This window comes from Amphiura filiformis, chromosome 8 (genome assembly GCF_039555335.1).
Source record: "Amphiura filiformis chromosome 8, Afil_fr2py, whole genome shotgun sequence".
Taxonomy (NCBI): Eukaryota; Metazoa; Echinodermata; class Ophiuroidea; order Amphilepidida; family Amphiuridae; genus Amphiura; species Amphiura filiformis.
In genome coordinates, this window is record NC_092635.1 from 16,744,176 (window position 1) to 16,851,071 (window position 106,896).

The following is a 106,896-nucleotide window of genomic DNA, read 5'->3' on the forward strand; positions in this document are numbered from 1 at the left end:
CTAGGCCATTTAGACCTTGTTAGTCAGAAAGCTATATTGAAATCTTCATGTTTCAATTTGACATTACGTGAATAATCACTGATTTCACTATCACTTGTTTTGATCTCCTCCAAATGCATGAAACAAAAAGAATAATCCAATGTGAGCTGAAAAGATTTCCTTCAATGGATACTGAATACAAGGCAAATGGATTTTGCTGCAACTTTCAAATCCTGGGTTACTTTCATCAAAATAATTATACGCTGCGACATCAATTGGAACCATTGGAAGAAATGAGGTGTCATAATGCGCAGCAATAAATTCTGCTTTGACTGCATTATCTAAATTTGGCATACAATCAACGGTTTAGGAATAATGGCCATTATTTAAAGGGGTAATTACTTTTTGGTAGATGTTTAGAAACAGTTACCGTCTAATTTTGACATGTTTTCTTTAAAAAGCTTAAAGTTAAAAACCACCAAACAAAACATTATTGTTAAAATTATATTTTTAGTTCCCGAAAGTGAGGAGGTCTACTTTTACTTGGAACTGCTGACAAGAGAACTTGTTTTTACCACAATGCATATGAGATCCCCGGAACACCATACTAAGAGTTCTAAGAAATCCCCGACTTTTATATAATAATATAAATAGTCCCCATCCCATGAAGGGGTCAAATTTCTAAGTTGATCAAATCTAGTTAAATCATACCAATATATTCCTCTCATCAATCACAAAAAAGTATAGTATGACCTATCTACGACAGACCACAAGTTTTCAAATTATAGGCAAAATGCTCCTATTTTGAAACAAAAATCTCTCAAATAGTTCAGCTTGCAAAAACAACGCAACCCTAGATTTTGTTGCAATCCACTATTTTATACCAATGTGTAGCTATGGGTCTCTTCTATCCAGTGATTGCAAAATAAGTACAATTAACATCTCCCACATAATGTACTATGACGTCATAATGTGAAAATACCTTTGCAAAATTGGGAGAGATGGCTATGTACAAACATTAATTTTCCGGCTAAAATTGAATGAACATGCGATTTTCACCAAATTTTCTCACTAAAATGAGCGCAAAGTATGGATCTACGATTAGCTAAAGTCGTTTGGACGTAATTATACGCCGGATTTTATGCCGGACAAAAAACCTAGGGATTGGTACAACCCCCTCCCTTCGTAGTAGGGTTATACAAAGAATAGTTTGCCATATCTCAGGTGTTTGGTTACCTTGGTAAAAGGCAACAAAGGTCAAAACCCATTGAATTATAGGATCAATTGCCCATGACCTATTTTGAACAAAGCATCCAAAACAACGCAAACTATCCTTATTTTGATTGAGACCATTTTGATTAATGTTTCATTTCATTTTCGTAGCATTTTTCAATTTAGTTTTACTCCTTTGGAGCACAAAATGTGATATTTGACCTTTTTGCAGATACTCTACGTTAGAGATAAGTCAAGCAATACTTTTTCTGACTTCCTATGGTGAGAGGAATAATACATTTGCATGGTTTTTAACCCGATTTGACCTTGCCGTATGCCATTTTGTGTTTATGCAATTAGGTATCTTTCCTACAGGATATTAGTACGGTGCTCTGAGGTCCTTATTGAGACACAAACGATGTCGCAATTACTTCCAGGTTTGAGTTTAATACATGCAGTGAATGCAATCGATGAAATATGGAGACACAGGAAACAACAGTTTGCCCTATTTGCATGTAAAGTTCAGAAGATAAGAAGAGAAATAAAGACAGAGTCTATTAATCTTAAATGACGTGTTTGGGGCTCGAGCAAACTGACATTTGAAAATTTTGAGAGAAAAAAAAAAATCAGGACTCAGCGGGGATTGAACCCCGGTCGCTTGATTACCGGTCCAGAGTCTAACCACTGTACTACCTGAGTTTTTTTTTTTTTGTGTGTGTCTCAGCGCCCGGCCAATTTAAATACGACGTATCTATCTAATCTTGTTGATCTTTGTTAACTCTTTGCTGTGTAACCTACTAACCAGACATCGCAGATAGTACAAACCCTTTTTTCCTGAAACCCCTAGACGAACAGATGGATTTAGACAATGCTAGATCGCACCAACTTTACATTTCTGTGATCCATAGACAAGAGGAATAATTGAAGCTTGTAGTGAAAGAAGTATCAAAAAGTTTGACAATGTTTGACATGTTTCAAAGTGCAATAATGGAATAAGATTACACTCAGAACCCTAGTCAACATATGGCTATTGTTGTACAACGCTCTCTCCGTCGGTTAATGAGGCAATACGTTTACGATCGAATATGGTGTTGAAATAAGCACAATTTTGAGTAACACCTTTTCAATGTAAATCATTTTCTCGGCCTATGAAAAGCAATAATTTTCATTTTTTCACTATAATGCTTGATATTGTATTTTTTTGTTAATTTATCCTGGTCTTAAGCTTAGGCGTGAAATTCAGTCATTTAGTGTAAGATTTTCGATTTTGCTTTTCAAAGTAATATAGTTCGCTAATGATAAATATTTCCTAACTTTCTAAAGCACATCAGTCCACGCTATATATCATAGTTTTGTCAGAATATCGGTTTTTATTGCACCATTTTTCAATTTCGACTACCAATTTTGTCAAAATCAATTCGTGAATGTACCCATGGATGGATGATTTTGCAAGCCACAATAGGAATATCGATTATTTCTGCTGGTTATATTAGAAATGAAGTACTGGTTGGACATTTTGGCAGTCGCAAGTGAAAAAAGGTGAAATCAAAACGGATATTATGACAAAACTTTAATATATAGATCCACACGATGTGCTTTACAGAGGTGGGAAATATCTTTCTTTAGTGAACTATATAATAGTTTGAAACGCAAAAATATTAATTCCTAAAAAAGCTCACGGGCGAAGTCAAACGCCTATAAAAGTCAAAAATCTTACACTAAATGACACAATTTCATGCCTAATTTTAACAGCAGGATTTTTTGAAAAAATGTATATCCAATGACTATGTTTTTATATGACATTTCTGAAAAAAAAAATGCTTTATATTTGACCGAGAAAATTTATTTCATAGCAATTCTCTGAATTGTGCTGATTTCAACATGTATCGATCGACTTTTAGCGCGACTGTGTATTCCTTTTAAATTTTGTTCGGCTTATAATAGGCGAAAATCATTCGGCTTGGTTCTGCACACGTTAATAAAGTCCCAACCCACGCTCGCGCAAACTCACTAAACAAGAGTGGTTAAAATCTTATACCGCACATCATGCAGTTATTGTTAACTACATGTATGCACACAACACAGGGGCACTCACAATAGGCAATTGAACCCTACTGGTAGCGCTGTGTTGTAGATATACGCTCATATGAGATCATCTAGTTAGCGTCATATAAAAGCTATGATTTTAGTACTTTCTCTATGTTTCAATTACTTATTCTTTTCAAAATATCTGAATTTTCAACCCGGTACAAGCTTTAATAACGGGGGACCATACATTTGTATGAATTGTATTTCGTGAGGGGTATCACGAAACCGTAATAGGTACAAATTTAGTACTTTCTGTCAATCAAGTATGGTTTATTCTCTACATGTCAATTTTTAAATCATTAGCATAGTCCTTATAATAACGGTGGAACCACCTTGATGAGTAAATGACAGCAAACCAGTAAAAAATACCCCAAAACTCAGTCAGTGGAGCTCCGCCCGTACATGTCAATAACGTCATCGATTGGATTAGTCGACCGTAGCGGACAATTCGATCGCTCATTGAATTAATATTATCACGTGGTAATAAATTTGCGTTGGACAATCGATTACTATAATGGTTTAGTACTGCATATCTCGGTTTAATCTTCACTAAGCAGGTTGATTGCTGGATGGTGAATTTGCCGTGGAAATAAGTGCATTATGACGCATGTTGATTTTTTTTAAATAGAACTATAAATCTATTACATAACATGTAATGCTTGGGTTTTACTTAGTGACATAAAGTACCAAGGCATATCGTTACATAACACCGCCATACAATATCGATGCATAAAGAAATCAACACAGACCGAGCCAATCAGTCGGGATCTGACAACACCCAATACTCTGTACGCGACAAACAAGAAAATTAGCACAATATACCAGACTTAATACTTACATCGTCGTCTGCAACTTTGGTAAAGATTGCTTAAATACCTAAGAGACCGTCCGTCGCGTCGTAATTTAAAGGAAAAATTGGCCCGATTTGGTCACATGACGGTATACATTCGTAAATCTCTATAAATGCCTTTTAAGATTTCTTCAGGAATTTATGTAGTAATTGATGTATCGAGTGACAAATTCAATAGGTACATTTTATAGGTTGATAACCAATATTAATCATGCAAAATTATCGAATTGTTCTCATTAAGAAATCGCTTTCCCATATGTGTGTAGGCGGACTGAGGGGGAGAGGGGTATTTGCATGGAGCTATTAAAGATGGAGAAGCAATAGATTATGTAACGCATTGTTCACTTGTGCCGATTTGAAATCTGACAAGCTATTCATCAAAAGGTACCTTTTGTTCGAGACAAAGGGCTTCCGCCATTAAATCGGCAAGCTGACCTGACAGTGTATTAACGCTTTACCTAGCAGGCTACTGTCAATAAGTGATCAAACAAAAGTCGCGTGAAAGCGCCTACTGGAACGAAAAGTACCTATTGTTACCATAAAACCCAAGGGTGTGATTGAGTAGCCGTAAGCACAAAAGGCACACATTAGCCGCTGATATACAGTTCGTTGTCACCCCACTGACTTGAGGTGCTTCATTTAAATAAATTGAATGCGCTTGCTGAATGATTACACATCAAGGTAAAGGTAAAGAATTATTTTGTATATGCATCAAAGCACGTGTCTTTATAAACTGCCCGCCGGCTGCTGAGAGAAGCTTCTATTACAAAATGAGCTTATAGTTGTGCTCATAGTCACTGTGTTGTTGCACGGGGGACTTTTATTCTTTACTGGGACGGGACTTACTCCCTGACGCCTTCAGCAACTTAATCCTCCAACATGCAAAGATTTCATGTAAAACTTGCCAACAATCAAATCCAAACATTTACGTCCCGCTTAGTCTCCTAATAGTAATTGTAATTACTATAAGGACAGTGTATTTACCTTTGTTCATTGCTCATACTGCTTGGATACATTTCACCATAATTTTAGGAATTTATTTTATTACAAAAATACATAAGTTTGTTAAAAATGTTCATATTTTCTATTTCGATATGATGTTGTAATAACACTCAGAACGCTACTGACCACTCTCTATTGTTATGCATAGTCTTGCTTGCATTACATTTGAAATAAATTTTCTCGGTCAAATAAAAAACAAAACAAAAAAAAAAAATCAGCAGTCCAAAGTGAAAATGGTGCAAACAAACCTATGATATATAGCCCTCTATGATGTGCTTAAGAAAGTTGGAAAAATCTTTCATTAGCGAACTACAGCCTGTCTCAAAAAATTGTGCAAGCGCCATCTTTGGCAATTAGAAAATACTGATATGTCATGATGCTTACACCAACGTCAAGGGAGCAGTCCTAGCTTTCAAATACCGTTTGTTTCATTCATTTTGGTTTCGGTAATCCAGAGATCTGCTTCACTAAACACAAATGTATGAAAACCCTTTTGTGCCACTTTTTAGAAAACTGAATAGAATGTTATATCCAAATACAGTTAATAAAGTACAGTTAATAAAAGAGTATTCATTTGTAGGATTAAAATGAATATGTAACAATTGCTCAGTAAAATGTCAAACGTATACGATATGCAATATTTCGTTGACATGATTTTAATTTTACAACAGATCGAGTGTGCAATATTAGTTTGACTTTTAACATTGTCTTGAGTGACAAAGAGAATTTACCATGATTAAATCATTGACATGTACATGTATCAATTTTTACACAAGAATGTGAAATATTTATTTATTTATGGAAAAAAGAGAAACAGTAAAAATGTTTTGTATTTTTGTGTAATAGATGCATTCTTTTAATTTCACGAAGGAAATCTTGATAAACTTGACGCTATCATTGATTTACATGTACAGCCCTCTTCCCTAGTAAAAGTGTCAAAATTGTGATTTTACCCTTTCGTTGTTAACTAAACATATCTCGAGATTAGAACAAGCAAATTGAACAAAACAAACGGCATTTGAAATCTGACTACGTCCTTGACGTTGATGTACGCATCATGTTACAACAGTATTTTCTAATTGCCATAGAGGGCGCCCTTCACTTTCACAATTTTGTGGAGACAGACTGTAAATTACTTTGAAAAAAAGTAAACCTCATGCAAAAAAAAGCTTACAGGCGAAGTGGAAGTCTGTCAAAATCGAAAATCTTACACTAGAAGACTAGATTTCGCGCCTAAGTTTAACACCATTGTATTAAGCAAAGATTTGCTTCTGATATTTGCCGAAAAAATTAAAATTAATGTTTTTCATTTGGCCCAGAAAATTTTGACGTAAAATGGTGTAGTGCACAATTTTTTTTGCTCATTTCAAAACCGATTTCGATTGGGTTCCAGTGCCTAATTAATTGACTCAGTGCGAGAGTTAGCCAGTGAGTGACTTGTATTCTGAGTGATAAGATGGCTTTAAAATACGCCTTCTACTCTGTCACCGTTTATCATTCTGTGTATTTTTATTTTTCTAGATATGAAATGATCGGATTGCACTTAAAAGCAAAGCACTATATAGTCAAAGCACTACAGCACTTCACATTCACGTGTTCTTATGTAACTTGTTCTACATAGTGATCTCAGATCTGAAAAGCAGTTCAACGCACTTCAAATCCATTTTTCTTATGTAACTATTTCCATGCCCATGATGCTGCAGAATGGAGAAAAGTAATGTGAACTTTGGGTTAACAGTTTGACATTTGGCACATCTCTCGATACGCTGAACAAATTTGGTCTAACGGCCAATCCACTACATCTTCAATAGCCACGCATGGCGAAAAAACAAAAACAAAACAAAACACAAAACCAAACCCCCAAAAGCCAAAAAAAAACAAAAACAAAAAACCAACAACAAAAACAACAAAAACAAAACAAAACCACCAAAAACGATATATTGGTACGGTTCTTTTCCACTACGCATGTACCGCAGCCAGCCACTCATCACCTTAAAGGACTAATGTTTTTTTTCCTGCATATAGTAATTACACATCTGTCACTATAAAATTCGACCAGTTTTTGATTTCAATGCGCAGGTTGAGTTTTCAATGCGCAAACTGAAGCTTACCATATTCTTTCAACACATATATTCAAGTGCAAGCCTTACAATAACCCTTTTGTTGTTAGCTAAACATATCTCGAGATTAAAACAAGCAAATTGAACAAAACAAACGGCATTTGAAAGCTAAGATCGGATTGCACTTAAAAGTAAAGCACTATATAGTCAAAGCACTACAGCACTTCACATTCACGTGTTCTTATGTAACTTGTTCTACATAGTGATCTCAGATCTGAAAAGCAGTTCAACGCACTTCAAATCCATTTTTCTTATGTAACTATTTCCATGCCCATGATGCTGCAGAATGGAGAAAAGTAATGTGAACTTTGGGTTAACAGTTTGACATTTGGCACATCTCTCGATAGGCTGAACAAATTTGGTCTAACGGCCAATCCACTACATCTTCAATAGCCACGCATGGCGAAAAAACAAAAACAAAACAAAACACAAAACCAAACCCCCCCCCAAAAGCCAAAACAAAAAAAAAACAAAAAAACCAACAACAAAAACAACAAAAAACAAAACAAAACCACCAAAAACGATATATTGGTACTGTTCTTTTCCACTACGCATGTACCGCAGCCAGCCACTCATCACCTTAAAGGACTAATGTTTTTTTCCCTGCATATAGTAATTACACATCTGTCACTATAAAATTCGACCAGTTTTTGATTTCAATGCGCAAGTTGAGTTTTCAATGCGCAAACTGAAGCTTACCATATTCTTTCAACACATATATTCAAGTGCAAGCCTTACAATAACCCTTTTGTTGTTAACTAAACATATCTCGAGATTAAAACAAGCAAATTGAACAAAACAAACGGCATTTGAAAGCTAAGATCGGATTGCACTTAAAAGTAAAGCACTATGTAGTCAAAGCACTATAGCACTTCACATTCACGTGTTCTTATGTAACTTGTTCTACATAGTGATCTCAGATCTGAAAAGCAGTTCAACGCACTTTAAATCCATTTTTCTTATGTAACTATTTCCATGCCCATGATGCTGCAGAATGGAGAAAAGTAATGTGAACTTTTATATAAAATGTTCGTAAACAAATCCAATAAAAGGTGATGTTAACATACCTCAATGACGTTTCGTGCTGTATCACAGCACTTTCTCAAATTGAATGATCAGCTTTGACCTTTCTCGTCTGTTGTTTCTTGGTAGCAGACGTAGGTGGCGCTGTTAGCAGCTGATCATAAATATGCGGAAGGAAGTAATTCCCACAATCCCTGTTGAGTGTATTAGCCTGCCCCCTCTTTCTTATCCATATTGATTCCTTTATGTGTCTCCTTTTCCTGTTGGATTCAATGTCTCTTATTTTGGCTTCATCCCAGCCTATCACATGATTGTCTTCGGCGACGTGGTCTGTGAGAGCGGATTTCTTGGGGCGCTTTCAACAGATGTTTACGTTGGGCCCTAGTGTATAGTTTCTCTGAGTGCTGTGATACAGCACGAAACGTCATGAGGTATGTTAACATCACCTTTTATTGGATTTGTTTACGAACATTTTATATAAATGTATTTGATCTATCCTGATGAATCTATTTGCGAATGTGAACTTTGGGTGAACAGTTTGACATTTGGCACATTGTAGGCCAATCAACTAGATCTTCAATAGCCACGCATGGCGAAAAACCAAAACCAAACCAAAGCAGAACAAAAAACAAAACAAAAACCAACAAAAAAACCCCCCAAAACAAACAAAAACACCAAAAAAAACTAAAAAAACCCAAAACCAACAAAAAACACACCAAAAAACAAACAAACACCAAAAACGATAGATTGGTACGGTTCTTTCCCACTACGCATGTGCCGCAGCCACTCATCACCTTAAAGGACTAATGTATTTTGTTCTGCACATTCTAATTACACACCTGTCACTATAAGATTCGATCAGTATTATTTTGATTTCAATGCGCAGGCTGAGTTTTCACTGCGCAGACTGCAGCTTACCATATTCTTTAAACACATATATTGGAAGCCTTACAATAGATTTTTATAGAAACCAAACATAAAGGGATATATTCATATGAATAGCCTATCAATAGTAAATACACCACCACATATGTTTCTATTTTAAAATAAAATTATAACTAGGAATAAATAACATTACAGGAATAATTTCACGTTTTGGTCACTCAAATCATCTCAATGCAACTATGTGGTTTGATTATGTGCTCTTCATTGGCACTGAGTTTTCAATTCTATACAGACAGTGAGACATAGTACAAGCTTATTTAGTGCTTGTTAGTAAGCATTCAAAAGATTCACAAAATAAGGCACAGGACTTTGTTGAAAACGGTTTGTTTTTGAAGCTAACTGAGAAATATTTCGGCTATTTCTCAAGTTTCTACCAGTACCATAAATGTCAATTCTGGTAGGCGGCAAAATATTATTTATTCTTTCGTAGTCACCAAGACTTATTTTAGCAAATTTAAGGCAATGACACCACTTGTTTCCACTTGAGCCCTCGTGTGTTTAGAGCATCAGAATATGATTTGTAACTATTGAAGCCCATTATGGTCTAACAAGCTCTTTGTATTCTTTCCAGCTCATATGTTATAATAATCCTGAATGCCACACTACATTCCCATGCTCAACACTGGTCTAAACATAACTTTGTAAGACTGTCAAAAGCTCTTTACAGTCAAGGTCAAATTTCAAAGTGATATCAACATAACTAGCCTTTTTCAATTTTTTGATTCCCACTTCAGATCATTTTGTAAGTAGAGAAGGACTTTATTGACATAGGACAGCTTCTTAGCCCTACACTTTTAAAAACATATTTCCAATGCCTGGCACTTGGATGGATTTAACTTGAGTCGATTATTCAAGCCCTATCTGAAAAATCAAAGTCTTCCTATAATCTCCCTTCTCCCCAATCTAACAATCTTCTTGTTTTTAGCAAAAGCAGTGTGGCACACTAGTTATGGTCTTTGCCTTTGGTGCAAGAGGTCCCGGGTCAATTCCCCGCAGGACCAAAAAAAAACCACAATATAAAAAATAATTCCGCTCTCCCCGTGGCTCATCTGGTAATGGCATGGCGGGGCAGATGACCCATGATAAAAGACCTCGTTACAGTCGCTTCCGATCAGGGTAATCTGCCCGATTGTTGACTACACTTGCCCCGACCAGCTATCTATGGCAGCCCCCTTCACCAGGTCATTTGTGCCTGGCCGAAGTTTCGTCAGCGTTATCTCCTAGATTTCAGCTGTTAATACCTAGATATGCTTGACATAAAAAAAAAGTGAGGTCATCCAGACCAATGGCAGCATTATGATGAATTGGAAGCCAATGGGACCAATGTTGCGCCTTGAGGTACAACGCCATTCAGGAAGACATAATTGGAAAAATCACCGTTGTTATACCTCATAAACTGCTGGCGGTGATGAAGAAAGTCACAAATCCAAGGAATTATATTTCTGCGCACATCCGTATAATACCAACAACAAAACTTGGTGAGTGATCATATCCATTCCCGGCAGTTAAAACAAAAATTCTTTAAATAATCCATATTTTCGATATAAGCAAGTCAAAAGGAAACTCATAGGAGTTCATTCTTCTTAAAATAGACGCTGTAACTAGAGCGTGTCCCAAAAGCAATACGTGCCCCAATTTAAAGATCCATAATTCCTATTTTCATAGACTTTTACGCTCCAACTAATTCTCGTGTTAATACTTGGTTAGCATTTGAAGGAAATAAGTCGGAAACATTTCCGTAACAAAAACTTATAATGGTCGGACATATTGGGGCAGGCATTCAAACTTTTTAGATAGCGAAAGTGATCCGCTAGAATAACTAAAAGGGGAATAACAATAACTGATTTGGCTTTAAAGTGTGTCATTTGAAACTGTTTGTCTGGTTTATCATGTTTGCATTTTACACATAATCAATGCATTAATGATTTGTTGTCCCTGGACATCATATGAAGCAGCAAACTTGACTATGTGTTTGGATTGTATCGTGTTGACGTGTTTAAAATCGAATAAACACATTTAAACGGATAAACGGAATTCAAAATTCAAAAAGTTTCGAAGAACATCCCCTCGGGATCTGACAAAGAGGAAGACGATAAACGCCTAACAGATAGCCCCGAAATAGCTTTCATGTCAAACAACCTTGTTTTTCCTGTTCCTGCAAGCCAAACTGGAGTCAGGATGACTCCAAAAACAGAGTCCAGCACTTTGCGACTCTATGTCTAAATGACTCCATAGTGGGAGTCATCTGACTCCCTTGAAGAGTCATGAATTTCTTGACTCCGCGGAAGAGTCACCCTTGATGACTCTACACAGGAGTCATTTAACTCCCAATATGGAGCCATTTTAGACATATAGTCGCATAGTGGCTGGACTCTGCTTCTAAAGTAACCCAGACTCCATTTATAGAGTCACTCCAACAGTTCGGAAATAGCACAAAATAATGATACACACAGAGTATACCTACCAGAAAAGGAGACTTTGAATTCGATCGTCAGACCACAGGATAGAGAAATATAGGCTGAACCATCATCCCTTAGGAATAGGAGAATATACATTCCATGGTGTCAAGAACCAAATTATTCCAGAGTCTGACTCTCATGAAGAGTCATAATTTTTTTGACTCCGACGATTCTGAATGTAAAATCAATTAACTCCACAAGTAGAGTCAACTGACTCTCCTGTGACAATCAGTTGACTCATTTTGAGAGGCAGTGCTAGTTTACCCAACTTAGACAGTCACTTGACTCTAGTTTGGCTTTCAATGTGGTTCACCACTCAAGACAAGAACATACACGGAGATAAAGTGCTTATAACGACGAAAGGAGAATGAAATAGAAGAAGACAAAATGGAAAAGTGTAAAAAGGAGGAGTAGAAGAACATGAGGATGAAGGAGACAGATGACGGGAGAAGAGGGAATGAAGACGAAGAAGATTGAAGCGTACGAGTGTACAACCGGAGACTAACCGGTATACTCACAAAAAGAAGAAAGCTATAATGAGAAAGGGGAAAACGGAAAACAAGAGATGATAATGGTGATGTTGATAATGATAGGCATCTGGTATATTGGTAGTGGTAACGAAAATGACGAATACTTGATGAAAGCACAGACCCACGTGCGGAAACTTGACCTTGAAGGAAGAACGTATTAAGTAACAGTAAACAATCAGTATACCGGCTTTTTGATATTCATTTTCAACCCATATTTTCAAGTAAGAACCCATCATAGTTGATATTTGATAGTCACTGAAAGAGCAGATTTTCAGGATCTGTATATTTTGTATATTATTTCATATGTTATCCGATATAATCTTCAAGAAATTATTCGAACGAAAAGAGAGGAAATAAAGCTTTGGCCGCGTGCAAATATGTTTAGATTGTACGCCTGAGTCAAATGTTCATAATTCACTGCCGACACGTGCATCAGGATATACCACGCGTGTCGAAGAGTACTTAAATCAATTTGCAGAGTTGTTCTATATCGATGTCTGGAATATTTTAATCATACTAACACTGAGAGACAGGAGAGGTATCGGGAAGAGGAAACAAGAGCTACTACGTTTTTGCTAAAATAGTTCTTTTCAAATTATATATAAATTTGTTTAACGTAACTTATGACGACAATGCGTGTGATACAAGATAAGTATGACATTTATTTGCACGAACGACGGCGTCATTCGGGGGGGGGGGGGGGCAAGGGGACGGGTCTTTCCACTTTTTGACAAAATTACCAATTGTTTGTTCTTTGCAGCCACTTTTTGAAAATTCAGACCAAATGTCACCCATATTTCAAGACGGATTAAGGCTACTGGTAAAACTCAAAGTCAAACCCCTAGCAGCTTTAAAAAAAAAGGGATTTTTTCAAATTTGTATTTTCATTGGCATTTTGGTACTCTCATTTCAGTGGGTTTTTGTTGGAGATACACCAGCTATAAGAGTAAAAAAGACAAATTATATTTGAACTCGTAAGTGAGAAAAGAACCAAAGTAACATTTGGGAGAGATATTGTCTGAATTTTGAACAAATATCTACACCCCAAACCATAGGAAAACGAAAGAAAGAAAAACAAACAAAACCAAAACAAATATAAAAATAACCCAAACATTGCCAAACAAACACTTCGCTTTAAGTAAGAGGACATATTATATATAGAGCAAATCGAGGTTGTTATAGCCGTTTAAATCTCACTGATTGAGACAATCATGACTGATAAACATTGTGGTTTTGTGGTTGAGGCCGTGAGACGATGATATTCTGATGACGAACCAACTTTAACTTTTGGCGGGAATATAGGTTAAACGTAAAAGATGGGAGTGCGTATATTTGTGTTGTAATCACTGATGAGAGTCAATTGCTGGAGGAGGAATGAGTAGGAAGATGTGTAAGCAAGAGGCTTGTAACTCCTAACATGAAGTTTGAAATACTAGGGGCCCGATTTCACAAAGACCTAAGATCGGTCATCACGTCAGTGGCAACTTATAGGCTATGTGTCAGTTGCTGAAGTTAATAATAATAATAATAATAACACACTTTTATTAAGCGCACTTCACGGAGCGTCACAGTGCGCTTTACAAACAAATTATATGAAAAGCCTTAAAAATACCTTAATTACAAAATACACATAACCTTTAGCAAATACTATTATAAAACAAGTAAAATACAAAAACAACTTATATACAAAAGAACTACATGTATATATTAAAGAATTCTGTAAGCTGGGGCGAGATCATGAAGTGCTTTGTATGTTGTCAGCAAAAGTTTGTATGTGATCCTGCTTTTCACCGGCAACCAATGAAGATCACGGAGAATTGGTGAAATATGCTCGCGTCGCTTTGTAAGTGTTACCAACCGAGCCGCGGAGTTTTGGAGACGTTGCAGCTTCGCTAACTGGAACTCAGGAAGACCGAACAATAAACTATTTCCACAATCAAGCTGAGAAGAAACAAAAGCGTGCACAAGTTTTTCTGTGCTCTCTCTGTCCAGGTATTTCCTAATACGGCCGATTTTCCTGATGGCAAGACAAGCTTTTTTGCAGATTTGATTGACGTGCGAGGTCATGGTGAGGTGCGTGTCGACTACAACACCGAGGTCTTTTGCTTGCGAGGCAATTGGAACATTAAATGTACCAACTTTGAAGTCACCGATGGGGTCAGAATCCACGTAGCGCGAGCGTATATGGATGACCTCAGTCTTATCGTCGTTGAGTGCAAGTTTATTTTCAACTGTCCATTTCTTGATGTCGTTAACACAAGCCTCAAGTTTTACAAAATTATCACTCCTATTGTCAGCATTAAAAGACACATACAGCTGACTGTCGTCCGCGTAGAACATTCCCTCGACTTGATGATCTCTAACAACATTCTCGATGGGAGCTGTATACATCGTGAAGATATGTGGTCCAAAGACCGAACCTTGCGGGACACCGCAGGTAAGATCACAGAATGATGATAAAGTGTCACCAATCTTGACAGCTTGCTTACGTCCATGCATGTATGATTCAAACCACGAAAGTGAGGTACCTGCAGTGACGCCATACTGATGCTTCAGACGCTGGAGGAGGATTGTGTGGTCAATAGTGTCGAACGCGGCACTGAGATCAAGTAGCACAAGTACCGCGTCCTCCCTCTTGTCAACAGTAAGAAGAAGATCATTCATGACACGTAACAACGCCGATTCGGTGCTGTGGTGCTTTCGGTAGGCACTCTGGAGGTTAGAGTACAAGTTATTAGCGATGAGATATGCTTGAATCTGTTCAGCAGCTGCTTTCTCCACAACCTTCGACATGAAGCTCAAATTGGACACACTGCGATAACTCTTCAGCTGTTCAGCATCCAGCGTTGCTTTTTTAAACAATGGAATGACATGCGCTATCTTGAAACAATCTGGAAAGACACCAGAGAGGAGCGAATAGTTGATAATACGCGTAATGACAGGCAACAATTCATTCAAACAAAGTTTCAACATCCACGTTGGCATAGGGTCTAAGGAGCAAGTTTTTGATGCCATTTTGGTTGTCCGATGTAATACAAGGGAGGACGGGTCAGTGCCCTTCTCACTCGCTTTTCACCACTGTGGCCCGGGTTCAATTCCCTGCGTTGCCACATGTGAGTTTGGTTGCCGATCCATGCTCGTCCTCGCAGGTTTTTATACGGGTGCTCCGTTTTCCTTCCTGCTTCTAAAATTGTATACTTTTTCCCATATCTCTGTCCCGATCCCGCCATATTCGGTTGGTAGCCTCTGAGCACTATTGGGCTTTGCCTGACTTCGACCGAATGTCATAAATAAATAAATATTACACATTTTTGTTGTCAGTTTCTATGGAAGTGTCCTGATGACTATACTGCATAGTGCAGTTATTCTGCACAGCAAACATGATTCGACCTTTGCAGTACTTAAACCTGGTTAACAGGAAATTACTCAAGTAAAATCAATCGATAAAGTCTAGCCCATCCTCCACATTGAATGGTGGACTGTACTTATGCCCAAATATGGCACTTGCCAATCAATAATCACCCACTTGAAATCCCCTGGCTCGCTCCACTGACCAAAGTTATGGACAGATATGGGAGTTGTTTTTGCTGTTATTTGTCACTTACATATCAGGGAGGTACGAACATTTGCAGATGCCCCACCTACTCAGTTTTTAGCCTACATGTAATACGGTATATACATTATTCTTGATTGACATCAAGTACAAAAAATATCCGTCAAGTGGTTTAGCTTTAATGCCCTTCGGAAGAGAGCGGCCCAGCAAACACAAAAACGTTTTAAAAACGTTTTAAATAAGTTATATTTTGGCTTTTGGTTTAGGTAAAAACGTTTCAATAACATTAAAATGTCGGGTTATATAAAGGTCATGATAACGTTTTAAAACGTTTTGTATGAAAACACACTACAACAATATTTTTAAATGTTTTCAAAAATGTTATTGTAAACTATTTTTGCAAACATTTTTGCCAAATATTGTGTCAATACTTAAATAACATTATGTTAAAATATTTGAACCCAGCAAACACAGAAATGTTCTTAAAATGTTTTTTCAAAACCTTTTAATAACATTTAAATGTCGGGTTATATAAAGGTCATGAAAACGTTTTTAAAACGTTATTGAAAATATTTTAGGCAAACATTTTTTGGCAAAATATTTTTTCAACCCCAAAATAACATTCTGTTTAGAATGTTTTGCATCAAGTTTTCAAGAATGTTTTTGGAATGTTATTAAAACCTTTTTATACCCTTTATATAACCCGACATTTAAACGTTTTCTGTAAAACATTTTTGTTTGCTGAGCAGTAGATTATCAAAAATGTTTTTAAGGTTATGAAAACGTTTTATACTCTTAATATACCCTTTATAAAACCCGACATTTAAACGTTTTCTGACAACCTTTTATAACCTTTTGCGAATGATGTCGAAAACGTTTTGTGTTTGCTGGGGGTCCACAGGTGAGTGATAGTCACTAAAAGTTGCATTCGATTTACACAGAGAACTTTGCAGGCCATGCGTGCCCTTCCTTACTAAATCACCAAAGTGCGAATATTTCCAAACATCTAAATTAGCTTAAAATTTAGGACATGTTACAAAACTATATTTTCTAGAATTTCAGAGAGTACAAAACATATTGGCCGGTTATTTTTCACACAGTGACGTTAACTAGGCAATGCCCTATACCTATAACATACACTGTTTGTAGAGGTCACGCGTCAATGGTGAGAGCACTGTGTATTATGTATAGGAAAATGAACAGTAACTGCAGTATGGGTTCTTTTATAAAAGGAATTCCTACGACGACAGCCTCTTTTACTGGCTATCACTCACTTGTGTACCGCTCTCTTGCGAAGGGCATTAAAGCTAAACCACTTGACGGGTATTTTTTAAACTTGGATGTCAATCAAGAATAATGAATACATTACATGTAGGCTAAAAACTGAGTAGGTTGGGCATCTGCAAATGGTCGTACCTCCCTGATATGTGAATGACAGATAACACCAAAATAATTAATAAATTATTTCCAAAGTCTACAATCATTATGTTTCTCATTTTCAAGAATGCTAGTTAACCACATGTTAACAATGTGCAGAATATTGTCTCAGTTGGGAAACAAAGGCCCACACAGTATTGTTACCTTGCGTTTGCTTTATAATCGTTCACCCAACTGAAACTATAATACCAGCTTATTGCAATATCGCACAGGTAAGTGTAGTGTGGATTTAACCAGAGAAGATCTGATTTAACATAGTTGAGCAACGAGTGTTATCTTGGTTTAATAACTTTTAATGGGGTTTTTGCAAAAGGTCGTGGTGAATTCTACTGTAGACATACCTGCATCATGGGCTGAATTTACACCAAATTGACATAGCCAGCACAAAGCATAATTGCATTATTGCTACCCGCAAACCGCCCGCAAATAGACATAATTGCATAATTGCTATTGGGGCTATAGTCTGAAATGGAATTGTTTTTAGCGTTTCGAGCGCAAATACCCCAGCAAGGCCGGCACAAAATATGCTCGTACTCTCCTAAATTTTATTGGGTCCGCCACCACTGCAGATTGACCCAAACTGATTCCTAGAACAGGAAAAGTCCTTTTCAAGAATCCTCTTTGCATGGTAGAAGAAAACTACTGACAAGGACGGGTGTACTCCTTTTGTTCGTTATTTTGAACGGGACTTATCAAAAGCCAGACGCGCTATAATTAGGTGATTACTGATTGTCTGTGGCAGAGATGTTTTACTAGAACAGTGTGTCTGTATGAGTCATCGACAATGTGGGACAGTACTCCATTTAATAGCCGGATATTAAAACGGAAAACTACTCTGTTGGTAATTAAATTTTTTTAATGATGACAATCACTGATGAAAATTACGTTCACCCATTTCTCAAACTTCCAAAAACTGCCCGAGAATCTTAAAGAGACTTTGAGAGATTCGCCGAGGACAACAAATCTGTTCTTGGCCACCTAAAATTAAAAACTCGTTTTACGTACCCACATTTATGGGAAAGTGAGGAGGGAGGGATAATTTGTTGTTGACATTGATACAGCAGTTTTTAGCATCTTCGAGGAAACCGATGAGGCCCTTTTATTGGGTTCCTCCTTGTGCCTCGGCATAAATACTAAACATTTGTCTCTCTTAATTGACATATAAACATATTGTTTCGCTTATTCATGATTCATGACAAATTATACTTGAGCTCGTAAGTGACAAAAGAACCCAAGTACCATTTGGGAGAGCGCAAATACCCTAGGTCGGCACGAATTATGCTCGTACTCCCCTAAAATTTAATGGGTCCGCCACCACTGCAGATTGACCAAAACTGGTTCCTAGAACTGGAAATCCTTTTCAAGAATCCTCTTTGCATGGTAGAAGAAAGCTACTGATAAGGGTGAGTTGACTCCTTTTGTTCATTATTTTGAACGGGACTTATCAAAAGCCAGACGCGCTATAATTAGGTAATTAATGATTGTCTGTGGCAGAGATGTTTTACTAGAACAGTGTGTCTGTATGAGTCATCGACAATGTGGGACAGTACTCCATTTAATAGCCAGATATTAAAATGGAAAACTACTCTTTTTGCAATTTAATTTTTATAGAGCATAATTGCTACTTGCTACCCGCAAACAAACCGCCCGCAAATTGCATAATTGCTATTGGGGCTAAAATAGCCTGAAATGGAATCTTTCAGCGTTTCGAGCGCAAATACCCCAGGTGCTCGTACTCCCCTAAAATTTAATCGGTCCGTCACCACTGCAGATTGACCAAAACTGATTCCTAGAACTGCAAATATCCTTTTGAAGAATCCTCTTTGCATGGTAGAAGAAAACTACTGATAAGTACGAGTTTACTCCTTTTGTTCGTTATTTTGAACAGGACTTACCAAAAGCCAGACGCGCTATAATTAGGTGATTACTGATTGTCTGTGGCAGAGATGTTTTACTAGAACAGTGTGTTTGTATGAGTCATCGACAATGTGGGACAGTACTCCATTTAATAGCCGGATCTTAAAACGGAAAACTACTCCTTTGGTAATTTTTTTAAATATTTTTTTTTATGATGACAATCACTGATGAAAATTACGTTCACCCATTTTTCAAACTTCTGAAAACTGCCCGAGAATCTTAAAGAGACTTTGAGAGATCCGCCGAGGACAAAAAATATGTTCTATGCCACCTAAAATTAAAAACTCGTTTCACGTACCCACATTTATGTTTAAGTAAGGAGGGAAGGAGGTATTTACCTTAGCCAAATTGTGTTTGGCTAAGGTCCTTTTTCTGTCAGGTTCTTTCTTCTATCAATCGTATAATGAGCCTGCTGCCCCTGCAGATTACATAGTACAATGTCGTCACCACCATGAACCCTAGGCTGGTGGTACATGTCACATGAACAATTCTAGGTCAAAGGTCATAAAAGATCAACATAACTGGCTAAGGCCCGTGCTCTGTGAGCATAATGTCTAATTTTTGTTGTTGACATAGAGGTTGTCCGTGAAATTATTGATTGGCTCGAAACAAAGGATTTGAACCGGTGTCCTTCACCGAAATCATAGCGCATTGCAGTCCATTCAATCAAATGTTGTCATCAACCTATTTGATTGTATGTAGTGCATGTGTGTGAGACGAACTGTCGCGGTAGTTTGCAATCATGTTTTTGTTGAATGCATTTGAGTAGTCCCGGGGTTGTCCTGCTAACAGAATTACTCTATCCAGACAAATGCGAGCGAAGCCAATTTTTTTTCAGTCCACCATAACAACTTACCCTTAATATCAAAATTGGCGAAAGTTACATAGGGCCTGTTCTAAAGACACAAATATTGAAAGTGCTTTCTCAATTTTTTGAATTTTTTCTTCGTTTTAAAAATATACCTTAAGGCCAAAAAAAATATGTTTGTTTCATGTAGCAGGTCAAGAAAGTCAAATGCGAAATGCGGTTTTTTGAAATTAAGATCCATGTCTTCAAATGACAAAAATACCTTTTTTGCAGCAAATTGGAATAGGAATTTACAGTGGGTCTCTCCGACACACACACACACACACACACACCCCCACCGTGAATTACAAATACTTCCGAGGACCTGAAAAAAAGTCCAAATGTGTGTGTGTCCTCGGTGTGTCGGTGGGTTGTTATGTCAAGTGCTCAAGAGGTCGGTAATACCGAATAAATTCGATTCCGGTTAACACTACGAGGACATTAAGCTATAGAGGGGGTAGTAGGGTATAATCCCTCATTTTTCACCGTTTAACAAGGTTTGCGTAGCGAGGACGCGTGTTCAGGTCCTCGGTAAAAAAATGTCCTCGGTGTGTCGGTGTGTTGTTATGTCAGAGTCCTCGGAAGTATTTGTAATGCAAACGCCCCCCCCCCACACACCAAAATCATATTTCTGCATATTCAAGAATATCTATGATCCCCTTTTAACCTGCGTGATATTGTTTTATATTACTTTCTTATGATTTTCCCGGTTTTGGGGGGGGGGGGTTTCTTTGAAAAGTGAAAATAAAAATTCTAATTCTAAAAATTGAATGTTTTCATTTTTTTGTACTGTTTGCCGGCAACCCGCACCCCACAAGCTTGCTCCGCGCGTGTTGCCCCACAACTCCTTTTCAGGTTTGTCATTGATGCCACTCGTTATATCATAGAAATAGTACTATTTCCATGGTTATATCTTATCTCAGGCTCACTGTCCTGTCTCTTGCCCAATCACATGGTTGTTTGTTCTACCGTGATCGCATTTGACTGTCAGCAGTGCATGCGCAGTCTGAGTGGGCTTGTGATCGGATAGACTACTTGCCTAAATAAGTTTGTATGCTATTGTTTCGCTAATTCTGGCATTTGTCATTATATCATGTATTTTTGAAGTTGTGAAATAAATGTTTCTTGAATTGAATTGAATTAATGCGCAAAACAAAAACATAATGCGCGCGCCACAGGAAACAAACTTGGTTTTTTTGGCCTAAAACATCCAAAATGTTGGTTAGGATTTTGATCCTTTTTGACCCATAAAATTTGAGAAAAACCTTTCTAGATTTGTGTCTTTAGAATACAAATATGCAATTATTGGATATTAGGGTAAAAAATTGACCGGAAAAAATTGGCATGAAAAATCAAATTGGGAGCTTTTCTCAAGAAATGCTCATTTTTGCAGAAATCTGCTGTGCTAGTTGGATTCCTTGAATCATTTCCTTTCTGTACTTATTATCATTACTTTTAAAGGTACAATACAAAACAATGTCTAAATAATTTTCCCACTTTCCCACTTGAGTGATCTTGCCTGCCCCTTAAATGATGTCCTCGGCAATCAGAACATTATGTCTTATAAATGAACAGCTCTGTTGCAAAAGCCCTTACATTCACTTTTGGCTGAAATTGAGTTATTTACACGACATAATAGGGTGTGTAAAAATGCACATTTTGGTGGTTGTTTGACCTTCATACCACCTTCCCTTCCGGAGATATTGTATATTTCCCGTTTGGGAAATCTTAGGGAATTTCCGGAAATCTAAAATTTAAGATGAATGTAAAATTTCAGGAAAATAATTGTTTGATATATAATAGTAGCCTTGACTGTTCTTTAACTATTAAAACCAAAATAAACTGTTTTGGGGTCACTACATGTATGTTTGAAAAATATTCATTGTAGCGAAAATGCTCAAAAATGTCATTTTGCCGGATTTAATGAAAAATTCATAATTAAAAAAGTAAATGAGATATTTCAATTTTTCTTTTTGATTTTGAAATCATTAGACAAGTTACATAAAGCAGTGCAAACAAAATGGGCTCAAATTTGATACCAAAGGTGGTTTCTAGAAAAGGGTAAATTTTATTTGGTTGCAAAAGCCCTTACATCCACAAAAGGTGCAATATAAAATAAATAATAAAATAAATAGGAAGGCTTGAAAATTGTACCAAACCTATTCTTTTAGTTTCTATTCATCAACACTTTATCCGAACTCAAATTGAATCAAATCGAATAAGTAATAGTATACTTGCACAATTTAAAAAAAAAGTTGTTTTTCCCAAAAAGTCAAAAAGTGGATGTAAGGGGTTTTGCAACGAAGCTCTTCAATTATCAATCACAAATCACGTGGTTTTATTTGAAACAAACTCATATTGACCATAAAAACGAATAAAAACAGCCGACTCTCAACACGCGATATTCAAAATTCCCGCGCCGAAATTGTCTAGTGCAATGACGTCATGATTACTGTTTTTGCTCAATTGTTGTTAGCCTTACTAGAACAATATCGGCGCCCGGGAATTTTGAATATCGCGTGTTGACAGACGGCTGTATGAATTCGTTTTTATGGTAGTTTGTTTCAAATAAAACCACGTGATTCGTACTTGATAATTATTTTTCTATCATATAAGGCATAATATTGTGATTGCCGGAGATATCCTTTAAAAGATCGCTACAGCACGTATTAAAGGGTCATTTCGTGATCCACAGCCTCATACCCCCACTTTTCCCCAAAAAGTTGAGATTTTTACACCACTGGATACCTCTGGCTACATAATGTTTATGTACCAAATATTTCTTGCAGATTAATTCGTTTAGCAAAAATATCGCCAAATTTGAATTTCGTTCTGGTGCACCAGAACGAAATTACAACACATTGTCTATGGAGCAGTGTAATACACATAATCATGCATAACTCGCAAACGCAAAATCGGAATCAACTGAAATTTTGGAAATAAGCTTTTTCGTGGATATCTACTGAAAATGTCATAAAAAGAGGATACTAGGATCACGAAATCCTCCTTTAAATGTAGGAGATGAAATTTTGTAATTCCGATACAAAATTAGGCATAGGGAAATAATATACTCTTTAGCATTGTACGTTTTGTATGGAAAATAAGAGTTATAGTAAACATGCAAGGATGACATACAACAACAAACCACTTGATATGAAATATTTTAAAGTGATTGGCAAATTTCAACCTCAGCAATAGAACGTTGAATTTCCTATTCTTGGTTCACCACTCAAGAACAATTTACACAGTAGTCAGGGCAAACATATTTTTAATAAAAATATCACATAGAATGTTTATTAAAAGTAAAATCCCAGCAAGATTTCTTAGGGATGGAGCCTTGGTCATCAAAGATCATTTAACGCACATTATCAATTTATCTATCAGTTCAAGTTCAGTTCCAACCGAATTTAAAATGGCTCGTGTTAAACCACTTTTTAAGAAAAATGTAAGAACAGAAGTTGGTAACTATCGTCCTGTGAGCATTCTTAGTGTCACTTCCAAGATCCTTGAGAGGGCCGTCTATGTCCAGCTTGAGAACTACTTAACAAAGAATAACATCCTTTACAGCTTCCAGTCTGGATTTAGGGGGCTTTTCTCAACGGACACATGTTTGACTCACCTTACTGACTATATTCATAGTCAGACCGCTTCTGGCAATTTTACTGGTATGGTTTTGATTGACCTGCAAAAGGCTTTCGACACTGTTGACCATGTCATTCTGTTGAAAAAATTAGAGGCCTTGGGAGTGTCCTCGGTTGAGTGGTTTAAATCTTATTTAACTGGTAGGAGGCAAATCGTCAATGTCAACCAGGTTGATTCTGCCCCACTTGATATTTCCTGTGGAGTTCCGCAAGGCAGTATCCTTGGTCCACTCCTCTTTCTCTGCTATGTGAATGACATGCCCACCAGTGTCGACTGCAAATCACTTTTATACGCTGATGACAGTGTCTTGCTTGTTTCTGATAAAGATCCCCAAAAGATCGCTGATAAACTGAGTCTCGAATTAGACTCTTGCAGGCAATGGATGATAGATAATAAGCTCTCCCTTCATCTTGGTAAAACTGAGGCCATCTTATTTGGTACCAAAAGGAAGCTAAATTAAGTTGATAGTTTTACTGTTGCTTGCAATGGGGAGCTAATTAATACCTCGCTGTCTGTGAAATATTTAGGGGTCACCCTCGATAACACTCTTTTCGGTGAATCAATTGCTTCTAATATTATCAAAAAAGCAAACGGGAGACTCAAATTCTTGTACAGACATGCAGACTTTTTCAGCTTTAATTCTTTGTCATTTCGATTATGCATGTTCTTCATGGTATACAGGGTTATCTAAAAACTACAAAAACAAATTACAAATTATGCAAAACAAGATCGTTCGTTTTATTTTGGATGTGGGACCACGTACTCATATTGGGCAGAAAGAATTGGATTTGGTGGGTATGCTATCAAGTCAAGACAGAGTAGTTCAATTAAAACTTAGTCATGTTTTTAAAAATTTTCCATAACTGTTGTCCTGAATATATGAAAATGCATTTTACTAGAGTATCATCTCTTCATAATTACAGTACCAGGGGTAGTCCATTCAACTTTAAGGTTCCTCACTCCAAGGGCCAAAATAGCCTCACTTTCTTTAATAGTGCAATTCATCATTGGAACTCACTGCCAAATGAAATCAAGAACATCAATGATTTTAAATTGTACAAACAATCTGTCAAACAGTTTTTAGCTGATCAAGGGTCCATTTGATTTTTAGAGTTTGATCTGGTCTCACATTTCTGCTTTTTGCGTCCTTTGTGTCTCTGTTCTTGTTTTTGTATGGCAGTTTGTTCCTATATTTCTCTTGCTTGTAAAGGACCCCAATGGAAATAAGCTTTTCCCAAGGCTTTTTGGGCTATCCTTGGTACTTGTGTTGATTTGTAATTTTGTTATACAATTTTAATGTGCAATATATTTTATTTTGTTATAATAATACTGTATATGTAGTGTAATTTGTATGTTATTCTTATAGTACCAAATAAAATCAATCAATCAATCAATCAAATAACGCTTAATTATTTCTTTACTGTCAAAATAATAGTACATTTCTTTCAAACGGGCTGTAACCGGCTGTCAAATCCAACATGTCCAAGATGACCGCTAGTTAAATTTAAACAAGAAATGTCTTTAAAAAGACAACGCCATGGATGAAGATCATGTTTCATAATTTTGCATTCAACATAGTCGATCAAGTTCGATCAAGTTGTACAATTACCTCAAACTCTTCCTCTAATTATGAGGAACACAATTGTCAATGGTCGCATGCTTGGGTTTGGTAGCAATGCATGTGTAAAGATGGAGTTCATTTACCATCCCTGGTTTATGTGTGGTTTATACCATCCATGTTAAAGCACTGTGGTTAAAGGCATAATGGAAAAGCAGGGACAGCAGGGGTTTGTTTGTTTAAACGGTCGCTCCGTGTGGAGACACGCTTGGGTCCTGATGGGAATGCAAGGGATCCTAAAAATACAGATATGTAAATTGCTTTGTACATAGAAAACGTGTTCAGGTAAGGTGAAAATGAACAATTTTCACCTGATACAATTGTTTCGACTCCCTCGGCCCCAGAATAGCCACCATGCATGAAATAATATGGGTCGACTAATTCCGAGCGAAGCTAGCCCATTTTTGAAATCGATAAAGATATATTCTGTAAATGATGTGCTCTCAGGTCCCTCAAAATACTGTGCAATGGTGGGTGATCGAGCCCTTAATAACAGGAGTATATTATTTTACAGAATATGGTAAAAGTTAACAGGGAGCTATTCACCAGATGTCAAAAGCTAACAACGTCACATATCTTTGGGCCAGTTCCGGGAATTGTAAATGGAAATTGATCAAGCCCACCCGAGAATGTTATTGTTAAATGAATAATGACAAGAAAGGAATTTACACAATTTCTCAGATTTTTACCAAACTATGCATGAAGCACCAAAATTGAATATAAGAAACGTCTCAATAATATTTAAGTGTTTGAATACAAATACCACACAAACAACGATCCACAGCTGGATAGATGTCTAATAAAATTAAATATCAAACTGTTGTGCCATAATGAAATGTGAAAATATGACAATTGAAGCTCTTACTTAGTTTTTACTGTTGTCATGTTGCATAGTTTTCTGGTCAAATAAATCCAGTCATTCAAATCCTAATTGACAGCTTAAATGGCATTATTTTGAAACTAAAGTTTTACAACTCACTTTGCTTCGTTGCGTCCGAAAATATCGCCCATTCAGTTATCCCAGCGCAAGTGTTATAAAATTAAAAATTGTTTATAAATTGCTTAAAATTGAAGGATAAGTCATTCAAATTGTCATTTGGTATTTTTGAAATGAAAACTTTTGGCAAAAAACGAAGAAAAGAAAACAGCAGTATTGACGAAGTTGAAGCCCCATTCAAATACATGTAGCTAATTTATATACTGTCAGTATATAAATTACAGATTCATGTAAATGCCTGGCTTTTTAAAATCGTGAAAAATACACATATTTCGGCTGAACCACTGGCAGGCTATATTTATAGCACATTTATAACAATGACAAAGGTACCAAAATCTGAATTTTGATGATTTTTACGGTCATCTGGATGAGCAAATCACTGAATGGGCCTTTAAATGACAGTTTGTGATCCACAACCTCGTCTCCAACTACCAACTTTCACTAAAGATTACATGGTACCTACAAGTTGTACGTACGTCCCGATGCATTTCGCTACCTTTTTTCCCTTACGTTTTCTGACAATGAAATGATTTTTCAAAAGTGTATTGACGTATTTTAAAGCCAGGGCCGGATTTACCATAGGGCCAGATGGGCCTGGGCCCAGGGCCCCCAAATTTGCCCTGTGCAGTGTTCATCTTCCATTTTAGCCAAAAACACCATGTTTTGGGCCATAATAGGGTACAAAAATTGCCAAATTTTGCGCGCTTTGCGCCCCTTGGCCTGTTATATAGCAAAATGCAGCTTTAATTCGGGCTAAAATAGTCTTAAATTGAATTTTTTTCACGCGCTTCGCGAGCAAGTATCCAAGTAAAATCTAACAACTTGGCCACTTGAGTACACATGCCTTCCTCACGGTGCGTTTGGAGGGCCTCCAAATTTTGGCCTTGCCCAGGACCCCCCAAAAGGTAAATCCGGCCCTGTTTAAAGCCACTACTGTACGATATTTTCTGATGAAGTATTTTTGCCACATTTGTGCACATGACGTCACAACTTACGCTAACCTGATTGGAATCACCCAAACTCGTTGTGCTTGTAGTGCAAACTATTTCCAATGTGAACATTTTGCGTCAAACTATAAAATATTCGTCTGACTATATTTAACCATAGAAATGTTTTACTGTCTAAAAACAAATTAGAGCAAATTAGAATGTCCCCTTTATAAACGTTGATTTTAGATTTCTTGGAGACCCATCTGAGCAAACCATTTATCATGTTAATTTTTCATCTATATTCCACAACGTACCGTTAAACTACCAATAAAATCTGTGACGCACTTCTTCACGACAAATTTGGATTGTCAGTAGCCCTTAATGGTGTGAATCAAGATATTTTTAGAACTTTGCATTAACTGTTGTATTAACTAGTTCCTATAAATGCGTGCATCTTGTTTCGATTAATGTAAGCACTAGAAAACGCGTACCGTAATTTATCACATATCACAACTCATACCTGTAGTCAAGAGCACTGACTGGTATGGGTATTGTCCGAGGGGACTAGGAAGTTGGAACCACTGTTCTTGATTTGGAGATCCCCGAAAAAGGGTTATTTCAACATTTAAAATTGCATATGTTATAAAAATGTCATACATTTGGCTTGTATGTTTTTCTCTATTTTAATGTTTTTTAACCTAAAGTTGCCCTGGAAGATTAGATCTGAGTAGTTGGCAGGTATACCGCTTTTAGCAAAACAGTTTTGTCAATTTGTGCTAATTAGCTCTAATGTGTGCATTGTTTTTGCTTTATTAGTCGTTTGCAAAAACACTAGGATATGGAGATCGCCTATCGGGTGTAAGAAAATGTAAATAAAAGAAACTATACATAGAAGAAAGATGTAATCATGGTAATGTAAATATGCTGAGATATAAAAACATGATACATACAACTTTGTGTCAATATAATTAAAAGCGTTATTGAGATGACATTTATTATTTCAAGCATTATTATAAATTGACATTTTAGCCAGTTGCAAAGAAATGACGGTTCACATACCATGCATACTCATGGACGAAAGCATGACATTTTAACTTCATCTTTTATTTGAGTTTCACTTAAATTTGTAAGAATATAAGTAATTCAGAAAATCTATTCCGCACACATAATTTCACCAGACTTGCGATTTACATAAACGAACAAACAATCACAATAAGAAATTCAGGTGGAATTACCAAAGAGTAATTGTGCTGAAGATCAAATGTCTGCTGGATTTCATGTCTTTGGATTGTACATTGTGTACCTCATTAATGAAAAAAGTGGAAATGTTACTCTTTTGGTGGTTAGATGTTGAGAAAGTCATAAGCAGAGCACATACACCAGGCACAAAAAGAAACTCGTCAGTTATATTCATCATTGCGGTTCAATAACTTCATAATTTTGGATTATTCTGAAATATACATTTTGTTAATTGGACTTTGCTTTCTCATTTGACACCCTGTTCGTGAAAGACGAACAAGAATTGACCAAGATATGCGCCTCAAAGCCTCAAACCCCAAAATCAAAAGTTGCATTTTCAACGATTTTCAATGGGAACGCATCGTTGTATTGCACACAAGCACCACGGGCCAATCAATAAAGCACACAGTGTAACAGGCACAATTGAATCGTTAAAATTGCAACTTTTCATTTTGGGGTTTGAGAGTTTGAGGCGCATATCTTGGTCAATTCTTGCTCAATGTTCACGAACAGGGTGTCAAATGAGAAAGAAAAGTCCAATTAGCAAAATATATATTTCAGAATAATCCAAAATTATCAAGTTATTGAACAGCAAAGATAAATATAACTGACGAGTTTCTTTTTGTGCCTGGTGTATATCAAACACGCAGGTGGCACACGAAGCCTTGCAGACTTATTCCATTTAGATCAAATGATCAACCATTCTTCATGGCATCCAATTCTCTCCCCCCCCCCCCTTGGTCAGATGGGTTGGGCACAATTTTTGGTAAGCTATCGAATAGGCATGCTTCTTGGCATCAAACTCTCTTCCCGCTTTGTTAGACGGGTTGGGCACTATGTATTTGTGGGAAGCTATCAACCAGGCATGCTTCTTACCGTCAAAATTTCCCCCGCTTTTTTAGATGGGTTGGGCACAATGTATTTGTGGTAAGCCTTCAACCAGGCATGCTTCATAACTGGCATCAGACTCTCTTCCCCCTTGTTTAGATGGGCTGGGCACAATGTATTTGTGAGAAGCAGTCATACTTCTTGGCTTCAAAATCTCTTCCCTCTTTGTTAGATGGCTTGGGCACAATATATTTGTGGTAAGCTAGCAACCAGGCATGCTTCTTGGCATCAAACTCCCTTCCTCCTTTGTTAGATGGTTTGGGCACAATGTATTTGTGGTATTAAAACTATCAACCAAACATACTTCTTGGTATCCAATTCTCTTCCCCCTTGGATAGCATGCCTGGTCGATAGCTTTCCACTAGTACATAGTGACCAACCCATCTAACCAAGGGGGAAGAGAGATGGATGCAAAGAAGCATGTCTGGTTGATAGCTTACCACAAATGCATAGTGCCAAACACATCTAACCAAAGGGGGGTTGATGCCAAGAAGCTATCGCCTGGTTGATAACTTACAAATACATTGTGCCCGACCCGTCTAACAAAGTGGGAAGAGAGTTTGCGGAAAGCTATCGACCAGGCATGCTTCTTGGCATCAAACTCGCTTCCTCACTTGATTAGATGGGTTGGGCACAACGTATTATGTGGTGAGCTATCAACCAGGCATACTTCCTGGCATCAAAATCTCTTTCCTCTTTGTTAGATGGTTTGGGCACAATGCATTTGTGGAAAGCTATCGACCAGGCATGCTTCTTGGCATCAGACTCTCTTCCCCCTTGGTTAGATGGATTGGGTACAATGTACACCAGGCATAAAAAAGAAACTCGTCATCCTTGCTGTTCACCAACCTGATGATTTTGGATTATTCTGAAATACACATTTTGTTAATTGGCCTTTGCTTTCTCATTTGACACCCTGTTCGTGAAAATCGAACAAGAATTGACCAATATATGCGCCTCCAAACCATCAAACTCCAAACTCAAAAGTTGCAATTTCAACTATTTTCGATGGGAGCGCATCGTTGCATTGCACAGGCACCACGGGCCAATCAATAAAGTACACAATTATTAGTTAAGTAAAAAACCTCAATTTGGTGACCACTCTCTGGCTAGTAAGGTTTGATTGATTCGACTTCTATGGACCATTTAGAAATAAAATAGCCTCCATGTCCCTCGCGAAAATCCCGGCATTTTTCGCTAGAGGCCAAAATCCAAAATGGCCGCTGCCACCATTTTGAAAATTTAAGTTTTGAACCAGAGCACCTATAATCATGCACAAAGACACTTTCTCGGATATGTCGAGTACAAGGATTCCGATTCTGACATTAGTTTGACATTACGGCATCATTTTCACCCAGAAATCCAAGATGGTGGCCGGCTCCATCTTGAAAAATTTAGTTTTGAACCAGAGGGCCTAAAATCGTGTACAAAGACACTTTTTTGCATTAGTCGAGCACAAGGATTTCGAATCTGACATTACGACCTCATTTTTACCCAGAAATCAAAGATGGCGGCCGCCGGCGCCATCTTGAAAAAATAAGTTTTGAACCAGAGTACCTAAAATCGTGTACAAAGACACTTTTTCGGGTAAGTCGACCCCCAGAAATCCGAATCTAACATTAATTTGACGTTATAATTTTTGCCCAGAAATCCAAGATGGCCCCCATTTGGTAGAGCGTAAATGTAATTTTTGAATGGGAGCACCTAGGATCATGAATTAACTCCATTTTTTTTTTGTCTAATTATAAAATAGTAAAGATATGGAAGCATATGTGTGTCATTTCAGCTTTATCTGCGGTTTACGTCCCTTATCTGGGGTTTAGATTGCCCTACCTGCGGTTTACGTCCCATATTTGCGGTTTACGTCCCTTATCTATGGATAAGGCACCTTATCTGGGGTTTAGATGCCTTATCTGGAGTTTACGCTCCTTATCTGATGTATAAAGGCGCCTTATCTTGGGGTTAGACTGCCTTATCTGGGCTTACGTCTCTTAGCTGGGGTTAAGGCGCCTTATATGGGGTTTAGATGGCTTATCTGGGGTTTAGATTGTGTTATCTGGGTTTACGTCCCTCATCTGAAGTTAAAGGAGACCCATTCCATGTCAACTCCAGGGATGTGCACCGCAGCGCCTCTTCAATTTTTTTCTTTTTCTGTGTGATGGTAGATATTGATGAGAAAGTAAAATTCCGAAAATTTGAGCTTCATACTCCATTTCGTTTTCCCGTGGCATCAATTTGAAATTTAGGGGGTCAGCGTAAAAATGTGTCGCAACGCGAAAGACAACGTTTGGAGGTCCATAAATATATAAAGGGAACCATTTACAACTTTGAAAAGTATGTATTCTGGGGTACTTATTTGTGTAGAATTCAAATCTGGCATCAGAAAACTTGTAACTCCTTTACTTTAAAAGATATAGGGCCCTCAAAATGCAACTTCGTCCATCCAGGACCAACTTTGGGGGTCAAAACTCCAAAAGTAAAAATAATTTTACTGTCCATTTTTTGCCAGTCAGAGCCCTTTGGTAGGACATTACTCTTATCAATATTGAGCCTATTAGAATACTTTTAGCTTTTAGCTGAGAATTACCCATGCAAAACCCCAATTGTACATTTTTTGTACATTTTGACCCCCCTGAAAACCAATGTCAGACATTTTGCCCCACCATCAACTTCAGGTATGTTGAAGATATGTCCTTGGACAACATTTCTGAGAGATATTTGGGACTCGATGGCTTGGTTTGCATTCTCCATAGGTTGTACTCGCATGTATAATGACTTATGTACAACTCTATGGAGACAAAAAAGGTTTGCATTCTCCATGAAGTTGTATTTTTTTTCAGAAAATTCATTGTATAAAACTGACCCCAGGGCTCTGACTACAAAAAAATGGACTTTTTGGAGTTTTGACCCCCAAAGTTGGTCCTGGTTGGAAAGTTGCATTTGAGGGCCCTATATCTTTTACAGTAAAGGAGTTACAAGTTTTCTGATGCCAGATTTGAATTCTACACAAATAAGTACCCCAGGATACATACTTTTCAAAGTTGTAAATGGTTCCTTTATACATTCATGGACCTCCAAACATCGTCTGCGTTATGCACACATTTTTACGCTGACCCTCTAAATTTCAAATTGATGCCACGGGAAAACGAAATGGAGTATGAAGCTCAAATTTTCGGGATTTTACTTTCTCATCAATATCTACCACCACACAAAAAAATAAAAAAATTGAAGAGGTACTGCGGTGCACATCCCTGGAGTTGACATGGAATGGGCCAGGAGTATTTCGTGATCCTAGCATCCTCTTTTTATGACATTTTTCAGTACATATCAACGAAAAAAGCATATTCCCAAAATTTCAGTTGATTCCGATATTGCGTTTGCGAGTTACGCATGATTATGTGTATTACACTGCTCCATAGACAATACGTTGTAATTTCGTTCTGGTGCACCAGAACGAAATTCAAATTTCACGATATCTTTGCTAAACGAATTAATCTGCAAGAAATATTTTGTACATAAACATTATGTAGCCAGAGGTTTCCAGTGATATAAAAATCTCAACTTTTTTTGAGAAAAGTGGGGGATGAGGCTGTGGATCACGAAATGCCCCTTTAAGGCGCCTTATCTGGGGTTTAGATGCATTATCTGTGGTTTACGTTCCTTATCTGGGGCTAAGGCGCCTTATCTGGGGTTTAGACTGCCAGGTCTGGGGTTTACTTCTCTTATCTTAGGTTTATGCTCCTTATTTAGGGTTAAGGCGCCTTATTTGGGGTTGGGACTGCTTTATCTGAGGTGTACGTCCCTTATCTGTGGTTACGGCGCCTTATCTGGGGTTTAGACTGCCATATCTGAGTTTACGTCTCTTATCTTGGGTTAAGGCGCCTTATCTTGGGTTTGGATGCCTTATCTGAGGTTTACGACCCTTATCTGGGGTTAACGACCCTTATCTAGAGTTAAGGCACCTTATGTGGGGTTTAGATGCCTTATCTGGGGTTTATGTTCCTTATTTAGGGTTAAGGCGCCTCATTTGGGGTTTTGACTGCTTTATCGGGGGTCTACGTCCCTTTTCTGGGATTACGGCGCATTATCTGGGGTTTAGATGCCTTATCTCTGTTTAGACTGCAATAAAGCGCTATATAAATATCTACATTTATTTATTTATTTATATGCTACGGTTAAGGCATCTTAGCCACAGGTAAGGAACGTAAACCCAGGATAAGGCCGTCTAAACTACAGATAAGGCGCCTTATCCCTAGATAAGGGATGTAAACCCAAGATAAGGCAGTGTAAACCCCATATAAGGGACACGAACCCCAGATAAGGCGGAAATGACACACTTATGCTTCAATCTCTCTACCAAATGGGGGCCATCTTGGATTTCTGGGCAAAAATTATGTTATAACGTCAAATTAATGTCAGATTCGGATTTCTAGAGGTCGACTTACCGGAAAAAGTGACTTTGTACACGATTTTAGGTACTCTGGTTCAAAACTTATTTTTTCAAGATGGCGCCGGCGGCCACCATCTTGGATTTCTGGGTAAAACTGATGTCGTGATGTCAAACTAATGTCAGAATCGGAATCCTTGTACATAATGTCAAATTTGAAGTCCTTGTGGTCGACTTATCCAAAAAAGTGCCTTTGTACACGATTATAGGTCCTCTGGCTGTTTAAAACTAAATTTTTCAAGTTGGTGCCGGCCGCCATCTTGGATTTATGGGTGAAAATGATGTCGTGATGTCAAACTAATGTCAGAATCGGAATCCTTGTACTCGACATATCCGAAAAAGTGTCTTTGTGCATGATTATAGGTGCTCTGGTTCAAAACTTAGATTTTCAAAATAGTGGCGGCGGCCATTTTGGATTTTGGCCTCTAGCGAAAAATGCCGGGATTTTCGCGAGGGACATGGAGGCTATTTTTTTTCTAAATGGTCCATAGAAGTCGAATCAATCGTCAAACCTTACTAGCCAGAGAGTGGTCACCAAATTGAGGTTTTTGACTTAACTATATGTAGCACAATTGAATCGTTAAAATCGCAACTTTTGATTTTGGGGTTTGACGGTTTGGAGGCGCATATCTTGGTCAATTTTTGCTTGATATTCACGAACATGGTGTCAAATGAGAAAGAAGAGTCCAATTTAACAAAATCCATTTTCAGAATGATCCAAAATTGTCAAGTTGTTGAACAGCAAGGATGACTATAACTGACGAGTTTCTTTTTGTGCCTAGTGTATTTGTGGAAAGCTATCGACCAGGCATGCTTCTTGGCATCAAACTCGCTTCCCCTTGGTTAGATGGGTTGGGCACAATATATTTTGGTAAGCTATCGACCATGCATGCTTCTTGGCATCACACTCTCTTTCCCTTTGGTTAGATGTGTTGGGCACAATGCATTTGTGGAAAGCTATCGACCAGGCATGCTTCTTGGCATCAAACTCTCTTCCCCCTTTGTTAGATGTGTTGGGCACAATGTATTTGTGGAAAGCTATCAACCAGGCATATGCTTCTTGGCACCAAACTCTCTTTCCCTTTGGTCAGATGTGTTGGGCACAATGTATTTGTGGAAAGCTATCAACCAGGCATATGCTTCTTGGCACCAAACTCTCTTTCCCTTTGGTCAGATGTGTTGGGCACAATGCATTTGTGGTAAGCTATCGACCAGGCATGCTTCTTGGCATCAAACTCTCTTCCCCCTTTGTTAGATGGGTAGGGCACAATGTATATGTGGTAAGCTATCGACCAGGCATGCTTCTTGGCATCAAACTCTCTCCCCCCTTTGTTAGATGGGTAGGGCATTATGTATTTGTGGAAAGCTATCGACCAGGCATGCTTCTTGGCATCAAACTCTCTTCCCCCTTTGTTAGATGGGCAGGGCATAATGTATTTATGGTAAGCTACCAGCAACCAAGCATGATTCTTGACATCAATATATTTCCCCCATGGTTAGATGGGCTGGGCACAATGTATTTATGGTAAGCTACCAGCAACCAAGCATGATTCTTGACATCAATATATGAAGAGCTTTGTTTCAAAACCCCTTACATCCACTTTTGGCCAAATTGAGTTATTGGCATAATATTATAGTGTGGGTAAAAATACACATTTTGGTGGTTGTTTGACCTTCATACTACCTTCCTTCCGGAGTTATCGCATATTTCCCGTTTGGGAAATCTTAGGGAATTTCCGGAAATCTGAACTTAAAATGAATATAGAATTGTTTTGTTTTAAATTTTTTTTGTATAATGGTAGCCTGGAATGTTCTTTACCTATTAAAACCAAAAGGAACTGTTTTTGGGTCACTATGTTTGAAAAAATTTAATTAACAAAAGGTGTAGCTTCGGAAATACCCAAAAATGCCATTTTCCCGAATTTAATTAAAAATTCATAATTAAAAAAGTAAATGAGATATTTCAATTTTTCTTTTTGATTTTCAAAGCAGTAGTCAAGTTACATAATGTAGTGCAAACAAATGGGCTCGAATTTGATTACAAAGGTGGTTTCTAGAAAAGGGGTAAATTTATTTTGTTGCAAAACCCCTTACATCATCAAAAGGTGCGATATAAAAGAAATAATAAAATAAATAGGAATCCTTGAAAATTGTCCCAAAACTATTCTTTTAGTTTCTATTCATCAACACTTTATCCAATCCCAAATTGAATCAAATCGAACAAGTAATACTTGCACAATTAAAAAAAGCTGTTTTTCTCAAAAAGTCAAAAGTGGATGTAAGGGGTTTTGCAACAAAGCTCTTCATATCTTCCCCCATGGTTAGATGGGCTGGGCACAATGTATTTATGGGAATCTATCAGCAACCAAGCATGATTCTTGATATCAATATATCTTCCCCCATGGTTAGATGGGCAGAGCACAATGTATTTATGGGAATCTATCAGCAACCAAGCATGATTCTTGACATCAATATATCTTCCCCCATGGTTAGATGGGCTGGGCACAATGTATTTATGGTAAGCTACCAGCAACCAAGCATGATTCTTGACATCAATATATCTTCCCCCATGGTTAGATGGGCTGGGCACAATGTATTTATGGTAATCTATCAGCAACGAAGCATGATTCTTGACATCCATATACCTTCCCCCTTGGTTAGATGGGCTGGGCACAATGTATTTTTGGGAAACAGGCATGCTTCTTGGCTTCAAAATCTCTTCCCCCTTTGTCAGATGGCTTGGGCACAACATATTTGTGGCAAGCTATCAACCAGGCATGCTTCTTGGCATCAAACTCCCTTCCCCCTTTGTTAGATGGTTTGGGCACAATGTATATGTGGTAAGCTATCAACCAGGCATGCTTGCTTCCTGGAATCAAAATCTTTTCCTCTTTGTTAGATGGGTTGGGCACAATGTATTTTTGGTAGGCTATCAACTAGGCTGGCTTCTTGGCATCAACTCTCTTTTCCCCTTTGTTAGAAGGGTTGGGCACAATGTATTTGAGCGAAGGCCCCCAAAAATAATTGTTTGTTTGTCTTCCACAGCTTGCGGGCGGGCAGATTTTTTTTTCCGGATTTGGCGCATTCCTGGACCTAGCTAGAGCTAAATGCTACAATCATTCATGTTGACTTAAAAAAACCCAACATTTTGTTTCTTTAATATGCAGTTAAAGTTATAATTTGTGTTCATGTCATAGTCTTTTAATGATTTCAAATCCAATGTATTTTGAAGTCACTAAAAATAATAGACTATGACATGAACACAAGACACAAAATGTTTTTTGGGGGGCTTTTTTAATTTTCAACATGAAAGATCTTAGTATTTAGCTCTAGCTAGGTCCAGAAATACTCCAAAAAAAAAAAAAAAAAAGAATTTTACTTATTTTTATACAAAAAAAAATAGAAAAAAAAATATTGGTCAGGCCTTAATCTGAGGAGCGGGCGGTGGAGGACAAACAAACAACTTTTTTTTTTGCCTAAGCTATCAACATGGCCGCAAATATGTAGCCTTTCTCCACAGTGTGACCATTTGTGAAAGAATAGCTCAAATGTGCCAGCGACTACCCGACATGGTAGGCATATCATCACTGGGATATCATTTGCTATCTACTGAAGATAGCAATATTCAGACAATCAATGAACAGGACCAAGGATTATTCGACTAAAAGGTAGCTTAAAATGTGTTTTATTTTCACTCATCACTTTGTAAATAAAATGCATTTCCATGATTATGACTCTTTCATGAAAGCTTAAGCCAATATTTTCAAACTAGCTTCAGCCAAAGAGCTGCCAACAAGGTATATTTTCTTGTGGCATTGTGACAATTAAAAGGGCATTTCGTGATCCACAGCATCATCCCCACTGTTCTCAAAAAAAGTTGGGATTTTTATATATCATATCAGGTGATGAAAAAAACCCAACCCTGTTCTATGACCTTTCAAGTAGGGTCAGTCGGTTGGGCTTTTTTAAAATCTTTTTCTTTTCTTCTGGAAAAATCTGAAAAACAAAATCTGCAAATATATTTTCTAAAAATGTTCAGTTAAAATCAATCAATTTTGGCATTAAAACAGCTGATTTTACACAATGATAACTTTAAAAAAAATCTCCAAAACGCTGTGTGACATATCGTAAGGAAAACTGTAAAGTACATTTTAGAGGAAAAACAAGTTTGAAAAAATGTTGATAGGTTTGTGTTGTATGTTTCTGCACTAATTTTAAATTCACTGTATGAAAACTGTCCCTACACATGTAAGTGTTCAAAGCATAGTGGCGTATAGTAAACTATACAACACTATCAGCGTGTTTATAGTGAATATATAGAGTTTTGAGTATACCATATACGATAGCCCTTGCATATGTACCGAAACTCTTGCTGTTTATAGTGAGACACAGTTATCGCATAAATTATATACCAACTAACATTACCGTACAATTGTACTGACCCAGATGTCACAAAGGGAATTTGTAAATATTGTGGTGCTAACTATAAACAGCCCAATCAACATTATGATCATAGCGGTGAACATTTAGATTCTGTTTTAATAACTCTTGGGGGTGAGAAGTGTTCCGAATCTCCTGCGCTCATCATATGCATCATGAAAGAGCTGCTACTTCCAGTAAAACAGTACACAATTTATACTTGTGTGAGTTTATAGTGCAAATATCTCACGCCAATATCCTTCAGTTGAGAAGGATATCAATGTGGGGTTCATACAAATATGGCTAGTGTTTATAGAGAGTAAGTTTCATGATAATTTCTGATCGGATAGAAATTATACCGCAATGTACCGCACATCTACTCCCACTATAAACACACTGATAGTGATACACTGATTTCTACTTTCTTATATGCCAATTATTTTTAAGTAATTAAAATTACTTAATTTGCAGCTTTGGGACTTTGCATAATTGAATTAAAACCTATATATACCAAAAATTGAAAAATTACCAAAAATCATGATACGTCACTATGTGATGAACCCGACGATTTTTCATTTGATGAAATTACTGCAAATTTATGTAGAAATTACTACAATCCCAATGCAACATTTGTGTGAGATGTTGTGAAAACTTGTAGATCAATACTGTTCTTAATGTACTGCATTCTTTTGTTATACCATCAGCTGGTAGTAGTAATATTTCAGTTCAACACACCAGGATGGAAAGACCAACCAGGATTTGATCTTAGTTTGCATGATCACCTCCTGACACACTCAATACACCCGTGTCATGGCTTACTCTGGATACAAACTGGACGACTACATGTTTCAGCCAGTGGGTATATTCTGTTCTGTGGTACGAGTCCTTATCAAATCCTCATATTCACTAGAGCTTAGTAAATTCTCCATCTGTGATTCACATTCACCAAGTTTAGGAAGAACTATTGCGATGAATCCTTGAGTACTTGGCTGAAATTGAGAAAAATGAGAGCATAAAATGTGTGAGACCTGTTCCAGAGTCCAGGGGTATAGCAAAGGTAGGCAACAGGAACAGGGCTTTAATGAAGCCTACCTCTTCAACATATTAAGGTTGGTATACATTAAGGGTAAGGTGGCGCAGTGGTATCGGTGGATTGTGAGTTTGAGCCCAGGAAGTGCCATCATATTGTGCACTTGGGTAAGGCATGATTCCAAACCAGGGTCTTCAGAACTGCTGGAGGGAAGTATATTTAGTTGTCAAAATGCAGGGAAGAACCACGGTTCATTTTTACACATGCTTTTGAATAGGGATTCAGGGTTTAGGATTAGGGTGTAGGGTAAGGTTTTAAATAACAAGAAACCAGGCTAGAAAAAACTAGAAACAAGCTAGAATCTTCCAAGCGTAAGAGACAGATTTTAGCATCTTAGACACCAGTGCTGTACGGTGCGATCATTTTAATCGCATTAGCGACTAAATTTTTCTGATGCGACTAAACCTTCAATCCCTGGCGTTGAAGCTTTTAATCGCCAGCAAATAGGATAGGATAGGATAGGTCAAAACTTTTGTTTGTTTTAAGTACTCATGATGGCATCAAAGTCAAAAAGAACTTTTAATTTGATGAACTTTGGGAACATGTAGAAGGAGGATGAAACAATAAAATCAGGGGATCCAACAGCTACTATCAATGATGCTAGTAGTACTAGTGGTGTTATGTAAGGTCATGGAACTGGAAATGGAAGTAAGCTAAAAAAACTTAACCATTGCGGCAGAATGACTTTAAGCGGTTGGAATATGATGAGTTGGCGCCTCAATTATTTTTTACTTGGGAGCAACAGTTGGGTGCCTAAATTCATAAACTTAGGAGCCATTGGCTCCTCAATCAGTTTTTGCACAGTACAGCACTCCTGGGATAGCACTGTTACACACTATTGTAATTTTGCTCCTGAAGAACCATAGTTCTTTCCTGCAAAATGGTCGTATTATTTAGTTCCTGAGGGCCTGAAAATAAGAGAGCCCTTGACCGCTATACTGTACCCATACCACCTTTACATGGTTTAATGTCGGCCTGTCGGCCCAGTCCAGAACCTCAGGAGATAAAATACCTATACCTTAAAATGACCAGATATGCTAACTTGTGATATCGCAATAAAGCTGTAAGCATTTGGCAACAAGTATGTTTTATACATATTTGCCTTAAGCACTTGACAACAAGTATGCTTTATACATATTTATTCAAGCCGTCTTTAATCAGTATATAGCTATTAATTCAGTGATTGACACTTGCTTCTAAAGAGGTGGCTATGTGACAAAATATCTCAATCTTTGATTTAACAAATTTTACAAACACTACACTTATACATAAACAAACACAATTACAGTCAAATACAACAATACCATTACCCAACTCTCACAACTGTCACATAAACACTAGAGTTACACATATACAAACATTTATAATTACATTAAATCAACAAAAAAGTGTTGCACCTAAAGACACAAGTATCTCACCTTTTCTTGCAGTAATTGTGGTCTTTCAAGGAGTTTTTCATTGACTTCAACTAGTTTAGCCTTGAAACAGCTATACAGGGTGTATTCTGTTGAATCAGCACAGCGAACTCGACATAATACTGAATACTCTGATAACCACTGGCCACCCTGTATAAAATGCAAATATGTATATTCCCAGGTAATAATAAAATATTTATGAGGTGTTAGCACTTTTTGGAGTGTCTCATTAGAAACCTAATTTTGAGTTACCTGGGGAAAGTGAATCAGCTGATTATTGCTGCTAGTCTTATAAGATGGAAACAATACTGGGACAAAATATCAAAAGAATGAATAGGTACAAGCAACCTCAGTTTTGATTAGCCGCAAGATGCAAAATAAATAAATGCTGCCCCTCTGTGGATATCTGTCTCCTACTTGCCACAGGTTGCTGTGACATTCTAGATAAGTACAACTTTTAAACCATTTTTTGTAAAATTTTGTCTCCCCTATGCCCCCTCTGGACAAATCCTGGTTACAACACTGCATCTGATTGATCCATTTTGATTCTGCTGACTCATGAGCGTATCTTAAGAGTATATCAGAACTTGTTTGGAGAATGCATATACCTGCCAACCCTAAAATCTCAAAAATAGGGACAAATGGGTGAAAAAACTCAAAAATAGGGACATTCCTGAATTTCCTATACATTACTGTAGTTATTTTTTTTCAAAAATTGGGACACATGCCAAAATCGCTTTCTTTTATGCTTTTTGTTTCAGTAAAAATAGGGACAGTCCCTATTAAATAGGGACAGTGGCAGGTATGAGAATGCATGCAGGCTGAGCCAGGAGGGGGTTCAAAAGGGTCAATTGTATCCATAAGAATTGTCAAACTCCGACTAAACATGATTAGAAAAAGGGGAAAGGAGGGAGAAAGAGAAAGAAAAAGAACAAAACTGTAAGGAAAATGGAAAATAATGTCAAATTATGCCTTCAAACTTTACAGTTTGCACCAAATCACTCCATTTCAACTCAATTTCTCAAAATGTCTCCACTTAGAACTCCCCTCATACTCAAAACATCACAAAACAATTTGCACTGATTAACACCATCAGTGAATGCACCCACTATCTGTACCAATTCCGCTGATATGAATAATGATTTGAGTCGAACTGAAACTTGAAATCCTGGTTACAGACCTACATTGGGAATAGCTATCTATAGATATGGACTGAGCTTTCAAGAAGCACTCAAAACCTGGGGGCAACCTGTCATTAAGCCAATCATTTGCTCAAACTTTGAACTAACTGTTTGTAGAATAGCACAGTAACAAAATGAGCTGCACAGTGAATCATTGCAAGGTACATCACATGAGTACATCTGTACCTGAGGCAATTTAGTATGTGACATATGGGAGGATGTGAATACAAAATACAGGTAGAGTTAAGTTGTTTGGACCATGAATAAACAAAATAAAATAGTTTTAAGGCTATGTACATTCAGTAATAGCTTCTAAGTATGTAAAAAGGACATTGACTCAGGAAAAGTGCAAGATGTTGGGTTACTTCATAGACTCTGAAAAAAGATGGGTCTATGGTTACCTACTTCAAATAATGAAGAGTTTAGTAACATCAAGAATATTTTTTGAGAGTAAATTCCATCATTATACCCATTATTGCTCTTTTTACAACGATCACATCATTATCATTATCAATAATTTGTTATTCAAATGAAAACAGAAAGTCAGAGTAAGTGCTACTGATAATTTGAGACTCGCCCGGATTTTACATCCTGTTATATACCGGTAAAGGGTTTTATTATATCATCTCCTTTGTTTGATGCCAGAGCTCAAAATTGTGCATTTCCAGGAAGATTTAAAAGCCACCCAGGAAAGCCACATTTCCAGGACAGCACAATTTCCCATTATTTCTTATGTATTTTTTACATGGGGAAGTAAACTTTCCCTCCCAATTCCAAATTTCCCTCCAAATCTTGTCTCCAAAAGAGCTTCCTGGATTCTACATGTTTTCCAGGCCAGTTTGCTAATTGTTATTTGGTACAAACTAACTCTTATATGTAAGCCTTCATGATGTCCTCTGTAATATCTCAATTTCTATTGTGTAACAATGTATTTGCCACCACAGTACTGAAAAAGGACCTGCGAAAAGGGTAGTTACCCTCAAGCAAATACAGGCAAGCAAGATACGACAACAAGAGTACCAATGGTATTGCAGCTCAATTGATTTGAAAGAGCAGGCCTTGCAGTTTGAGGCGAGCGATCGCTGTCACTCGCTACCACTCGCCCATACTCTAGGGAGCGATTTTCCACTTGCCATAGACACTAAATATTGCTCACTGCAAATCTCTCAAAATCAGCCATTGAATCATCCAATTCGGCATTTAATTGATTCTGTGCCCCCTCCAAGTGGAGGAAGTCACAAATTTCAGCGTGCTTTGCAAGCATTTCATTATAAATACATAAATTCTGTTTTAAGACTGAAGCTCTACTTAATTATACCCAAATTAGTGGTATTTGTGCAAATTCGAACACTCGCCTAGCATCATCCCAGCGATTGATAAACCACTCACCTTTAAAATCTAGACGGCAGGCCTGAAAGGGGGTAATTCTATTTGAACATTGATCAAAGTGTATTCAATCTTCTTTATTTCCTTGTATCAATTTAAGCTAAGAACTTAGGTTTAGAATTATGACAGGTTACATAAGTGAGGACTTTCTTTTTGTGTTGTGTGTATTTTTATGTTTAATATCCATCTGTACATTTGCCATATGTTACTGGTAATTTTTTATGCACTTTTTGCATACTGCAAAAAGGAACTCAGTTTGCCCTTAGGACTATGTATTGTTCTAAATAAAAATGAATTGAATTGAACTTCGTTCTAAACAAGAACAAAAGTAAGCACCTAATTACAAACCTTATAGTAAATCACAACACTATTGTGAAGCATTTTAATTTTATCAAATACTGTAATTTTTTCACAGATGCATCCAGTGGGCTCCAGGAAACAACTAAAATTGCTTTGGTAACAATTCCAGAATAGCTCTAAAACAGGATGATACTGTTCAACATCGCGAGCCTGATTACTATTTAAAGTACTAGTAAGTTTTTGTAGGTTTTAAATATAAAAAAAAATATCAAAATGGAACAGACATATAATTAAGTACAGCAGATTTCCATGTCAAATCATGATTGTAAAAGAATATTTTTTCAGTAACATACATTGTAGTGGCTGGTTGAATCGCATGAGTGGTATAATGGTCCTTGCTCCTCAGGTGACCGTTTCATTTTTATTTTGTTTTTATTCAAATAATTTGTCAAATTACTTCACCTATAAATCACTGAGACCAACTTTTAACATTATTTGTTCCATGATTAAGCCCATATGGACACACTTGTGAACTCCAGTAACTGGGGAAGTGTTTGAGACCAAGGCAGACACTTTTTTCTTTAAATAATGGCCTATTTGTTAGTATATCTGATCAGTGTTCCTTCATATTATACATTACACAAAAATGGGATAGAAAACAAAGGTTTTGTTTTTTGACTCGAGGTGCACATGCCCATAGAAAGGGTCATTACGTGCAACAGCTAGTAATGATGACGCATCTCTATCATAATTTAATTCTCAATAATACCATCTTGTGTTTCTTGGAATACTTGAATTATTTAATATTCTATTTCTGTTGAATTTGTTCAATTGTCAATTTTTAAAGTAATTTCAAACAAATAACTAATTCTTGCAAACAAATACTTCAAGCATGTTACCATGATTACTGATTAATAATATCACAGATAAAGTATCAATACATCTAAACATAACAATTACTTTTAAATATAATAAGCCACTAATTAAGCCACTAATTAAGTGATTAGACCATTACCTTTTTTCCTTTTCCAGTGACTTTGTTGTTCATTCTGTTGGTGTTTTCTCCTACCTGGAAATCAACCTTGGTGACAGGTGCTTTGCCCACATCTAACAATGGATGGCCTTTGGCAAGAGTCACTACACAAACCCTGTTTTAATACAAGACATAACAAACAGAAAACTAATGTTTAGTCACTGTCTGCCCTTTTTTTATTCAATACATTGGGCACAAAAAATGCTATCCCTGAAATCCCACTGACAGGGTTCAATTTACTTTGAAATATTTTGCATCTATAGCAACTTTTAGCGAAGACATTATTTAAGTCATATTCTTATGATATGATCATAAAATTGTAAGATATTGCTATGCAAGTTGAAATTTGTGTAGCAGGTTGTCCAAAATGGGGAGCATTTTGCTCTGCTACACCAGGTACATCAAATGCTGCCCACTGAATTGTAATGGTTTCAGAGAGGGAAAAAAAGAAGGTGATTTAATATAGATTGGTGTAATTATACAGAATCAAACAATTTTTAGGTTATTTTTTTTTCTGATAACTAATCACAAAAAGGTATCTGTACGACTTTTATTTATGGGTTTACAGTTGGCATATCATTTCTCAACCCAAGGTTAGGACTAAGAACAAAATGGTACAATTTAGTTTGTTGGGTGTGGCCTTTCTTTTCCTTGCTCTTTATTTATCAAATTCTGTTTTTTTCTTCATACAGGCCAGCATGCTTTTATAAGCTTTTAAGCTTGGCTTAAGCATTTTGCACAAGTCTGGTCCCACCACAGTGGACAGAGAGAAGAGGCATAAAAGTCACTGACCAGTCTGGTACACAACTTTCTGTGCACACTGTATACCAATATTCCAGATTTAGGTAAGATTTTGATTTCAAAGCAAACATTAGATAAGCTTACATCCACATGAAATGAGACACATCCCAGACATGTTTACATCGTCAGCCTAGAAATGTGTCTGTCTGAGAGGGAGGGGGCATGGTGTGATCAATATCTGGGCCGCCCGGCCAGCCGACAACCAAACCATAGGCAAGGAATCAATATTGTTTTGTCTATCAATCATGGCTGTCTCTTTAAAGGAGCATTCCATGATTCTAGCATCCTCTTTTTGGTGTATGGTTCAACAAATATCCACATAAAACTTATTTCCAAAAATTTCAATTGATTCAGGCATTGAATTTGCGAGTTGATACCTTTTGTAGCCCATACACGTTCAATTATATAGGGCAATATCAAAGACCCAAGATATAAAATCTATGTACACTATTAATGATCGTGTGTACAGTACATAGTGGTAGATTTTGTATCTAGGGTCTTTGATATTGCCAATATAATTGAACTTGTCTGGACCGCATTTGTCAAATGACTGAATCTGCCAGAAAAGGTTTGGCACACACAAACATTATAGTCACAGGTTTATGATAGCATAATAATTTTTTTGGAGTATAAAGTAGGGGATGAGGCTGTGGCAGGGACTGACTCTGCTCTCACTCTCCTATATCATATTTAAGGAGAGCAGTAGAGAGCGATTGCTCTCGCTCTCCTCAAAAGGCAGTCCCTGCTGTGGATCACAAAGAGCCCCTTTAATGCATCAAGAAATAAATATCTTGTTTGTTGAAAATAGCCTGTTGCCAATTCAAAGGCAGATAAACAATAAATGAACCTGGGTGATGTTTAATCTTTGGACCACACAGTCCCCTTTCGTTTCCCTTGTTTCCCAATGTAGAGTCCCTGGAAAATGAAAATTGGTATGGCAAAGAAAAATATCGGTCCCAATGTCATGTAGATTGCAAGAGGATGAAGAAATTTACAATTTCTTCCTCCAATAGTCCAGAGACGCCCCTAGTGCTAACCTGGGGTCATTTAAATATGAACACATGTGATCCTAAAATATACATATATATAGGCATTGTGCATCTCAGAGAAAAATTGACTTTGAAGTAAATGTAAGCACAAAACAGAATTCCTTGATTACCATATGTAGTTGTTACTATCCACACAGGTAAATTTTATTTGCAACTAAATAATTTAATCATACATATACATACATACACAATTGTTTTATAAAGCGCAGTTACATCTAGACCACAGCTCATAAACAAATTCAAAGCATAAACACAATATAACAAAACAAAGTGAGCAATAAAAACAGTTAACTTTTTGGGAAGAGATATGATTTCAGTAATTTCTTGAAGACTGGTAATGAGTTTGCAGTACGAATGGTGATGGGTAAATTGTTCCACAGTCCAGGAGCAGCCAGAGAAAAAGCTTTATTTGCAGCAGAGTGGAGAGATTTGGCATTTAATTTATGTACAGTAAGCCGAGTTGTATCTGCAGCAGAGCGAAGTCCGGTACTTGATTGATGGTAAGGTGTGAAACAAGAAGCCAGATAACCTGGAGCATGTCCATTTAAGCATTTAAACACATATGTGTACATCCATATCAAAAGGATGCACTTGTCGGCTGCTACATGTGTTTCATTTCACATAATAGCTAGGAATAAATACCAGACTCATCTCAAGTGCGAGGTCACTTCAAATCATTCCCAAATCACATGGTTTAGGAATACAGAGAACATTCCTTAACCATGTGATTTGGGGATGATTTGAAGTGACCTCCACTTGATATGAGTCTGGTATTTATTCCTAGCTATTATGTGAAATGAGACACTTGTAGCAGCCGACAAGTGCATCATTTTGATATGGACGTACACATATAGCAGTACTTTGAAATGAATGCGTTCTTTCACAGGGAGCCAGTGGAGTTGCTTTAAAAATGGAGTCGCGTAATCAACCAATTAATTTAAATACACATAATTATGTGTACATGCACATCAATAGACCTACACCAGCCAAATTTGTTGTGTTTGTATGTCAACGATCGGTATTCGAAATAAGCACTTATCCACTTATGGACAACCAGACATTTGTGATGCGATAAAGCAAAATCAGTCAAAACTCGGAAATATTAAATTTTCAGTCTCTTATAGGATAGTAAAAAGCATTTACAAAGCTGGATTTTGCAGAAAACCCCACTGAAATTGAACAACCAGTTCCAAAGATATGAGCAATTAAAGAGTTTCCAAAACATGAGGAAACATTTCCTTTGTTTGGCTATATCTTAAAATCAATATTTCCGAGTCCCGACTGATTTTGCTTGATCGCATCACATTTTACCTCCAAAATCATGATTAATAAGTAAAAAAAATTAAAAACTGGACATAAATGTTTAAATGTCTTTTATATCATCAAGATCTACCGATCAACACTAGCACACCTAAAGCTAACATTAATTTTGGCCGAAAATGTGTAATTATAAATTTTGTCATATCGATGGGTGATGGGTCCAAATTTCTTGAAAAATGGGTATATTGATTGGTCCACTTTCAAATTCTCAGCGGTACACCCCTACCCCTCCTCCCTCGGAGTTCAAGACATTAGATAAGTCAAGTCACAAGTCCAGTCAAGTCATTTCAATGAGCAGGTCAAGTCAAACTGAGTTATCTGAAAAAAGGCTAGTCATGTGGATAGGTTGAGTAGAGTCACTGCAAGCTTGTGGTCTGTCCAGGATAAAAGACAATCTTGCTTGGAGGCTGTTCAACAGCAGCACATTCTGAAGGTACTGGCACTGAGTTAATCTGGGCTTGATTTAATAGAGGCTGTCAGCCTTTCGCCATCTTGTGGGTACAAATGATCTGCGTGTTCATGCATCGGACGCTTCTGCGCAGGGCGCAGCTTGCCACGCAACTGTTATCACGCGTTGATGCGGCGATTTTGTTGTTCACGCATGCAGATCGAACGACCATCGCAGCGTGTACCCACAAGATGGCGGCATATGACGTCACGCTGACGGCCTCTATTACATTAATTTAGTTCACAAATTTACACAACATGATTTTGGTCTGACTAATTAACAAAAACTAATTGTTAAATGTCATTACTGGTTAAGATAAATTATGCTCAATACTTACCTATTTGAGTGTTTCAGAATACAAAAATCTTCACCTTTTTGTCCTTTCAAATCTACAACAAAACAATTGAAAAAGGTAATTAGCTGAGATATTGAAATTTTGAGTTTGAAACAAAACAGCTGTGCTTTTGAGTAAAACACCCTTAACAGGGGTGGGAGGGGAGAAATGATATTTGTGTGTATCATTAGGTCTGATTCACACAATTATTTTATGAGGAATGTCAGTTAGTCACTGTCCTAACTGCCACTCAACCTTACAAGATTTTTTATTTAAAATGAAGTTCGTACATGTTGTTTTGAGGAACGACCAAGTTGTTGTTGGAAACTCAGTAGGTCCGTATGTTTATTTCAACTCTTAATGTAGGAGCGCAAGGTGAGTGAATTCGTGAAGAGGTTTCCTTGTTTCAGCGATAGTAGGATACGGTGACGTCCGGACGTAGGCTAAAATAGTACTTTGACCTGCTCTCGTTTCATATCTGCTTACCACAAAATGGCAAATCCTGCGTATTTGCTGTGTGGAACAACCAGAGTATGGAATGATATTCAGTCCCTAGTTGCAAATTATGCAAAGTTTAAACTTAGTAGTATTAGTACCCGATTTTAAATCTGTATCTTCAGAGGAAAGTTTGCTTTCTTTATAAGAGATTACCCATGCTAACATTCAAGCCTCAAAATAAGCAGGCACCCAGGAGCCATTTACCCAATGGTCATAACATTTTGGCTCCTGGTCCACGCCAAAATCAACTAAACCAGGCTCTACATTTAAACAAAAATTAGAGCCTGGTAGTCAAACTGGTTTTTATATTTAATGTGTACAATTAAAATCTAAATGACTCCTAGCTCTTTAAAAATGACTCCTGGTTCACTAGATATTCACAGGACCAGGAGCCGCTTTTTCCAAATGTGTGGCTCCTGGTCAAGATCTGCTTATTTCGACACTTGCTAACATTTAAAAATATCAATTTGCCATACAATCATGACAATGATACATGATGTCTCTCTCTCTTCCGTAAAGTACAGTCCGCCATGTGTCATGTTATAGCCGGTGACAGTGGACAGCTCTGAACCGATCTGTTTCCACTGGGCACATTAACCGGTAACACTCTTAGAAACTAAGCCACATTACCCGCCAACCGTTCCCCAGTAGAAACACACAGAATATAAGATAGTAAATGTAAACCTGTATTAACTAGCTAAGACTGTATCTCAAGCTCCCCCCAGTGTCAACACCCTATATTATAAATATTTTTTTCATACAGCTCCATACTCCGTTGGTGAAATCAATATTCTATTATTGACATAGATAAAAAAAAGTACACATATATGCATTGTGAATGATATACGTACGTGTGATTGAATATTATATTATACAAGCACCTGGATCTTAAATGTGTTCCTTTATATAATTGTAATTCTCAAAATTAAATATATCACAATTTTAACTTACGATTTAAAAATTGTTACGCCAAAAATGCAGTAAAAATGTATCCAGAGCAAACAGCAATGGCAGCTAATTAGTGTATTTAATTTCAAGTTAGTATATTAAAAACAAAACCTGGGTTTTACCTGAAAACAAATCAATTTCCTTGTAATAGCAACACCATATGGGATACTAGAGCATGCGCAAATCGTAGTAATGTGTATAATATAACTTGGTGGTATCTCATATGATAGTCGTACTATGCTTAGCCTGAGTCGCTCGGTCTATCTCGAACAAAATCGCCATGCATAGGCTAGCTATTGAAAAACGAGAGGATTCGCCGTACTATCACACCAATTTTTGACACAAAGATATAGGGATGATGACGCTGCTGTGCTCAGACCTAGACCTTAAGGTACATATTTCGAGGAGCATAACAAACACCAAATTGGTGTTGTGTCACGGTGTGACCTTTGACATGCATGCATTCTTTTGTCGAGAGTGACATGGTCTTTCAATTCGTGCCAAGTGTCCTTGGCAGACTTGACTAGGCTAGCTCACATCACACACAATAGGTGGCGCTATTCGTCCATAGGGAAGTGGAATGTGCATGTACAGTCCAAAAATGGTTTTACTGTGGGGCTCAATGGAGAAAATCACTAAAAATTAATTTTGACAACCAAAACCTAAGTGATGTTGACTTATGTTGGTACTGGATTCATAAACTATCACATAGTGCAATCCATGTTCCACCAAGTCGACGCTCAATTTAGCTCAAAAGCAATTTGTATGTAAATCAAGACCATCCAAAACAGCTTTCTTACAGTAAAGAATAGGAGGTCATCTGGGGTCACATACAGTAGTGTGCATTGTACATGTGCCTGCTGTCACAATTTCACACACAAAATTTTGGGCAACATGATTGACCCCTTATTGTTTAGGTAATTTAATTCTCTTTCAAATGAAAGAACTTTCAGCTAAAAATATTGAACTTCAAAATTTTATGAACATCCCTTAAACTATTGATATGCTTCAGTGACAGTGGTCATGAAAGGATTCAATAGATAACCTCTGCCCCACTAATCCCAAGCTATTGTCTGAAATTGCTCCTCGGAAGATGTATCATAAGAACTCAGTCCTCAAATGATAGTCATATAACGACCAAAAGATAAATGACTGACTATCATTGAGGACTGAGTTCCGCAGTCTATGCTGTGCTCCCCCAACCCTCAGTAACTGAGGATAGGCCTAGTCACGATTATCGCACTTTCAGTTTCCCACGCGTTTGAGCAGGGGAATTGGATTGCGTGCTTTTTCGATGTCTAGTGAGCAAATTTTTCAATATTTTGAGAAAATGATGTCAAATTTTCTATTCTGTATTGTTTGGTAATAATGTCTTTTGCCAATAGTATGTTTAAAGTTGTAATTTTGTGTTTTTGATCGCAAAGATCGGATATTTTCGTTCCGATTCAATTCTGAACCCTTCATAAGGGTGCCGATTTCGACAGAACTTTGACGATAATTTTGCCTTTTGGACACTAAAAAGCATTCGATCCTTAATTTTGTTTCAACCGAGTCTTAAATTAGCAAGCACAATAAGGTTGGTACCACTTTTATATACATTGATAAAATTTTAAAGATTTTTTTTCAAGTTTCTAACCGGCGCCAAATCGTTAAGTGTGTATTTCCCATTGACATCCAAAATGGGAAATACGAGTCTGATGGACATAGGAACGGCGTCCATGAGACTCATCGAGTCTAGATAGGCCCCCCATCTCGGCTTGCACAAAATTGCTTTCCCTCCCCCTCCTTATGGCTGGCCAAAAATATACTTGCCCCACCAATTTTAGCCTCCCCAAGCGAGGGGTTATAATTATTGCACAGCCCCTACTTCCATACAGAAAAAAGTTGCAAGTCTTCAAAATTTGGCACCCAACAAATCGCATAGCTCACAAATTGCAAATAATATGGTACATCAAGCTTTAAAATTGGGATGTTTAACACCCACCAGTTCTGTAACCTGGAGTGAAATATCTTTCGACAACTGAAGGATATGGATGCTCAGGAATATCGTTATTTTTGACGTTTTCTTCATGCTCGGTAGCAGCCGAAAATTTGCTCTGGTCAGTCGCCATTTTGATTTATGTACGAAATTAAACAAAAGAGGGCTCCATTGCACTTCGAAAAATGAGGCCAGGCCAGGCCGAATAGGCCCCAGACACTCATCATTTATGAGACCCTTCTTGTGCCAAATCTTCACTGCTGCCTTTTTCAAAATTCCTACTCTTAGGCCTACAATAACATTGTATACCGGATTTTTACCAGAGAAATTTTGCAAGGAAATCATTCCAGGTGGAAATGTCCGACTTCGGGTGTGGCCTAGGCCTACTGCATGAGGGCTCGGAAATAAGCACTCGGAGCAAGGGGAAAATTTACCCCTGCTAAGGCAAATTGCCCCTGGTTCTGAAACAGAACTGTGTGTATTTGTATAGACAGGGGCAATATTTACACAAAAACACCCTAAATTACTCCTGGATCTGAAATCCATATTTCAAGCCCTGCACTGGCCTTGATGCATAGGCCCAACTGGCACCTCTCCTCATCAGGGATCTATACGATGATTTTTATTTTTGGGTGGAAAGGATAACATTCAAATTGAAAATATTCTAGGTATGATTTGTTGTACTAGTCCCGGATCCCTCAATAACCACATTTATAGGATTTTTTTTATTTGATCTGTCACCCAAAGACCCTTATTTTTCAATTTGAACATTACGGTAACTTCCAATCAAGATTTTGTTAGGCCCTATATACTTACGGTATATTTTGAAAGAAATTTAAAGCCATAGAAATTCAATATTCGAGATTTCTGTGGCGCTGTTTATTTAAAGCCATAATATACAATCTTTTAATATGAAATTGGTTAATTTTTTAAACCTGATTTTTTTGCATATTTGTAATGCATGTTTACAAATGTCCCAACTTGCACCTAAATGGAATCGGCCAAATTTGTTGTCTTTGTAGGTCAACAGAGCAAAGTTCGACATATTATCATAATTTAAAAATTATGATAATATGTCCTCCCATAGAACTGCGTGTTAAATGACCAAAATAACCAGTGGGGTTTCTTTCAGTTTACCCTGTTATTTCAACCTAAAATGGGCAGCAACCCTTCCCGTCAGTTATTACTAATATTATTTCAACATTTTGAATAAAGAATAACAAAATCAAAATTTGACCGAAATCGTACATCTCACTCAAAGGGTCCATTAAAAAAAGGTTATGACCCCATATTTTTTTACATTTTGCTGTCACCAAATGCCAAAAATCATGCTCTCACCCAATGACCCCATATTTTTTACATTTTGCTCTCACCGATTGGCCGCCTTGTTCTTGCTCGGATATCTGATCATGATGATGATGTTGCAAGGGCAAATCACGTCGTCAATTGGGAGGACTCCAAGATACTTGGCAAGGAACATGTCAGAAAGTCTAGAGAAGTACGAGAAGCGATGGAGATCAGAAAGAGGGGGACAAAGCCCAATGGTAGATTTCTAATTCTCTCAATTAGGCCTACAATTAATATAATGGGCTTTCGGTTCTTTTGGTTAATATCTATGCCCCTAATAATGATGATCCAGATTGCTTTTTGGAAGGTTTTGCAAAAATCAATCAATTTAATTACTCTCCCATAATTGTTGGTGGTGATTTCAATGCTGTTTTAGGGCCCCAAGATTATCAAGGTGGCCGGGAGAGGCATTCAAATGTTAAAAGTTGTGAAATGATTAATATTTTAATGGAAAAGTTCAATTTAGGCGATATTTCTTTGGCGTAATTTTCACCCTAATTTAAAACAATATACTAGGCATCAGAAATCCCCTAGTCTAGATTTTATTCTTGTTTCAGATGATTTGATTAATATAATTGTGTTAGTTCAAAAATTATCCCTGGTATTCAGCACCCTTACGTTTTCTAATAATTTCTACATCTAGGCCTAATTGTTTTGGTTTGTGTCTCCTCACTATTCCAAGTATTGGCGATATCATGTTTAGACTACAGGTCCTAAAGCATTTACAATCTATGCTTTCTTTCTGGCCTTCTCTTATATTTTGTACACAATCATTCAATTCAAAGAATTTCCATCTGAAATCTCACCCTGATGTTTTGTAAACCCACATTTCACTTGGTATCATGATCTAATTGTTTTGGTTTGTGGATGTATCTCCTCACTTTTTTTTATTTACAAAATAGTTCAATGTTTTCTTCTTATTGTGTTCCATGTTTGAACTACAGGTCCTAAGGTATTACAATGTATGCTTTATTTCTGCCTTCCTTATATTTACAAAACAGTGTGATGTTTCACAACAAAACCAGCTTTGGTGGAAACATAGGAAACACCGCATACCAATGTATAAGTAGACTTATGAAAGACAATGATGAAATTATTTCTATTCAGTCTGAAGTCATGAAGGAAATTCATTCTTATTACAATGATTTATATTCTATTCATCAACACCATGATAGCATGATGTGAACTCCTTCTTGGATAATCTGGATATTCCTAAATTGTCTGATGAATATAAGCAAGTTCTTGATCGATCAGCCGATTTCCAAGAGTGAGTTGGAAAATACTCTTATTTCCATGGGAAAAAAAACACAAAACCCTGGGTACGATGGTTTACCAACTGAATTTTATATCGTATTTTGGCCCCGGATTTTGGCCTGACATTTGTGATTTGTTAATTCTCATCTTCTCTGGTTAATCACTCCATAGTACAATTTTTCATTGGACAATGGTGTCATGTCTCAGTCTCAGAGGAATGGTCTCATCCCAAGAAAGATAAAGATATCTTCGTATAATTTCAGGCCTATTTCTCTGTTGACTGTTGACTACAAAATTCTTGCCAAGACTTTAGCTAACCGAATGAAAAAGTATTTAATTAACAAATTAATTCTGATCAAACAGGTTTTATCAAAGGGCGAAATGTTGGCAACAATATTCGTTTAATTATGGATGTTGTAGATTATACAGACATTAATCAAATACCTGGTGCTATTTTATTTCTTGATATTGAAAAAGCTTTTGACAGTGTGAATCATAATTTTTTGTTAAATGTTTTAAAACACTTTAATTTTGGGGACAAGTTTATTCATTGGGTTAAAATGATGTAGTCTGAAAGGAAAAGCTATGTCATAAATAATGGTTTTATTACAAGCCCTATTACAATGAGTAAAGGGATTTTTCAGGGATGCCCGATTTCGCCGTATTTATTTTTGGTTGCGATTGAAACGATGGCTCTTGCTATTCGCCACACTTTAATTTTGGGGACAAGTTTATTCATTGGGTTAAAATGATGTATTCTGAAAGGAAAAGCTATGTCATAAATAATGGTTTTATTACAAGCCCTATTACAATGAGTAAAGGGATTTTTCAGGGATGCCCGATTTCGCCGTATTTATTTTTGGTTGCGATTGAAACGATCATGATGCAGTCATGTCTACAGTAGAATTCATCTCGACCTTTGCAGGACTTAACCCCATTAAAAGCTATTAAACCAAGATAACACTCATTGAAACAGCTCAACTGATTAAATCGGATCTTCTCTGGTTGTGCACAAGTGTCTGTTTTCATGTGCGATATCGCAATAAAGCTGGTATTATAGCTTCAGTTGGGTAACCGATTATAAAGGAAACGAAAGGAAACAATGGTATGTGTACCTTTGTTCACGAAATGAGACAATTGCCTGCTTTTTGTAAACCAGCATTCTTGAAAATGAGCAACATAATGATTGTTGACTTAACACGGTTTGGAAATAATTTCTTCATATTTTTGGTGTTATCTGTCGTTTACATATCCTTCCTAAAACACAAAAGTGCGACCCTCTCCAAACACCTAAATTAGCTAAAAATTTAGGACATGTTACAAAACTATATTGTCTAGAATTTTAGAAGAGTACTTTTAATATTGGCCGGTTATTTTTCACACAGCGACGTTAACTAGGCAATGTACTATTACCTATAACATTAACTAAAACACCAAAGTACGAATATTTCCAAACATCTAAATTAGCTAAAAATTTAGGACATGTTAAAAACTATATTTTCTAGAACTTTAGAAGAGTACTTTTAATATTGGCCGGTTATTTTTCACACAGCGACGTTAACTAGTCATATCCCCATACTTTTAACGTAGGGCTATTTATAGAGGTCACGCGTCAATGGGAAAGAGCACTGTGTATTGTGTATAGGAAAACGGACAGTAACTGCAGTATGTGGCTCTTGCTATTCGCCAGAACATGCAGAATAAGAACATTAAGGGTATCCCAATTGAAAATCATAATTTAAAGATTTCATTATTTGTTGATGACTCTGTTTGCTTTCTTGATGGCTCTCATGTTTCTTTTAGTCATTTGTTTGAAACCCTTGATAAATTTGCTCGGTGCATGATGCAGTCATGTCTACAGTAGAATTCACCACGACCTTTGCAGGACTTAAACGCCATTAAAAGCTATTAAACCAAGATAACACTCATTGAAAACAGCTCAACTGATTAAATCAGATCTTCTCTGGTTGTGTCTGTTTTACGTGTGCGGTATCGCAATGAGCTGGTATTATAGCTTCAGTTGGGTAACCGATTATAAAGGAAACGCAAGGAAACAATGGTATGTGGACCTTTGTTCACGAAATGAGACAATGGTCTGCTTTTTGTTAACCAGCATTCTTGAAAATGAGCAACATAATGATTGTTGACTTAACACGGTTTGGAAATAATTTCTTCATATTTTTTGGTGTTATCTGTCGTTTACATATCCTTCCTAAAACACAAAAGTGCGACTACTTCCAAACACCTAAATTAGTTAAAAATTTAGAACATGTTACAAAACTATATTTTCTAGAATTTCATAGAATACTTTAAATGTAGCTTGTACCGTTTTTTTGTGGCATCCTTCAGAAGTGAGCGGTCCGTTACCAATATTTTTGGTCAAATCTCAATTCAATTAACACGGGGAGTTGGCTAGCTATGAGCTAGCTATGCCTTGCCCTCACTCATATTTTACGAAAGTGCGACTATTTCTGAACATCTAACCTAGCTGTAATTTTAGGTCATGTTAGAGAAATATATTTGCTAGAAGTTTGGAGAATACTTTAAATATTGGCCGGTTATTTTTCACACAGTGATGTTAACTAGGCAAATGCATATACTTCTAACATACACTATTTGTAAAGGTCGCGCGTCTGTGTATTGTGTATAGGAAAACGGACAGTAACTGCAGTATAATGGTTCTGGTTGTAAGGTCAACCTAACCAAATCTGAAGCTATTTGGTTTGGCTCTAAAAAGGGTTCCAATGATTTCCCTTTGTGGTCTTGCCTGAAAAAGTAGTCAATTCAAAACATTGGGCGTTGCCTTTTCTATTCACACTAATACCATGATCTCAACTATAAAGTAAAATTGAAGCAAATCGAGGGGACTTTGAACTGTTGGTGCACTCGAAATTTGTCTTTATTTGTCTTAGATCATTTTATTTTAAGGTTTTTCATAATGCTATTTCTTTCAATGATTTTTTGTTCAAGATTAAAAGAAAAGATTCTCCTAATTGTTTTTTCTGTAAGAAATTTCCTCAAACTATTATTCATTTCATTTCTTTTGTGAATGTGATTCTGTTAAACCTATTTGGAAAGACTTAGTTAAGATCATTAAGGTCATTGACTTTTCTATTTCATCCTTTGATATAATATTTGGTATCCAAGATGATAAATTAATTACATATATTTTATTGTGTATTAAATACTATCTTTATGTTTGCAAATTTCAGGAAAAAATCCCTAGTTTTATTAATTGTGTTAATTTCATTAAAAAGAACAGAGAAACAGAATATAATATTACCAAAAGGCATGATAAGCTCTCCTCTCATTATAAAAAGTGGAGATTTGACTTGTAATCTACTTTATAGCTTTCAAATGCCGTTTGTTTTGTTCAAGTTGCTTGTTTTAATCTCGAGATACGTTTAGTTAACAACGAAAGGGTAAAATCACAATTTTGCCACTTTTATTAGGGAAAAGGGCTGTACATGTAAATCAATGATAGCATCAAGTTTATCAAGATTTCCTTCGTTAAATTAAACGAATGCATCGATTACACAACAATACAAAATAAAATTTACTGTTTTTACTGTTTTATCATGATGCAGGTATAATGATTCTCTTTTTCCACTTGAAACAGATTAAAAGATAAATAAATATTTCACATTCTTGTGTAAAATTAAATACATGTACATGTCAATGATTTTATCATGGTAAATACTGTTCTCTTTGTCACTCAAGACAATGTTAAAAGACAAAACAAATATTGCACACTCGATCTGTTCTAAAATTAAAATCATGTCAAAGAAATATTGCATATATCGTATACGTTTGAAATTTTACTGAGCAATTGTTACATAACCATTTCTAATCCTACAAATGAATACTCTTTTATTAAGGGGTACTACACCCCTGCCCAATTTTATGCCTATTTTTGCATTTTTCTCAAAATTATAGCGCATTGGTGACAAGTAAGATATGTATGTTATAGGGGCAAGGACTACAACTACTGTACTGGAAATTTTATTTCAGCATTACAGTCAGAGTTACAGTCAAAAATGAGGGAAACCCAATATTTGATCAATAAATCAATAACTACTTCCCTTGAGTTGCTGAATTTTCAATGCAGTAGTTGTAGTCCTTGCCCCTATAATATACATATCTTACTTACCACCAATGCGCTATAATTTTGAGAAAATGCAAAAATAGGCAAAATTGGCCAGGGTGTAGTACCCCTTTAACTGTATTGCACAGGTATTTGGATATAACATAACATTCTATTCAGTTTTGTGAGCCAGGACTGACTGGTATTATTGTATATTATATTACAAATGTAGTGCATCATTTTGTATCTTTTGTTTTCTTGATTTATCTTTGATTTTGTGATTTGATTGTGATTTTGGTTGATTTTGATAATTTAAAAAAATAATAAAAGCACAGGGCATCTCGGTGCCTTGTGGAAAAGATTTTAAAAAAAGATGGGGACAAAGACCATGAATAGAGAGGAAGGCACTTATTTCCTAAGTCACGTATTTGACCCACTTTTGAAGACTGGAAGTGAGCTACAACTCACAACCAGAAGCCAGTTTCCCGGGAAAGTGGATCAGATGCTCACATCTGAAGATGAAGTCCTCCGACGAGATAGACGAAATATTAGTAAGTAAAAACTGACTGGTTTTGGTGGCAAGCAAAATTACTAATTGATCACATTGTTGGTTGTACAGGGGTACAAATTTCAACTTACTCCGATTTTAGTAAAAGTCAAATTGCTCGTCTTGACATGCGAATCAAGAAATGGTATAGAGCTTGCCTTCTAAACTGTTTACTTTACTTGTAAATCAACAGTGGCCTATGGACGCCCAATGGCCTTTGAGCTTGTTTGCCCTCTATCTCAGGTGGACACAGTGCTTTTTCCGATTCCTGTTAGCTACACAAAAAATTTGCCACCATTTTTTTCAAAATTGGAGCAAGTTGAAATTTTTACCCCGTACAACCAAAAAAGTGACATTTTACCTAAAAATGTGGTTTTTGTAGGATAAACGCCGTAATGATAGATCAAAGATAGCACACAATACATTGTTTTAATCCTTGTGATCAGACGAGTAATTTGGTATATATCTCAACAAGATCGGAGCATTTTCAATGTTTTATTTATTTATTTTTATTTATTTATTTATTTATTTATTTATTTATTTATTTATTTATTTATTTATTTATTTATTTATTTATTTATTTATTTATTTATTTATTTATTTATTTATTTATTTATTTATTTATTTATTTATTTATTTATTTATTTATTTATTTATTTATTTACTTTTTTACCCCTGTATGACCTTTCGGGACCTCTAGCGGTCATCAGGGTCAAATCAAAATAGCTCCATATCTTACAATCAACATTGAACTTGTGTGGAAATTGTCATGCTTCTAATAAAAGGTGCACAATGGCTCCCTGTTTGGGAGCTTAGCAGCTGTACTCCCGGGGCTGTACTATGTAAATCGTACGACCGTAGATCTTGCTTTGTCTGCCCTTTCAAGCAGTTAATCGTGACATCATTCTACATTGTTGTCAGGAATATGAATTCTATAGAATATTACATTCAAGTTGACCTCTGGTATGCTTGTTTTCCAGTGAACCAATTTTTGATTTGAAAACCACTCATCTAAGGGACTACATGTACAGTTAGTTGTACACCAGAATGTATAAGTATACGCTGGCGAAGTTACGTAATTAATCGGATTAACTACCATAGCAATAGGTCAAAACAATTTTGAACATATCGCGCTACACTACAAGCAGGTTGAACTAATCACCTGTGTATGTCTGCAATCATACTGCGTGTTTATACTGAGCACTCTGTATTTTTACCCGGTATTTAATACCTGGTAACCCACAATCCGATTCAGGCAACAACCAGCACGTTTCTACTGATGCTTAAAATAAGGTATGTACCGGAAGTACTGAAACTGTTTTCTTGACCTTCAAGCTGCTTTTAAGGTCACGATGTGATACATAAAATGTACGTCAAGAAGTTCAACACCCAGCAACCATTAACCGTTGTGTTTCCACTGGTAGAAATAACGGGTGTCACACCACATGATCTACCTCATGAGGATCACGGTTGCCGGGTGTCCACACCGCATCACTCTGAACCGATCTGTTTCCACTGCGCACATTAACCGGTAACACTCTAAACTAAACCGCATTACCCGCCAACCGTTCCCCAGTAGAAACACGCAGAAAGATACTAATCTTACAGGTACAAGTGATCAGCATGATATGGTTCAATGCAGAGGTACAGCGTGAACGTATCAGTGCAGCGTGGTATATTCAAAAATTGTTTTGACCTATTGCTATGGTAGTTAATCCGATTATTACGTAACTTCGCCAGCGTATATGATTTAGCATATACATGTAGTTTTGTATGTATTCGCCATAGAAGTGATGCTGTAAAAGGTTTAACTACCATAGCAATAGGTGAATGAATACATCGTCCACACCAGGTAAATAATTATTTTGTATACACTCAGTAAACGACAGGGGCGTAGCAAGCGGGGGACCGTGAGGGTGGACGAAGTCATCGAGGGTTCATGGGCCCCGATCACAAAATCGAAAATTAAATAAGGGCTGATAATGGAGAGCAGGGCTGGATTTACCATTGGGGCAGATGCGCCCGGGTCCAGGGCCCCCAAAATTTGGGGGCCCCAAAATTGCCCTATGTATCTTTCTCCTAACCCCAATAATAGCATGTTTTTTGCCCAAAATTGTAAAATTTGCCGCGCTTCGCGCGCATTCAAATAGTATAATTCATGTTGATTTGGGGCTAAAATAGTCTGAATTTGAATTTTTTCGCGTGCTTTGCGCGCAAATGTCCCAGTAACATCGGAACAAAATATGTTAGTCCCCCTCTATATTATACGTAAACCAAAACTTGGCCACTGACTTGAGTACGAGTGCACATGCCTTCCTCGGGACGTGAGTTCGGGGCCTCCAAATTTGGGCCTGGTCCAGGGCTCCCATAATTTTAATCCCGCCCTGGTTAAAAGGACCCGTACTGCTCCTTGTCCATGGGCCCCTGATGCTCTTGCTACACCCCTGGTAAACGAACCGGTCTATAAATGCCTGCCTACTGCTGAAAGTAGATGCTAATGCTAGATGCTAGTTAATCCGATTAATTACGTCACTTCTACGGCGAATGGAATTGAAAACTTAGTGACAATGGTCCGAATCGATCGACTCGCATTTCTCAAGTACATAGCTGCATTGAGATGAATTGTGTTACCGCCACTTAAAATCATTGTTTTCTGGTATACATATGGTGGTGTATTTACTATTCAGTATCGAAGTTACGTAATGTTACTATGTCAACGGGATCACGCGCTAGAGTAATGAACCACGATCGAAATGATCACCACATAAAGTATATGGCACTCGAAGGCATACCAAAGTAGCGTGATCCGGTAACCAAGAGAATTACGTAACCACTTCGATGCTGAATTGATATACAATGTATGATTATATCTCAAATCCTTGCTTATTTCGTTACCATTTTGTAATAACCTGTTGTAAGACCCGCAGTTGAATATATGCGTTGAAAGAATATGATAAAATCCAGACTGCGTATTTGAACAAAAACAATAGGTTTTACAAATACCAAAATAATTATTTACCTGGTGTGGACCATGTGCATGTATTTTCCACATCTTGGTACAAACCATTCATATGGGGTGGAAATGGCACCACTTATATACTTGGGATATCTGTTATATAGATGCCATATCATTCCTATTGTGTGTCAGCTGTGTTTGTGAATATTTGAGTGCAAGCACCGCTAGATCATGCCCCTTCACACCCGCCTTAAGGTTTAGATGAGTAACAATTGTAATTTGAGGACACACTTAGGAGCCTATTGGGTTGAAATCGTAGTGTTAAACTTGTATCAATTGCTATTGTTTATCGTTTATGATATGTATTATTTAAAAAAAATGCCATCATATTTCCCTCATATGATTAGCAAAAATGTATTGTTTCAGCTTGTGTCGGTACAACCTTTTGCATCATTGCTGATCGTGTATCGTTAGTAACTGGAAAATTGTCAACATGCCTGTAGTTCAACTGATTACCAACATCAAGAAGGACTTGTTCCCAAAGGATTTTAGCGTAAATCTATCCAGTACTGTCCATCAAAGTTTGAAGTGGCCGGATGAGAAGGTTAGTCATTGCCTATTAAACATAAATAATTCAAACCCAAGTAAACGCGTTTGAGACTTTGGAGACACATTTTGCTTTGAACAACTTAAGAAGAGTCTTAACTAATCATAATACTAAAAACCTCAATTTTGTGTCCTCAAAGGCGACTTGGGGACACTTCACACTTGTGGCTCTCCTCTGAATTGCTGTTGACCATGTTGAGTAACAATGTCAGCGATATTTAGGGGATTGAAAGCTAATAATATATTCTTGAAGAAATTCACAGGTTTGTTTGATACAATTAACAGAATGTTCTTCTTGCCAAAACCAAATATATTTTACTGACCTGACAGTTTCGGCCATCTTGGTCGAAGGCCATTATCGGAGTGATGGTACTTGATCCTTCCTTCTGGTTGATTGGTCACCAACAGAGGGCGCACTAGCGCCCAGAAGTGGATCGTATATTACGTGACTGAGAAAATGGGCCCCTCATCTCTGTTCATGGTGTTTGGAGCAAGGTATTTGCGTCAATTGTGATACTAACAATATGTGGGTGAAACAAGTCGTCGTTTTAAAATAAGATTGGGTGAACATAAGGTGGAATCGGACAAAGCAGCAAAAAGTAAAGGTATCTTTACTAGACAAACCAGGAAACAATCGAACAATCCAAATCAGCAATCGCAGACCACGCACGCCAGTTCAACATAATCATGTTATCAATTGGGACGGCGCAAAAGTTCTCGACAAGGAATGTGATCTGGGGGCTCGCCGCATCAAAGAATTCATGTGGATAAGAAAGAGAGCTCCAAACATCATGAACAGAGATGCGGGCCCATTTTCATTTTTCAGTCACGTATACGATCCACTTCTGGGCGCTATTGCGCCATCTGTTGGCGACCAATCAACCAGAAGGAAGGATCAAGTACCATCACTCCGATGATGGCCTTCATGGCCGAAACTGTCAGGTCAGTAAAAGATATTTGGTTTTGGCAAGAAGAACATTCTGTTAAAGACCCGTTCAGTGATCCCAGCGCAAGTGTAAAAAAAATAAAATTGTCTATAAATTGCTTAAAAGTGAAGGATAAGTCATTCAAATTGTCATTTGGTATTTTTGAAATGACAAATTTGGTAACAAACGAAGAAAACAGCAGTACTGACGAAGTTTAAGCCCCATTCAAATACATGTAGCTAATTTAGATACTGTGTAGTCTGTCAGTATCTAAAATACAGATTCGTGTAAAATTTCTTATTTTGTCTTAATTACACGGCTTTCGGCTGAACCACTTGCAGGCTATGTTAGCACATCTATGACAATGACAAAGGTACCGAAATCTGAATTTTGATGATTTTTACGATCGTCCGGATGAGCAAATCACTGAATGGGCCTTTAATTAATAGGTAATAATACAGTATCTTCTTTACTTTAATATGCGAGTTAATACGGTAAAACTTCATCTACAAGCAGGAGTGCTTATAGATGAATAGACGTCAAATAACTCGGATTAGAACGTTAGAAAGAAGGTCGCCCTCCAAAACACACCATGTAGTTGTACAACCGCAAGCAAGGTGTTTTATATCATTATTAGCATATTTTACCGTTAAACATGCTTAATACTGCTAATAATTTATTTCAAGAATTTTTTCTTACTTTGTTTATTTACAGTACATAAATGTGCACATTTTATCTGATCAAGATATGATCCGAGGTGGTGATGGTGAAACACCATGTGCCACTTTACAGGTGTCAGTTTGTAGAATTGGAAAAGACGTGGAAAAGAATCGTCAAATTATCAATACACTCATGGAATTCGTGAGCATGAACCTCAACATACCGAAGGACAGGTAGGTTTTCATTAACATATAACCCGGGCATATAACGCCTCACAGGAGGGTTCTTCGTTCCAGTGAACAACGCGCTGATAGGAGTCAAAATACGCCCATTTTGTTGCTTGCCAGGTATGGGGCAAATCTAGATAATCAGTGAATTTGCGGCACGTCATTTTAAAGTTCTGATTTGTTTGCACACGATCCCAACTTACGAGGTGAATAAGTATTCATCGCTTACACTGTCCAAACCAGTGGCGGCGCCAGGAGTTTTTCAGAGGGGGCAAAGTGAATTTCAGGGGGGGGTGAGCAAAATCAACAAATTTTGCGCAAAATTACCGCAAAAAGTGGAAATTTTCGTAATTTTGGGTTTTTTCTGGAAAGAGTTCTGACTGGGGGGCTTTGCCCCCCCCCCCGTGGCGCAGCCACTGGTCCAAGCCCTTGTTTATTTATGACACAAAGTCAGCCATTTAAATTACGATTCTATGTTTGCCTTTCAGAATCGCTTGTATTTTGCATGATCTGCCAGATGAGTTGGTTGGACTGCCAAATGGGGGATTAGTTTCAGATATTCCCAAGTGAATGGAAACGGTGTAGGTCTTAAGAAATAATTATAGTTTGGTGAATGGGCTATGAACAATATGCCAATGTTTAGATAACTTGACAACCTATGTTGTATTTTGCTTCAGATAAGTTCTTATTTAAAAAAAAAATTTCATCAGCAAGCTTTATTAATTAATTAATTAATTAATTATTATTAATTCATATCAGGTGTAAGATTGCTACCAACTAATGTAGTCTTACCACATCCAGGATCTCCATTGTACTTGTATTAATTCATATCAGGTGTAAGATTGTTACCAACTAATGTAGTCTTACCACAACCAGGATCTCCATTGTACTTGTATTAATTGATATTGGGTGTAAGATTGTTACCAACTAATGAACTAATGTAGTTTTACCACAACCAGGATCTCCATTGTACTTGTATTAATTGATATCAGGTGTAAGAGTGTTACCAACTAATGCATTCTTACCACAACCAGGATCTCCATTGTACTTGTATTAATTGATATTGGGTGTAAGATTGTTACCAACTAATGAACTAATGTAGTTTTACCACAACCAGAATCTCCATTGTACTTGTATTAATTGATATCAGGTGTAAGATTGTTACCAACTAATGTAGTCTTACCACAACCAGGATCTCCATTGTACTTGAATTAATTGATATCATGTGTAAGATTGTTACCAACTAATGTAGTCTTACCACATGCAGGATCTCCATTGTACTTGTATTAATTCATATCAGGTGTAAGATTGTTACCAACTAATGTAGTCTTACCACAACCAGGATCTCCATTGTACTTGTATTAATTGATATCAGGTGTAAGATTGTTACCAACCAATGTAGTCTTACCACAACCAGGATCTCCATTGTACTTGTATTAATTGATATCATGTGTAAGATTGTTACCAACCAATGTAGTCTTACCACAACCAGGATCTCCATTGTACTTGTATTAATTGATATCATGTGTAAGATTGTTACCAACTAATGTAGTCTTACCACAACCAGGATCTCCATTGTACTTGTATTAATTCATATCAGGTGTAAGAGTGTTACCAACTAATGTAGTCTTACCACAACCAGGATCTCCATTGTACTTGTATTAATTCATATCAGGTGTAAGAGTGTTACCAACTAATGTAGTCTTACCACAACCAGGATCTCCATTGTACTTGTATTAATTGATATCAGGTGTAAGAGTGTTACCAACTAATGTAGTCTTACCACAACCAGGATCTCCATTGTACTTGTATTAATTCATATCAGGTGTAAGAGTGTTACCAACTAATGTAGTCTTACCACAACCAGGATCTCCATTGTACTTGTATTAATTGATATCAGGTGTAAGAGTGTTACCAACTAATGTAGTCTTACCACAACCAGGATCTCCATTGTACTTGTATTAATTGATATCAGGTGTAAGAGTGTTACCAACCAATGTAGTCTTACCACAACCAGGATCTCCATTGTACTTGTATTAATTCATATCAGGTGTAAGGTTGTTACCAACTAATGTAGTCTTACCACAACCGGGATCTCCATTGTACTTGTATTAATTCATATCAGGTGTAAGATTGTTACCAACTAATGTAGTCTTACCACAACCAGAATCTCCATTGTACTTGTATTAATTGATATCATGTGTAAGATTGTTACCAACTAATGTAGTCTTACCACAACCAGGATCTCCATTGTACTTGTATTAATTCATATCAGGTGTAAGAGTGTTACCAACTAATGTAGTCTTACCACAACCAGGATCTCCATTGTACTTGTATTAATTCATATCAGGTGTAAGAGTGTTACCAACTAATGTAGTCTTACCACAACCAGGATCTCCATTGTACTTGTATTAATTAATATCAGCTGTAAGATTGTTACCAACTCATGTAGTCTTATCACAACCAGGATCTCCATTGTACTTGTATTAATTGATATCAGGTGTAAGATTGTTACCAACTAATGTAGTCTTACCACAACCAGAATCTCCATTGTACTTGTACTAATTGATATCAGGTGTAAGATTGCTACCAACTAATGTAGTCTTACCACAACCAGGATATCCATTGTACTTGTATTAATTGATATCATGTGTAAGATTGTTACCAACTATTGTAGTCTTACCACAACCAGGATCTCCATTGTACTTGTATTAATTGATATCGGGTGTAAGATTGTTACCAACTAATGTAGTCTTACCACAACCAGAATCTCCATTGTACTTGTACTAATTGATATCAGGTGTAAGATTGCTACCAACTAATGTAGTCTTACCACAACCAGGATATCCATTGTACTTGTATTAATTGATATCATGTGTAAGATTGTTACCAACTATTGTAGTCTTACCACAACCAGGATCTCCATTGTACTTATATTAATTGATATCAAGTGTAAGAATGTTACCAACTTATGTAGTCTTACCACAACCAGGATTTCCATTGTACTTGTATTAATTGATATCATGTGTAAGAGTGTTACCAACTAATGTAGTCTTACCACAACCAGGATCTCCATTGTACTTCTATTAATTGATATCATGTGTACGATTGTTACCAACTAATGTAGTCTTACCACAACCAGGATCTCCATTGTACTTCTATTAATTGATATTAGGTGTAAGATTGTTACCAACTAACGTAGTCTTACCACAACCAGGATCTCCATTGTACTTCTATTAATTGATATCATGTGTAAGATTGTTACCAACTAATGTAGTCTTACCACAACCAGGATCTCCATTGTACTTGTATGAATTGATATTAGGTGTAAGAGTGTTACCAACTACTGTAGTCTTATTACAACCAGGATCTCCATTGTACTTGTATTAATTGATATCAGGTGTAAGATTGTTACCAACTAATGTAGTCTTACAACCAGGATCTCCATTGTACTTGTATTAATTGATATCATGTGTAAGATTATTACCAACTAAAGTAGTCTTTCCACAACCAGGATCTCCATTGTACTTGTATTAATTGATATCAGGTGTAAGATTGTTACCAACTAATGTAGTCTTATCACGACCAAGATCTCGATTGTACTTGTATTAATTGATATCAGGTGTAAGATTGTTACCAACTAATGTAGTCTTACCTCAACCAGGATCTCCATTGTACTTGTATTAATTGATATCATGTGTAAGATTGTTACCAACTAATGTAGTCTTACCTCAACCAGGATCTCCATTGTACTTGTATTAATTGATATCATGTGTAAGATTGTTACCAACTAATGTAGTCTTACCACAACCAGGATCTCCATTGTACTTGTATTAATTGATATCAGGTGTAAGATTGTTACTAACTAATGTAGTCTTACCTCAACCAGGATCTCCATTGTACTTGTATTAATTCATATCAGGTGTAAGAGTGTTACCAACTAATGTAGTCTTACCACAACCAGGATCTCCATTGTACTTGTATTAATTGATATCAGGTGTAAGATTGTTACCAACTAATGTAGTCTTATTACAACCAGGCTCTCCATTGTACTTGGAATAATTGATATCATGTGTAAGATTGTTACTAACTAATGTAGTCTTACCACAACCAGGATCTCCATTGTACTTGTATTAATTGATATCAGGTGTAAGATTGTTACCAACTAATGTAGTCTTATTACAACCAGGCTCTCCATTGTACTTGGAATAATTGATATCATGTGTAAGATTGTTACTAACTAATGTAGTCTTACCACAACCAGGATCTCCATTGTCGTTGACTACCGTGGCTCTGTGGGGTGAGCGGTGTCATCTTGGAGGATTGCATTAGGGCCCAGATTGTGAAGATATGGGATTACAACTTGCTGCACAGAACAATGCTCAATTTGGCAAATTCTGTTTGAGACCCCACTACAATACAAGGCAGGCGTGTACTCAGCCGTGAAAAATGTTATTGTTTCAAATGGGGTGTCATTGTAAAGGGGAGTATTGTAGCTATCCATTGATATGCAACACGATATGAATATGTCACAAATAATTTGAGATACAGATGCTTGAAAAAACTTTCCAAACTTTGGTTGAGGAGTTTAGTTGTCGGTCTACCGTAAAAACTCGATAGTTAGCATATGTGCTTGCTAAAAACATGCAAACATGAATAGTCCCATCCACAAAAGTGTAAAGGGTTTTGAGCAAATCATCGATACACATATACGAAAAAGTAAACCTGCAAATGTGTGTGTCTCAACCCCATTAGCTCAGTTTGTAAAGCGTCGGACTTTGGTACAATTTCATGTTTTCAAAAGCGCCCGATAGTAAGCACTATATGCTAACTATCGAGTTTTTACGGTATTGCTACTCATCTAATAAACAGTCCAGGAGAAAACATTTATTTATTTGACAAAAATGACCACACCTTTGGTGTATTTATTTGATTTGAATTTAGTATCCCATGAGATGACGGGACACCTGAAGGGCGCCACCAACATATCCAAATGACGCTACTGCTACAACGCGACGTGTGTGCCATACCGTATTCAGTTAGTAGTGTTGTTACATTCAGATTTAACATTAGATATGCTGAGTACTTAATATCGGCTAACGCCAACGTTAAAGAATTCACAAAAAGCATGAGCTCGTTGAAAAACAAGTGGCTAAAAAGCTTGAAGATGTAACTGTTTACAGGCATAGATCGGAGATAAATCACCCCCCAATATTTTTGCCAGGGGGTGGTCCATACAATCATCCCCAATGTTGACGCCTGTATGTGGGTTTCTGACCAAATTAATCTCATATTTGGCAATTTTTGCACAAAATGTGCAATTTATTACACTTTTGCACCATATTTCATCACTTTAACTTCCATATGGCAAAGCATTTCGCGCGCAAAGCTCGCATTTGTACCATACAAATATTCTGTCGCCAAAAGGTACTGGATTCACTATACTATATAGATTTTATTCCAACCCCATACCCCCAATGTCAAAAACAAATCTACGCCACTGTTGTTTTTTATTGTTTGTAGACCACAATGCGTTCTTGCAACTCCCTTGTTTTCAATTCTATAGCCTTTCTTCCATCATGTTTACACATGACCAATTATAATAGATATTGCACTCTCAATGTTGAGTTCAGTTGCATAAATATCGCAAAAAAGTATTTCACAGCAAATATCCACATGATTCAATAACATTATCTACATTTTGTAGACCATTCTTCCTAGGCCTACAGGAAAGTTTCTTCCATTTAAGATGGAGGCCCATGCAGTGCCCGCAGTACAAAACCCACGTACGTGTAGACGGTATACCCCTATTTACGTTGTTGTTTCCACACTCCTTGCTCTTTAATAATAATTCTAAGCACATTGCTTCATAAAAGAGTCCCCGCTTGCCTACCATGCTAAAACCTACAAGAAATCATACAGCACTTGGACATCCTTTGCGACTATTTTCACAAGATATTGAATTATCAACTTTGCCACTGCTAGGAGATGCGACGGTTTATCAGCGTTCGTTTCACATTTTGGCAATTGGCAAATGTCGTCATTCCATTTGAAATCCATACACTCCTATGAAAGACATGACTTTAATCTCCCACACATGGGTGTATACTTCAAATGGAGACTTCAAATGCACGTAGTCCCCCATTTGAACGTCACACTCCCTGTGTGGAAGATTAAGGCCATGGAGGGTGTGTATGGATTCCAACTGGAATAGTCCATTGTTTAGCAGTCTTTCTTTACACCTGCTTTATAGAAGTACAAACGTTCTAACACACCCTATATCCAACCCATGCACAAATACACTTGTCTATAAATACTTTCAATAGTAGAACATTGCTGCAGAAAATGATTATTATAAATATGACACATTATTTTCTCTAACTACAAAATGAATAAACCTGGTTTCACCATAGTAAATATACAAACTATACAAATATATTAGATTTCATAAGTACTATGTAAGGATACTACACCAATTATCTTTTATACAATTGACAGGAGTCTCAGAGATTCCTGTTTATAGCACACATTGTATGAACAATAAATAAACATTGCAAGATATAAAGAAGAAATACATAAAGAATTAATGAACCCAGAGGTGTACAATAGAGATTGGAACTCATCAATTATAGATAAACCTGTTCACATGTTTCTTTCTGCCTATCATTCAATCGACAAGACTTGAATATAAATGACGCCACCTATATACGACTTCAATTATTTGGGTTAGGGTTAGTATTAAATGATTAGTGTTTGGATTCACATTCACGGGATTATGGTCAGTCAGTACCAAGACTTTTGATTAAAATTAGTGTTATGGGCCATACAGACTCCAAATATTCGACGTAGAATATTCGTTCAACAACCATTCGTTAGAATTTAAACATGTTTGGAAGTAGAATGGAAATAAATTAAATAACGAAGACGTGTTGCATCGAATATTCCACGTCGGGGAAAAAGTATGTAGTGGGCCTTTAGGTTAGATTCGGGTCGATAGTGGCGTCCGATATTCTACAATCTACAGAAGCTCCAAATTCCTACAGGGAGTCAGGACTGTCGAATCAATAAATATTATGATAATGACCAGACTAAATCAGAGTAAATCTGACTTGATAACATCGGTATTATCATCAAAGATACAATCCTTTGGAGACCTACTCGTCGCTCTGAATATATATTTCCAAATATTAAATAGTTCAAATCAATCAATCAAGAAGAAATTGTGGAACTTATGCCTTTGTTACCACTTCACAATGGGTTCAAACTTTAAAGTTTATAATTATTACTGAACCGTATCTTTAAACATTTCCAATGGTGGATACAGGACCTGATTTGTACAGTGTCATTTGTGTGCCTTTTTGTTTTGAGGAAACCTATGTTGAACAAACATTTGTTTCTGGCAACAAATTGGCTACCAGAACGGAATGTGAAATTATCTTTGTGGTGAATATACACAGCACCTTTCACATAACAATATTGTAACGTACGTGACGGTGACACCGGTCGGATTTGAAGTGTACACTGTAGAAAATGTGCTTCAAATAGTAAGTTCCCGGTAGCAAGGGTTTCGTAAATTGTTTCCGTATAACTATACGTATAAATTATTACCGCAAGAATATGAATACTTTTCATAATTATTCTCACGCGAAAAAAACTTTGCTGCCGGAAATTTCCGTAAAATTATGGTACATTATTTCCTTACAGTGTATGTTACCAATTAAATCGTGTAACTATAACCAAATACGGAAAATTCTTATTGGTGATAATATTATGCCCACCGCACATGCGATGCGCAAAACGGGTTATTTTTCCTATGGTATACGCCTATATAATTTGAAACACCAATTCAAAATAATAATAATAATAATAATAATAACAACAATAATAATTTAAACACTAAATTATCTCATACATCATTTGTAGCAATTTTTCTGATTAACCAACTTCTGGCCACAAACGTATATATTTTAGGGAGAAAATGTTTCGGTATACAAATTTGGTTTTAATTCTGTTTCAGAAACGTAATATTCAGAGTTTGAAGTCAAATATGGGACGCATTAATCATGTAAGGTAACCATGTTAACGATTCTACTCAGAGATAACAGGGTATAATATCCCTTTTGATTCCTAATTGATTGTTAACTTAAAATAAATTATATAAGTTAAGCTCTTAGTACTCTCTATAACGAAATGTTACACTAACTGCATTATATATTAGCAAATTATGTTTTCTTTGATATATTACAAAATATGGGAAAATCATAACTTTCTGAAGTAATCAAATTCCGGAAATATATACTTGCAATTCACTTTCCAATGTTGGACCGTAGCTGTACCGTAACTCTGTAACACCAACCAGTCGGACCGTTTAGTCTAAAAAGTAACAGCGGTCAATGCGGACTTCACCATCAACTGGTAATTGCTTATTGTCTGAAGTCTTATAATGGATCAGAATGCGGACCATGTAACATTAAAATCTTCCTTTTCGAGGGTTGAGAGACAGAAAGCCTTAACTCACAAAGGCTTTCTGGTTCTCAACCCTCGATTTGTAGTTTGGGTCTGTGAAATTTGATGGCCGGCCCGTAGATTTCAAACCTGAGTCCATCGCCCTTGAAGATTTCAAGCACTGGCGTCCCGACCACAACAACTACCAGTCCGACAATCTCACTGACCTAAAGTTGTATCCTGGTACTTTCCAATTGCATACGCCCAACATAACAGCAAAGCTTTTCCGCAACTGGCGTGAGGAGTGAGGACATAATAGCTCCGTTTACAGCCCCGAACATTACATCCGACATCACCAGACGTTGTTCTGCCTCCGTACATCATTTCAATATAATTATAGTTTCACCTCCAACTTTTGGAATAATTTACACCAATAAAAGACTTGACAATCCATTAGTGGGTGATGCTATGAAACCATAGGCACGGGTTCCTCTGTGTGTGAGCTATCTTTGGTGACCTGTCGTGGGGTTCCAGCGGAAGGAGTGCTTTTGACATTTCTAGAGGCTTGTCCTTTGGAAGTTGTAGTCCTGGTGGTGGTATTTGGTTTGGAGACTTGAGATGTGGTGGGTGAGTTGACACTGACGGTTGTAGTAGAAAGTTTAAGACGTTTGGCCGGTTCGTAGACACGGTAAAGAAGCTGCAACTGACAATTCTATAAATAGTACGGAGAAGGAAAACATTAGCATATCGTTATCATTAATGAATTTATAAATTTTTACATTTATCACATTTATACGCGCTGTGAGTCAGCGACTTGCCAATTGCTTTATAACGAGTGTATTAACGCGGCTGTGTACTCTAGCCATTGTTTCTTTCTCAAAATTGAGTTTTTTGATATGTTTGTACCTTGTTATGTTTTTATAAATACAAGGAATGAAAATCCAGATTTGTAAACTCCAACTGCAATATTTTAAGGATTTTATTTCACTATTCCACTCGTGTTTGAAATTGAAAAGGAAAGAAAATCTTTGTTGTACCAGCAAGGTACACGCGCGCAACAACTCATCGCGTTGCGTATCGCGCAATTTGTTAACGCACAAATACGCGACGCTTATCTGCATGCGTGGCGCATCTTATGGAAACACCACGGAAGCACTGATTTCACAAAAACCTAGTGGTCAAATGGCTCCGTTTTAGCTGATAAAATGTGGGGTTTTTTCAAGTTCTTTCCCCGATTTAAATATCAAGTTATGAATGGATTTCGCTCAAACTTCTCAAGGGGCTGTGGATTTACCCGATGTTCACGTAATATAAGTTTCAAAAACGAAAACTGTCGCATTCTCCTGTGAGATTCAATGAAAGTGCAAAATGTGACCACTTTAAACTTCAACGGCCATTATTTCAATGTTCATTTTCTCGGTAAAATGACGATTTAGGTACACGATAACTCAATAAATACAGCATCTATAGGTAAGCAAATATGATCATCGTAAAAAGCATGATCGACTCAAGAAACGGTTTTCTCATTTTTTATATTTTGGTCTATTTCCGATTTTGGGCATCATTTTGTGCAAATAGGCGTTTTTGAATGTTAAAAAGTTCATTTTGATGCCTTATATGGTCAATATCTCAAAAAATAAGGCCAATATCAAAAAAATAAAAAACTGTTTTTGGAATGGAGCCTCAAGATTGAGCTAAAACAAAATAAAATATTTTGGAAAGAGTGTTTTTTGTTATGATGTACCTAACAAATATTGCCAAAAACTCACTTTTTGTGATTTTCTTCAAAATTGTTGTTTTTACCCCAAATCTGTATTTATATTAAGATTTATTGATGTCTTGCCTTCATAAAAATGTATACTTTTATATGTTTTGCGCGAATAATTACAAAGTTATTGTACTTTTACTACATGCATGTCTGAGAGTACACAGCCACCTTAATTGAATTGAACTTGGCGCACGGATAGGCATGCATCATAGAGTTGGTTTGCTGGAATTTGTTATTGATGAGAGCAGGATGCAAGTAACGCATACTAGGTTTAAAACTAACAAAGTGGAAACGGTGATACCTTTGGTTCACAATTTATATACAAAAGACGGATGCTCATGGATTTATTGAAAACAATCTGCTCAATAAATATTAATAGTTAGTAACTAATAGTAGGCCTAAGTGCCTTACCCGTTTCCAATGATAAATATATGCCACGTCCATTAGAGTATATTCGTCTCGAAGTGCTGTATCACCGCCATCCTTGTGCATTATTTCAATCTTAATAAATAAATAAATAAATAAATAAATAAATAAATAAATAAATAAATAAATAAATAATATTAATAAGACTGAATCAGTTTCCTTCTGAGTCATTAAATTGTTCCCATGTGTTTATCAGAGTTGCATAACTTTATTATCTACTTAATGCTAATGCAAAATTTGTATTTTCTCTTGAAATTATATTATACGGTACGTCAGCGCAAATCCTCATGATATTATACAATATGAAGCCATTCGCTACTCGCAATAACGTTATATAGCATTGTGAAAGATCCAGTTCTCAGTGTTCTTTTATATTGAATACAATAGACCTCGTACCTGATATGACATTGGTAAACTGAACTTATGTCGGATGAATTTCTTGATATGACTAACACTAACAGCCGCAGGACACCGTAAATATCTCTTATCCACTAACTGTGTATACATAGATAAGGAAAAGGAAAAATAATTTATTTCACACAATACATTGTTACAAAATGAGGAAACTATGTTGTCTATAATCTAAATAAAAGTGATACGGTGATATATTAGAATTAGAGTTTCGCTGTATGCATGTAACTTAACGGTCAGTAAATAGTGCGACGTTTTACGTTACTTCAAATACAAACGGTTATTTTATCACAGTGGAAAATCGCAGCATGCTGCAGCGAACCGAATAATCGCAGCATGTAGAGAACCCAGACAGAGAACCTAAAACGCAGCGCTTGTCGTAACGGAAAACGCCAAACTATATACAACACATTACAGGCTATAGAATTAAAGCTAATATACCCAGCAAACACAAAAACGTTTTTAAAACGTTTTAAATAAGTTATATTTTGGGTTTTGTTTAGGTAAAAACGTTTTAATAACATTAAAATGTCGGGTTATATAAAGGTCATGAAATCGTTTTAAAACGTTTTGTATGAAAACACACTACAACAATGGTTTTAAAATGTTTTCGAAATGTCATTGTAAATATTTTTGCAAACATTTTTGGCCAAATATTTTGTCAACACTTAAATAACATTATGTTAAAATATTTGCACCCAGCAAACACAGAAATGTTCTTAAAATGTTTTTTACAAAACGTTTTAATAACATATAAATGTCGGGTTATATAAAGGTCGTGAAAACATTTTAAAAACGTTATTGTAGATAATTGGGCAAACATTTTGTGCAAAATATTTTTTCAACCCCAAAATAACATTTTGTTTAGAATGAAGTTTTCAAAAATGTTTTTGGAATGTTATTAAAACGTTTTTATACCCTTTATATAACCTAACATTCAAATGTTTTCTGTAAAACATTTGTGTTTGCTGTGCAGTAAATTACCAACAAATGTTATTTAATGCGATAAAAACGTTTTATAACATTAATGTACCCTTTATATAACCCGACATTTAAACGTTTTCTGACAACCTTTTATCACCTTTTCCGAATGATGTCGAAAACGTTTTATGTTTGCTGGGTAGTTCGACATCTTGTGGGCTATACATACGCAGCGGCTACTTTAATGTAAGGCACCAGAAACAAATGTGTTCAATCTTTGGATCAACCGTCGATGCTGCTTCGCTGCTTGCTATTAATGGACTATTAACTAATTACTCAGAATTATTGCTAAATTTGTAATTTTCAATATCAATACAGGCTTTTATATGTTATGGCAATTAATAATGGTCAATTAATTGATTTCATAAATTCCAATAAAAACTTATTTGTTTCTATTGCCTAAAAGGAAAAATAAAGTCCGACTTTTTTTGCCGCTACGGCAATCAAGTGATCAGCTTTGTTTGTGACTTTGTTCGCTTTATGGACGTCTTCTGCAACGGAAGACGCTATAGCGAAAAATTAATCGCTGCGTCTACGGGAAAACCCCCGCAAGACGTCCGTCTGTTGACGTGTGCCGCAGCGACTACAATTGTCCATAAATCGAACAAAGCCTCAATCAAAGCTAATTGCATGAGCGGAAACAACCGAAGGTAGTAGCGGACAACCGATAAATGCTGCGGACAACCGAAAATGCAACGTTTGGCGCAGTGTCCTATATAGTGGCCTTTATAATACTCCTGATTTTGGTCCGCTGCGCATCGCAACAAGAAAACGCCCGGAAGACGTCGATGCACATTATACAAGTATTTAAGGTTAGCAACTATTTTAAACTGTTGCGATTTAATTGTTCACAGCATCTTGCGAATGGTAGTGAGCTTTGGTAAAATTGCATATTGATCATTTCATAGCGAATGTGTAGAAGAATTCAAATATCACAGATATATTTTTGTTGGTGATTCTTGAGTTATGTTGTAAAGAGGGCTGAAACAACATCACTTTTGTAAAACGTACATAACTCATTAACAACAATAAATTAAGGAAGTTTTCAAAGCATACGATTTGTAGAATGAACTTTTGCAAAACTTCAAAGTGTTATTTTTCAATATATAATATTGATTTAAATAAAGAAAGTCGTCTACCCTTAAAGGCTGAGATATAGTTAATTAGGTAATTTTTCGCCAATATAATTTTATAATCCCAGCATTTTGAGCTCAACTTGCTTAAATAAATTACTCAATACAACACGCACCTCTTCAGATACATTGGAATCAACATTGGTACGTTTCCTGGTTTGGTTAGCCTCATCACCGCCACTACTTTCACCTTGCTCTTCCATCTTCCGCGTTGTGGGCAAATAGTACTCTAAAGATAAGCTTATGTGTTCGTCCTCCGTAAATATGACAAACGCGTTCTCTCCTACATTAGTTTCCATTTTATTATCTTCCGGCGGCGGTTGTGTGCTTTTACTTGTACCTGAAAATACATGGAATATTCCTTACAAATCCGTTCATACTACGCCGCAATTGCTTGGGTGCATGAGGTGTGTTGCCGCACTGCACCGTAATATGGTACCGCAATAAAATGGGCGAGTTGCGTTGAGTTGCGGCAAAAGTATATATCGGGAACGCAATGCACCGCAACGCAAGTGCAGCGTATAGTATAAACGGACCTTAGTCTATGAACATGATGAAACACGAAACAAGGACCGGTTACTAAATAAAATATGAATGAATGAATTATTTTGTCTTAAATTGAAGTTACAGGGTCACGTAGAGCACGGTAGAGTATTATGTGATACCCGGTGTTATAGGTCACCAAACCGGTATCCAAATCACCGAAATGTTTCATTTAATTGGTCAAGTGATCAGATCACAGCGCACTTTCATAAACTATTGCATAAAATCGCAGATACGTAGTGGTAAAAAAAGTGAAAATAATTAGACTGCAACACTACTTTCACTACGTTCACTGGGAGCGCTTTCAAGACACTTCCTCGTCATCAGCCGATATTGTTAGCTCTGATGTTTTCTTTGTACAACTTGACAATCGTATCAAACCCAGCAAGACCAGGGGCAGGAATTTTCCATCTTCGGTGACATCATGCAACTAGTGTGACGTCATCTGATCAGGTTAACATCTTACCGTTTCCAAGAAAACATCAGAGGTAACAACATCGGCTGATGACGACGAAGTTCATCGAAAGCGATCCCGGTAAGCGAAATAAACAAGTAGTATTGGAGTCTAATCTTAAATTATTCTTATTGGGGCGTAGTTATAACATCCATTGAACGAAAAATATGAATTTATTTTTAAAGTCTATTCCGAGTTTTACAAAGCATATACCTTCCCCAAATAAGCATCCACATGCACGCGCGGTATGGCTAATTTCATGTAGCTTACAAGATTCTTATTTACCAATGATGTCTACTAATAATATGGGCGACTTTGCAAAACCTGACCAGTGTGTAGGCCTATTGGCGCGACAATGAATATTGCTTTTATCATGTTTATGCACGACATATCCGTAAAGTTTCTTCGTGAGAATTACGTATGTATTGGAAGCGGCATTATTGATATGGGTTACGTAAGCTGAGTGTACTTACTAGCTTGTGAATTATCTGAATAAAACATTTTTCGTCTTTTCATTTCATCTGCAGAGGGAAAAATACAAAAAAAATACATGTAACAGGTTAATGAGACAATGTGATCATTTGAAATAAAGACGTCACATTCGAAATCAATTTCCCCTATATTTAAAAACACCCAACATACAACATTTCAATATTTCGTGAAAAAATTGCATTCTTCAGTAAGGTTTACTATAAACCAATTTGCCACGACATTAGTACTACTCAATACAATATTCCAGATTCTCACACAGGATTTGCTTCAAGGGAACTTACGATATAAACATTAATTAAACTCAATATTGGCTTTAGAAAGAACCAGAAGCTAATCAAAGATATGAAGCCGCAGGTAACACAGAAAGTGCTTGACCATGTTGACGGTCTTGTCAAAGATGTTAATGAAGATGGTATGCTTCTCTACCTATATGGTTGTGCTAAGCAGGGACAGTGGCTCAAGTGGGACTCGGTCATGCAAGTTGACACATCATGGAAGAAGCTGCTGTACGCGTGGACACCCAAGCTGTTGTCGTTCCATATCAACGCCATACATGACCAACTGCCAACCCCCACAAACCTGAGATTACGGGGCATCAAGACCAATCTAGGATCCTGACAGCTATGCCATCACAGCAACTGCACACTGTTCCATATCCTAAATGGCAAAGTGGTCGATACAACTGGTGTCATGACCAAACCTTAAAAGCCATAGCATCTGGTGTGATGCCCTTCATGGATGAGGCTAATCAAAGGAAACATGGTATGTCATACGATACAACTACATTGCCTGGGAAGACTTTTAAGACATTAAAATGGATGAAGAACACAAACAAATAGTGTTCCCTCCCCAAATAGCAGAGATAGCTAAAACGTCCTGACATTACCATCTACTCTGAAAGGACAAGAACAGTAATTATAATTGAACTCACTGTTCCAATGGAGGAGAACCTGTCCAATGCATATGCCAGGAAAAAGTGTAAAATATCAAGACCTTGTAGCTGAGTGCGAGAATAGAGGTTGGTGGCTGGTGCACCCACTATACTTCCCAATTGATGTAGGAAGCAGAGGCTTTTACAATACCTCACTGAGCAAATGCCTTGCAGCTTTGGGAGTCCCAAGTGGGAAGAGAAAAATCATCATGGACACAGCCTCCAAGACTGCACTCAGAGCTAGCTACGTTATCGGGCTATGCCGTTAAAACAAAGCATTCAACCAGATGGACTTAACTTCACCAATAAAGCACTTGGAGCTACGGTTGGGCACTCATAAAGCCTGTTTAACCGTCAAAGTCTGGTCCCAAGTCCAGAGACCCCAATGCACACTATACTGTGAAAATAGGTGTGGCACTTGCTAGTGTAGCTTAAGCCCAGTTATTCATAGGCTTAGGTATATAAGCTGATTTTGTTTGTTTGTAAGTAAGCAAAGAGAAGAAACACAGTTCAAGGAACTATTCCCAAGCCACCGTCACAAGAGGAAACTACAATGGAGTGCTCATTTAAGGCTCCGAAGGTGACAGCGCTGGTGTTCTACCAATGAATTACTTCCCACTTATTTGCGTCGCAGCAATCGTTATAACGTCCTTTCCACGAATATGATACTATGGTGTTATACATACATATGTGTTTACAATATTGATATTGAAAACAATGCTGACTGCTGATATTCTTATATATGTTGTAATATATGAATTGAACTGTACTCCGGAATGCAATTAACTGTATTAACTGAAATATACACCGCATTACTGATTTACCATGCTTACCTTTAAAGAGATTCGGAACCACTTTATACACAAGATTTTGTAATGTTTTATCGGACCTGTTGTAAAAGAAAAGAAAGGAAAACATTCACATCACTTTATACTAATAAGTGAGGGATTCTGTAACACATGAGAAACCTCGATCCACTTCCTACAGAAAGTCAATCCATGAATTAAATCAACAATTCAATTGTATTTGCTGCTGATAAAAGAACTCTTTTTAATAATGGATTATTTCTTTCGATTTCTACGGTACAATTGTTATTATACCACGTATCCGGAAATACGGTATTCCTAGCTAACACAAAAACGTTTTTAACGGGTTATATTTTGTTTTTTTGGTTTTGGCAAAAATGTTTTAATAACATTAAATGTCGGTTTATATAAAGGTCAAAAAACGTTTTTTAAATCGTTTTGTATGAAAACACATCAAAAATATTTTTTAATGTTTTCAAAATGTTATTGTAAAATATTTTTTGCAAACATTTTTTGCCCAATATTTTGTCAACACTTAAATAACATTATGTTAGAATATTTGCAGTGAGTTATCAAACGTTTTTGAATGTTATGAAAATGTTTTATGCCCTTTATATACCCTTTATATAACCCGACATTTAAACGTTTTCTGGCAAACCTTTCTAACATTTTGCGAATGACGTCGAAAATGTTTTGTGTTTGCTGGGTTATTACAATAATACAAAGGATTATCCTTTTTATGATATTTTTCAATAGATATCAACGAAAAAAGCTTATTCCCAAAATTTCAGTTGATTCCGATTTTGCGTTTGCGAGTTATGCATGATTATGTGTATTACACTCAGGCGGCGAGTGGCATGATAGAGCGGCAACTTGTGAAACCGCCCGGCCGTATGGCATTTTCCATATACTCGGTTAGTTTTGTGGGGTTCATTATCGAACCCCAACGGTTTTAGCTTGTACATGTATTTATATTATTTATTAACATAAGCCTATTTGTTTGTGATATTTCAAGCGTTTTAAAATGTCAAAATAATCCCATTCAATTACACGGTTGACGATGGAAATTTACTGAATTTAGAGAATGCACTACGACCACCACCTGATTACACTACTCCATAGACCAGTGTTGTAATTTCGTTCTGGTACACCAGAACGTAATTCAAATTTGACAATATTTTTGCTAAACGAGTTAATCTGCAAGAATTCTTTTGTACATGAACATCATATAGCTAGAGAGGTTTCCAGTGACATAAAAATCTCAACTTTTTTTGAGAAAGGGGGGGGGGGAAGGCTGTGGATCACGAAATGCCCTTTTAATAACTTCAAAATAGATTGAATTTTTCTTCAAAAGTATTCAAGTTATTGAACCATTATTTGCTAATGATCCAAATGTTTATTATTTGTTAATCTGTTTAACATTTGACAACAAACACACAATTTCAAACATCTGAGCTGTTGATAATGTACACCATTGATAATGGTCTCATTAGTACTTACCTAATGTTCAAATGTGGTTTTGTCTTATGAACCTTTACAGAGCATATTGGACATTTCTTTTCCTTCTCAAAATGCCTTACAATACAAGTCCGACAATCTGAAAGAGAGATATAGTCATAGTAATGAAATTGACAAAACAACACTACATACAAAGACCGCTTGGTAACGCAAACAGACTTGGCGTTAATAAACGGAACTTTCGTTTTGGTATTGTCGCAGTTCGTTGCGAAATAGCCGAAGATCTAAAAACTAAAGTTTTAATATTTCAACGCATGTATTGTAAACGATAGGTATGTGTTCTATAAAAGACAGCGTCCGCTTTAACAGTAATCTACTTGGATATTATGAATGCTGAAACGATATGTATTGAATTAAAATTATTTTGGATGTTTCGATATCGTAATCTTAAAATGATCATTGTTTTTATTTTCACGTATAGGAGGAAAGAAGATAACCGCCTTAATTCAGAAAACGTTTTTTTTTGTGCGCATCTATATTTAATATAAGAACCGGTCTGATTTCATGAACTATTCAGGATATAAACCACATTTATAAACCACTAGGATTGATATGGTGTAATTGGTGTTTTACTATTTATAAAGTTGGTGGTCGCCCAAGAGACACTGAGAGGGTGCCACCTTACTCTTCCATTGCGACCAACAAGCAAGGTTTAACGCTCCAGATGCAGGCGTTTGTAGCGCGTGCGAAACCAGGAGTTGAGTGTTTACAAACACAGGAATTCGAGGAGGTTAGACCCAAAAAGCAGTAATTTGAGGAGCTTCTCAAAGTGGAGAACCCTATAGGGGGGTTAGGACGTCTTTTTCTGGCATTTTGCCTTCAATTCGAGGAGATCCATAATTGTATTTGTGCTAAGTTCTCCTCACACACCTCCTCACATTCCTGTGAAAACTCCTCGTTTTGTATGTAGAGTGTGTACACCAAAACACACTTCTCACACTATGTTTTTCTGTCTCCTCGTTTAGACTGCGCTACGAGTATGGGTGTACTTACACGAGTGTAAGCATTCAATGATTGTGGTTGCGTCAACCAGGTAACCGCTGCACAAGGCACACACCAAATGTGGGTTCAGTTCCGTAATCTTCATCCGTGCAGAGCGAAGCATGCCACCAGCTAACCGCTGCTGCCCAGGCTGCTGCAGCTGAAACAAAAGGAAAACAATTATTAATTAACATAAATTATATAGATTGTTGAGGTATGTAGATAAGAAGACATTGTTGAGGTATGTAGGTAAGTAAGTGCCAACTGTGATTTAGCTGTGTGAATAAAACGGACTCGTTCATTTTTCCTCAAATTTTGCATATGATGTAGATTTAACATCTGGAATGAAATGCAAGTGGTTTCGTTGCTGCTCTTCTAAATTCATTTATAAAATGTCCGCACCAGACCAAGGTGGATACTATGATCTTCACATTCATCATGTTCACCGTGAGTTACCCCCTGGCCATGCTGGCCCTATATTGCTGCTTCGAAGCTCAGTGCAACTTTGGTGATGATAGATAGTGAAGACAAGGGAAAAATTAACAGACTCTGGGCTCAATTTGTCCGCCATTTACCACTCAAGTACACACTAGGTTTGTGGTCTTCGAAAAATTGCACACTCAGTTCAAGAGGTCTTGTAGTTCAGGAGGCATGGGCCAATATTATTATATCACTTCGTTTTGGTACTTTTGGCTAATAGCCAAAATATATATAACTTCGTTTTGGTACTTTTTGTACTTACCAAAACGAAGTGATATATATATTTTGGCTCATGCCTCCTGAACCACAAGACCTCTTGAACTGTGTGTGTAATTTTGAATTCCTCACCCCTGTAACATGGTCCGTGTATATGTTATTATGGCTGCTATTGCAGTAATTTCTTTTTTCAATTTTCAATGTACAAACGTCACCGCAACCCACTCGTTACAACTGACATGCTTAACCCATCAAACAATCAAATAAGAATGAAATATTTCGTCTCATTTCGATACACTCCCCTGAATTTTAACAATACTTTGAAATTTCAATTTTAAACATGAACCATTCACCTTTTATACTAATGCGCACCGGTACAGTGCTAACGATTACTTTGTATTATAATGTAAATGAATTATAATTCATTAATAGTAACAATAATATCGAAATGATTTTTCACGTGTCAAATGCAGAAACAGGTAGAATGTTCCCCGGATTGTTCTTGCTGAAAAATCCACATAGAATATACTATGTGAATGCATTTGATTCACAACGTATATCAAACGGTTTTATCCTGGTTTTACCACCCTATTATACGGGTATGAACAGTAAACAGGTAAATGTGCTTTGCGACGTGATGTCATCACAGTTCATTGATCGCGAAGACCTTGCATAATTTTTGTTTCTTGAAAGCATTACAACCTAGATTATTTATGTGAAGGTTATCATTCATCCAGGTAGGCATATGATTATTATAATAAGAAATTATTTGAAAATCATTGAACTTTTCAGCTAGATGGTACCGCACCATATCCATGTTATCCAAGGTGCATCTTCAGGCCGACTGATCTGGCGGCAATTGGTAATTGACCTGTGACAAGATCAGAGGTCATTGATTTTGAGTCAAATTTCTTAGTAATGTTTTAGTACAAAATTGTATACCCATGCTAAATTGTGACGAATGCCGCCTGCTGATAGAAGGTATTATAAAGCAAGCGTCCAAAGACTACAACACTCGCAACAGACTATAACCACGCGAAGCGACGACACGTCGGTCAAACGCAATAACATTACCATCCCCTGCGCGTGTCAGCCAACATCAGATCCCCGTCTACACATTTGGACATCACAAAATCACAGGTCTTTGACAACAACGTTGGGATTTTAGGCAGAGATCGCATGTGATACGATCTCTTCCTCGACTTCCCTTTCGTACCACTTGCGCTCTGTCCAAAATCACAACGTTGTTGTTGCCAAAGATTGATTTTGTGATGTCCAAATGTGTAGACACGGTGGAATCCCCACAACCATGCATGGTGGAATTTGCCAAGGTATGTTTGGTTCACATGTATATACATGATATACAAGTCCTGCCAACCAGTGTCTTTGCATGGTGTATTGGTATGGCAGACAATATTGCTCTGTTTGTCCTTGGATATATCATGTATATAGTTGTCTTTCGGGTGAACCAGCAGAGCAATATTGTCTTCCTCGACTTCCCTTTCGTACCACTTGCGCTCTGTCCAAAATCACAACGTTGCATGTTGTTGTCAAAGACCTGTGATGTCCAAATGTGTAAACACCGCGGAATCCCCATACCACAACCATGCATGCTGGCATTTGCCAAGATTTGTTTGGTTCAACCAGTGTATTTGCATGGTATGGGAAAAATATTGCCCTGTTTGTACAGTTGTCTTTCGGGTGAACCATGCAGCCTTTTTCAAAGTGTTGGTTGGTTTCTGAGACGGGGATCTGATGTTTGTTAAAAAACATCCGTAATTTTCAGACAGTTCTGACACGCAGGGGATGGTAATTGGTAAAATGTTATTGCGTTTGATCGACGTGTCGTCGTTTCGCGTGTTGTGAGTGTTGAAGTCTTTGGCAATGTTCGGTGTTTTAGACGCTTGCTTATTTAGGAAGTGTTTAGTGAAATGTTCATTTATATAAATCCAACAACAACAACCTTCACTCAGCAGAGGAGGCGGCCTTCGCCACAATTTGGCAGGAGCCTACAATTTTGTACTAAAAATATTCCAAAGGAATTTGACTCAAAATCAATGACCTCTGACCAATTGCCGCCAGATCAGTCAGCCTGAAGATGCACCTTGGATAAGGTGCGATATCATCTATAGCTGCAAAGTTAAATGATTTTCACTATAATTTCTTATTGATGGCACCTTCTTAATACATTACATTATATGCAAAAAGATTAAATACACGAGGAGAGAATGATGCCAATATAATTTGTCAAGAAATGATGTGGCAGTCAGTACCAGTAATCATGTATCAAATAGGCATCCTTTCCTGTTCAATATATTGAGTAACTCATGATTCATGAACCTTGCTATATTTTGAGGTATGTAAACTCATTTCTAGATTGTTTTAGAAGAAATGCCAGTGACTTTCATACAATTGATGTACCAGGAATCGAATCTTTATCACGCTTACTGCCATGTGTAAAGTAAGACACACCTATTCATGCTAATCAAGCATTTTGAGAAGCGCAAGGCCAATATCCAATTTGTCCAAAAATAATATTTAAAAAATACAACAGTTGAATGATTCCTGAAGTAGAGTCTATTACAAAAAACACACAAAAAACAAATTTGGACGTTTTAAAGGCAAACATGTTTTTTGTGATTTTCTCCAAAAGGTGTGTTTTTACCCCAAATTTGTGTTTATATTTAGATTCCGAGATCGAGAGTATTTCCATTCCAACAATGTGTACTGTTATCTTGCATGAATAATTAAGAAGCTACAGCACTTTTAATTAATGCATTTATGAGAGTGCCCAGCCACGTTTTAATGAGCTTTCCTTTAACCATAATATTCTGTCACATATTTTGAGCATCTGATTCACGAATCCTGTTAATGGTTAATGTAATGTTTGTAGTTTACAGTTATTTTCATGCAAGTTTACTATCATGATTACACGTAGCCTATATTCACAGAAAACAAAATGATAAATTTTACACGGATATTAAAGCAGCGTATTATCACACTTACACCTATTTTCATAATCGCACTGGTGACTATACAGCTGACATAAGCATCAGACAGTTAGATGTTGTGGTTCGTTTCCGTGTATTTTGAGAAGGATGCCAATATAATGTCAAGAAAATGATGAAGCAGTCAAAGCCACTGCCACATTAAGGCCAGCATGTAAGTGAGACAACACCGGCTAATCAATAGACATGCTTTCCCTTCACTATAACTTGATACCTACGATTCATGAACCTTGTTATTTCTTGTAGATTATTCATCCAGTATAGTTTAAAACCTTGCTATTTATATTAGTTCATGATTTGTAAAATATCCATGTCTAGATTGTTTTAGGAGAAGTGTTATTTTTACACAAATGATGCATCAAAAATTAGCAGCGCCATTGCATGCTTACTGTCAGGTGTAAGGTAAGATTGTGTTGAGATGTGTATTTTCATTTACGCGCTCACGTGTTACATTCGCTCATGTGGTACACTCGATCACATATTATATGTTTTAATCAGGTTTTGCGCGCACTTTGGTTTTAAAATGTTACGATTCAAAACTACCTATTTCTATATCGCTTGGTAATCCCAACATGCATCTTTCCATGCTATGTTGTGCTACTCTCACAGTGCTCCAACTTCTGATGGAGTGCAACTTGATTAGCAGTCAAGTTAGCTCATTCGTTAAGGCGGTCAAGTTAGCTCAATCGTTAAGACGTTCGACTATGGTGCGAGTTAACTTTAACTTGAAATCCCCCTGGACAAGGAACTCACTGCTAATTAGTCTCGTTGTAACCCGTACGAAACTCGGGGAACCGATCCTGGTTGCGAAGGTTTATATTTGTGGAAAGGTGTGCGCTCTTGAAGCAGCAAAGTCCCTGAATTGTTGTTTGATGGTTTATGGAATGATGTGGGGCCGTAGTGGTCAGTGACAACCTGTAAATTGTGCTGAGGCTTGTGGATCAACGTCTAGGCATTGTGCCTATGCGCAAAGCACTATAAATCACTGCGCTTTTTTTTTGTTATCTTCTGTGTCCTGGACCCGGTTCATTGGTCATATATAGATGGCAGGACACACTGGTTGAAAACTTTCATTTTGAGACATTATGGCATATTGCTTTATCACCTGCATGTCTCAATCTCCCCAAAGCACTCCATCCTGCTCTCCTTTTGATTTCATCAAAGTGCTTTTGAGTCATTTGAACCACTTGGAGGTCATGTAGCATGAATTCCAGATCTTGCGGGTTTTCTACGATGTAATCGGCAAAGTTCAATTTAGTTTACGAATATTAATTGCTGCCAAAGCGGCAGCTTCATGGTTGACGCGTATCATGTCACTCTCTTTTTGAAGCTGGATAGCTGACTAGCTGTGCCCTTGCATGCTGTAGATGTTACTGATGATGTTGATGTAAGCATTGTCAATTCCCAGGTCGACCAATGCTTGGAGTACAACTGGTATTTCAATGCTGTCAAACGCTTTCTCATTATCTATGAATGCCATGCACAGTGGTTGTCGGTATGTATAAAATTTGCTTTCTCTACTCTACAAGGAGATGGCACGATCATGATGGTGGAAAACCCAATTCAGAATCCAGCTTGCTCTCTGGGCTCATCTAAATCTAACATAAGACAATTATAGTAATAGAGAATATCCACGTTACTCATGTGTGACTTCTAACCAAAGGCTCTGGTTCCCGTAGTATTCCTCATTCAAACCAATTCAATGTACGACCTCGGAGTTTCCTGCATGGCTTTGGCGGTCTATTTTGAAACAGTCATGGTTGCACATGCAGGTACTTCTTTTGAAAATCCTAAACAAGGTATAGCAGTCGCTGATAGGATATGCAACTGATAGGATATGCAACTTATAGAACACGGATACCCACTATTCTGTTGGTGATGATTTTTCTGATGAGCATGAAGTAGATATTGGATAGAAGACTGATTGGTCTGTCTATTGCAAACCTCTGCGATGCTAGCTCCCTGGATGAGGAGGACTGCATTTCTCCAGTTGTCTGGTACCCAGCAAACACAAAACGTTTTCGACATCATTCGCAAAATGTTAGAAACGGTTGTCATTAAAAGTTTAAATGGTGGGTAATATTAAGGGCCCATAAAGTGTATACAACGTTTTCATAACATTTAAAAGCATTTTTTGATAGCTAACTGCAAATATTCTAACATAATGTTATTTAAGTGTTGACAAAATACTTGGCAAAAATGTTTGCAAAAAATATTTTACTATAACATTTTGAAAACATTTTAAAAATGTAACAATGTTTAGTGCATTTTCATGACCTTTATATAACCCGACATTTAATGTGATTAAAACGAACCAAAACCCAAAATATAACCTGTTTAAAACGTTTATGTTCGCTTGGTACCCTTCACGAATACACTACGTAAAAGCTCGACGAGCTGTGCTTTGACAACTTTACCTCCAAAGCATATCAGTTAGCATAGTCTACCATCATCACCTGGAGATTTGCATTCTTCACTTCCTTGAGGAGCTTTCCCGACTTCATCTGCATCTACGGTGAGAGTTTTGCAGGTATTGTTGATTTCTAGATGGTGGTGTGGTATCAGGCTTGATTCTAATGATACGCAAACCTTGTTATTTTTGTCTATATCTATAACTTTCATCACATATTTTAACTTTCATCACTTGCAGAATCGATGCCGAATTGGAAAATTCGGCGCCCCTAAGGGTGGCGCCCAGGGCACATTACCCCTTTGCCCCACCCCCACCCCGGCGCTACGCCACTGAATTGATATTTTGGCAAGAAAGAACCGCTTTCCTGTCACTATTACACATGAGCCTGTATTTTGAGGATTATGTCAACAACTTGACACAAGTAATGATACAGATTGAATGGGACAACTCATGTAAAGGGCACTAAGACGATTTGTTGAAGCAGTGTCAGGGTGAGCAAACAATTCTAACGCATCACTTTCACATCTCATAACATCATGAATACCGTATCTTGCATGCTATTTCAACGATGTAATGAGAAATTTTTGTATTTAAATGCTCAACAGAATTAACTGACTTGATGTAAGCGGCAACTTATTACTAATTTACCATACCAAGCGAAACATAGTTAATCCAGATTGCCTGGTTAATAAAACCATATGTAATCAAACATGAGAGAGACATCGCTTCCCTATAATACAACTTTCCCTTTTCCTATCGCATCTTGATCATGTTGATACATAATAATTCCCCCGATATTCACGATGTTTGCGTCACTTCACACAATATATGCATTTTGATATAGAGGAAAATCATTAAAAATGTGGCTCATGAGACCTGTGTATTGTGATTCTTTTCTCTATTACATGTTTATTGTTTTTAAGAATATTGCTACATTTCAATACAAAAATTGAATGAGACAACTCCGGTATTTGAGGGGCATCGTTTTTCCTTTAATACGTGTCGACTTCTTGACTCATGATGGACGCTATTTGGTGTCAGCCTAAATGATATCAGTTGCCGTAGACTCGGACATCAAAGCCAAAAGCTCACACAAACACGCCATTACTAATCGCGATTATCAATTTATAAGTAAGCTTATATTATAATACTTTGAAGTGACTTGAGCATTGATGTCGTTGGTGTTTTAGGATGATGCGCAAATAATCACGAGACAATAATTCATTATCACAGTATACCTTGATCAGGGCTTACCAATATCAAGCACAGATCAGAGGATGATTTAAGCACTTCCCAGCAAGTCTTGCGGTTAGCACAGCTGTGTGAGTGAACATGGCACCACTGCCCGCCCACTGCATACACACGTGCATGGTTAAATTTGAATTTGGACAGATATATTTACGATAAAAACACCTTCAAAAAGTTGGTCGATTTCACATTTTATGTTATTTACAGAAGGTGTGAATTATCCTTCATGCATACATCACTTTAGATCTGAAATCGACCAAGTAATAATGACACACACGGGCAATTCTAAAACAACATCTTTTGCACAGAGTTCAATGGGATTTGAAACTTAAAGTGGCAGTTGAAACTCTAGTGATAACACTTTTACAGTGCATGATGGGGCTTCCTTAAATCATCCTCTGAGCACAGATATATGACGTATATGGATGAACGGAATTGCAGTTGTTTAATAATAATTAAAAAGTTGTTTAAAATATTCTTAAACAAGCTTGTTTAGTTTCACCCGTTAAATAATGGCTGTTTAAATATTGATTATCAAATGCCTGCCGGTGGATGCTCCTGAAAGAAAGAAATAAAGAAGGAAAGAAAGAAGGAAAGAAAGAAAGAAAGAAAGAAAGAAAGACTGACCATTAACCCTAGAACTACGAAGGGGGGGATGTACCAACCCCCAAAGATTTGTTATCCGTCACAAAAAACGCACGCGTTTACGCCCAAACGACCTATGCTAATCGTAGATCCATAGGGTTCTAGGGTTATAAAAAAGATAGAAAGAAAGGATGAAAGAAAAAAAGAAGAGAATTAAAGAAAGAAAGATATTATAGAAAGAAAGACTATTAAAGAAAGAAAGAAAGAAAGAAAGAAAGAAAGAAAGAAAGAAAGAAAGAAAGAAAGAAAGAAAGAAAAGAAAGAAAGAAAGAAAGAAAGAAAGAAAGAAAGAAAGGAAGAAAGAAAGTAAAATATACACGAAAACCCCATTTAATATTTACATACATAATCTTATACAGGAGTTTGTGTAATGCGGTATTAATTGTCATTTCAAGATTTTAAAAGAAACATCCGATTGAATTAGCCTATATCACTTCTTAACCGATATCGATAGTAAGCAGTATGGACTCTTGAGGCAATGTGATCGCAATAAGCATGATAAGAGCTTGAGGCAATAGTTGCTGTGCGTGACTAAACCACCTTATATCGTGTTCCTCACTGCAGGCTCTACATTGTGTAGCAGCTACAGGGTCCGAGGTCTCGCAATGCCTGCAGCATGTACAGAGAGGTTGAGTAAGACCTGTAAAATCCTATACTGTTGAACATCTATTAGATTAATTTGCGAAAGCAAAGCAATTGTCTTGTTGCCTTAACTCCTCGAATAGTTTCTGATCGTAAAGTTGTCTATTTTCAATGTATTTGTTTTTGAATGTGTGAAACGAATCTGGGTTAAAATGGCTCAGCTGGCGAGACAAAAAATGTTTTTCGAAAAACAACCCAACTCCACATCCCATGGTGCGTCCCTTAGTATCTATCCCTTTCAGTCTGAAAGTAAGAAATTGAATTACGTTTTGTCAAACTCAGCAATGCTCAGTAAACTTTGTATTATTATTTGCCCAATTGCTGAAATCATACACCTACTTAAGATCATCTGAAAAAAGTCAAAATATTTGATCGAAACGACATAATTGTTATGAATTAAATGTGGGATTATTGGTTTGAGGCAGAAAATGTAGATTTATCAATATCATAGCAAAATAAGGGATAGGTTAGTTCTCCGCATATCCCTTATTTTCGACAGTTTTGAAACAATGCAACTTGTACATCTTGTCTTTAATTGTTATATAACCAGCGACCTATGCATCTGTAAAATAGAAATTAAATATAAGAGTGATTCTCGTTGAATGTATTCATATTTTGTCAATACGAATTACATGTATTTTTTTTAACAACACCATTTGAAAAACAAAACCCCAAGTATGCACTTTTAGTGTAAACGTGTAAATACGCAATATTCGATAAACACAATAAATATAAATGCCTCGATATGGTAATTTAATATCGTATCGAGATCTTATAGACTAGATTTATTTAAATGAGTAAAATGGATTTAAAAGGAAAACAAAAAGCCAATCATCACTCTGACGCCGATAATATTGGTATTGATACTGTATACAGGAACCAGGTGTAAAACGAGTATGGCTTGTCTTTATAAATGATGATGTATGCTCATTATTACGTATACAGAGCGCTCAGCTATAGGAAATAAAACAATTACTGCCTTATTACATCATCAAATGCAATCTATTTCTATTGTTTTTTGGTTATTGACAAATTTAGAGTATTAAATTCTCATTTTTTGATGTATTTTGTAATCTTTTTCTAAACTTCTGAAAGCATTTCGATATCCAAGTCACGTTTTGCACCGATTTTTTCCCCATAAGTATACCATTGCAAACATATCGTTCTAATGAACATGATGGAACAACTCTTCATGTGAATACAGCAAGTTAACCATGGAACGTATTTCTTGTCTCTGCTCTCTACTGATGAACATTATTATCAATCATAAACATTTTAAAGTATGATGATGATGATACTCCGATGTCCCTTATGCATTGTTAGTGTTTTAGCCTGATGTCCAATAATTAGTAATAGAGGTCAGCGCACTTTTAATACCAAATTTGTTGTTAAACACTAAATTTTAAGGAAAATATCAATATATTTGCACTATACGACTACAAGGCTCCCAAAATGAAAATTTGTCAAACAGTTTGCGCCGTAGTACCCCGCTACTATACCACCCCTGACTTGGCAACTTGGCTTGAGTTCCATTCTAACTCTGATCAAGATATCTTATTGACACTTTCCATAAAATAATATTAACGTTTTTAGCTATCATTTGATACCAAATTTACCGTTATATTTTTTTTACTTGCATTGTGAGGCACCCAAAATGAAATTTACCATAAAGTTTGTACATATAGTGCTACCTCGTGCGTGTACTGTACCGCTGAGCTACCTCCACCACCCGGCACCCCTGACTTTGGTCATTTGGATTTAGTACCCTTCTTCTTGTTCAAGATACTAAACTGAAACTTTCTTTAATTTATATTTTTAGCCTTTTTGATACCTAGTTTACTCTCCTATATATATCTTTATCACTTCCTAAGATCCATTCAAAAGACAAAACGATCATCAGTAAAAATGTGACACCACCACCTTTTTTTGGGTCTTCAAGACACATGACCATAATTATGGGTGGCCGTGAGCGGAAAGAAAAAAAAAAAGAAAGAAAGAGCAAAAAAGAAAGAGAAAGAAAGGAAGAAACAATAAAAAATATACAGGAAAACATAATCTTATACAAGAGTTTGTGTAATGCGGTATAAATTGTCATTTCAAGATTTTACAAGAAATATCCGATTGAATTCTATAACCGATATCGATAGTAAGCAGTATGGACTCTTGAGGCAATGTGATCGCAATAAGCATGATAAGAGCTTGAGGCAATAGTTGATGTGCGTGACTAAACCATCTTATGTCGTGTTCCTCACTGCAGGCTCTACTTATTCTGGCTAGGGTCTGAGGTCTCCCAATGCCTGCAGATATGCAGGATAAAGACAGGCTGCAAGTTTTATTTACTGTTGAACCTTTATCACATTAATCATATGTAAAAGCAAAGCAATTATTAGGCTTTAGTATCTATGCCAATCGGTCTGAAAGAAATAAAATCACGTTGCGTCGAAATTGCTGAAATTATACACATGGTGCATATCTATATCTATATACTTTAGTATATATATAATACACACTCCTTCGTATTTAATAAGCTGAACTGTTCGTCACTCCTATGATCACTCTTCATTTTACAACAGACTTCTGCATGTTGAAATTGATTGAGTCTTATTTGGTATCTGTATTTACTCTGTCGGAAACATTAAAGTCAGATGGGACAGAGGTGTGAGAGGCCTCAGACCAAAAAAGCTGAGAATTACTAAAAAAAAAGCTGAAAAACAGCGTAAAAGCAGGGTAAAAACGTCAAATATGGGCTGAAAATAAAAGAAAACGCGTAAATGTTAGCAATAAAAAAACCTGAAATCAGCTTAAAAGCTGAAATTTCACCCCCCTGATGGGAGTAACTGTATACTTATAAATTTCTAGAAATAAGGAAGTAGTAAAAATATTTCCAGTCAAAAGTGCTAAATTATAAGAATAATTTCAGAAACTGTTTCAATACAAATTTCCTAACACTGTTAAATATTTCTAGTCAAAAGCGTTAAATCATAAGAATAATTTCCGAATCTGTTTTACTACAAATTCCCGAAAACTATTTATTCACACGTTTCCTCTGGCTTTAGTTTGGTAAGACGTAATTTAAATAGATATCAAGCATCAGGAAGATGTTCACATACAAGTGAGGTTATATCCGTGCTGTGATTCTCAGTGCAGCGTTATAACGAAGATGATGTCATCTATTCACCTTAGACTTATTTTGTCATCGACTTTATACTGCCTTTAGCGCTCATGGTCGTCATTCAGAATGTGTTTATACATGTTTCTATCAGCTCATCGAGCTGCTGATGCATAAATGGTGTGAATAATATGGATCAGGATTAAAACAAAGGGCATCGTTTAAAAATAATTCTTCATGTTTGTGGGTTTGTTTAATAATAACGTTTGTAGTCTTCTGAATGACTGTTAAAATCATTGCGTACCAGTATAGGTGGTTTATTATTTGTACACATAGTTACTGTAAACAGATCGTATAGTACAAATAAAATACTATATATAATCACGATATATACCGGGATATATACGGGCCGTTATTTAATACTCTTTTATGTTGCAACATTTCGCTGTGTTAAATAGGACAATGCCTATGAATAACGCTTGACGACCCGTGATCAGGGTCCATGAACTTATGAGTTATACGAACATAACTATGAATTTCATGAAATTTCTGCACAAAATGAAAATCATTTAGGTACTACCGAGTGAAAGCCATACGAATGTTGGGGTTAGGGGTCACAATGTCAACAATCTTTCTTTCCGTAGCACAGGACTCGCTTGCTCTGATTTTCAAAATGCATGTCATCATGGTTCGACGTTCACAAACGAAATTAACGTCAAAATGTACTAGTAATAAAACTAATAATGTCAGTTTAATACCATTTATAGCATAAAACACGCCTAAATGAATGGTTCCAATTCAAGGTATTTCATCTATTTAAAAATGTTACTTTGCATGGTTATACAGCTAACAAAAGTCGTTTTTCGTTTTATCGTCAATATTTTGTACTATTTTACAATTTAGAAGTACACTATTTCGCCTTTTTCTTTTTCTAAAATCATTTATATGAAGGACTATAAGTGCTCAATGTTTTCGTTGTTGCCATGATAGAATTGAACAGAATATATCAATAGTATGAAGCATCCCGTATAAGCCTGGTGGAGTGGTGGTGCAATAATTATGTGTACCACCGGGTAGGTGAATTATAGGGGTGAATTATAGGGGGGGAACAAGCGCCATAAAAAGATGTAGGAAAATGTTAGGAACTGAAGGAACACGTTCAAGTATACGGTACGGTATGCAAAATTTCCTGCTCGCTGCGCTCGCATTTAAAAGGGCAGTTCGTGATCCACAACCTCATCCCCCCACTATTCACAAAAAAAGTTGAAATTTTTATACCACTCGAAACCTCTGGCTACATTTATGTTTATGTACCAAAATTTTCTTGCAGAATATTTCGTTTAGGGGGGTGTCGCGGCCAGGGGAGGGGTATGCGATTTGGCAGAGCATTTTGTAAATTCACCACCCCGGGGGTACAAGGTGTATCAAAATGATTGATACCCATTAATTATGATGTTTATTGAAAAGCCTGCCTCTTCCATACAACAGTGGACACTCTTGAAATGTCCAGAATGTATTCTTTATGACTTGTATCAATTAATCTACAAATTATTTGGATCGTGTTGAATTTTGATGTGTCAGGCTCATCCATTATCAAAGAAAACTGATGGGTACCAATCATTTTGATATAGCTTGTACACATAATTATTGCACCACCCATAAACCCAGCTGTTGGTCTATATTATTTTTGTCGGAACAAATAAAAAAAAAGGGACCGAAAGTGATAAGTAGGCCGGCTATACATCCTATGTCATCCTTTCCAAAAATAAAGTTACGATATTAAATCTAGAAATCTTTTTCCCTGGATATATTGGTTTTGCCTTGTGATGTTTGTATAGAAGCTGTTTGCAAAATTACACAAAACAAAAGGCATCCTCGAATTCTTATTCAGCTTCCCGATCAAACGCCGACCACGCCCTCCTCTAAATACCAACGATATCTCTGCTCTGATAAAACATTTTATGCGAGCAATGCGAACGCGAGGGTTTAGTACTTACCAGTTTTTCGGCATGGGTATATTTCTTAATTTCTGTAGTCGTTTGGTGGCAAAAGAAAGAAAAAGGAGCAACAAAACGGGCCTCCGTGCAAAGGGAACGCTTTAATGATGCTAAAAGATATTAAATGTCATATTATACATAGGCCTACCATATTTTATATTAGTCTCCATTTTAACTTCTAGATTAAGTTAATCCAGGTTAAATGAATGGTATTTTATTTTACTCAGTAGAAATCCTGAGGGTGTCTATTTATATGCGAGTACTACTACTAGTAGTACCCATAGATACTACTTTGACTACAGCGTTTCGCTAGCTGCGTCCCACACTGAAATGGGCTAAATCCCAACTTCTTCTCCGAAGATCAGTCTTCATCATAAATTAGCATCTTCAAAATCTCACATCACGAAGTGACTCCTTCCTATCATTCAAAATTATCGCTATGCATCCTCCCTGGACTACTAAATCGTGACTCAACACAAAACTAAAAGCTCTGACGCAGCTAACATATTTGAGTTAAAGAATTGAACACACGAAACACTGCGCGCGATATACAACTACGTGTATAGCCAGAGTTTCAAAATGGTGGACCCGACATTTTCTAAACTAGACCGGTTTAAGTACGAAAAATGATCGAAACATAGAGCAATTGATGAACAAATACAATATTTAAAATCTTTAAACTATGTACTTAATGACCATATTAATTTTTATAAAGTAATGAATTGGTATATATGTGTTTAACACGAATCAAATTAGTGGTATCATTTAAATACAGAAAAAATATGGGTATTTTAACGATGTCCTTAGAAAAACATGTTGTTAATTTGAAAACAAACGCGAAAATTGGTTGAAATTTGAGTGAAACAAGGAAGTAAATGTATGAACTACAGCATAGTATCCGAATCATGTAACGAATTCGCCTGTATAATGGTGATATTTACTCGATTTATATGGAGTCGTCACGTTTCCTTTACACACATTTCGATTAGAGGTCGTCTTACATTGACCTGAGATACAGCGTATGTAATACCCGTAGAAAAACACATATTACTTCACTCTAAATATGACGTTAGACGAAAATATTATAACCAGTCGATAGTAAACATTATATTCTACCAGAATACGTTAAAGGATGAACGAATGAAAAGCGGAATATGGAATATGAAACGAAACCTGGGCGGCAATCCAATTTTCACGCTATAGTAATTGCGTCAAGCAACAGCAGCCATCTTGAATTTCGTTTTACACTAAATATCAGAACAGATTGTACCAAATTGCCCTCAAATTTCACTACTTTGTACGATGCGAGTCATCACAATCATACGAAATCCATGAAAAAAGATTACAGAGAAATGAAATTACCTTAATTTTTGGCACGGGAGCCTTTGATTCACTCATAGGAACCAGAAAACGGAGCTCCTCTCTGTCGAAAAAAGTAGTTAAAATGTTTCACTATAGATTTGGTAGCTCGTCGCGTTGCTAGCTGTGTTGGCTTTGGTGCTGTGTTGTAGCAGGCTTTTGGCGGTGTATAATGGTTTACTACGTTAACATGCACACGGTACGCCGCTCGTTTTAGTTCAGGGGATGATGAATAACAGATATCGGGTCACGTGACTAGAATTCCAGTCGTGAAGGCTAATACGATAATAATACATCTATATATTACTAGGTAAGCGTTAATCATGATACCGCTTGAGTACTTAGTGCATGCGCTATGTAAAAAAAAGCAAACTTTGTCAATTGACACCCGGGAATTGACAGTAACAACATTTAGGCAATGCTACCAATAAATTATATTTTCCTTGTTTGCAAATGTTGCGTAAGATAATATTTAAAGAATGGAAGAACCAAAACAATTTAAAAAGTAGTTTTATATTTGGATGCATAAAAGAACTCAGTAACTAACAACATTACGAGTACGAAAACGCTACCAATAAATTATATTTTTCCTTATTTGCAAAATGCTGATAAAGATAATATTTAAAGAATGGAAGAACCAAAACAATTAAAAAATAGGTATATATTTTTGTGGATGCATAAAAGAACTCAGTAACTCACAACATTACGAGTACGAAAACGCTACCAATAAATTATATTTTTCCTTATTTGCAAATGCTGGTAAAGATAATATTTAAAGAATGGAAGAACCAAAACAATAAAAAAGTAGTTATATATTTTTGTGGATGCATAAAAGAACTCAGTAACTAACAACATTACGAGTACGAAAACGCTACCAATAAATTATATTTTTCCTTATTTGCAAAATGCAGATAAAGATAATATTTAAAGAATGGAAGAAACAAAACAATTAAAAAATAGTTATGTATTTTTGTGGATGCATAAAAGAACTCAGTAACTAACAACATTACGAGTACGAAAACGCTACCAATAAATTATATTTTTCCTTATTTGCAAATGCTGGTAAAGATAATATTTAAAGAATGGAAGAACCAAAACAATTAAAAAGTAGTTATATATTTTTGTGGATGCATAAAAGAACTCAGTAACTAACAACATCACGAGAACGAAAACGCTACCAATAAATTATATTTTTCCTTATTTGCAAATGCTGGTAAAGATAATATTTAACGAATGGAAGAACCAAAACAATTAAAAAGTAGTTATATATTTTTGTGGATGCATAAAAGAACTCAGTAACCAACATTACGAGAACGAAAACGCTACCAATAAATTATATTTTTCCTTATTTGCAAATGCTGGTAACTTGAGATAATATTTAAAGAATGAAAGAACCAAAACAATTAAAAAGTAGTTATATATTTTTGTGGATGCATAAAAGAACTCAGTAACTAACAACATTACGAGTACGAAAACGCTACCAATAAATTATATTTTCCTTGTTTGCAAATGTTGCTAATTGAAGAACCATAACAATTAAAAAGTAGTATATTTTTGTGGATGCATCAAAAACAAAATGAGGCTCATTTGACGCGTGATGACGCTAGCATATTTTGCACCGCCAACTACAATTTTCTTTAGAGCAAAAGGAATATCTTTAGGCATAGCAGGGTCTATGCTTTAGGTAACATTCACTTATCTATCTTTATCATGTTTATAGGGAATATTGCCGAAAGGTGTTGCGTGATATGATATTGTTTTAAAGTATGATATCGGCGTTATGAGATTGCGCGTATAGGGTATAAACATGATTAAGGGTCGATTCGGGGTAAGTTTTACTATTAAAGGGGCATTTCGTGATCCACAGCCTCATCCCCCCGCTTTTCTCAAAAGAAGTTGAGATTTTTATATCACTGGAAACCTCTGGCTACATAATGTTTATGTACAAAATATTTCTTGCAGATTAATTCGTTTAGCAAAGTTATCGTGAAATTTGAATTTCGTTCTGGTGCACCAGAACGAAATTACAACGCATTGTCTATGGAGCAGTGTAATACACATAATCATGCATAACTCGCGAATGCAAAATCGGAATCAACTGAAATTTTGGGAATAGGTTTTTTTCGTGGATATCTAATGAAAAATGACATAAATAGAGGATGCTAGGATCACGAAATACTCCTTTAAAACAAATGCTAAAGTAACCATCATCACTGACCAATCAACAGTCAACAAATGAAAACCGAGACGATGGACTTACAATCCAATCCAAGCATCAAGCATTCACTTCTATAGCGTGTTTCTATTGAGCATCTGGAATCTTAAGTGAAATTGCTCACCGGGTAATAGCATTTTATAATAATGCATTTCCGCAAGTTTGGGTGAAAGATGTTCTATTAATTATCATGATTGTATGAATAATAAACTGCTAGTGTCATAGGCTCAGATAGATGTTCGGGGTAGGACACAGGGTGGGGTTGGAAAAAGCTTATTTCTTAGCTGCGTATATTTTATAAAGTATAACATTTGTGGGCATAATTTCACATTATTTTCATGAAGTCTGCTTGGCACATACCTTCTGTGACTTTTTCAGCCACAACATCACAGTAGAGGCTATACTGAGTTCATTAGCAAATTTATTAAACGCTAAATTTGAACAAAAACCCATAGTGGCACACTTAATCCCACAACATGCAGATCCGGATCATTAGGGTAATATTACTTATATCAAATATTATATCATCATTATTTAATTTATTTTGGCTAATTTTTTGGTCAAATGCTTTGTTTTTATGGAAGAAAAATTACACAAATTATTCACTATTTATTTTAAATTATATTTGGAAATGACACCCTTAAATTCATCAAAACAAGAACACATTTTGGTCAGTGGCCTTTTGTGGCTGCAATATCAATAAACCCATTTTGAGGATTGAAACTAAAAGCAAAACATTTATGTTGGTTTAGCTCCGGGAAGTGGCTGCACTGAAAACAAAAGCTTGTTTTTCGTTGTGTTCTACTAATTTAAATTAGTAAAATAAACTGCTTGAGCGCATTCTACCAATTTTTACGATGTCTTACGATATATGTAACTAAGCGGACGTATGCAAGACTCGTAAATGAAGGAATAATAGTTGTTGAGTGGGTCCTACCAATTGGATTTGGAAGTTCTACGACAATGCAACATTTAGTACAGCATCCATAATTCGTAAACCCTGTCATCGCAGCATTTACGAACTCGTTGTACCATTTGGTTTTACAAAGCTCTGGTGGTTTTACGATGTTTTAAACATTCCCGCTGTTTCGATCATGTGTTCTGCACTCGACCACGCTTGCAGACGACTGACCGAGTAGCGGTTGTGCAGCGACAAACTTGAAGGTGAAAAACTATGCTAACAGGTAATATTTCAAGGTATTTCTTTCAAAATGAGCACTAGATATTGTATTGATGGTGTAAGCTTCTTTTCTGTATGATCAGAAATGCTGTGCCACATGTACATTGTGGTCGTAAAGACTAAAAGTCACGATGCTGTGTCACATCGCATGTAAGCTACATGTATAAGCTTACATGCGATGTGACGCAGTTATGACTTTTAGTCTCTACGACCACAATGTACATGTGCACAGCATTTCTGATCATACAGAAAAGAAGCTTACACCATCAATACAATATCTAGTGCTCATTTTGAGAGAAATAACTTGAAATATTACCTGTATGCATACTTTTCCACCTTCACAACCATCGTACATCACATTTGTACAACTGATTCGTTCCGCCAGTCAAACGAGTTCTAATCTTTGTTGAGCCTGTCCAACTAACCAATATTAGTTAGTTGAGCCTGTCCAACTAACCAATATTAGTAGGATGAGACATCGTTTTTACGATCCTATAGGTTAGTACGGCAGGTTTGAAATTCGTAAAACCCATGCCGTACTAATCATTTCGTTGGTAAGGCACGTTAGTTAAGCATGCCTAACCAATATATAGCATCGCTTGTCATGCCGTACAAATCATTGATTAGTAGAACGAGACATCGTTTTTACTAACTTTTACTTAGTAGAACTTACGACATTATGTTTTCAGTGTGTGAATGGGAAATTTGGCATCGTGCTAGATTATAATAATTATTACTTTATCCTTTTCACTTCACCCAAGCTACTACCCTAAGCTAAGCAGCTTTTGGCGGAATCGGCACCATCATGAACGAGGCGCTAAAGATATTAGCGTGTGGCGTCTTTTCCATGGGTGTTACAATTATAGATTTTTAGGAGAAACGAATTAATTTCGTCACCTGCTCAGTTTGTTTCACTGAGCGTCGATTCCTTATGTAGTTTGTATGCCGACACGTTTCTATTTACAAAAGAGACTAAAAATGGTGGGCGGGTTAGTTTGAATAAATGAGGCCTGCACTAGGAAATTCGCTATACCGCCGGGCTATACCGGTACAGTATCGTGATAACAAAATAAATAATTATGACGTACTATCTCTACGCTTCAAGTCCAAAGAATCAAGTTTTATTCTTAATCATAACTGTAGTCAGGGGTTAAACACAAATATTATATACTATAGACAGAATTAGAATGCGGTGTTCGAAGGTCATATTCGATCATCATTATCATGTCGCTTCATGTTTCAGTCGGTTGCTTCGAGCATTGAGCAGAGCTTCCATCCAGGCTTCATCATGGTCAATTGCGAAGGTGAAAAAAAGGAAAGAACCAAAGTAATATCAGATCAGAGACGACCAAAGTAAGTCGTAATCGATTGATTTCCGGCTAAAATAAGATCCCAATATAAGATACTAAAATTCCTATCGAGTTCAAAGTAAACATGTTTGTTAACCTTCACGTTATAATTCATTGTTTTCAATTTATATACAGCCCTATCGCATTTTTATAGAAACATTCAACCGTCAAAAATGACAGTGAATTCTCAATGAAAATTAAAAAGGTAACTTCACGTTGTCATGGATTTCGTATGATTGTGATGACTCGCATTGTACAAAGTATAGTGAAACTTGGAAGCAATTTAGTACAATCAGTTCTATCTTAACAAACAAACAAAGCAGCATGAAACATGAAGGAAAAATTAGTCTGGGAATAAATGAGTTTTTGTTTGGCTCTTGAAAGAAGCAACTGTGGAAGAGTCGGGGGAAGAGTTTCTAATAACAACTGGTAAATTCCGTATCATTGGGGCAGCATTTGTGAAGGCACGATCCCCTTGAGCAGTGAAGGTTCTATTGAGAACGAGACGAGGTTGATCGTGTCCGGAACGCAGGTTGACAGACGGAATGTAAATTATGAAGGAGTTCAGCAAGGTAAGTGGGGGCTAAATTGTTCTGGTACTTATAAACAAGCAGGATGATCTTAAACATGATTCGCTGTTTGACCGGCAGCAAGTGCAACTCTTGAATCAGAGGAAACTAGAGGAGAAGTGTCACGTTTACTCCCGGAAGATGAGACGTGCAAAGCGGTTCTGGATCTTTTGAAGCTTTGAATGATGTTATACAACGCCAGTTTAAAACTGAAACAGGATTTCGCTTCCCTATAATAAGGGACCGCTCATTATTTACAGGGGAGGGGGGCCGGGGAAAATGTAGGGGGGGCTATGTGATTTTCACTTTAACAAACAGGGGGGGGTTATGTGATTTTATTTTTCCTGATAGGGGGGGGTCAGGTGAAATTTAATATTAAATTATTAACTATGATTATGATTCACTACAATATTTACCTCATATTTGGCCATTTTAGCCACAAATATATCAATTTTTGCGCTCTTCGCGCACATTTATTTCTGCAGCATATTTGGAGTTTAGCTTCAATATGGCAACAGTTTTGTGCGCTTTGCATGCATTTGTGTCATAAACTTATTCTCTCACCAAAAGGGGCTGGATTCACAAATACTTCAAGAAATTTTTCCAACAACCTCATGTCAAAAAGAAATCTACGCCACTGTTCATCAGCACATTAGCCATATGGCAGGGTGGCAAGTCAGTCCCCTCCCCTGATCAGTAGACAGATCAATTGTTACAAAACTTATGATTTGCATCTTCCTTTTGGTCTATTTTAGACCCTAAATTAACCCAAGTTTTTTAGTATCAAAATGCCAAATTGCCGATTCTGTGAGTAGATTTGCGTAGAGTTATAATTCCACCCATTATATAATGTAAATCATAAATATGAGTGCTAGGGCAGCTCCTCTGATGCTTGGAAAAAGCATAAAGCTTGTATACTGGATCAAAATACTGGGACTAAATTAACCAAAAGTTGTGAAAGCCATATGCATCATCCTTTGGAATGATTTTAGGCCACATATTGTCCTCAATTTTGTTAATTTTAGCTTCTTTTTTTCTGTGCGCTTCGAGCGCATTTGTCCAGGGAATGTTCTTTTAGTAGCAGATCAGTGGGACGATTTTAATATTCCCCCCCCCCCTGGCTCGGTGACTCCAATACATCTCTCTTTGAATTTATATAGCATTGAAATAACATATTTTCTGGGGACAGCTTGGAAAAAAAACTTGGATTACAATTGTGGGGAGAGGGGTGTCTTCTATACGAAGAGCCAGAGGTGGCAATCATGTTGCCATGCCCAGGGGCCATCAAAAGGTGAATCCGGCCATGGTATACCAGCAAAATGTATTTCTCGATGTGAGGGGGGGGGGGGTTACATTTTTTTTTGCAGCAATAGGGGGGTTATGTAATTTTAGATGCTGCTAATAGGGGGGTTGTGTAACTTTATGAACTCAGTTTTGAAATCCCCCCGACCCCCCTCCCCTATAAATAATGAACGGTCCCTAATTCACCGCGGACTTATTTTCGGAATAAATTGTATTCTGAAAATCACTGTATGGTAATTGATTTTCTTGTGATGACTTTGATTGTGATGACTCGCATTGTACAAAGTATAGTGAAATTTGGAAGCAATTTGGTACAATCTGTTCTAACCTTAAGGGTGTGTTAGAAAGTGACCTAGAAATGAAGAATCTTTCGAAAAAGGAAAAGACTGTCCAGAGCGATTCTTTACTTTTGTTTGTGTTCCTTTGCCTTTGGCATGTTTGAGGATCAGGTTTAGGTTATAGGCGAGATTTCTACGGCCTGGAGCTACACTACAATGTGTACACATACTAAATATCAAGAAATGCAATTTCAAACGTATACAATATTTCATTATGCACATCAAGAGAATGTGTGTTGATAAAAATATTCTGATACACGTGGAATCTGTAGACAAAAATGTTGATATAGAATGTGCATTAACTATAAAATATTATTAAAGCCCCAAATAAACGTCAAGTGTATTGATCATAAATAGAGGTTTCCAAAACAGGTTTGTTACCAGAAATTACAAAAAATCACCAGGTACAATGACAAACATACTGCACCAACTTGAATGGCCCACACTTGAACAAAGAAGACTGGAATTACGATTAACCGTTATGTTTAAAATCAAACAAGGTCTCATTGCCATTCCCATACCGGATTATGTTCAGAATCAGACAGCATCCCAAACCCGATGATATCATCCGGCCAAGTTCAGAGTCATGGGACCCAAAAGCAATGCTTACAAATTCAGTTTTTACCCACGCACCATTCTAGTAGACTGGAATTCATTGCCAACTTCAATACTCAATATTCAAAATATCAATGGTTTCAAAAATGCACTTGTAGATCTAAGGGTGTAGAGTAAGGTAATTTTAGATTGTAGTTTTGTAGTGTAGTATTTGTTTTTCATCCAGTGCCACTTCTCAGCGTGATATTGCTTCGGCAACTTTACTGAGTATTTGTATAGAAATAGAAAGAAGTGGATTCTGGTTCTGACATCAGACGCAATTGAAAGAGATTTCATATTGACGCTGCTTCATCCCGGAATTCATGCACATTCCCATTCAACGTGATCGTTCAGCACAACCATGCTAAAATACAACGTGTTGCTCTTTGCATCGTGTATACATTTGTATGTGTGGATGTCTATTCAATTCAAGTTCATTGTAACTGCGCATTTGGGTTGAATTTCATCTTCAAATAAAGGCAAACATCAATAATATTTAAATTTTCATCAAACGTTCGTTTTCATTTCTGTTCGATAATATATATCTCATTGCCAACGTCACTGTATTTTGCATTTAACTCATTATCATCAAAATTTTTAAGACTACAAAAAGATCATATGATGACACTTTGACTCCAACTGAACCAAAAAAAGTGATATTATACCAGGCGTTGTGATGTTTTTAATGCAAAACTAAAATCTTAAGGGGTGGGGTATGAACGTTTGGAGTAATTGTGGGACATTAGAGCACACCAGACATATCGAATTGCATTCTGAATACGAAGAATGTCCTCCTGATATCAAATAATTTTGA

At 36.7% G+C, this 106,896-nt stretch overlaps 3 protein-coding genes across 5 annotated transcripts; 1 reads left to right on the plus strand and 2 right to left on the minus strand.

Annotated features, from left to right (window-relative positions):
- Nucleotides 1-38,692: 38,692 nt before the first annotated feature.
- Nucleotides 38,693-52,077, minus strand: LOC140158699 (protein Abitram-like). The gene is made up of 5 exons (XM_072181883.1): nucleotides 51,929-52,077; nucleotides 48,502-48,553; nucleotides 44,529-44,661; nucleotides 40,650-40,796; nucleotides 38,693-39,130 (listed from the first exon to the last, which is right to left on the minus strand). The coding sequence occupies exons 1-5, from the start codon at nucleotides 52,053-52,055 to the stop codon at nucleotides 38,990-38,992; spliced, it is 600 nt and encodes a 199-aa protein (XP_072037984.1). The 5' UTR covers nucleotides 52,056-52,077; the 3' UTR covers nucleotides 38,693-38,989.
- Nucleotides 52,078-60,083: 8,006 nt separating this feature from the next.
- LOC140158229 (MIF-like protein mif-2) lies at nucleotides 60,084-65,558 on the plus strand. Of its 2 annotated transcripts, none has more exons than XM_072181345.1 (4): nucleotides 60,084-60,447; nucleotides 62,537-62,714; nucleotides 64,357-64,535; nucleotides 65,018-65,558. In XM_072181345.1, exons 2-4 carry the CDS (start codon nucleotides 62,604-62,606, stop codon nucleotides 65,097-65,099), a joined length of 372 nt encoding a protein of 123 aa, XP_072037446.1. In that variant the 5' UTR covers nucleotides 60,084-60,447; nucleotides 62,537-62,603; the 3' UTR covers nucleotides 65,100-65,558. The 2 variants fall into 2 exon arrangements, with proteins under 2 accessions (XP_072037446.1, XP_072037447.1); XM_072181346.1 differs by lacking the exon at nucleotides 60,084-60,447 and adding an exon at nucleotides 60,532-61,006.
- Nucleotides 65,559-73,128: 7,570 nt separating this feature from the next.
- Nucleotides 73,129-98,752, minus strand: LOC140158696 (polycomb complex protein BMI-1-like). 2 transcript variants are annotated; one of them, XM_072181880.1, is made up of 9 exons: nucleotides 98,539-98,752; nucleotides 83,431-83,569; nucleotides 82,420-82,516; nucleotides 80,947-81,002; nucleotides 79,164-79,211; nucleotides 77,810-78,033; nucleotides 75,565-75,663; nucleotides 75,154-75,243; nucleotides 73,129-73,686 (listed from the first exon to the last, which is right to left on the minus strand). In XM_072181880.1, exons 1-9 carry the CDS (start codon nucleotides 98,572-98,574, stop codon nucleotides 73,441-73,443), a joined length of 1,035 nt encoding a protein of 344 aa, XP_072037981.1. In that variant the 5' UTR covers nucleotides 98,575-98,752; the 3' UTR covers nucleotides 73,129-73,440. The 2 variants fall into 2 exon arrangements, with proteins under 2 accessions (XP_072037981.1, XP_072037980.1); XM_072181879.1 differs by having other exon boundaries at nucleotides 73,130-73,686; nucleotides 83,431-83,578.
- Between the last annotated feature and the right edge of the window lie 8,144 nt (nucleotides 98,753-106,896).

Excerpts from the sequence above, each read along its gene's own strand:
- LOC140158229 (XM_072181345.1), top strand. The coding sequence starts at position 62,604 with ATGCCTGTAGTTCAACTGATTACCAACATCAAGAAGGACTTGTTCCCA. Across the intron at positions 62,715-64,356 it reads TGAAGTGGCCGGATGAGAAG|TACATAAATGTGCACATTTT; the intron begins GTTAGTCATTGC and ends GTTTATTTACAG. Across the intron at positions 64,536-65,017 it reads CTCAACATACCGAAGGACAG|AATCGCTTGTATTTTGCATG; the intron begins GTAGGTTTTCAT and ends TTTGCCTTTCAG.
- LOC140158696 (XM_072181879.1), bottom strand. The coding sequence starts at position 98,574 with ATGAGTGAATCAAAGGCTCCCGTGCCAAAAATTAAG. Across the intron at positions 78,034-79,163 it reads TTCAGATAATTCACAAGCTA|GTACAAGTAAAAGCACACAA; the intron begins GTAAGTACACTC and ends ATGTATTTTCAG. Across the intron at positions 73,687-75,153 it reads ATATTTATCATTGGAAACGG|AATTGTCAGTTGCAGCTTCT; the intron begins GTAAGGCACTTA and ends TACTATTTATAG.
- LOC140158699 (XM_072181883.1), bottom strand. The coding sequence starts at position 52,055 with ATGGCGACTGACCAGAGCAAATTTTCGGCTGCTACCGAGCATGAAGAA. Across the intron at positions 48,554-51,928 it reads CACTCCAGGTTACAGAACTG|ATTTGAAAGGACAAAAAGGT; the intron begins GTGGGTGTTAAA and ends GTTTTGTTGTAG. Across the intron at positions 40,797-44,528 it reads TCACTGGAAAAGGAAAAAAG|GGTGGCCAGTGGTTATCAGA; the intron begins GTAATGGTCTAA and ends CATTTTATACAG.